The sequence below is a fragment of the Panthera onca genome, chromosome C2, assembly GCF_046562875.1.
Source record: "Panthera onca isolate mPanOnc1 chromosome C2, mPanOnc1 haplotype 2, whole genome shotgun sequence".
Lineage (NCBI taxonomy): Eukaryota > Metazoa > Chordata > Mammalia > Carnivora > Felidae > Panthera > Panthera onca.
In genome coordinates, this window is record NC_138347.1 from 108,904,591 (window position 1) to 109,048,769 (window position 144,179).

General features: G+C 38.8%; 2 protein-coding genes and 1 non-coding gene across 7 annotated transcripts in view; 1 reads left to right on the forward strand and 2 right to left on the reverse strand.

The window, feature by feature from the left end:
* Window positions 1-39,944: 39,944 nt before the first annotated feature.
* GMPS (guanosine monophosphate synthase) lies at window positions 39,945-118,258 on the reverse strand. Of its 3 annotated transcripts, none has more exons than XM_078432221.2 (16): window positions 118,190-118,258; window positions 93,232-93,413; window positions 89,619-89,733; window positions 82,546-82,643; window positions 78,597-78,700; window positions 73,033-73,226; window positions 72,631-72,796; window positions 65,241-65,392; window positions 64,592-64,765; window positions 62,201-62,306; window positions 59,943-60,058; window positions 57,672-57,797; window positions 47,019-47,134; window positions 42,458-42,588; window positions 41,349-41,521; window positions 39,945-40,067 (listed from the first exon to the last, which is right to left on the reverse strand). In XM_078432221.2, exons 1-16 carry the CDS (start codon window positions 118,232-118,234, stop codon window positions 39,966-39,968), a joined length of 2,100 nt encoding a protein of 699 aa, XP_078288347.1. In that variant the 5' UTR covers window positions 118,235-118,258; the 3' UTR covers window positions 39,945-39,965. The 3 variants fall into 3 exon arrangements, with proteins under 3 accessions (XP_078288347.1, XP_060495025.1, XP_060495026.1); XM_060639042.3 differs by lacking the exon at window positions 118,190-118,258 and adding an exon at window positions 116,651-117,086; XM_060639043.3 differs by lacking the exon at window positions 118,190-118,258 and adding an exon at window positions 116,465-116,598.
* Window positions 99,425-99,526, reverse strand: LOC132674847 (U6 spliceosomal RNA). Its single transcript, XR_009608629.1, has one exon. It is a non-coding gene; the product is annotated as a U6 spliceosomal RNA (small nuclear RNA).
* Window positions 118,259-137,153: 18,895 nt separating the features above from the next.
* The window catches only part of SLC33A1 (solute carrier family 33 member 1), a 27,880-nt gene continuing 20,854 nt past the window's right edge, over window positions 137,154-144,179 (forward strand). For 2 of the 3 annotated variants that reach the window (XM_078432222.2, XM_060639040.3), the window contains exon 1: window positions 137,162-138,568. In XM_078432222.2, coding sequence (XP_078288348.1) covers window positions 137,794-138,568 — 775 coding nt within the window. In that variant the 5' untranslated portion in view covers window positions 137,162-137,793. Of the gene's footprint in view, window positions 138,569-144,179 lie in introns of all 3 variants that reach the window. The other variant, XM_060639041.3, reaches the window with a different exon arrangement.

Sequence of the window (144,179 nt, forward strand, 5' to 3'; positions counted from 1 at the left end):
CCCTAATGGTGGAAGGACTACAGAAAAGAAAAATTTCATAACCAAAAGACAAGGACATGAAGAATTATTTCAAAGTATTCATTTCTTTACAACAGCAATGGTAAAGTATGAGGCTCTGTCTCCAGGATTTGGAGCCACAGCTATACTACTTACCAACTGCATGACCTTGGGCAAGTCATTTAACTATTTTATACTTCAGTTTTCTGATACATAAAAAATAGAGACAATACTAACCTTGTGATGAGGATCAAGAATGACTATGAAATAGCAGGTATAGCACTCAACATAGTCACTGACACACAATGAAGTACCTAGTTAACATTAGAAACTAAGTGTTTTCTTTGTCCCTTAACTACTAAAGTAGTCATTCACTCACCTTACTGAATTTCATACGCAGAAAAGGAACACTGAATGAAGGATATCCATTATTTTCTTTTCCTACAACGACAATAAAACTCTACCGTCAGTGTTTTAGATCTCCTCGCAGAGGGTCATTGCTGAGATGCCTGACTAACCGTGGATGGCAATGTTGCTTTGAGTAGAATTTATTAAGACCTCGGAAAATGTGTTCTGGATTTCAGAGTAAGGGCATAGTTCAAACCAACAAAAATCTTGACAAAAATCTTAGGTGAAAATGTAGGGTCTATCACACACATGCACATTAAAACCAGCCAGCAGATATATCTAGAAAGGGTACATGCACATTTCAAATGATCTATTTAATGCCATATGTTTTATTAGCATTGAAAACGTCTCTATACTATTTAGTAAGTGCTATCGTCAGTATACAGTTTTCCATGTACAATTATTAAGGAAGTATCAGGAAGGTCTGATTACTGTGGCTTTATTGCCCAAGTCACTTCTCAGTGGATGAGAAGCACTTTGAAACCTGGCCGAAACAATTTGTCTCATTGTACAAATGCATTTCAATGAAACAAGCTAATAAATTTACTTGGCTCACAGTCATGCACCCAATCAAAGTTGCTTGAATAGCAAAAGATTATCATACAACTGCCCTGAACCAAATGCAATTCTTTAGAAATCACCATGATGGAAATATTTGGGGCATAAAAGAAATTTTATTTAATTTATTGAGATACATATAATAACTCAAATCAGGCAATGATATTTCTTTGTTCATTGGTTCATTCGCTCAACTGTGGTTGAGAGAGATCTTCAAAATGAGCCAGATATGCAATTTCAATAACCCATACCAGAATGCACAATTTTTCCATTTTCCTCTTAGAACCTAGCAGTCTAAATAATAAATTAGTGTTTAATTTAACTAAATATCTTAATGATACTTCTTAGATGCCTGGGATATAGTTGTGTTATAAATCACACACACCCCAGACACTACCAGAATCTTATTTATAGCATTAATTTTCACCATCTATGAAGAAAGGGTTTGCAAAGCAAACCTCAGACTCGTCCCTCCGGAATTTAAACTATGTGCAGCTTGAACTAAGGAGACTTTATAGCATTTAGAACCAGAGGCAAGCTGTTCCCCTAGAGGATATCTGTCTTCAGAAGTAATCCACTTCTTTGGCTTAGCAGAGTCTACATTTAACAAAGTGTGAAGAGTATTCTAATAAACAAAAGTTTTCTCAAATTTTTCAGAAATGTGGTCTTTCAAGCAAAAGAGAGGACTTAGAAAAGACTTTACTGCCCCACCCTGAGAGGCAGTACCTCCTCCCTCTACCAGGACATGTGGATACTGTCCCTGGGAAGCAAACAGGGAAAGACTCTGACTGATGCCACCTCCAATATGTCCTTCTTACGCTAAGTTTCCAAAAGCAAATGGCTCTTGTCTACAGACTGCAAGTGAATTTTGTCAGGTAGAGGTGCAAATCGATGTCCTTCTCTCGCCAAGAAGCCAGTTTTACATTTATTAAGCAAATTCATTTCAGCATTCCTGGTTGTCTATATACATGCCTGCTCTTTGAATTCTCTTGAACTGGTTCCACATCTCACTGGTTCTACCTTAACTAGTGAATCAAGTAAAAACACTGCCATTCTTCATTTTACATTTGTATGAGAATCATGATTTTTAGCATTTTATTAAAATAATCCTTTAAGGGGCGCCTGGGTGGCTCTGTCGGTTAAGCGTCCGACTTCGGCTCAGATCATGATCTCACGGTCTGCGAGTTCGAGCCCCACGTCGGGCTCTGTGCTGACAGCTCAGAGCCTGGAGCCTGCTTCAGATTCTGTGTCTCCCTCTCTCTCTGCCCCTCCCCTATTCACGCTCTGTCTCTCTCTGTCTCAAAAATAAATAAACGTTAAAAAAAAATTTTTTTAATAAAAAAAAATAATAATAATAATCCCTTAAACAGATCCAAGACATCCACACCGTGCTCTTCCCAAAGGGAATTTCAAATTTCCCTTCCAAAAAAAAAGGAAATATTAATTCTAAAATTATACCTCAGAGAGCATCACCAGCGACAAATCACACATTCCACCATCACTGCCATTTTAACATTGTTTCATTTTTGTTTTTAACAACTTAATTAAAAAATAAATTAACCCATAAAATTTAAATAATATATAAGTGTATAGAGCAAAGTTTGATGACTTCGTCTGAAACCCTTACGGATCAGTTCCCAGAAGTAACCAGTGTTAATAGTTTACCTCTCCCGTTTTTATCTAGATAAAATAAAGTTTAAAATGAAGACTATGTATTTAGATGCAGACTATATAGAGAAGAATCATAGGAAGGTAATAGGGAGGAAGAAGGGATAATTTGGCCTTGGGGTTGGAGAGAAAATCTGGTCACTGCATTTAAAGTCAGGAAATAGGAATCCTGCCTGGCTTTTGTGGACTCTCACACGTACCCATGTACAGACCCGTGCCCGATGAGAAACTGCACTCTGTCTCTGGAAGTGCTTCAGGCCCACACCCTGTTCATTCACCCTCCCTGACAGACTCCGCTCCTTGGTGTCTATCAGGTGGTTCCCCCTTTTGTTTGTGAACTTTAATTCTTGTTCTTTATACAACCTCCAAAACCCAGTTAGGGACAGTCTGCCCTAGTGCTCAGCCCTGGCACGCCCTAGAATATGACTTCCTTCTTTGCCTTCTGGGAAAGGGGGTGAATAAATATACCCCAAACCAGGTGAGAAAACAGCTCTGCTGGCAGCTAGGCCGTGATGCTCCCAGTTGAATATAAGCCACACTCACAGAGTAGGAACAACGTCTAACCAAGGCTACTCCTTTACCATATTTGGAAGGGGACAAAGATAAGGCCACTCCTGAACCACAAAAATGATGAAATATCCCCCTCTTCTGTCTAACAGAGTGATTGCTGCTCCTCTGCTTTACCAAGAACACCCACCCCACTGCGGTTCTCCTGTGTGATCAATAAACATTGTTAAGGTACACAATCATAAAATTGTTCCTGCTTCCAGAAACATCCAATCCAGAATTGGCCTTCACTCTCTTCAACCCACCTTGAATCATCCAACACACACCCACAGCCTCTAAGAAGCTTCCCTCGGGGCACCTGGGTGGCTCAGTTGGTTAAGTGGCCAACTCTTAATTTTGGCTCAGGTCATCATCTCAAGGTTCATGAGTTCAACCCCCTCCTCGGGCTCTGTACTGACAGTGTGGAGCCTGCTTGGGATTCTCTCTCTCTCTGCCCTCCCCCCTCTTACTCTCAAAATAAATAAACTTAGAAAGAAAGAAAGAAAGAAAGAAAGAAAGAAAGAAAGAAAGAAAGAAAGAAAGAAAGAAAGTTAGTTAGCTCATTCCATTTAAGCTATCTTCTCAGAGGCACTTTCTCTGCTGATTGCACACAGGGGCTATGTCTCATCTCCCTAACTAGATTTTTAGTTCCTGAGGACTAGGACTGTGCTTTCTATCCATTGTACATTTCTCTTAGAATGCCATAGGAGAGGCTGGCATTTAATGAGCATCTCCTATGTGCTGAGCACAAACAGACCTCACTTAATTTGTTTCAGCAACTCCAATTATCAACTTTCATATAATTTTAAGTAAACTGAGCCCCAGAAATTGAGGACGCTTACCCAAGATCACAAGGGAAGTTAATGGAAAACAATGCTTCAGCTATTATGTGAATCTGGGGTCCACCTAGGCAGGTGATATTTACTAAAACCTAGCAGTGAAGCTTACGGCTGACTGAAAATTTAAGTCAGTGATAAGACACCCATATTTCTTCTTCCTATTTCCAAGAAGATCAACTCTCTACTAGTTTGAAAGGCACGCAGCAAATTGACAAGAGAATGGCAACTTGATTTCCAGCATTTATTTGCCTGACAGAACTATGATCAGATCAGTCCAATACCCACAGTACAAATCTCATCACCAGAGGAAGAGGACAATTAGCAATTACCTGGTTAGAGTTAGAGCCACGTACTGACACCTACGTTCAGAAAACACTCAGTGAATGAATGAATGAACGAATGAATGACTCAGAACTAAGGGAAAAAATCTTGCTATGTTAAACATTGTGAAGTCACTTCATTTACTCCTAAACTAGAAACATTAACACTAAGCATAAGATATTGAAAGGAGAGAGGCACAAGACATACTAATTCAACTGTTCACAAAAATCGCACCACCCTGTAAGTGTGGTGTCCCTGAGGCTGGGGAGGTGAGGCACGACATTTAAGCACATGCTGCTTTGCAGCCAAGTTGGAAAAGTTCAGCGATTGTTCTTGGACCCTGGGGTTCTAAGCCTGCAGTGTTTTACTACAATCTGGCTGAATTTCTCAGCTTTAAAACCCGAACTAGTAAAAAGTATTTGGAAATCCAAATGGTAAAGGAGAGTGAAAAAGCCAATAAATCCAGCCTGCCGGGAGGCTCTCTGCTGAGAAGACAGACAAGCCCTACCTCCCCATCCTGCATGTGTGTTCTCTCTAAATACCACAGTTGCTGCAAAACCTTAATATGGGAAAGGCCAGTAGGGGCTCCCCAGACTCTGTGAATGAAAGGTGACTCTTTAGAGACCCAGATTTGGGCTTATCATTAATGCAGCTCCTTGGAGGGTGATTCACACACCTTGCCAGATCTGCACAGAGAAGATTAATGTAAAAACAGGCAGAAAAAGAAGGAAGAGGGCAAAGGGGCCTTGTAAAATCCAAACAACATCTGCTACTTCAAACCCAGCAGCATTAAGGTAGTTTAACGTGCAGGAATTTTCCCTCTGGTTCCTATAAAGGTGCTGCTTGGGCAAAAGTGGTATAGGTCATCTGGCAGTTACGTGCCGGAGGACTTTACTGGGTGGAAATAAATGAACACACCGGGAAGACCACAGATGTATGCCTGGGTAACAGGAAAGAGCAGCAACAGCAGAGTTGCTACTGTTGCTACTGAGTCTACTGTGCATGGCCCCAGTAGAGTTTGGCCATGGAGCTGCTCAAGTCAGACAAAACCATGCAATTCAATCCATACCCGCAAGTTAAAAAAAAAAAAAAAAAAAAAAAAGATTAAGAGGTTATCTTAGAACAAAATTTAAAAAATGGAAAATTTTTCTTGACTTTTTTTACATCTTTAGGTTTACAGAACTGAATGGATCATATTCCTCAGTTCATAGTATGCTACCATTGGTGGCACCTGCAAAGCTATTCTATTCTATTTCAATTTGTCTTATTTTGATTCTCTTTATGTCCAATCCCAATCTCTCCCCAGGTATAGACACCCACTCTAGTATATTTAGAATCTGATATAGACACCCACTCTAGTATATTTAGAGTCTGATCTTTCACACCATCTTTCATATATATTCACTTACAAATATGTGTATCTGTATTGTGACATGTGAATCTTATTTACATCAAGCTTCTGCCAGCTGCATAGTCTTCCATTAAAATGCATTACCACATTCTACTTCTACATTTCCCTGAAGATGGACACCTATGTTATTTCCGACCTTCTGTCTGTTAGAACATGTAACATTGCCATGAACATTCTCATATGTCTTTCGGAGGTCTTTTTTTGTTTTTTATTTTTCCAAAACTCTATGCAAGTGATTCTCTGGATGTTGAAATTTCTCCAGGCAAGGAATTTCTAGGCGTAGTATATGTGTATTCTTAATTTCACCCCTACTGCCAAGACAGCTCACTGGAATAGCAGTTTATAGTTCCACCAGCAACATATGAGGAATCTCATGTCCCCCGATCTTTGGCCATTATTCGATGTTACATGACTTCATAATTTTTGCCAACTGGATTGTTGTGAGATGGAGTCATTTTATTATAAATGCATTTTTCTGGTTATATTCAGAAATTGAAGAAGAATCCTTAATTTTGATTAAAATAAAATTTTAATATATAGTGTTGACTATATGGACTCTTGTTTAAGAATCTATCCTCGGGGGGTGCCTGGGTGGCTCAGTCGGTTGAGCGTCTGACTTCGGCTCAAGTCATGATCTCACGGCTCGTGAGTTCAAGCCCCACGTCAGGCTCTGTGCTGACAGCTCGGAGCCTGGAGCCTGCTTCATATTCTGGGTCTCCCTCTCTCTCTCTCTCTGCCCTCTCCTGCTCATGCTTTCTCTCTCTGTCTCTCAAAAATAAATAAAATAAATATTAAAAAAAATAAAAAACAAAAAAAGAATCTATCCTCGGGGTGCCTGGGTGGCTCAGTCGTTTAAGCATCCAACTTCAGCTCAGGTGATGATCTCACAGTGCATGGGTGGAGCTCAGGTCATGATCTCACAGTGCATGGGTTCGAGCACTATGCCAGGCTCTGTACGGCCCAGAGCCTAGAGCCTGCTTTGGATTCTGTGTCTCCCTCTTTCTCTGCTCCTCCCCCACTCACACTCTGTCTCTGTCTCTGTCTCTGTCTCTCTCTCTCTCGCTCTCTCTCAAAAAATAAAAATTTTTTGAAAAAACAAAAAAGAATCTATCCTCAAACAGCATGACAGAGAGGGTGTCCTATATTTTCTTCCACAGACTTCAAAGTTTTATATTTCATATTAACGTGTTTAATCCACCCAGATTCCAAATAGAAAGCTGGAGATTCATGTTGCTTCCCAAGGGGGCAACAGCAATGCTGCAGCCAATTTTGCCAAACAGGGATGTTGGCAAAAGTTAACAAACCTTACTATTTTTCATGAGAAGCCAGAAACCTGGATTCTTTCAATGTGACATCTTTTTTTTTTTTTTTTTTTTTTTTTTTTTTAATTTTAGATGGGAGGCAGGGGCAGAGGGAGAGAGAGAATCTTAAGCAGGCTCTATGCTCAGCGTGGAGCCCAATTGAGGCTCGATCTCGTGACCATTAGATTATGACTGGAGCCAAAATCAAGAGTTGGACGCTTAACTGACTGAGCCACCCAGGCTCCCCAACATCTCCTGATATTTAAAACATTGTGTTGCCCAAACAAAAGGTATATATGGCCCAGATTTATCCTGCGAGCTGCCAGCTTATGGTCTTTGAATCACAAAGTATCTCTTTAATATTTTCACCTGACTTTTGAAGCTTTGTACTCTAGCTATTGCTAAAACAAGTACTTCCTGCATTTTTTTCTGCCCATTTATTAGTTTACCTATCCTTAACGTGTTCCTAATCCTGCCCATTTACTAATTTTATCCCCATCCCTGAACGGATGGAATAGCTGACCATCACTCCATCAGCATATTTCCTTATTATTACACAGATGTATCTTGGCAATGGGGTAGCCACATGCTTCTCAAGAACCAAAATCTGATGTGGCATAAAAGAGGAGTCATTTTTCTACCATCTGTCTCCCAATGCAGATTCCAGGAACAAGGTTTACACCAAGGACTTGCTGGAGAGCACTGTTTTGTAAGTACCTCAAATGCAAGTGCCTGTTTTCAGCCCCACCTGATGCCCAAGAGCGCCTCACAAAAGTATTTACCTGATGAATTCCTTTGTTCCCTCATCCTCTAGCAAAGGAATGTAAAAGAATTCAGCCTCAAAGTAAGCATGGAGGTGGCCAGTAACAACTGCCCAGTCCTGCAACATAGATAAGAGAATTCTACACAGGGGCACCTGGGTGGCTCAGTGGGTTAAGCATCCAGCTTCAGCTCAGGTCATGATCTCGTGGTGCATGAGTTCTAGCCCCGCGTCAGACTCTGTGCTGACAGTTCAGAGACAGGAGCCTGCTTCGGATTCAGTGTCTCCCTCTCTCTCTGCCCCTCTCCTGCTCATGCTCGCTCACTCTCTCTCAAAAAATAAACATTAAAAAAAATTTTTTTTCATGGAAATATACCCCCAAAACCAAGAGCACACTGTATACACCATATGTTAGCCAACAAGACAATAAATTATGTTTTAAAAAAATTTTTTAAAAAAGAGAGAATTCTACACCAACAATTCCCTTACTCCTGGGGCAAAGTTGGTAGAAGCTATATAGTAAATTGTATTAACATTCAAAACATCTATACCCCTCTCTGTAGAAAGGTTATACCTCCCATCACACTGATGTCATGCTTGGCCATGTGACTTATAGCACCCTTTCCTGGAACCCACCTTACTGAACACAAGAGCACCCAGATGAGTTTCTTTGAGCAAAGAAAGGTGAACAGAGGGGCTGTGTGGCTCTCTTGAGCAAAATCTTCTCTCTTCCTTTGACTGGCATGTCCCAGAGAGCACCCTCTCCTTCAAACTGCGTTGAAGAACATGGCATGGTGCAAAGGCTCAGCTGACCTTCAGTGGATTTGTAGCACGAGTGAAAATAGGCCTGTGTTGTCATAAGCCAATGAGATCCTGGGTATATTTGCTACCACAGCACAAGTTAGCCTAAGCTGACAGATAAAATTTACCACAATAAATTCAGGTTACTTGCATCTTGGACACTTTCCTTCCAAACTATTCATGGAGCGTTATGTTCTCTTGTGAATTCTCTTCGAAGTACTGGGTGATTTTATTTTGTTTTGTTTTGAAACGATCTGTTAATAAATACAATTACCGTCATGGCATCTGTCCCCTAACACCGAGTACTCTTTTCACCAGACTACTAAGCACACTGCTTACTTAATGTCCTTGAAAAGTGCTTTGAGAACTTAGGAGTGAGTTCAACTTAAAAGGTTTTTTTTTGTTTTTAATTTTAAGAGTTCTTTGATGTACCAACTTCCAGTTTCCAGTCTCATATGTAAGGTGCTTAGAAGTTGCCATTTTGTCCGAACCAGCAAGTAAAAAACTGGGCCAACAGAAAAAATCAACAACTCTTTTTAGGTATGTCAGAAAAGAGAGGTCACAGGGCAAACTGCTACCCTCAAAATTGTAGATAGGCAGATACAAGGAATCATAACTTACCAGAGCAGAAGCCTCCATGGAAACCAGTACAGGGGTAGAAAAACCTAAACTGTAACTGCTGAATTGTTGGGAGGCTCAGGGTGGACAAATATGAGAGTTAAAAATCCCAGGAAAGAGGGACATAGTTTTATGCTTCACCTCCTGGAGCTGAGCCTACTTCTCACAGTGAATATCAGAGAAAAAGCCCCTCAGGCTTCCAGCAGTGGGAGTAGAAAAGGAACCATTTTGAAATACACCAGAACATTCTTTCTTAACAAGACCTGCCCTCAAGAGAAACTATTTTATGAGGGCCTAACCTACTAGGGAAAGGGAAATAGCCAACCTTGGCCACGCTAGACATCCTGTCCCAGCTAAGCCAGCCATCCTGTCCCAGCAGTAGATCTGAAACTAAGAAGCACTTGAGACATTCACAGCCCAGGGCCAGAGACTCACTACACGTCCAATCACAGGACTGTAGGACACTTCCCTTACCCCCACACCTCAAATCTCCTCACCATCATATCACTAAAGGCTTATTTGTTGGCATTCCTTTCATTCAGTTCATCATGTCTGGCTTTCAACAAAATTACGAGGTATACCCAAAGGCAAACAACACAATTTGAAAACACAGACCGTCAGAACCAGACTCGGATATGGCAAGGATGTTCAAATTATCAGACCATGAATTTAAAACAAATGTGACTAATATGCTGAGGGCTCTAATGGAAAAAGTAGACAACATGCAAGAACAGATGGGTAAAGTAAGCACAGAGATGGAAATTCCAAAAAAAGAATCAAAAAGAAATGCTGAAGACCAAACATAGTAACAAAATGAAGAAGAAGTCTTTGATAGGCTTGTTAGTAGACCAGACACGCCTGAGGAAAAAACTGCTGAGCTTCAAGATATGGCAAGGGTTCTATTATTTAGGGCTTTAAATATAAAAATGTAAATTTTAAAAAACATAGAAACATTTCTATTTGGAATCTTTGAGTTTCAAAGCGTTAGCTTTAAAGGACAGCTTCCCTTTGGGCATCATTCAAAATGATGAGATGGAAGAATATGAAAAAAAAAAAATAACCAATTACAGCTGTGAACACTCCAACATCTTTACCTGCCAGAAGAGAGGTGAGGTTTCCCTTTGCTATTGGATTTGTCACCTTCTAGGGTAAAGTAGGGGAGCCAGCAGCCCAGTGAAAGTGAAGCAGTGAAACACCAGTAAAGTATCTTACAATACTATCCCCAACATTTATTTAGTCCTGAAGCTCTGAGGACAGCCCTGCCAATTAAAGAAGGTTGGGTTTCTCTTAGACAGTAGAGAAATTCAGGGCATACACAAGGGAAGTTCATGTAAATATCTAGAGGTTTCTTCTATTTTTATTTCTGAAAACTCTTCCTTACTTTCCATCTGGCTTCCTAGGGAGAAAGGAAATCCTATGTGCATCCAGTTGTTATAATAAGTATTTTAGCATTCCCTAGCTATTTTATCAGGATACCGGGTCATGTCCACATTTTGACGCGGCCATTTCTAAGGTATATAATGTTCTACATTTGTGCTGAAAGTGGACCAAGACTTTGGGATCACAGCCTATAATATCATTCAACAGTAAATAGCACCTGGTTATTTAAAAACTTGTAAGCAAATTTTTTCTAACTCTTAACTTAAAAGATCTTATCATCTGAATATTTCTAAAAAAGATTTGAGTTTGGGTAATACTGGCCCATTGGCTGCATCACCAAGCCATCTTCATAGTACCTAAGAATTATAGCTATGTGACCTATCAACACATAGATATTAGCAACACAGATATCTAACCAAGAATCAATAGCAAGAATTAGTAAAGAACTCCTACAAACCAATAAAAAAGGATGCAGCAAAAAAATGTGCAAAAGACATAAGCAGGCATTCAAGGAAGAGGAAGAATCGTGAATATAAATACAGAAAGATGTTCAATCTTCTCAAGAAAACAAAGTAAAATCACATCAAGACACCATTGTATACCCCCTGCTTTGACTGACAATAGCAAGTATTGAGAAGGAAGTAGAAAAATGGAAAATTCTATACCCCTATATGCATATGGGTAAATATACTACATATGCCCCTATACACTATGTGAAATTATAAATTGATACCAAAAACTATAGAAGGTAACTTGACATTATCTTGTAAAGGTAAACGTGTGTATCTTACAAACCAGCAATTACACCCCTTGGTATATATACCCAGAGAAATTCTTACACATGTGTACTAGGAGACTTGTACTTTTCATATAACTAGTGTTAATAATAGAAAAAACTAGAAACACCCAAAGAACCACTGACAAAAGAATGGATAAGTAAACTGTGTATTCATATAATAGTATACTATACAGCAATGAAAGTGAATTATGATTCAAGCAACACGGATGAATCTTAAACATAAAGTTGACTGAAAAAAGCATGTTTTAAAAGATAAATGTAGTACAAAAACAATATGTGATCTAGTGATACATATACAATAAAACTACTTTTTTAAAAAAGCAAGAGAGTAATAAATCTAAAATATAGGATAATGTCTCCCTCTGAAGGGAAAGGCAGAGGGCTAGAATAGAGGAGGTTAAATGGCATGTTAAAGCTCTAGCTCTCACACTAGCTTGTGGATTCATCAGTGTTCTTTTTATTATTATGCCTTACAACTTGCATCTATGTTGTACATGTTTGTATATAAATAAAATGTTAAATAGTTTTTTAAATACAATTTTAGACTATGAAACTGATTTCTGATTGGCAGTAGCCTTAAGTTCTAGAAGATCTGAATGAAGCATGGCAGCTCCTTAGTCTTTCATCATGTAAGACTCTCTAACAGTCTTAACATGTCCTGAGAGTCTTAACTCTTAAATGTCTTATACAAGAAATGCTATATACTACCTATAATCTAAATTTTGATTGCTGAGGCTAAGTTCTACTGCTAGAGCAAGAAGTTCTAATTTTTTTCTTTGAAAATTCTATTTCGATTAATCAGATTTTCATGGATACAGGGTGGCTTTTGTCAACATTTTCCCTTTTCTGTCTTCAGAGGATTTTGATGTCTACTTTATATAGCACTGTAGCCTATCACACGTGTGCTATTGGTTTGAGAATATATTGCTTGATTAGCAGCTCAGTCTGGTTTTTGCTTTTTCCACTAGAAGAACAGTTCTTAAAATATGGTTTAAATATTGCTGGGAGGACCAAGACCCTTTCAAGAATTTCATGAGGTTGAGGAGCCTGGGTGGCTCAGACGGTTAATCTTCCGACTTCGGCTCAGGTCATGATCTCACGGTTCATGGGTTCGAGCCCATGGTTTGTGGGTTCAAGCCCCGCACCTGGCTCTGTGCTGACAGCTCAGAGCCTGGAGCCTGCTTTGGATTCTCTCCCTCTCTGCCCCTCCCCGACTTGCATCCTCTCTCTCAAAAATAAACATTTAAAGAAATTAAAAAAAAAAAAAAGAATTTCATGAGGTCGAAACTAGTTTCATGGTAACATTAAAGCACTGTTGGCACTTTTTTGAAGTGTGTTAACATTTGCAGTGCTGATGCAAAAACCACGGTGAATAAAACTGTTGGGTCTTTAGCATGAATCAGGATAGCGGCACCAAACTACACTAGTAGTCATTGCATTCCTCACTAGCAGCAGGTGAAGGCTTGCAGGGAGGAACCAGTTCCAACTACAAATGTCCTCGGGGAAGGAGTTAGATACCATTACATTTTATAGTATCTCATTTCTTGAGTAATAGTCTCTTACCTATCCTTTGGCATAGAGGTCTTCTGTGTCATACCCAAGTTTGATAGTTGTCTCAAGGGAAATCACTTATGCACCAGTTTGATTTGCAAGGTGAACTGCTTTTCACATGGAATACCATTTTTTCTTTGAAAGAATAGCTGATAGATAAAATAGGTTTTTCTGATTTGGGATTGGTAGACATTTTCTCAAAAATGAACAGTGGGCCTGTCACTTCAAGACAAACAACTGGCAATATGTGTTGCTAATAATAAAATTCAAGTTTCAAAGATGAAATTTGGACTTTTGAAAACTTGTGATCACCACCATGAACTTGACAGTTTTTTAATCCCAAAGACTTTTCTGATGAGATCAGTGGTGACATTAACAAACGTGACTTTCTTTTATGATATAATGAAATATGCCACATTTGGAAGATCTACATAAGAACAATCCAATAGTTTCCAAATGACCCATGCAGGAGCTTATAAAATTATGCATGGAGAAAAGCTCAATTAAAATTGCAAAACAGATGAATTAACTGTTTAAACAGATTAGGAGAATTAATAATCTTGAGAATATTATCAAATTAACTCTTACCAAATCAGATTATTTTAATAACTTTAACAAAAAGTTATTTCTCCCTCTTAACTGCAAGAGAGAAAAACATTTGCTGCTTCTCTTTTTTTAAACTGGAAAAGTTATTTGGTTAACAATAAAGGCTATTTTTTTGTTTTCTGCTTTTTTAGGATCTTAGCACTTATAAACTAAAACAAGGCCTGTATAAAACTATAATGACAAAAAGCACATCAGTGGTTGCCTGGCCCTGGGGTTGGAGGATAGGGATCGATTGTGAAGGGTCAGGAGGAAACTTCTTAGATTAAGGATCTGTTCTGTATCTAGATTGTGCTGATGGTTACATGATTTCATAAAATTACTAAAATTCATCAAAATAATACCTTAAACAATAAGAGGGGGGAACCTGGCCTATAGATTTCAGTTTTACTGGCAGAAATGGAGAAAGTGATAAACAGATTTCACTTAATAAAAACGAAATGAGCAGCAGGGAGCATTTTTCTTTCCTGGGCCCAGTGGTCCATCCTGGAAGTACTATACACATAACGGCTACAAGTTCAGATGCTGGGGATGCAGTTCTAAGCCTGAAACCTGGCACTGCCATACACCATCTGTGTGACCTTGGGCAGGTCACTTATTCTTCCATCCAAGTACTAACCAGGCCCGACCCTGCTTAGCTTCCGAGATCAGACGAGATCGGGGGCGTTCAGGGTGGTATGGCCGTAGACTAGGTCACTTATTCTTAGCTTCACTTTCTTCATCTATGAAATGAGGATCAACATAGCACCTATCTCATTATTTTAAGAAGGTAACATGCATAATGTGCCCAGCCCATACGAATGCTCAATAACATTAGTAATTACTTTATTGAACCATTTAGACACCTGATTGCTTCACACATATTCCCTTAGATACCGTTTTGGGTTGAAATATGTCCCTCTCAAAAAGATGTTGAAGTCCTAACTCTCAGAATGTGACCTAATTTGGAAAAAGAGTCTTTACAGAGGTAATCAAGTTAATAGGATGTCATCCTAGAGGTAGGCATTATGACTGATATCTTTATAAAAAGGGTAAATTTAGACACAGATATGGACACAGACACAAGGAGAATGCCATGTGAACAGAAAGGCAGAGATCAGGATGATGTATCTACAAGTTAAGGAACACAAAGATGGCCAGCAAAACACCAGAAGCTGGGGGAGAGGCCTAGAACAGCTTCTTCCTCACAGCCTCAAAAGGAACCCACCCTGTGGACACCTTGATCTTAGACTTCGAGGCTCCATAACGGTGAGACCACAAATATCTCTCATTTAAGCCACTCAGTTTGTGGCACTTTGTTACAGGAGCCCTAACAAAGTAATGAAGATGCTAACTGTGTAAAGACCAACCTTCATTAACTCAGGTCACCAAATAACTGAAAGAAACTATACAACATGAACAAAAATGAGTCACTGCAAGCAAAGAAGGAACAAAAGGAGAGGCACAGAGAGGAGGAAGAGGAAAGGAAAGGGTAAGGGTAAAGAAAACAGAAACAATGATTGGGACTCCAAAGGTGAAAGAGAAATGCTGAGAAGAACGGTTTGCATTAACAAGAGGAAAAAGCACAGGGGCATCTGGCTGGCTCAGCAGTAGAGCTTCTGACTCTTGATATTGGGGTCCTGAGTTCAAGCCCCACACTGGGCATAGACCTCACTAAAAAACAAGCAAACAGGGACACCTGCGTGGCTCAGTCAGTTAAGCGTCCAACTTCAGCTCAGATCATGATCTCATGGTTTTTGAGTTGGAGCTCTGCGTCGGGCTCTGTGCTGACAACACAAAGCCTGCTTGGGATTCTCTTTCTCTCTCTCCCTCCCTCTAAACAAACAAACAAAAAATTTATTGAAAAAAAGTAGCAAACGAACAAAATTTTAAAAAGAGGAAAAAGCACAGAATCCTGCAAGCATGTCTCTCAACACTCAGAGGCCCATCCACCATTTATCACTACATAATAATTTCAAATCTGCACAACACATAGCCTGCATAATAATGACTGTCATCTAAAGATTTCTTATAAGAAATATTTCTTATTTATTTTTGCTTTAAATTGCCCAGCACCTTGAATTCAAAGTCGGTTGAGCATCTGACTTTGGCTCTGGTTCATCATCTCATGGTTTGTTAGTTTGAGTCCCACATCAGGCTCTCTGCTGTCAGTGTGGAGCCTGCTTTGGAACCTGTTGTCCCCCTCTCTGTGCCCCTCTCCCGGCTTGCATGCACAAACTCTCTCTCTCTCTCAAAAATAAATAAACATTTAAAAAATGAGTAGTCTGGGAGTGCCTGGGTGGCTCAGTCAGTTAAACATCCGACTTCGGCTCAGGTCATGATCTCGTGGTTCGTGGGTTTGACCCCCCCCATATCGGGCTCTGTGCTGACAGCTCAGAGCCTGCAGCCTGCTTCGGATTCTGTGTCTCCCTCTCTCTCTGCCCCTCCCCTGCTTGCACTCTGTCTCTCTCTCAAAAAATAACCATTAAAATTTTTTTTAATTAAAAAAATAAATAAGTATGTGGAGTGTGAGAAACTTAACAGAAGACCATGGAGGAAGGGAAGGGGAAAAATAGTTTCAAACACAGAGGGAGGCAAACCATAAGGGATTTGTAAATACAGAAAACAAACTGGGGGTTGATGGGGGTGAGGAGGGGAAAATGGGTCATGGGCATTGAGGAGGGCACTTGTTGGCATGAGCACTGAGTTACATGTAAGTGATGAATCATGGGAATCTACTCCTGAAGCCAAGAGCACACTGCATACACTGTATGTTAGCTAACTTGACAATAAATTATATTTTTAAAAAATGAGTAATTTGGGGCGCCTGGGTGGCTCAGTCGGTTAAGCATCCGACTTCGGCTCAGGTCATGATCTCATGGTCTGTGAGTTCGAGCCCCACGTCGGGCTCTGTGCTGACAGCTCAGAGCCTGGAGCCTGTTTCAGATTCTGTGTCTCCCTCTCTCTGACCCTCCCCCCGTTCATGCTCTGTCTCTCTCTGTCTCAAAAATAAATAAAACGTTAAAAAAATTTTTTTTAAAATGAGTAATTTGAGGGAACCAGAGTATCTACTTACATGATTTTCTTTAAAAATGTCCAGGGGAAAGGGTTTTTAAAGATAATCTGAGTTAATTCAACCACCAAATATTTAAATTCTGGTCAAGAACACAAAGAATAATCGAACCAGGACTCACGTATTAAATTCTTGACTTGTAGTACAGTGCTTTTTCCTATATATCATTCACTCCCTGTAACTTTATAACAAAAATAGTTTCACAATTAAGTAAGGCCAATCTGGATGCTGAGTTTGCCCTTCTAAACAGAGTGTAGACTCTTTCCTTTTACAAGAACAGCTAGTTCTAAGTATACCTTAGCCTGTGATATGGAAAGTAGGAAGCAAATGCTTGACAGATGTTTATACAGATGTCAGCAGCTATCTGTTCCTTTCTGTTGTAAGAACTCTGAAGGCCAAGTCCCTGTGTCTCAGGGTGCCAGTGCAATTATAGGGTGCACAGACCAGTGACAGGGCTCAAAAACGCCTGTGCCATGCACTGTCCTCAGGGTTGAGTAAAGAAGTAGGTCAAGGAGGAACCAGACGAAGAAATACACACACACACACACACACACACACACACACACACACCATATATATTTGTACAACACAATCACAAACCCACCTAACACACAATGCGGATCAGTTTCATATTCCCTTCCAGATTTGGTCTATAAGCACCCACATTTTTATCAAAGCATGATGATAGGGAAAATATAATTTTGAAATGTGCTGTTCTAATTTAATGCTAAATTTTGTAATTTTCCCAATTACAGAATTATATAGCATCATGAAGAACAGCTTTGAATAACAAAGGGTGTCCTTTCAAAGCATCCACTCACTTTGGGTGGCTATCAATGGGATTCCACACCTAGTGTGAAAAAACTGAGGCAGAAAGTAATAGGTCTACTGGGCTGGGCTAAGTAGGGCTGATTATTGGATGAATGATCTCCTCCACATTTCCACACCTCAGATATCACTGTAGATCCTAAGATTCCATAATTATTTCCTTGAGCTCTACCCTATGGACCCTGGAACACCTCAGTGGGAATCTAAGTGCTCCCTAGAGGCAAAGATAATCTGAGAATCTTTTCTTCTGTCTCAGAAAACAGCATACACACACACACACACACACACACACACACACACACACACACACAACTAAACACAAAAAAATAAAACAAAACAACAAAAACTTAAAGGGAAACCTAAAAGAGTATTTCTTAACAGCAACCAGGAAGAGACTGAATATACTCTCTAAAGGAGCTTGGACTAGGACCACTGGCAGGGAACTCATATAGGATCTGCCTCAGCCATGTGAAGGTCAAAATGAAATAGAGAACTGTGGGGTCTGCTGGACCCCAGTAGCCAGAGAAACATTGCTCCCTGGGAACAAAAGACAGGCCTGTGTTTTAGAAATAAACTTCTCAAGAGAAAGTCCTCCTAGAGGGGACTATGAGGTGTTTCGGAACTGATACCATGTCTCATAATCATCTTCCAGAACTGAGCTTGTTAAGGTCCTGTTAAATGTTTGCTGAATGAATGCAACTGACCCAGCTGGCTGAGGAAAGCACCACTAAGGGCAGGCCCCAAATTAGCTTCCCTGAAGAATGAGCTGCTGCTCTCCAGCACCACCTGTGGAAACCCTTGGGAACTGGGACAGAAAGCCCTTGGTCTCCTGCCTGGAAGCTCTGACAGGAAGTCTTGCAAACCCTGCCTGGAAGCTCTGGAAACCCCACCAGTCAGCTCTTAGACTCTGCTCAGAAGCCGGGAGGAACAGAGCAGGGGCTACTGCTGTAATTGGTAAGGAGCAGAGCAGTGGTCACTCGTGAGAGTCAGGTGAGGGGATATTTGACATTTTTGCACCATGTTCTTGTCTGTGCTCAGACATGATTACACAGTGGTCTTGTAATCATGACAGATTACTCACAGGAGGGTGAGTCCCATGCCCTGCTTTGGGACTGAAGCAGGGCATGACTTGATATCTCTGGTGAGGTGCCTAGTCATATTTCCCACTGGGAAAAGGTAGAGATTGATTTCTTTTTAACCAATAGATAATGGTAGGGAGGAGGTAGGCAGCATATCCAACTAAGAAGCTTTAAGGAGTTTGAACTGATAAAGGTGACTGGAACTAGATGTAGCATGGGGCCAACCCAGACCCACAGAGTACCAGGAAGACTGTTTTAGGGGAAAGGAGATTCATGGAAAGTATTAAATTAACTGTGACATATTCTAATATGTTTGGCTTCATATTCTGAATGTCTACATACTAGCCACTTTGGTTCTGGCTGTTGTGAAAGATATTTACGTTTGTTTGACATCTGAAATTTCTAGGTGCCTCTTCTCTATGGAGGAAAGAAAAATCCTAAGGGCTGAGCTGGGTCTTGAGACACAAAGGGACATTGCACAGGGAAAAGTTAAAGAATTTCTCTCTCCCTAGAAGGGAATGTATTGCCAGTCACAGGACAGAGCAAAGGGGATTGATGATCCAGAATCTTAGGGTATCTTTTTTTTTTATGTTTTATTTTAGAGTTCACATATCTTAAGGCAGAGCTTCTCAAGTGTCTGAGGCAGCTATATGGAATGGAAGGGCCATAGGATCATTGCAAATTCAGCCAAGTAGTCTGGGCTGAGAGGGAAGATGAAGTGTTGCTTTTTTATTTGCTCATGATAAAAACAAGGTAAAGGGGACAGGGGAGACACATGGCCATCAAAACCATAAGAAACAGTGAAAGCACGAAGCAGTCTAACTATTGGAAACATGGCCACTTCCTAGTCTAAAGCTGGGACCAGAACACGAGGAACTGGTCAGCTGAATTTGAGAATGGCACTTGTTTTACTCCAACAGGAGAGAGTCTATGGTGTCACTTCTAAAATCATGTAGACAAAGGAGGGACAGAGATGAGAATAGTAGAAAGCAATAAAATGAGATATGAGGGCACAAGGGAGAAGCTGCCAGTCATTGGAGATTTAACCAGGGTCCTAGTGTTACCCCTTACTGAGTATCACCTATGGGGCTACTGGGAGGATGTCCAGACATACGGAATCCACACTAAATCTGGGAACACTGGACTGACAAGTGTCAATAGTGGTGGGAGTAGAAGGACAGAAGCAGAGGTGTTAGGGAGTCTTCTCCAGAATGTAAAGAACTAACAATTAGGAAGGAACTGGGTCCCAAAGTGGCTTCTTTATTAGTGTGCTTGAATCCTGAAAGCCAGGTGAGGCCCACATTAGTGAGCATTGAACTCCAGAAAATGTTGGCTCCCCTGCTAATGATAACTACAGAAGTGAAGGAGAGACTACAGAGGGATAAAGAGTGAAACTGTGGTAGGACAAAGCACGTGTGACCAATCTTAGTTAACAGAGACAACCCTGGCAGTGTTCACACTAGGTCAGGAACTGGTGCTGGAAAACGTTAGCTCTTTTGTTGATGGTAATTAGTGCTTTACAGTCACCATATAGGAGCCTATAGTCAAACAGATAAAACTTAGCCAATTTTTTTATTCATAGAGACAATCCTGGTTTATCTACATTGAATGAGGAACAAGGTACTGGAAAATGTTGGTTCCTTTGTTGATGGTAATTAGTAGAGCTTCAGGGTGACTAATGAGATTGGAGTCAAATGGTAAGGCAAAACTTGGATGGCCAGTTATTCATAGGGACCAGCTAATCAGTGCCTGTGATTGGTGAGGCTCTGGGCCACTGAAAACGTTAGTTCCTTTGTTGACAGTAATTGGGAGGGCTTTAGGATGAATAAACAGGAGCCCAAGAGAAACTGGTTTAGAATAACACCTAGAAGGCTAAGTTGGAAACAGGACAAGATTGGGAAAGATCTACATACTAAAACTATTGACTGGGTCAATGGCCCTGCCCTGCAGGTGGTCAAATGAGAAGGATTCCCATGAGGTCTTATTCATTAAAAAAAAAAAAAAAAAAAAAAAAAAAAAAAAAAAATTTAAGACAATAGGGTGAGACAAACCAAAAGTCTGTCACACAAAAAAGAGGAAACTTCAAACAAATAGAGTTGAAGTTGACATTGAGAATAAAAAGAAATGTAGATACAGGGAAAGAGAAGGGGAAAATGCATACTAGAAGGAAGATCAATGGTACTGAAAATGAAATGAGAAAGGGCAAGGAGGCAAGAGAAAAGCAGTGTCACACATGGAGGAGAGGCAAAGAAATCAAATTTTTCTTTCCTTCTCTCTCTAGAGACAAAATAATAAGAAAACTCCACCTCTGCTCTTTAGGTCAATGCTTGGGAGAACAATACTTGGGAGATTGTAACAGTAAAGTGCTAGTCAAGTGGACTCAAGCTTTTAAGAGAAATTAAGGACTGACATAGAATGAGGACAGATTGTATATCCAAGAATTTGGCTACCAGGGATCCCATCCTGATGAAGATGGAAAAGTGAGCCTGCTGTGGAGAACAGCCAAGGTGAAAAGGATAGGTAGGTAGCTGTGAAAAGCCACTTCCCAGGGCCCAGAGGCTCTGAGGGGCCACAGACTCGCCCCCCCCCCGCCCCCCCCCCCCGCCTTCCGCCCCATCTCATATTCCAAGATCAATTTGCCAGTGGCTGCCATTCTTGGAGTAAAAAAGTTGGATGGCCCATGCTCAGACACGTCACCACCAACCTTCCATCATCACAGGAGCAACTGACTCACATCTTCCTGCATCTAGTGGCTTGACTACCTCTGGAAGATGCTGCCATCCAAATGCCTTTAGTCAAGGGGATCACTCAACACTGCAGGTGTGAGGGCAAAAAAAGGAGATTCTATATCTGTATTTGTGTTTGGAGTTTGGATTGGACCAACTAGAGTATCACCAAGCAAAGTAGATTAAGTAGATTGTGAAAAATTCATATTTTTAAGCATTACCAGCTAATGCATGGTTACTCTTCAACATATTGTTGAATAATGCTTTTCTTCCAAAGGATTTTGAGGTGGTTTGTTGTTGTTGGTACTACATTCCCATTTTCACTTAATAGGAAGGAAAGCTCCCCAAGAAAGAGAAATTTTAATGGGAACAAATGCAGCAACCCTGAGTATTAACATCACAATGGAGACTCTTCATAAGCTACTGGCTACTGGAGAAGTTTAGCCTATGTGCTCAGAAAGAATGGGAAAAGGATTTCAAGAGGAAGAAAACTTCTCTTCAGATATCTACAGTATTCTACCCACCTACACAAAAGGTAAAAATCATTGTATCCCTAATGTGGACTTAAATAATAATAATACAGAAATAGAAATAATACATTAATTTATTCTCTTTAAAGATTCTAGCATACAGAATACAGAGTAAATGTTGAAACCCCAATTTCCCCCCTCACTGACCTATCCCAAACGTAACTAATTTAGACAATTTACAGTTCTTTTTTATGAATTTACATAATTGTATTTTTTCAATATAAGCATCATTAAGCTATATGTTTTTCATATAAGCACATTGAACTTTTTATTCTTTTAACAGCTACATGAATACTAGATTATGCATGAATCCTATTTTGACATTTTCTGGATGGACAATGAGGTTTTTTTCCTATTGTATTATTAAGTACATTTCTACCAAGATAATCCTTATATAAGGATCTATGTGCCATGAATTATTACATAAACTGAAGTATAATTAAAGTCAACTTAGTTTTCCTTTATAAGAACTGTGAAATGTTCCAATAGAATTAAAACAAAAATAATTAAGACCAAAAAGCACAATTTTTATTAAATATATGTAATTTTAAAAATAAGTGTCATTTCTTTAGCATGCATAGGGGAAGGGAGAAACAGGGAAGAGTTGTGAGGGAGAAAGGAAGACACAGGTAAAATCTTTACTCTTTCTGAAGCTCAACGGGCAAGGTATTAATAACACACTTAACACATTTTCTAAAACAAAGTTTCTCTGCTTTTCAAAGTTCAAAGATATGGATAAATTTGCCAAGTTTAAGAATTCCTACGTAAAATATAAAAGAGAAAACTTTCCTCAGATCCTCTGTTTTCTTAGTTTTCAATGAAAAACAAAAACAAAAACAAAAAAACACCACTGTGGACCAAAGAAAATGGCTTTACAGATTTTAGGAACCAGAAGTTGAATTTCATAGAATAACACCGTTGTTCCACAAGCCCCTAAGTTCTAGAACATTTTTACAAAATACTTCGGAAAGTGTATTTTTGTCTGTATACATGGACCAGCTCATATTAAGCAAAGGTAGAGATCAGATGGGGGACAGTTTATCCTCTTCTCTGTTGCAGTTCTAGTCACCAAGCTTGGATTCTTTTAAGACTCTATTTATTGGGATATCTGGGGGGCTCAGTTGGTTAAGGGTCTGACTTCGGGTCATGTCATGACCTAATGGTTTGTGAGTTTGAGCCCCACGTTGAGCTCTGTAGCGATAGTGCAGAGCCTGCCTGGGATTCTCTCTCCCTCCCTCTCTGCCCCTCCCTCACTCTCTTAAAACAAATAAACTTAAAAAAAAAAAACTGTATTAAGAATGTGTAGTATCAAGTGATCAAGAAGTAACTGAAGATCTGACTTTAAAATTAGTCCGGAAAATAACTTGACACTAATCATCTTTCATTTCTCAGAGGCTGAAAGATCCAAAAACAGACAAGGTCACAGACAGGGCATGGTCTTTTAGTCTCCTCTTATGTATGTATTTATTTAACCAACTCATACAGAACTTTCTACAGTCCAGGCTCTAAGTTCTTTGCACTCTGCCTGTTCCTCATCTATAAACTAGGGGTAATAATAATAATACCTACTTCATGGAGTGGTCAGGAGGTTATATGAGGTTAAGTAACTTGTCTGAGGCCACGTATCTAACACCATGCTTCATCTCCTTTACAACTGGTTTAACATCTGCTTCCCTTCACTACTGGTTCATTCATTCTCCCCATTTACTGGAAAGAATGACAGAGGTAGGATTCATCTAAAAGATCTATTCAATACCTTTCACTCATCTGCAAGTTTTTTAGTACTTGTTTTTAATGGGTGCTCAGTTGAAAATTTACAATATAGGAAAACATTGTTAAATATTCATTTAAATCTTGGTTTAAAATCTCATCATATGCAGAGAAAGAGGATCTCTTTTGCATTGTTGGTGGCAATGAAAGAGTGCAGCCACTCTGGAAAACAGTATGGAGGTTCATCAAAATACTAAAAATAGAGCTACCCTACAACCCAGCAACTGCACTACTAGGCATTTATCCAAGGGATATAGGTGTGCTGTTTAAAAGGGACACATGCACCCCATGTTTATAGCAGCACTATCAACAATAGCCAAAGTATGTAAAGAGCCCAAATGTCCATCGATGGATGAATGGATAAAGAAGATGTGGTATATATACACAATGGAGTATTACTCGGCAATCAAAAAGAATGAAATCTTGCCATTTGCAACTACATGGATGGAACTGGAAGGTATTATGCTAAGTGAAATTAGTCAGTCAGAGAAAGACAAAAATCATATGCCTTCACTCATATGAGGACTTGAAGAGACAAAACAGATGAACCTAAGGGAAGGGAAAAAAAATAATATAAAAACAGGGAGGGGGACAAAATAGAAGAGACTCATAAATATGGAGAACAAACTGAGGGTTACTGGAAGGGCTGTGGGAGGGGGGATGGGCTAAATGGGTAAGGGGCAGTAAGGAATCTACTCCTGAAATCATTGTTGCACTATATGTCAACTAATTTGGATGTAAATTTTAAAAAATAAAAAATAAAAGTAAAAAAATAATAATAAATTAATAAAATCTCATAAATAGAAAATATAAATGAATAAACTAAAATTTTTTAATAGTTTTGAGAAATTATAAATCTTCTCCTTTTAACTATTACCTGACAACAAAATTTGATCTTTGGAGTAGAAAAGGAATTTGTTCAGGCTTCTGTTGATCTGGTTGAACGGTAAGCCAGTTTGTGCTTTTCTAAATAAACTTCCCTAGTCTGGGCAATTACTAACCACATGTTAATTAGTGATAGTGATCCAACATTAAAATGCAAGAAACAAAGTGACCAAAGACAAAAAACTGCATTCCCAAGTATGCCACTAGTATATGCCATTGGTATAAGCCTCCCATATTCATTCCTCTTTGTGTGCAACTTCCCGGAGACAGTGTTTTTACCTTCTATGAAATGGCCTGAGCAGCATCTCCCACGCGTGGGTGATTCAGGGCTCTCCCCTCTCTAATCCAGGCCCCCAGTTGTGTGGCTTCTAGCTGTGGATTTACATTTAAACAAGTTAATTAACATGGAGCTCATTTCACCTTATAGGATGCCCAGGTTCTGTAGTCATCCTTAGTTTCAAAGACCCAGTTCAACAAGGGCATCAGGCTAAACCACAGGCTGGAGGTTTCCGGTTAAGCAATTGCTTTTCTGTCATGTCCGTCCCCCACCCCACCCCACCACATGTTTTTCTTGGACTTTTAGAGAATTCTTATTCCCTTGCGAAGTATCAGAAAGTTTTGCTTCTATCATGACTTGTCCTTCCTCATATTTCCCTAGACTGTGAAAATCACTTTTAATCCATTAATCTCATTTAGAAGTCCTATTCCTGGTTTCTTTAGTTAATGGTTAAGCAAAATCATAGTCTAATTAAAGTACTATTAGGCCTTCCTCTAATAAGAGTATCTACTTTTCGGGAGAATTTTTTTCTTACACGCATGTAAGCATGTGTTAGCATGTGTTAAGTAGCATGGGGGGAATTTTGAAAATTCAAACAGGGGCGCCTGGGTGGCGCAGTCGGTTAAGCGTCCGACTTCAGCCAGGTCACGATCTCGCGGTCCGTGAGTTCGAGCCCCGCATCAGGCTCTGGGCTGATGGCTCGGAGCCTGGAGCCTGTTTCCGATTCTCTGTCTCCCTCTCCCTCTGCCCCTCCCCCGTTCATGCTCTGTCTCTCTCTGTCCCAAAAATAAATAAAAAACGTTGAAAAAAAAAAAAATTAAAAAAAAAAAAAAAAAAGAAAATTCAAACAAAAAGTAGGGAACCAAATCCCCTCTAATCTCACTATCCTGAGTTAACACACTAATAACATTTTAGTGAATATCCTTATACTTTTTCCACATGGATATTTTTTGAATAGTTCCTTTAGTAATGTTTTATATACAAAAGTATTTTTTTAATTTCTTGCTGCAATTTTATGTAACGTCAATTTTAGTATTCACATGGATATGCTTTAATTCATTTAACCAGTATGCTATTGTCCTCAGGTTACCAGTCCCTGAGGACTGGTACCTAGAAGAGAATGAACAACCAGAGACCCTGAGAACAGGAGCCACATGGTATGATGGGAGTCATCATCTGATGGGTAGGAAAAGACTGCGTTTGTGGTTAAATGTGGAGCAGTAATTATGTTAGAGGATTCTTTACCACTGTGTCCACTGACGGAACAAATGGTTCTATCCTACACAAAGAAACTATAATGTTTAAACATTAAACCTCTCTTGAGGGGTTTACCCATCTCTCAGTACATTTCTTTAAAAATGATCTTCAAAGTCACGTTCAGCATTAGACACAGAGACCAAAATTACAGAAACATGTATACATGTGGGCTAAGCTACACATACTTATTTCCTAGTTTTGTCCACTGAGAAAACCCAGAAACAGCGATACACACCCCAATAGCAACAAGCACACTCAGCACCCAGATCTTGGTTTCTAATACCATTCTCCAATAAAAGAAACCAGGCTCCTTGAAGAAATGGCTGATTCCAGGGCTGATTTTTGAGGGTGATGAAAATGTTCTAAAACAGACTGTGAAAATGACTGTACAACTTAGTGGATATAGTTAAAACCATTAAATTGTACACTTCACATGGTTGGATTTTATGATATGTGAATTCTATCACAATAAAGCCAGTATTTTTTAAAATGGAGGCATGTTCAACAAAATACCTGACCAGCATGCCTCAAAATCATCAAGGTAATCAAAAACAAAGTCTTACATACTGTCACACATAAGAGGCAGTGGAGGAAACATGAAACTAAATGTACAGTGGTATCTTGGATAGGATCTTAGAACAGAAAAAGGACATTAGGGACAAACCAGTGAAACATGAATAAAAAATGTTCATAGCAATATACCAATGTTTGTTCCTTAGTTGTGATAAATGCAGCACACAGTAATGCACTCAGGTTTGACTCCACAGTCTGGTGTTTTTAACCATTGAACACCCTGTCTCTCTTGCAGCCCTTACTTATGGGAGCTGAGCCTTGTTCCTGCCTGAGTGCTGCTTCAGTCTGGGACCACCTCCCATTCTGAGGTTGGGATTCCTAGACATGTGGGAACCTGAACCATGTTAGGTACACTCATCCAGGCCCTCACAGTGGAAGCTTATCTATCTCATCCAAGCCTACCACTGAGATCCCAGGAGACACCATGAAAAAAAGTTGCACAGGTTTAAAACAGAATTATCACTTTCTTCATAGCTCTATCTAGAGATTAAAATATAAAGCAGAATCAATATATCTGAGAACCATGTTAATGACTCTTCTGTTCAAGTCATGAGATGATTCACCATGGAGTGGGCATTCAAATGTTGAATAAATAATTAAATGAATTAGCTTTCAAAGGCATTAAATATCTTTTCTTCAAACATTTAAAAAGTTAAATTCTGCTTTCCCAAAGACCTCTGAAGACTGAAAAATCACCGTCTATAATCTGATACAAATTAGCTTGAAAGAGGAAAAGATCTTGCAGATGGTGGTTCTCTCTCTGCTAGAACTCTGGTCCTGCTTCCAAGAAGCATGGTGCATTTCTAGTTTCAAACTAAACTTGACAGGGATGCCCCAAACATTACTTTTGTGACCCAAGACATGGACAAGACTAATAGGAAGAGGCACTGGCTGTCAAGTGTGGAGGTTCAGGGGTTGAGGGGGGGGCGGGCATGGCCTCCCTGACCATTAGTATCTGCAGGGCTGAAAGGCAGCCTGTAGCTATAAAGAAACCCCCCAAATCGGAGTTCTCCACCTTTAACCAGGTATGCAAACTTCCCACTGTTGGAGCCTGAGTTGCACTTTGGGACTAAATACAACCGTTTTCCCAGATCTTTACCAATTCTCATCTTCTACAGACTGGAATGAACCACAGATAAGTCTCAAATAACCTTGAGGCCAACAGTATTTCCTCCCCCACTAAACGTCTTTATAGGCTCAAGTTATGAAGAAATAAAATTAGCTAGTTTGCGTTTCTATGCCTTTCCCTCTTCTTTCCTTCCCAATGACCAAGATGATAACAAGCAGTTCAGTAGCTATAAAGTTAGGTGGTAAGAAGACAGGAAGCAGAAAGCATAAATAATTGGGCTTGCATTAGCATGTATAGGTATCAATAAGCATTTTCAGCTTAAATTATAATTGTACCAAGTCATGCTACACAAGCTCCAACAGCCTGCACCCACCAATTTATATACCCTATTTTTATTCTTCCTAGAGACCAAAAAGCTCCAGAAGTGTAATAACTGATAATTGCTTACAACAAATTAAAACTGACTTCACATCATTTTTTCCCCTAGACATCTGGTTGCAAATGTATTTGAGACAGGATGACTTTTGGTGCTAAAGGATGAAAAGAGAAAGGAACCAATTAAAACAGGAACTCTTTTCCAAGCTGAATCAGAAACTTAGCTGGTAAGAGCTGTGCCTCAACTTGGGTGTTGGGGGCAGGGAGAGGGGAGATGGGATATTCTGGACATGATTAACTTTTACTGTGCAAAGAGGACCCTTAGTAAATCTTATTTCCTGAACTGTTAGAACAGAATGGATGGATTGTATTGGCCCATAATTTCATTGCCTAAACTGCAAAACTGAACAAAGATTTTTTTCCCCTTTGTTGTTCAAATTTTCAACACAGGTAGCATTTAACTTCAGTTGTAAATGGCATAGTCTGTGGACTCCTGCTCTCTGGTTCAGTTCTTTTGGCTCCTAATGCCAAGCTCCTATCCATCACATGAGTCATGAGTGTGACCTACCAGCCCAGTGCTCTGTACCCTTGGGCCACAAGAGACATTTGAGCCTCCCGGGGAGAACAGACTACTTCTGTCAAGCCTCTCCAGTGCAGAAAGGACCTAGGGATCAGATTGCAGACAATTCCTCAGTAACTCCCTGTCTGGAGAAGCACACCAGGCACCAACTCTGCAGATACTGTGTGAACCTGCCTGACCAGCTAGACAGTTGCAGCCCTAGGAGGACAGGACATAAGAGCAATAAAGCCACACACTACTCATACTTCCCAGAAAGCTGTTAAGAGCTACTCAGAACTGAGTCTGCCATCTCTTTCCCACCCTCCCTCCCCGACTGCTGCCCCAGTACAGTATCCCTGCTTTCTCTCCATCTACCTTCTCCTGGTTGCTCACAACTGCACCTTGCACAGGGCCAGCACAGCCTCTCAAAACCCAACTTTAATTTACCTTAAGTTCCCACATCCCTATGTAACTCGTTCTTTTAGAATCACCTAGCTTAACTTCCTGCGGCAGGAAATAATGATCAACTATCTAGGAGAAGCCCTCATGCCTGGCCATGGCTCAGGTCACTGGCCAGTCTTTGAACAGGCTGCCCAGCTCTGTTCCTGTCAGTTGTAGCTTGGAATGTTTAAGGTCACACGAGACAAAACCAGTCTACTGAAGCAGCGGAGGCTGTGGGCGTAATAGGCAATGTGTACATATGACCATTTGCTGGAAAACTGTTAGGTGTCAGCATTGCACCGGGTGCTACATTTCAAATACCTTATTTCGTCTTTACAACAATCCTAGTAGGTAGGTAATATTTTCATCTCATTACAAGTGAGGAAAAAGGTTCAGAAAGATTAAGTAAACTGCCCAAGATTATACAGCTGACCACAAATGCTGGAGAAACAGCCTCAAGAAATCTCCCTATCCCATGTTACTTCTCTGCTGCTGACCTGCTTGTCACGTACCAGCCGCCTTTGACCTGCTTTACCCAACCTTTTAAGTTTGGATGATGAGAGTCCGGTTTCTCTTTCAAGCACAGATAATGGTACTTTATGAAAACTAAGCCAAACAGCAAGCAATTAAAAACAAATATAAAGCATAGAACACAACCTTGACCAAGCATTTGCTGAGCACCTGTTGCAGGCCAAGCATCATTATGGGCGTTGATGGGACACAAAAATCAAGACCCATTCTCTCCCCTCACAAAGTTTACAACTGAGTATGGGGAATAAGCAAACAACTGCAAAGTGAACGGAATAAATGCCATAGAACAGATGTATACCATGTGTTACAGGAATGTAGAGGAGAGAGCTAATGCTCTGACTTAAACCAAGGAAGGCTTCTCAGAGGTGACTGGAGCTGGGCCCTAAAGCGGGAGCTAGTTTCATGTCATTTGGTGGTCACACCAGCCTGGGTAGAGCATGGCCTGGACCCCCACAGAGAAGAAAGATGCCTCAAGTGTGGGGAATGGCTAGAAAATAGTTTTAGAAGATAAATCTGGAAAAATAATTATGTGGTAGGTAAAGTGGCCAGGATGCTATTCTGTGGACAGAGGAGGTTATTGATGTGTTCTGGGCAAGTAAGGTGACCAGAAGGTTCTGAGTCCATCACCTGTGTTTTGAAATGGAGGTACTAGCTTGGAGAGGGAAGAAACAAGGGGTGGAGAATACGGCTGTCACTGCAAGAACATAGTTCAGAGACAACTGAGGGCCTGGACTGTGGTGGAAGCTGGGAATGGAAAGGAGCCGACTGAAGGGCCATCTGGGAAGGAGGAAGCAAACTGGATATAGGTGTGGAGGGCTGGCTATGGTGAAGAGCCAGAGGAATGGAGCATGACAGGACCTCCTCTGGGTCTGGAGACTTGTTCTCTGGAGTCCAGCTGGGGCTCCAGTGCTGGGCACAGAGCAGGTGCTCAGTGGTTACTGCCACGAATGAACTCAGGTCTGCTTGGAGGGTAAGAAGTGTCAAGTTACATACACCTTCTTCTTACTAAATAAAGCAAAATGTTTAGAGGAATTGTGATGATGGGTTAATAAATCTCTCCCTTCTATCATTGAACTACAAAATAAATGCAGCCCATGGCTGCCTCATGTTTGCCAGTCCACTCAGCAGCACCGATAAACCTTGGAAGATGAATCCCATTATTCTTTATTTTTGTTGGATAATGAACTAGTCTTCCCTGCTATAGCAAAAAGGTGAAAACACTGAAATCCTAAGACCCGTCTAACCTTCTTTTCTTCCAACTCTGCTTATATCTTCATCAAGAAGAGTACTTACAAGATGTCTAAACAAGAGATAAGAGGCTGGGGCGCCTGGGTGGCTCAGTCAGTTGAGCGACCGACTTCGGCTCAGGTCACGATCTCACGGTTTGTGAGTTTGAGCCCCGCATCCGGCTCTGTGCTGACAGCTCAGACCCTGGAGCCTGCTTCAGATTCTGTGTCTCCCTCCCTCTCTGCCCCCACCCCCCCCACCCCCACACTCTCTCTCTCCTTCAAAAATAAACATTAAAAAAAAATCTTTTTTTTAAAAGAAGAGATAAGGGGAGGACAGTTTCTGAAAGAAACCTCAATTGCCAGTTGGCCAGTCTAACCATAAGCACCATGGGAACTGCTAAGGCCACCTGACATCAGGACTACCACCCCACTTCTTTAATTCTGTGGTTTTCTGCTTGCCACACAGCCAGGCCCTTAACCACCCAATCTCACTTAATACAGAAGATCGAACAAATCCCTAATAATTGCATGCTATTCTCCAAGCACTCATATATTAATTTACAATTCTAACAATTTGCCAAAGAACCAGACTGTCTGCCGAAAGTTAAAACAGTAACTTTTAGAAGCAGAGCAACTGCACTTAGGGTTGTAACACAAAAAGCTGAAGCTACACATAGGTTAGAATATAAGTGGTTTCCTATTTGGTGGTTTCAAGTTATGTAGGCTAGGTCACCTGGTTGAGCTCAGTTTCTTCGCTTAGGTGTCTGATGCTTGGAATTCTACTATGAGACATGTATCCCTTTGAAGTATGCCTTGTCCTCTTGCAGGTCTTTCAAAAGCATTCCATTTTTACATTTTATGAACCAGGCTCTAGAAGTTCAAAGATGAGGAAATCACTGGTCCTATAAATCAAGAAGTTTATAGTCTGAAGAAGTGTTACTCGTAAAACAGATATAAATGAAATCAACAGTCATGGAATTCACCAGCAGTAGTGGGAGCTGAGGAGTGCTCCATTCTACAGACATGATGAACTAACAATTTTCATAGAGGAAACCCTCACAAATATTCAAAACTGACTGAATGTTTGCACCATGGGGCATGAGGACCCTGGGGCTGGCGCTCCAGGCCTCAAGAGCAGTAGGGGGCCAAGGTGAGAAGTGGAGCAGCAAGGGAGGTGAGGGACCCGTAGGGGATCAGCCTGCCAGCAGAAGGCAGTTAGGCCAGATTGGTGAGCAAGAGTGAGGCTGTGTATAGCCTCAAACATACAGCAGGTCACTTGAACCATACAAACAGCATGGGAAAAGCCTATGTGACTGACTGACTAGCTGACTACAGCTTATCAGAGACGTCACATACAGCAAAGGAAAAGGGCTGGTATGACTCTCAAAGGTAGCCGGGCCACCACAGACAGGAGCTTTTTGAGCACTCCTGGCTTATCCAGCACATACTCCTAACTGGACACAATTCCAGCCTTTGGTTGAATCACAGTCCTCCACAATTTCGCACCAACTCTCCAGTTTTACCTTCCCAAACCACCCAAGCTGGTCAAAGTTGATTCGCTTGGGGCTCCTCCTGGCCTCCACTCACCTGGAATATGTTCTACCTCTCTGGAGCCTATCACCAAGACTCCGCTCCAAACCAGGGGGTGACCTAAAGCACTTGAACATCACATGAGCTTGAGGTGTTTTCCCTCACCTCTCCACATTTTATGGAAAGTGCTGCCTGAATATTTAATTCTGCAATTACTCACATGCTGACTTATCACTTCCATTTTGTTCCAAACTTCTTCACCCAACTATGAGATTGAGAGGACAAATGTCTCATTATTGCATACACCACTAGAATCAGAACAGAAAGAAAACTACACGAAATTTGTGTAGTTTTCAAGTGCAAGATTGGAGGAGACAAGAGACAGTTCTGCTCCCTCTTAGTTAATATCAAGTGGCCTAAGTTTCATAAAGATGCATGCATACATAGCCCTTGCATAGTTGAAAACAGATGATCCCATCCCACCCCATCCTCAAAATCTGAGATCTGACATGGTATAATTTTATTTGAATTATCCCAGCTAAGTGAGCACAATGGGATTATTAATCCCGTATCTTTTGTTACATCTGCACTGCCATCTGTTTTAAATAACTGACTATGCTTATACCAGCATTTTACAGAGAAGGCATATTCTCATAATGTATTCACTTTTCCTACATTTTGTCACTTGATCAACCAGGTAATATTATTCCTACATCACATCCGAGTTAACCACTGCCCAGGAGATTGCTGCCTTGCCGAAGGCAGCACAGCTACATGGAGTCAGAAATACATCAAGTTAATTAGATTTCAGGCTGTTTTATAAGCAGAATTAGGAAGAAATATTTCTAAAATAGATTCCCAAAATAACACCTAGCAAATGAACTAGGAATCTTACTCTAGGTCATTAATATTCTAAGATTTCATGACAGATTCCTATTCCCAATTCTCAATGTTTTTCTACAATGGTTCCCTTCTGAGATCCAGAGAAGTCACACAAAGGTGAAACTGTATATAAGAGAGCTATGCTTTCAGTAAGCTTTAAATTCAATTTATTCCCAAACTGTGATGAATGTTAATTCCCTCTTTGTGTCTTGATGAACTCTAAAAACATTCAAGGGATGGCCATCACTGTGTATTTAACAAAAAGATTTTTTTTTAGTGTGTTATGTGACTGTTTCCCGTTGTTTTACAAAGAGAAATCAATATAGTATTTAATGTGTAGAAAGCATATTTGGCATGTGTAAACCCAGTAAATATTCACTTTTATACAGTATAGAGGGTGTATAGTCTACATCCTAAAAAGCACAGGGTAGTTTTAAGCGTCCGTAGTAACAACTGTAACTAACAAAGCAAAGCTCCCAAGTGAGAAGTACACATCCAACTTGGAACTAGGCAGACTCTATACATGTTTACTTTATGTAGCATGGTATACCTGTCTCTCCCCTAAGATGTGTTGAGATTTTTAAACATCTCTATCTTTGCAAAATATTCCAACTCTTAACATCAAAACCAAGAAAGACAACTCTTTCAATTATCAAGGATACCAGTATATTTTATATGTATCCTTTGATGTGCAGAAAGGAAAAAAAAATCAAAATACTCAGACACCACGGTTCTCAAACTATTCACAGGTACTCCAAGACACTGCAGCAAACTCAGATACACGCAAGGTGAACTACTAGCTTGTGGTAGGTCCATTTCAACACAGCAGCATGCTGCACTCCTTTCAATGTCTTATCTTTGCAAAGCTAAGTATTCAGTGGCTGCTGTGATAAAAAAGTACTGTGCAAAACTCAGCATGGACTAGAAAACGGAGATAGCAGTATTCATCTATACCAGAGTTTATCAAGTTGCACAGTCCCCAACAGAGCATACATTTAGTAATTAACTCCAGTTATTCAAAAATGAAATACATTGTTTCTTTCAATGGATGTGTAATATTTTTTCAAGTGGCTACTATGTTGTTAGGACAAATATTTTTCAAGTTGTTTCAACATTACTATCACTTAAAAAATGGAACTATTAGATACTTATTTTGGTCTAGGGTTGCTATTAAAAAATCACTAACGGAACTGTGAAAGGAAAGCCTGAAAACCCCTACTAAATTCACATCAGTTGCTTTAAGAACCTGACCAGGAAAAGAAAAAAAAAAAAAGTAAAAAAGATCTTCCAAAATGTTTCCTATTCAATGGCAAATTATTAAATTTCTCTTGAAGCAAAAATCTGAAAATAGGCTAGAATGGCAACATAAATACTGAAATATTCCAAGATACTGCATTTACTTAAAAATCTCTGGGAACTTTTATCAACTTTGGGGAAATTTCAACTATGTGCTCTATGGTTTATTCAATAATTAAGGAAAGGCACTATTTTAATTTTTGAATCACAGTAGTTAAGAGTATGTAGAGAGTGCTAGTTGCACTAGTTCACCTTTTGTAGGCTTGAAAATTTTTAAGGAGATTCCTGAACACAAAAGGGTCATGATATATATCATTCGTGGTGCTTTTTTTCCCCCAAAACAATAAGCACTATGAACAAGTCCAATTCATTACATCCTCACCACCCACACTGTAAGAGAAGTTGCTTTTGAAAAGAATCATAAGATGGAATTTTCTTGCACCTAGCTGAATATTTTTTGTCTGTTGAAACTTTTTAATTTTTTAAGTGATCTCTGCACCCAACATGGGTCTCAAACTCACAACCCTGAGAGATCAAAAGTCACACTCTCTACCCACTGAGCCCGCCAGGTGCCCCAGAAGCTTTTTCTTCTTAAGAACAGGTCAATCACACCACAGCAATGTAGCTACCTGAAAGTAATTACTTAATTCAGTTTCTGAACATGGTTATTTCCCTTAATCATATTAGTGACTTAATACATTTACTTTCATGGGTTTGATCAACGCTCACAGTTCTCAACAAATAGGATCCAACTTTTGTATCAAATTAATAAAGGTAATAGATGTTTGAAATAATTGAGGACAGAGTTGATCAAATATAAATAAGTATGCAAGAAGTCAAATAAGCGTGTGTGTGTGTGTGTGTGTGTGTGTGTGTGTGTAGGACTTTAATTTTCAAAACACATACACACACCTAACTATTCACTTAAAAAGCTATCTAATATTTTGTGTCTATCATGTCCACTGTTATACTCTGGGCAAAATCCTGACACCCTCCTATAGAGACAGATTCAATTTATTATCCAGAAACCCGACAGTATATGCAATTTCTTATTTCCCATACCCTGATAACGTCTGTCCTCTTTGTTCTTCCTTCACCTTCTCATAAACACTGATGTTTAACGACAAATTATCAAAGTCATCACTGCCTCCCTTATGAAGTGTATTGAAAACAAAAGGCATTAAAGTCATTTCATATTAATTTAGCAAAGCTATTTTATGCCAACATCACAACATACAAGGTATTTCAATATACCATGAACAATTCACAACTATACTACTTACTCCAATTAACAAAATACTTTTTTATAAAAAAATCTGTTCAAAAGGTTACATTCACTTCTTCGTTTAATACCATAAGGTTTTAACAATGCCACATTAGGTTCAAAGACAGAAAATTACTTACCTTAAATATTTGTATTCCCCAAAGGCAATACTCGACTTGGATTACTTAAGGTTCAGGCTTCCTGAACAACTTTGGAGCTACTGAACCTAGTATACCCAAGAAATAATGAAACTCTCCCCAAAGTCTCATAATTCTGCTAATCAAAGAGCCCTTAACAAGGTCAAAAGATGCCACGGGATCCACCAGTAAACAAAGACACTAATGGATACGTAACTTGAAATGGAGCTGTTCAAAAAGTCCTCCCTCAGGGAACTTAGGTTGCAGGCAGGTAATCTCCAGATCTCTAATGAATGATATCCAAATGACACAGCTCCAGAAGGATTTCAGTGGGTGCAATAATAACTCAGTCTGTTTCATGATCTAGCTGGAGTCAGATTCAGAGAGGTGGCTGTAACATAGGGGTGGATTGCTCCTCTTTGACAAAAACCAAAAGAAGTTGTCGAGAGCCGCTAGTTCTGAAGTAATTTAGCTATGAGATGTTCAACAAGACGTTATCTGTGGCCTTCTCTTAGCATTTCTCTTATAGATTTGACTACGATTTTAAGCCATAACTAGACAGACCAGGTATATCTTTCAGCAACAGTTTTTTCCAGCTGAGATTTAAAACTATCAATAATGGGGCCCTACCAAGATTCTATTTTAATTGATTTGATTGTGGGGTCTAGACATTATACAGATTTAATTCCTCAGGTTGAGACTTAATTCCTCTCCAGGGTTGAGAACCACAGACAAAGGGTCAGAGCTGGGTGGAATACCTGGGCCTCTTTAATATGGCATTTTGGTACTCTTTGCAGGATTCTAAATCTCTTCACTTGTCATTAAATGGTCAGGGAATAAAAAAGCCAAGGATGCCACCATTATTGCTGTTAGAACCCTACAGTGGTTAAAAAAAAAAAAAAGATACCCTGGTTCCCTATGTTACCTGCATGGCTAAACTACCACAGTGAGAACAAAGAGGGTGCTTTCTAAGGGTAGAGACATCCAGCTTATATTCAGTTCCCTATTACTTTCTGAATTGGGTCAATGACAGGAGTACCCATTAGCTGAGGTGTGTCCTTACCACATTCCAGTGAGAATTCAGGAAACAGTGGGAGAAAGGAGGAGGGTATGGAGTGGTGGAAAGGAATAAAATGGAATAAAAAAGAAACAGAGGTATAACACTGGGCATGACAGAAACTAACCATTCTATTATTGTAAATAAGGAGAGAATTTACACTTTGTAAATACATTTGTCCTTGATGGTCAACTATCCGCTGAGAACGTCCTGTTAAGCCTTGCCTTGAAGGGCCTTCGAACATAACCTCTTCAATACAGAGAAGACAAAGCCTGGATTCTAGCTCCAGCTCTGCCAACAATTTGCTGTATAGAACAGATAATGGGACACTTTTCATTAGTCTCGAAGCCAAAGCACATTCTTGGTCAACTGTTTCAAAAACACACAGTAAAGAGACTGCTATCAGGTACATATTAATGGGTAGTTTCCAAGTGTTGTGGTCACAACAGAAGATTAAGTGGTCCAATTTCACTGATCTATACTACAGCTACAAAAAACAAGGTAATTAATATTTGATTTCACAATGTATTGTGATGTTTACCTATGACTGGGGTAAGGTCACATCTGATATTAAAACAACTTAAAAGCCAGGCTGTTATTTCCTGTACGGCTGAGGAGTATAAATGGCACCATTAAGGTGAAACTGGGTACTTGAAAATTCTTTTGTGCCTGCCATTGTGGGGAATAAATGATGTTTCCACTGATCTGCCTACCTAGCCCTCATCAGTACAAATAAACAAAATAATTAAATAGGTATCCCAGGCACGTGGTAAGTGATGGGAATGCAGTCATAATCTACCAAGGATCATATTTAATTCTAAACTTCACTAGGTAACCATCACTAAGCTGAGCTTGTTTCCCTAAGGTAAAATGGACCATAAATCTTAACTTTTCCCAGCTGCTTGGATGACAGACTGTGAAGATACAGACTAATACTGTACAGCACAAAGCAAAAAGCACTTTGCAAAGGAAAAGAGGATACAAAAAAACATCAGGGAAGATCTCTCAATTCCAGAAAAAAAAATTTTTTTTTTTTTTACTTTATGATGTCAGGATATGTTTTGGAGAGACCATTTTTTCCAGTATTAAGAATTATAAAAAGGGTTTCGCAGACAGTATCAGGAAAACATTAAGTTAAAAAGTTTTAACAATTGCTTTTAACATCAAAATCTCTCAGAGCTTTGAATATAATGTATACCATGACTTTCCAAGACAGGACAAGTGAACAGCACTTTCCCAATTTATATGACCACCTAACCCTTTTGACAAGGTTCATCTTGGTGGAGCAGTGTTCCACAGAAGATACATTAAAAAGAAAACACTTATTATATATTCTTCCTAGTTTCCTATTTGCTTGAATACAAAACTGTAAGACACTTCTGCTACAAGAGGAATTTTTTCACACAATGTAAATATTTGTAAGCCTTTTAGAGGTTGTCTATTCCAGTTCTAAGATAACATGAGTCCAAATCTGTTAAGGCCAGATCACTTACATTTCCTCTTTCCAAAAGGCAGTATGAATACCTCATCTTCAGGACAGAAAATAAACCCTTCAAGTTCTGTAGAAGTCAAATACCCCTTTGCTTTGGGGACGGGTCTCTGTTACAATAGACAGAAGTTCTTCCCTTGCAGGTCTGGCAATACAGTTTTCTTGTCCTCTGGACCAGCCAGAATAAAAAGTAGACTTCTACATCGCATAATTTTACGATTTACCTAACACTGAATCCCAAAGAAAATTTTGTACCTGATTGATACAAAGGATCTTGAAGAGGCAGCAACCTGAAATGGGTTTAGTATGCCAACAGAAACTAATCTAGTACATGTCAGTTAACCTCAATTAAAAACAAAACAAACAGAACAAAAACTCACTAATGTTCTTAAATAGTAAGATCAGCTAAAATATGGAGAAATGGTTGTAGAATTTAAGTCTAGTACTATTTTTATACTGCATACATGGATGTTATAAAGGATCTGGTAGAAACCAGTGGCAATGGCAATGAGTCCTACACAAGTTCTTGAATCTTTTCTTATGAATGATAGAAAGATTATAAGGTTTGGCAATATCTTGCATGGACCAAGAACTGGTCACAAGTCTTCTGAGCAGTGGGTAATAATAAATCCACCTACAGATTACATCTAAGAGTTCTTTTTACACTCTTTACTAGATGATATAAACTGTGGGCATGCGTGATGGGCATGCGTGATGAGCATGTCAGCTCAGAGCTGGCCCTCTGACCAAATGAGATTAAAATGCTCAGACTTTATTGATGCTACACCAGAGATAGCCTCTTGTGGGAAAAAGAACAGAAACTTCCTCAGCAAGGCTATGGGAGCTGGCAACACTGGGGTGGCGGCGGGGGAGGGGCGGTGATAAAGCTCCTTACTAATGAACAGGTTGACGGTGAACACCAAGGCATCTATGTGGAACAGGATTTGAAAACATTTTAAATTGAGGCCATTCATAGCTTCCTTCTCCCATGGCCTCCCATGACTGTGATATGGCAGCTTACATTTGATAGCCCCAGTTTCTGCAAAAGTGACTGAAACAACCCACCTACACCTTTATCTGATTATGTTCATCCCTTATCCCCACCTCTGGAGGAGTAAGGTTACTTACAGGAAAATTCAGATTCTCTGGAAGATATACATACTAAGTCACACTGGTAAATAATGGGTGTTTTCTAACAGCTCTTAGAAACTGGAAAGGGGACAGAGGCCCATTACTAATCCCAAACTCAGCCACCTTCATACATCTTCATTGACAGAGACATTAATAGCAACAGTGAGTTTATACATAAAGAACAAGTGAGGCAAAGGCAAAAGCAGTGTCAATCTGTCTGAGTGTAGGCAATGGTGCTTTGATTATACCCGTACAAACTCTTCAGTCCCTTTTAGTTATCCCCAACTCAGCTCTTAAGCCGTAGATTTTTGCTGTAGAGAACTCAGATGTGATGCAGCCGCTCCAGTAACTCTTTTCACAGTACCGCATGTCAATACTGGGAATGGTTTCTAATCAATTTAAACTGAACACAATACTTTAATAGAACAAGAAGTTTATTACTCCCACTCGGTAGTTCCTGGGGGCTTTGATGTTAAGTCATACATAATTCGAGAAATACCAGGAATCTTCTTAATCTCAGTGACCATCTTTAACACCACCTGTTATAAAACAAAGATCATAAATAGAAGAACCAGGATCCAGTGCATGTCCAACAGACTTAGTAGGCTTGCATTTACAATTAAAATGTGATCTATCTGTATTATTGTCTTTCACGTGTATGGCATGGTCTCTGATTAGTGTTATGAGGTGAACCTAATTTCCCTCTATAGACTGAAGTGACTTAACTCAGTACTACTCAAAGTGCAGTCTGCAGTTGCCAGTCTGCAAGTTATGTTTGTTGCTTGTGCATAACAAGTGTTTAGAAACACTGATAGCAATGTGACATCCAAGCACGTGATTTTATATGTTAAAGCCAATGTGTCACAAATTCTGTGTGGCTGAAACATACAACTCGGAGGCCAGCAAGGTGGCAGATAATGCACTGTAACAATAACCACTACCAAGTGTACATGAGGAGGAGGAGGCCTGGTCACTTGAAAGAACAGATTTGAGCCTAAGGGAAAACAGCCACACTCCCCAGCCTAGCTATCCAGCTATAACCAGAGCCTTGCATTAGAGTATGGGAGCTGCGGGCCACCTAATAAAGTTTCACTTTGGTTTTCATTTGCTATTATGCAAATAGCTGCTTTGGAATACTCCAGTGGAGAGAGAGATAACAAGAGAGGAAGATGGTGATCAAAAACAGTAAGTAGAGCATTAAGCAATTCATGGGTGTCTAGCCATCATTGCATCAAATCTCATCCTTATTTCTAATAAACTCTTCTTCGCTCCCAGGGCTTTCACCCTTTCTTAGAAAACAATATTTAAAAATATTACTGGCAATGGGGCACCTGGGTGGCTCAGTCGGTTAAGCGTCCGACTTCGGCTCAGGTCATGATCTCACGGTCCGTGAGTTCGAGCCCCGCGTCAGGCTCTGTGCTGACAGCTCAGAGCCTGGAGCCCATTTCAGATTCTGTGTCTCCCTCTCTCTCTGCCCCTCCCCTGTTCATACTCTGTCTCTCTCTGTCTCAAAAATAAATAAACGTTAAAAAAAAAAATTTTAAAAAATATATTATTGGCAAGATTAGACAGAATTACAGATTAGAGGTGGATACTCTCCATATAGTAATCAGACATCTGGAGGGTATAATAAATTTAAGGTCTTTTCTACTACGGTACATTAAATTATTACGTGGAGATTGAAAAAAAAAAAAAAGCCCATCTTATAAACAGAAAACCAACCCGAGAAATACGAATTTTATCATAGCCTATTCCATTCACCAAATTACAAAATATAAGAGATATTAAAAACGTGTATGAGAAAAAAATATATAAATTACCTCTACAGGGATTTCATTGCCAGGCGTTGCAGGTATACCAGTCATAAAATCACTAGTAATAAAGGTTCGAATAACCACAGATCTCTGACATGAAGGCTGCTTCTGAAGCGGGTCTCGATCAAAATGTAATGGTGTCAAAATCACTGGCATCTGGCTAATCTTCCCAGCATACCCTAGAGAAAGGAAGTTAACATGCAGAACCAATCACGTACCATGGAAAAAGCCCTCTAACCTAGTTCCATTAAATCTTCCCAGACAATATCTAAAATCACATACATAAGCATAACAGTTAAGACTGTCATCATGCAGCATTGTTTTCAACATCGTTGTAAGTAAACTCAATCACAAATACAAACAATAGAATTTGATGACTGTATTAATGTTACAGTGATATGATTTTATTCTTGTTACCCAAGGTAGTTATAGTCTATTCTGCAAACAGTGAATTAGTAAACAGTAAACCACTGTCCCTAGAGGAAAAACAGAGTTAGGTTCCTGTAAGCCTCTGGTCACAACATTTTCATCAACCAATCAATACATAACCTGGTTTTACATGTGTTTCTGTTTAAAGACACCTCATTTAATATTTATTCTGGATTCATTAACACTGAACTCATAGCCAACAGCACTGTAATTCATACATGAACAAAGCTTATCTAACCCACGTATTTTCTCCATAAGGCACATGACAGCCATTCTGTGCTTAGAAACCCAGACAGCACCTCAGCACTATGCTTGGGGGGCATTTCAAATAGTAAAAGCAGAAACAAACAGCACAGAAATGCAAAACATATGGTACCAAGTAGACTACAAAAAGGACACTTGTTTACAGTAATAGAGTGAAACAAAAAAATCACCTTATATAACCTAAACTGGGAACATGGGAGTCAGGCAACTCAAATTTTTTGCCCCTATGGACATGTCCACAAATGACCATAAAGGTGAATAATTTTGTATAGCAGGCAATATCACAGAACAATCCACAGGAATGAATAATAAAAATAAAAGCATCTAGAAATTCAAACTTGCATCCTCCTACTAGAAACTGTAATGCCACACTTCCAAATTCTAGTTACAGCATGTAGTGACAAACAAAATGAGCAACTTACCAGACTCCCTGAGAATGTTATGTGCCTCAAAGTCAGCTTGGCGTAAAGTACTGAGCACCCCTGTTGTCAAGAAAGTGGGAGTAACATCTGTAGGAGGTTCTTTAACTGGTGGGCCAAATATATAGACAACTCTAGAAGGGAAGCAAAAATTATAGAGAAATTACATTTTAGTAGAAGCAAGGCAAATAGAGTATCATTCTTTCCCTTTATCCTGAGGCCCCTCTCCTACTTCCAATCACCACATGGGTAGGACAGGATGTAAGATTATAGAAGGGTCTATGTTCCATGTACCTTCCTGCAAGTGTATTCTTTGGAATAATAGTATCTCAGAATGTACAAATATATATGGAATTACCACGATTCCCTTTTCATATAATGTACTGGATAGATGGGTATCCCCCAAACTTCATGTCCACCTGGAATCTGTAAGTGAAAATAGGGTCCCTGAAGAAGTAATCAAGTTAAGGGAAGGTTGTAAGGACCAGAGTAGACATTAATCTATGAAGGTGTCCTTCTGAGAAGATGGAAATTTGCAAACAGACACACATAGAAAAAAGAGGGCCATGTGAAAATGGCAACAAAGATTGGAGTTATACTGCACAAGCCAAGGACTGCCAGTAAATACCAGAAACTAAGAAGAGGCAAGGAAGGATCCTCTCCCAGAGCCTTATGTCATAGGGACCATAGCCCTGCTAACCCCCTGACTTCAGACTTCCAGCCTCTAGAACTGTGAAAGAACAAACGTCTAAGTCTCTGAGTGTGTGATAATTTGTTATAGTACCCCTAAGAAATCAATCCACAGAAGTCTGGGGAAACACTGAATTGAACAAATAAATAGGTTGCTTTATGACAAAACTTAAGAAACTGTACTATGCTAATATGCACTAGAAACCTCCAAGGTAAGTTTGGGAAATGCACTACAGGCTTATCTGACTACTCAATTTTGTTTTCACTTTGGGAAACATTGATCCCAAAGAAAGATCCTCATTTCCCCATTATAAAAGGTATGACCTGGGAATGCAAGCTGGTGCAGCCACTCTGGAAAATAGTATGGAGGTTCACCAAAAAACTAAAAATACAACTACCCTACGACCCAGCAATTACACTACTAGGCATTTATCCAAGGGATACAGGTGTGCTGTTTCGAAGGGACACATGCACCCCCATGTTTATAGCAGCACTATCAACAATAGCCAAAGTATGGAAAGAGCCCAAATGTCCCTCGATGGATGATCAGATAAAGAAGATGTGGTATATATACACAATGGAGTACTACTTGGCAATCAGAAAGAATGAAATCTTGCCATTGGCAACTACATGGATGGAACTGGAGGGTATTCTGCTAAGTGAAATCAGAGAAAGACAAAAATCTTATGACTTCACTCATATGAGGACTTGAAGAGACAAAACAGATGAACCTAAGGGAAGGGAAACAAAAATAATATAAAAACAGGAAGGGGGACAAAACATAAGAGGCTCTTAAATATGGAGAACAGGGTTACTGGAGGAGGTGTGGAAGGGGTGATGGGCTAAATGGGTAAGGGGCATTAAGGAATCTACTCCTGAAATCATTGTTGCACTATACGCTAATTTGGGTGTAAATTTACAAAATAAAATAAAAATTTTAAAAAAAAAAGTGTGACCAAAATAGAATCTGGCATCCTACTATTCCCTGCCAAAGGAATAAATCACTACTTCTTTAAGTATATGTTTAAAAGAAAGATATACACTTCCTATCTTAATAACGGTGTTAATAAAAGTAACTTATAATAAAGGAACAAGGCTTGAGGAAATTAGGATCAGGTAAGTACAACAACTTGAGGAGTCTTACCACTGGTTGGGAGGATCTGTTCCACAACCTTCACCCAGGAAACAAGGGGCAGTCAGGACGCGGGTATGAACATATCCTAGCTCTCCCCACTCTTGACTCCAGCCAGCACACAACTGTCCCTCTTCTCTAGCCCTATCTATCTTTACCAAAGACAATAAATATCTCTTGGCAACTTCCATGATAAAGTTTAATGAATTTTTTTTTCTTAGTAAGTACTTGGAATAAAAACACATAGAAGAAAACTGCATCACATCAAAACTGCCACTACCACCAACTAATTGACTGCCTCCTCCTAAACCTATGAGAGCAAGCAGGTTTTTGTCCCATGCATAAAAAGCTACACTTTGACTCAGCAATACAGTCCCTAGAGTTCATAAATGATCCCCTGAGGAAAAAGCAACTAGGAAAAAGAATGCCATGAACTTGCTCTGTCTTATTTTTTACAAACAAGAGTGTTCACAGAATGTACAGGAATAGGTAGTCTTTTACACCGTACAGAACAGTGAAACTGGAGCAGTCCCTCCCTATACAAAGATTCCATAATGTGAATTAGGAAAATATTTGGCAAAAATGGAAAAAAAAAAAAGTCTTTAATTATTTAAATTCCAATTCCCAAAAAGGACCCTGGCAAAGAAATCTAAAATTCACCAAGACTCTTTTAAGGGTTTGTGATTCATGTTTTAAAAGCTATTTTTTGGGGCACCTGGGTGAGCTCAATCAGTTAAGCGTCCGACTCTTGATTTCAGCTCAGGTCACGATCTCACGGTTCCCGAGTTCGAGGCCGGCATCGGGCTCTGTGCTGACAGTGCAGAGCCTCCTTGGGAGTCTCTCTCTCCTTCTGTCTCTTCCCCTACCCTCACCTCTCTCTCTCAAAATAAACTTTAAAAGTTAATAAAATAAGATCTATTGTTTGTTGTTTGTTAGACTTTACTTTTTGGGCAGTAGGGGAAATGTTTGGGAAAGGAGGGAGGAACACATGAGGGAAGAAGAAGACAGGCAGAGAAACCAGCATACAAAAGGCCAGAGATAAAGTTTAAAAAGGGTGAGTGTCCTTTAGCAAAAGAAAAACTGAGCAAGAGCTCAAACTGTAAGAATGCTGTGAAATGAAAACCAAAAACAGTTGAGTCAAATTCAGGGAAAAGGAATTTTCTATATGACCTAAAAAGTTTATTTAGGCATTACGTATTCTCTAGAAGATGGATTATGAACCATTATTGTAACCAAGATAATTATCTCCATTCAAAATAAGCAATTACAAATTTACTGTTATTTATTAGTACTTCTTTTCAGTGTCATAAAGGTGCTTTCTGTATTTGCAGGCCTTAGATTCATCACGATAGTAAGCCTTTTTAGTAAAACACTGGCTTCCCTGCAACTCCCTGTCTGAGAGCACAACCCAGCAGGCAGTTCTAGAACTATACACATCCTGCAGGGTGGACACCAATGGGTAGGTTCTTAATTACTGCAGCAACCTTGAGTAAACTGAAACCTCAAGAATTTTTTTTGGAAGGGATTATGCTGAGTGAAGTAAGTCAGAGAAGGACAGATATCATAGGTTTTCACTCATGTGGATCTTGAGAAACTTAACAGAAGACCATGGGGGAAGAGAAGGGGGAAAAAAATAGTTACAGAGAGGGAGGGAGGCAAACCATAAGAAACTCTTAAATACAGAGAACAAACTGAGGGTAGATGGGGGGTGGGGGAGAGAGAAAAAGGATGATGGGCACTGAGGAGGGTACTGGTTGGGATGAGCACTGGATATTGTATATATAAGCCAATTTGACAATGAAGTATATTAAAAAAAATATTTTTGGTTGTGAATTGCTTCATACTCATGCAGAAAACAAAAAAGTACCCAATGGTGAAACTGGAACATCTAATTAGCAATCTGGTACTAAACAAGTGATACTTCTTGAACTATAGATGGGACAATGCAATTGAGTATTACAAACAGATTATAAATCAGCTGTTGATACTCCCAACATAAGAAGTTAATGTGCAAATGAAAGGAAAACTAGACCTGAAAAAACCAAAATCAACATAAATTCTGCATGTATTTTAATGATATCTGGCATATGCCCATTTCTTCCCTTTGATTTCCCTTGGGATTGTTATTAAATTAACAAAGTCTCTATTGAAAATTCTATAACCTGTATGTATTCCTTCTAGTAGAAGAAACCCTGGGAGAAATCCTGGAAGAAAACATATTATCATAAACCAAGAACTAATAAGATGATAATATGAAAGATACGCTTTCTTTTCAAGTTTATTTATTTTGAGAGAGAGCATTGAGCGCAAGTGGGGGGAGGGGGAGGGCAGAGAGAGAGAGAGAGAGAGAGAGAATCCCAAACAAGCTCCACACTGTCAGCACAGAGCCCGGTGCAGGCCTCAAACTCATGAACCATGAGCTCATGACCTGAACTGAAATCAAGAATCAGACAATCGACTGAGCCACCCAGGTGCCCCTGGAACACAGGTTTTAAAAGTGCCTTTAATATTTTATACTAAATAAAAAATCCTTCCTAGTCTTCCTTTAAACAACAATAAAAAGCTTTTTAATAAGCCAGTGACTACACTGTGATGAAGGAAGAAAACACAAGCTATTATTAAGTATCTGTTCAATTGTTATCTATGTATACGTTGAGTCTTTTGGTCTCTCAACAGTGAGAAGATCTTAAAAAAAACACATCTTCCCATTTCACCTCACCCCCTGTCCCCTGCAGAACATACCTGTTAATGTTGTGACACATGCGAGGTATAAGTCTAGCCAGGAAAATAAGAGATTCCCAGTCAGGCTCATCTTTACTGGAGATTCCACACACGTAACTGTAGGAACGACAGTCACCCTGAAAATAAAAATACAATCAATAATTTTTAATGGTTTTATAGAAATCAAAACACAGATTGGAAAATATTTCATTCATGATTAACACCATCAACAATCATTTTCTTTTTTTTTAAACAAAAACATGCTTGAATAAATGCATATTTAAGTATTTCTCTAATGATATAAATAAATCCTAAATTAAAATCCCATATTAAATTCTACCTAAATGAGCTCAGACATAAAGAAAGTATCTTGGTAATTTTAGGGGCGCCTGGATGGCTCAGTCAGTTGAGCGTCTTAGGGTCAGGTCATGAACTCAAAGCTCGTGAGTTCGAGCCCCATGTCGGGCTCTGTGATGACAGCTCAGAGCCTGGAGACTGCTTTGGATTCTGTGTCTCCCTCTCTCTCTCTCTCTCTCTCTGCTCCTCCCCCACTCATTCTCAGTCTCGCTCTCTCTCTCTCTAAAATAAACATTAAAAAAATTTTTTTTTAAAAAGAAAAGAAAGTATCTTGGTAATTTTAAAAATTCATTCAATGCATGGGAGCCTGGGTGGCTCAGTTGGTTGAGCATCTGACTCTTGATTTTGGCTCAGGTCACGATCTCAAGGTTCATGAGATAGGGTCCCATACCCTACTTCAGATTCTCTGTCCCTCTCTGCCCTGGCCTGCTTGCGCCCTCTCTCTCTCAAAATAAATATTTAAAAAAATAATTATTCAACACATGCCAGAAGCTCATTGGGATTTCATTCAAAATATCTGCCAAACTGTATATAGCCGGCATACTTAATTTGGCAGACAGGATCTACCAATGTTTTACCTCAACATAACAAAGGCCACATATGAAAAACCCACAGCTAACATCATCCTCAATGGTGAAAAACTAACAGCTTTTCCTATAAGAGCGGGAATAAGACACATATGTCCACTCTCGCCACTTTCATTCAACATAGTACTAGAAGTCCTAGCCATACCAATCAGAGAAGGGGAAAAAAAAAAAGTTATCAATATTGGTAAAGAAGTTAAGCTGTCACTTAGCTGACGACATGATGCCATACATAGAAAATCCTAAGGACTCCATCAAAAAACTACTAAAAGTAATAAATGAATTCAGTAAAGTTGCAGGATACAAAATTAATGCCCAGAAATCAGTAGCATTTCTATACACCATACATAAAGAGAAATTAAGAAAATAATACCACTTACAACTACACTAAAGAGAATTAAATTCCTAGGGATAAAGTTAAAGAGGTGAAAGACCTAGATCTGAAAAATATGAAATACTGATGAAAGAAACTGAAGATGACACAAACAGAAAGACAGGATTCCATACTCATGGACTATTATTAGAATGTCTCTACTACACAGAACAATCTACACATTCAATGTAATTCTTATCAAAGTACCAACAGCATTTTTCACATAACTAGAACAAGTAATACTAGAATTTGTAAAAACCACAAAAGACCCTGGGTAACTAAAACAATCTTGAGAAAGAAGAACAAGGTCTTACAATTCCAGACTGGAAGATATACTATAAAGCTACAGTAATCAAAACAGTATGATACTGGCACAAAAACAGACACATAGATCAGAGGAAAAGAATAGAGAGGCCAGAAATAAACCCACATTTATATGATGAATTACTCTATGACAAAGGAGGTAAGAAGGAAAAGACAGTCTTTTCAATAAATGGCACCAGGAAAACTGGACATCTACATGTAAAAGAATAAAACTGAACCACTAACACCATGTGCAAAAATGAATTCAAAAAGGATTAAAGACCTAAATGTGAGACCTGAAAACCCCAGAAGAAAACACAGGCAGTAAAATCACTGGTATTGGCCAGAGCAACATTTTTCTAGATATATCCCCTCAGGCAAGGAAAACAAAAAGCAAAAATAAACTACTGGGACTACACTGAAATAAAAAGCTTTTGCAAATGAAGGAATCTGACAAACACAAAAGGCAACCCAGTGAATGGAAGAAAATATCTGAAAAATGATACATCCAATAAGGAGTGAACATCTAAAATATGTAAAGAACTCCTACAACTCAAAACTAAAAACACCAAACAATACAATTAAAAAATGGGCAGAGGACCTCAACAGGTATTTTTTCAAATACCTACAGATGGCAATAGACACATGAAAAGATGCATCACTAACCAGGAGGGAAATGCACATCAAAAGCACAGTAAGATATCCCCTTATACCTGTCAGAATGGCTAGTATCAAAAAGAGTTAAGTGTTGGCAAAGATGTGGAGAAAAAGGAACCCTCATTGCACTGTTGGTGGGAATGTAAATTGATAGTTATTGTGGAAAACAGATCCTCAAAAAATTAAAAATACAAATGCCATATGATGCAATAATTCTACTAATGGGTATTTACCCAACAAAAATACAAACATCAATTTGAAAAAATACACACCTCTATGTTTACTGCAGCATTATTTACAATAAACAATGAAAAACCTTAAATGTCCATCAATAGACAAATGGATAAGGAAAATGTGGTGTCTACACATACGTGAATACACACACACACACACACACACAGAATATTACGCAGCCATAAAAAAAGTGAAACTTTGCCATTTGCAAAACATGGATAGACCTAGAAGATATTTGAGGGGGTGGGAGAGGAGAACAGACCTAGAGGTTATGATGCTAATTCAGTCTGACTGAGAAAGACAAATACTGTATGATTTCCCTCCTATGTGGAATCTGAAAACCAAAGAGACGGCAGAATCAGACCCATGAATACAGGAACAAACTGATGATTGCCAGAGGGAAGGGTAGTGGGAGGATGGGCAAAATGGGTGAAGGGGGAGTGAGACACAAGATTCCCAGTTAGAAAATGAGCAAGTAACAAGAATAAAAGGCCCAACATAGGGAATATAGTCAATGACATTATAATAGGGATATATGGTGACTTGTGGTGAGCATTAGCATAGCATATGGAGAAGTTGAATCACTGTGCTGTACACCTGAAAATAACGTAACAGTGTGTGTAAACTATATTAAAAAAAAACTATGAAAAAATCTGCCCGTTTATTAGGTGGATAAAGCATTTCTAAGTCAGATAAAATAATTTCTTAAACATTTATCAATTTCTTCAAAAATGAACTAAGAAAATCAATTTAAAAATAATGAATAAAACAGGGGCGCCTGGGTGGCTCAGTCAGTTGAGTGTCCCACTTCAGCTCGGGTCATGATCTTGTGGCTCGAGAGTTTGACCCTCACGTCAGGCTCTGTGCTAACAGCTCGGAGCCTGGAGCCTGCTTCAGATTCTGTGTCTCCCTCTCTCTCTGCCTCTAACCAACTTGCATTGTCTCTGTCTCTCTCAAAAATAAATAAACATTAAAAAAAAATTTTTTTAATAATTAAAAAATAATGAATAAAACATAATATTGATTCCCTTTTCCTTTGTCCTTTTTAATGCAAGTGATTTGCTTTTTATTTAAAATATTTTTTTAATTTTTATTTTAGAGAGAGGGAGAGAGCAAGCATGTGCGCAGGAGCAGGGGAGAAGAGTAGAGGGGGTTGTGGGGGAAGAGGGAGGAGGGGGAGAGAGAAAGAATCTTAAGCAGGTTCCACACTCCACAGAGCCCAATGCAGGGCTCAATCTTACGACTCTGGGATCATGACACGAGCCAAAATCAAGAGTTGGACACTCAACTAACTGACTGAGCCACTCGGTTGAGCATCTGACTCTTGGTTTGAGCTCAGATAATGATCTCACGGTTCATGGGTTTGAGCCCCACATCAGGCTCCATGTTGTCAGTGCAGAGGAGCCTGCTTGGGATTCTCTCTCTTCCTCTGCCCCTCCCCTACTCGCTTGTTCACACTCTCTTTCTCTTTCAAAATAAATAAACTTAAAAAAAATTTTTTTTTTTTAAATTAAGGGGTGCCTGGCTGGCTCAGTCAGAAGAGTGTGCAACTTTTGATCTCAGAGTTGTGAGTCTGAGCCCCATGTTGGGTGTAGATATTACTAAAAAAAATAAATAAATAAACAAAAACTTAAAAAATTTTAAACTAAAATAAACAATTTAAAAAGATTCATTAGCTAACTACCTACTAGCCAGTATACTGAGATATGAGAATTGACTACATGAACGCTAATTTGATAGTATCTACCAAAGTTCAAAATGTACATGCTCTTTAATACAAGACATGATATTATAGAAGCACAAATAACTGCTTAAAAATTATGATTAATATTTGGTGAAATACCTATAGTAATGAAAAAGTGAAACAGTTTAAATGTCCACTGGTAAGGGAATGATTAAATTATGGTATGACCATACATGGAATACAAGGTAACAGTTAAGAATAATAATCTACTTGGGGCACCTGGATGGCTCAGTCAGTTGAGTGTCCAACTTTGGCTCAGGTCATGATCTCACAGTTCATGAGTTTGAGCCCCACATTGGACTCTCTACTGTCAGTGCAGAGACCGCTTTGGATCCTCTGTCCCCCCCAGCCCCCTCTCTGCACCTTCCCTGCTCCCACTCTCTCAAAAATAAACATTTCTAAAATTTTTAGAAAAAATAATAATCTACTTGTAATGGCATGTAATAAGAAGCCCATGATGTCAAGTTAAAGGGAGAAAGGTGACAAACAATGTGCACCTATAATTCCCTTTTACTTTCTTTTTAAAGTAAAAGTAAAAGGGGAACTCTCTGAGGGGAGAAAAGATGAAAATATATATATATAAATAAATAAATACCAAAAGCAACAAAAGATTAGAAAGGAGGCACCACCACCAGAAACTCGAACTCTACAAGCATCATAATGGCAATAAATTCATATCTTTCAGTACTCACTCTAAATGTCAATGGACTCAATGCTCCAATCAAAAGACATAGGGTAACAGAATGGATAAGAAAACAAGACCCATCTATATGCTGTTTACAAGAGACCCACTTTACACCTAAAGACACCTACAGATTGAAAACAAGGGGATGGAGAACCATCTATCATGCTAATGGTCAACAAAAGAAAGCCGGAGTAGCCATACTTATATCAGACAATCTAGACTTGAAAATAAAGACTGTATCAAGAGATGCAGAAGGGCATTATATCATAATCAAGGGGTCTATCCACCAAGAAGACCTAACAACTGTAAACACTAATGCACCAAATGTGGGACACCCAAATGTACAAATCAATTAATCACAAACATAAAGAAACTCATCAATAGTAATACCATAATACTGGGAGACTTCAACACCCCACTCACAGCAATGGACAGAACATCTAATCAAAAAAATCAACAAGGAAACAATGGCTTTGAATGACACACTGGACCAGATGGACTTAACAGATCTATTCAGAACATTTCATCCTAAAGCAGCAGAATATACATTCTTCTCCAGTGCATGTGGAACATTCTCCAGAATAGACCATATACTGAGACACAAGTCAGCGCTAAGTAAGTACAAAAAGATCAGGATCATACCGTGCATATTTTCAGACCACAATGCTATGAAACTCGAAATCAACCACAAGAAAAAATTTGGAAAGGTAACAAATACTTGGAGACTGAAGAAAATCCTACTATAGAATGAATGGGCTAACCAAGCAGTTAAAGAAGAAATTAAAAAGTAAATGGAAGTCAATGAAAATGATAGCACCACAACCCAAAACCTCTGGGATGCAGCAAAGGCTTCCTAAAGAAGGAAGAAAGATCTCAAATACACAACCTAACCTGATGCCTTAAGGAGCTGGAAAAAGAACAGCAAATAAAACCTCAAACCAGAAGAAGACAGGAAATAATAAAGATTAGAGCAGACATTAATGCTATCGAAACCAAAAAAACAGAACAGATCAATAAAACCAGAAGCTGGTTCTCTGAAAGAATTAACAAAATTGATAAACAACTAGTCAGTTTGATCAAGAAGAAAAAGGAAAGGACCCAAATAAGTAAAATCAAGAATGAAAGAGGAGAGATCACAACCAACACAACAGAAATAAAAATAATAAAAGAATATTAGGAGCAATTATATGCCAATAAAATGGGCAATCTGGAAGAAATGGACAAATTCTTAGAAACATATACACTATCAAAACTGAAGCAGGAAGAAATAGAATATTTGAACAGACCCATAACCGTAAGGAAATCGAATTAGTAAAAAAAAATCTGCCAAAAAACAAGAGACCAGGGCCTGATGGCTTTCCAGGGGAATTCTACCCAACATTTAAGGAAGAGTTAACACCTACTCTCTTGAAGCTGTTCCAAAAATAGAAATGGAAGGAAAACTTCCAAACTCTTTCTATGAAGCCAGCATTACCCTGATTCCAAAACCAGACAGAGACCCCACTAAAAAGGAGAATGAAAGACCAATTTCCCTGATGAACATGGATGCAAAAATCCTCAACAAGGTATTAGCCAACTGGATCCAACAATACACTAAAAAACTTATTCACCACGACCGAGTGGGATTTATACCTGGGAAGCAGGGCTGGTTCAATATACACAAAACAATTAACGTGATTCATCACATCACTAAAAGAAAGGACAAGAACCATATGATCCTCTCAATAGATACAGAGAAAGCATTTGACAAAATACAGCATCCTTTCTTGATAAAAACCCTCAAGAAAGTAGGGCTAGAAGGAGCATACCTTGAGATCATAAAAGCCATATACGAGCAACCCAACACTAATATCATCCTCAATGGGGAAAAACTGAGAGCTTTCCCCCTAAGGTCAGGAACAAGACAGGGATGTCCACTCTCGCCACTGTTATTCAACATAGGATTGGAAGTCTTAGCCTCTGCAACCAGACAACACGAAGAAATAAAAGCCATCCAGATTGGCCAGGAGGAGGTCAAACTTTCACTCTTCACAGATGACATGACGCTCTATATGGAAAACCTGAAAGATGCCACCAAAAAACTGCTAGAACTGATTCATGAATTCAGCAAAGTTGCAGGATACAAAATCAACACACAGAAATCGGCTGCATTCCTATACACCAACAATGAAGCGACAGAAAGAGAAATCATGGAATCTATCCCATTTACAATTGCACCAAAAACTATAAAATACCTAAGGATAAATCTAACCAAAGAGGTAAAAAATCTATACACTGAAAACTACAGAAAGCTTATGAAAGAAATTGAAGAAGACACAAAGAAATGGAAAAAGATTCCATGCTCCTGGATAGGAAGACAAATATTGTTAAAATGTCGATACTACCCAAAGCAATCTACATATTCAATGCAATTCCTATCAAAGTAACACCAGCATTCTTCACAGAGCTAGAACAAATAATCCTGAAATTTGTATGGAACCAGAAAAGACCCCGAATAGCCAAAGCAATCTTGAAAAAGAAAGCCAAAGCAATCTTGAAAAAGAAAACCAAAGCAGGAGGCATCACAATCCCAGACTTCAAGCTATACTACAAAGCTGTAATCATCAAGACAGTATGGTACTGGCACAAGAACAGACACTCAGATCAATGGAACAGAATAGAGAACCCAGAAATAGACCCACAAACGTATGGGCAACTAATCTTTGACAAAGCAGGAAAGAATATCCAATGGAATAAAGACAGTCTCTTCAGCAAGTGGTGCTGGGAAAACTGGACAGCGACATGCAGAAGAATGAACCTGGACCACTTTCTTACACCAGACACAAAGAGAAACTCAAAATGGATGAAAGACCTCAATGTAAGACAGGAAGCCATCAAAATCCTCAAGGAGAAAGCAGGCAAAAGCCTCTTTGTCTTGCCCACAGCAATTTCTTACTCAACACGTCTCCGGAGGCAAGGGAAACAAAAGCAAAAATGAACTACTGAGACCTCATCAAAATAAAAAGCTTCTGCACAGCGAAGGAAACAATCAGAAAAACTAAAAGGCAACCAACCGACAGAATGGGAGAAGATATTTGCAAACGACATATCAGATAAAGGGTTAGTATCCGAAATCTACAAAGAACTTATCAAACTCAACACTCAAAAAAACAATCCAGTGAAGAAATGGGCGAAAGACATGAATAGACACTTCTCCAAAGAAGACATCCAGATAGCCAACCGACACATGAAAAAACGCTCAATATCACGTATCATCAGGAAAATACAAATCAAAACCACAATGAGATACCACCTTACACCTGTCAGAATGGCTGAAATTGACAACTCAGGAAACAACAGATATTGGTGAGGTTGCAGAGAAAGGGGAACACTTTTGCACTGCTGGTGGGAATGCAAGCTGGTGCAGCCACTCTGGAAAACAGTATGGAAGTTTCTCAAAAACCTAAAAATAGAACTATCCTACGACCCAGCAATTGCACTACTAGGTATTTATCCAGGGGATACAGGTGTGCTGTTTCAAAGGAACACATGCACCCCCATGTTTATAGCAGCACTATGAACAACAGCCAAAGTATGGAAAGAGCCCAAATGTCCCTCGATGGATGAATGGAAAAAGAAGATGTGGTATATATATACACAATGGAGTGTTACTTGGCAATCAAAAAGAATGAAATCTTGCCATTTGCAACTACGTGGATGGAACTGGAGTAATTTATGCTAAGTGAAGTTAGAGAAAGACAAAAATCATATGACTTCACTCATATGAGAACTGTTAAGAGACAAAACAGATGAACATAAGGGAAGGGAAACAAAAATAATATAAAAACAGGGAGGGGGACAAAACAAAAGAGACTCATAAATATGGAGAACAAACTGAGGGTTGCTGGAGGGGTTGTGGGAGGGGGGATGGGCTAAATGGGTAAGGGGCACTAAGGAATCTACTCCTGAAATCACTGCTTCACTATATACTAATTTGGGTGTAAATTTTAAAAAATAAAAAATAAATACAAATAATAAAAATAAATGTCAGCCATTCTGACAGGTGTAAGGTGGTATCTCATTGTGGTTTTGATTTGTATTTATTTTTTTTTTATAATTTAAAAGTTGTTAAATTATAAAAAATAAATACATACATACATAAATACATAAATAAATGTTTCTGTAAGGATGCATACAGGGAGATGCAACTAGAGAACAGGAGGAGGGAAAATTACTAATGTACTGCATTTTGACCTTTTTTGTTTTTTTACAAGTATGGTTCATTTTGGTATTTAGAAAATAAACTTCATTGCTGTACTAACCATGAATTATGATTTTTATCTAGTTTTCCAAGGGTCTCACCTTCAAAAGCATAAAAGACTAAAATAAAGATATCAAACAACAAAAGAAACCTTTATTTTGATGGAAAAAGTAGGGGAACTGGAATAAGCTTCATTTTTAAAAAAGAACTCATCTGGGGCCCCTGGGTGGCTCAGTCGGTTAAGCAGCCGACTTCAGCTCAGGTCATGATCTCGCGGTCCGTGAGTTCGAGCCCCGCGTCAGGCTCTGTGCTGACAGCTCAGAGCCTGGAGCCTGTTTCAGATTCTGTGTCTCCCTCTCTCTGACCCTCCCCTGGTCATGCTCTGTCTCTCCCTGTCTCAAAAAATAAATAAAACGTTAAAAAAAAAAAAAAAAGAATTCACCCAACAAATTGCCTCAAACATCTATTCATCTAACATTATCTATAATACCTATCTAAAAACAGGAGTAGGGAACTAATTCAATTCACCTTCCTGCCTAGCAGGAGTTAGTATACAGAGATGAAAATTCTCTGTAAGAGATCTACTTGGACTGGAAAAACTTTTACAAATCAAATAACTTGTCTGTTTTTCTGGTTTTTTTTAATAGTAGGGCAATAGCTGCCTGAATTATCAAAACAAATTTCAAAATGAATCTGTAGGGGCACCTGGTTAAAACACGTCCGACTTCAGCTCAGATCACGATCTCGCGGTTTGTGAATTCAGGACCTACATCGGGCTCTGTGCTGACAGCTGACAGCTGGCCTAAGTCAGGCTCTGTGCCAACAGTGTGGATGGAGACTGCTTGGAATTCTTGCTCTCTCCCTCTCTCTCTGCCTCTCCCCTGGCTTGCTCGCTCTCACATACATACATACATACATACATACATACATACATCATTAAAAAAAAGTGAAAACTATATTATCCTTCTACGCTTTTACAATTAGAAAGACAGAACAATAAATATAAAAACGTTAGCTGTACATGATCAAAGCTAAGAGAGAACGTGTTGAAGAGGTGGAGAGCATTCGTTTAAGGAATACACAAGCTGAGAGCAAGACCTAAATAGTGTAAATGCTCATCTGGGAGCCTTCTTGCACTTAAAGACTTCTAAAGCCAAAGTACATTTCCACACCAAGAGGCATACAAGACGACATGACTTCCTGTTACCTGCCCTTCAAGGCAGAAGCAAGTAAGCCAACTCTATAGCAAATCACTGTTTGAATTTTAACTTTTGGTTAGAGATGGCAGATGTTCCAAAATGCAAAATCTCAGCCTTAATTTTTAGTTCCTATAACCTCATTTACTCTACATTTTATAAAATATCACCTTTTTACATTTCTAAATCTGATATATATACTTTCGTATTTCATTTTCCTAAGTCATTCCTATTTCAGTATTAATGGAAAGAACAAACTGCAGAAAGTTCTGTCACAGATCAGTGAATCCACACAACTCACCTGCACACCTACAGTTTTAATTGGCAGCAGGAAGGCATTCAATGAATGCAAACTTGTAATTTGCATCAGCTTCTCCTGATCCTCTTCTGATGTACAAGCTTTGACTCTTTGTAACAGTGTATGTGGCTGAGAAAACCAAACAGATATTTCTTAAGGTTTCAAGAAATGAGGTATTCTTTTGGTATCTATTACTCTCTTATGTATCTACACTTACTGGTTTACAGCAATAGATCCTATTTGATATTTCTCTTTGACTTGTGTGCTACGTGGTATATCAGAATTTCACTCCTAAGGGCCAGGGCTGTAAAATCTTAAGCATCAGGGTAAGAAATACAGCTTATATATTTTGAGGATTTAATCTTCATCATCAGCGAGGGCCACACCTCATGTGACTCAAACCTTTTCCTTATATTAAAACTCTTTACCATAGTTACTTTTGTCTAAAATTAATGTATCTCCACCCACTTCCTTTTTTTGGTGTATTTGCCTGGTATATATGCTCCTTCACTTTTTTACTTTCACTCCTTCTATCTCTAAGTAAACAGACTATAATTAGATTTTACTTCTCAATCTAGTTTGACAATCTATATCATAACTAGAGATATTAGTCCTTTTAATTAATTGTGGGTTAAAAACATGGTTGGATTTCATTCTACCATTTTATTTAGCAGTTTCTTTTTGTCCCAGTTTCTGGGTTTCTTTCTCCTTTCTTACATTTTTCTAAACTTTCTCCCACCTCATTTAATCCCTTCTACTGGTCTTTTTTTTCCCCCCCTTCTACTGGTTTTGAAGTTAACTCCCATATTTTTATTCTTTTAGCAGTTCCCCTTAAGTGTTAGCATGGATACTTAACAGAAGAGAATCAATCTCTCTGTCCTCCTAGCAAACAATACAAGCATCTTTGAATGCTTTAATTCCAATCCCTGTGGCTTAAATGCTATTTTACATGTATACTGTTATAATGTTTTTAAACAAATAACAAAAATCAGAGATCATTTTTATTATACAGCCCGTGTTTATTTCAGGTTGAGCAGCACTGCCTTTAGTTCCTTAAGTAACGATTGTTAATAGTAAATTCTGTTTATCTAAAAATGTCTTTATTTTGCCCTAGTTCTTACAAGACAGCTCATCTGTTCACTATTCACAATTATTCTCTCTTGGCACTTTGAAATCTTCTTGCTGTTACCATTACTTTCAGTGTAAGTCTTTCCTTTGAAGGGCAATCAATCTTTTCTCTGCAGCTGCTTTGTCTTTGGCAGACTGCTATTTTGCTAGATATGCCTACTTGGTATCAATTTTTCTTCCCATTATTCTAATTGAGATGTGTTACGTTTCCTGAATCTGAGGCATGGTGTCTTCCACCAGTGTGGAAGAATTCTAATACTTTTGTCTATTATCTCCTCTTGGACATATGTTAAAGTTGACCTTCTCATTCTATTTTAACCTCTTCTATCCATATTTTCTCTTTGATACTCTAATTTCTGGACAATCTCTTAGCATCTACCTTGGAGTTCATTACTTCTTTCTTTAGCTGTTTTTAGTTTGAGTTGTTTTCATTCCTAGAACTTACTTTTTTTCAAAGCTGCCCAGTCATTTATCATATACCTTATTATTCTTTGCTTCTTTTAATTCTACATATTTTACACTATCTACGAACACCAGTATCTGAATAGGGTTTGAGAGTCTTGTTCTGACAGTTTTTTCCACTAGCTCTCATTCATGCTGCCTCACTTCTATACATATTTTGCAATTTTTAAAATTTTAAGTTCATATATATTGGAACTCTATATGCAGAAATCTTTTAAGGGCTGGTTGAAGACACTGCAAAGAGAATTTACACTGCTAAGCCTGACACCTGGATGCATGAGCAATCAAGCTTCACTTTAAACTGAAATTCTTGGCCTGCAGTTTTTCAGACCACACAGATTATGAATTCAGGCATCGAATCTACAGAAGGACTGGGAGACTCATCTTCACTTTCGAGTTAAAACGTTTTTCCTTATTTTCTTATACTAAATATAGAATATTTTTAAACACCCTTTCATATCTAGCATTTTTAAGGATTCAAGCTATCTAATCTGTTGTATGGCTGAAAAGTCTGCATTTGAAAGTCTCTAGAGAGTATTTTCTTTAGAGTCACTTAACATGTTAAATTACTCTGAATTTCCAAAAAATGAAACTACTACTGCAAGAATCCATCCAATTCCTTATACTGATTAGCTGTGTCTACTTAAAACACCTACAATATATAAACTCAGTGCAAATTATTACCTTCTTAACACTTGCAGAAAAATCAGCTACTATTTTCAAAATATTGTTGGTTTCAGGAAAGTCCTTACAAATATAAGGTTCTTCAGCACATATTACTCTGATTGCCAAGCCAGGACCTAAAGAGAATAGTAACAATGGTATTTAATATAAATTTTACATTTATATTAAAATGTAATACAAAAGTATCAGTTTCTAATATAAAAATCCTTCCAAAAATTAAAATCCATTGACCATTGTTTCCAACTTTACTGAATTATAATGGACATAACTACAGTAAGTTTTTTGAAGTGTTTAATTTCAAATGTGACTATTAATTTCCCATCCAACTCATCATTTTTTAGAACGCTTTAGTTCTCTTTACATCTCCTTTACATCAAGGATTTTTATCTATTTTTGATAGTCCATGTATTGCCACAGTATTCTCCACTGAAAATTTTTTAAATCACAATATATGTGCCAATCTTTTTTAAACTTATTAAAAGAATTTTTAAACATACAAAAGTAAAGAGTACCGTATAATGAACCACCTTATTATTCACCACCCAGATTCAACTACTAATCTAATTTTAGGAAGAAGAGTATGCTGTTTAAAAAAAAAAAAAGTACAACAGACTGTTTAACTCCAAAAATGTGAACTGGCATTTCTCTTTCATCAAATACTTAAAAAGGATAAAAACATAAGGTATGCATAGATCTAAGAAAAATGGATTCTGCTTCTATATTGTAAGAACAGAAAAGGCATCCCTTGAGATGCCTGATTATAGACAAAACCTTAGCCATGTTCCATTAATTCCTGTTTCATTCTTCATCTGTAGAATCAACAGCTTATTTAAGGTAAGTAGTATGCCTAATTTTTTTTTAAAGCAGCACAATATTTTCTACTAAAGAAATCTAACATAATAAAAAAAATCCAATATATAAAATAGATTTTTAAAAGTCAAGTGAATCGATACGGTGTCTGGGTGGCTCAGTTAGTTAAGCACCCAACTCTTCATCTCAGTTCATGATCTCACAGTTCATGGGTTCAAATTCCGCATCAGGCTCTGTGCTATCAGCAAGGAGCCTGTTTGGGATTCTCTCTCTCCCTCTCTTTCTGCCACTTGCTTGTGTGTTTTCAAAAATAAATAAAATAAACTTAAATTTAAAAAAGTCAAGTGAATCTAATGCAATGATGCCCAAGGACACAGGACCACTTGGCCTCCATTACATTCATACACAATCCTTTGCCAACACACAGGTTAGGAATTAAACATCCTGAATTCCTAGATTTGAAGTTTATAGACACAAACAACACTAATTACCGAATGAGTTATAACTCTGTAACATTGTTTATGGAACCAATATGGTATTTAAGAGTACAAACTGTGAGGTGAAGCCATCGGGGCTAGAATCCCAGCTCCATACCTAATCTGTGTTAACTTTTGGCAAATTGGGCTCTGCCCCTAAAATTTCCTCATCTATAAAAGAGAATAATGGTAGTTTCTATTGTGAGGATCAAATGAGACAGTTTGTGTAAATTATTTAGCAGAATGCCTGGCACATACTAGTATTTCAGAAATGTTAACCTTTACTGTGTTTTTTTAATTTAATTAGGCCATTCTTGAAAATCATCACCTACTAACTATTACAAAGAGCCAGAAACTGAGGTACAAGACTTACCCAAGCTCAAGAACTTATAACAAAAACAGTTTAAGACTCTCAGTCCTAAATTTAAACCAATACCACCTCTAATTAGTTATTTTTCTATATGACAGCAGCACATGATTAAACAAAGTACTTTTTTTTTTGTTGTTCACGAATTAGTTACATACAGCACTATGCAAAGAAGTAATTCATCCATTCAGACAATTTAACCATAGGATTTAGGATTTCAGAGAACCACATTTTAACCTGGTCTTCCATGGGATACATCATGGTATAGCAGAAATAACATATAAATCCCAGCTCTTGTGTGGCAATGTTATTAAAATATCTCTATGCCTTGTTTTTCTCATCTGATGGCAACATCATAGGCCAGACTCACTGGGCTGGTGTAATATATACACAAATACAATGGAAAATGATTATGTAAGAAAATGAAGTATATATAATAGATACTAAGAAGAATTTTATTCCCTACCCACCCTTTCCTTTCTCTAAAGTTACATATTCCGTGAGATAAAAAATTATTTCAAAATCGTCTGAATTGATTTTTCTTCAACATGAAGGTATAACGGCAAATCGAGCAATTCTTTTTTTTTTTTTTTTTTTTTCCTTACCTGGAAATGGATGCCTGGAAACTAACTCTTCTGGAAGTCCAAGTTCTCTGCCTAAAATTCTTACTTCATCTTTATGAAAATCTTTCAGAGGTTCTATTACTTTTCCCTACAGAGGCAGAAAGCCAATTAATACAAATTAGTAACAAAATGACATGGAAAATAAAGAGTGACAAATTACTGGCCTCTCCTATTGTCTTTTACCTTAGATTAAAATACCATTCTTTAAAATTTCGTATTTTAAAGTATATCTCCTCCCATATGTTTATAAGAAATTAGGCAAATATTTTACTGACCCTCATATTTCTCTTTGAAACACATTTCAAACATAAACCTTTCAAATATAAATAAATCAGAGCAGTCCTAACCACCATCTCTGATCTAGTTCTCATTAGAACACAAGACAATTAGAAAATACCATACTAGGGGCTTCTGGGTGGCTCAGTCGGTTAAGCATCCAACTTCGGCTCAGGTCATGATCCCATAGTTTTTGAGTTCGAGCCCCGCATCAGGCGCTGTGCTGACAGCTCAGGGCCTGGGGCCTGCTTCAGATTCTGTGTCTCCCTCTCTTTCTGCCCCTCCCCTGCTCACGCTCTGTCTCTCTCTCAAAAATAAACAAACATTAAAAAAAAAAAAAAAAAAATGGGCGCCTGGGTGGCTCAGTTGGTTAGGCATCCGACTTCAGCTCAGGTCATGATCTCACGGTTTGTGAGATCAAACCCCACATCAAGCTCTGTGCTACTGACAGCCTGGAGCCTGCTTCAGATTCTGTGTCTCCCTCTCTCTCTCTGCCTCTCCCCTGCTCACACTCTGTCTTTATCTTTCAAGAATAAATAAACATTAAAAAAAACAATTTTAATTAAAAACAAAAATACCATACTAGTGTTTCAAAATTAAAGCTCTCCAAATGATACTATCAAGTGAAAAGACAACCTAATCATACTTGATAAAGGATCTATAATTAGAATACATAAAGAACACTTACAATTCAATAATAAAAAGACAAACCAATTAAAAATGTGCAAAAGATCTGGGAGCACCTGTTAAGCATCTGACTCTTGATTTAAGCTCAGGTCATGATCTCACGGTTTGTGAGACGGAGCCCTACTTGGGATTTTCTCTCTGCCCCTCCCTTACTCACGTTCGTGTGTGCACTCTCTTTCTCTCTGTCTCAAAAATAAATAAACTTTTGGGGCGGCTGTGTGACTCAATTAGTTAAACATCCAACTCTTAATTTCAGCTCAGGTCATGATCTCACAGTTCATAAGTCAAGCACCACACTGGGCTCTGTGCTGTCAGCTTGGGATTCTCTCTCTGCCCCTTCCCTGGTCACTCTCTCTCAAAACGAATAAATAAATTTTAAAAAGTTTTAAAAATAAAAATAAATCAATAAACTTTTTTATAAATGTGCAGAAGATCTGGATATTTCTCCTAAGAAGATACACAAATGGCTAATAAGCATGTAAAAGCATGATCAACATCATTAGTTATTAAGGAAATGCAAGTCAAAATCACAGATACCACTTCACATCCACTAAGATGCAAAAAGACAGATAATAGCCATCCTAATGAGTGTGAATTACCAAAAAAAAAAAAAAAAAAAAAGGGGGGGGGGGGGGAGTAACAATTGTTGGTAAAGTGTGGACAAACAGCAACACTTGTGCATTGCTGGTGGACTAGAATATGGTTTAATTGCCATGGAAATATTAAGAAGTTCCTTTTAAAAATTAAAAAAAGAACTATAATGGGACACCTAGCTGGCTCACTTAGTAGAGCATGCAACTCGATCTTAGGGTTAGAAGTTTAAGCCCCGTGTTGGCATGGAGATTACTTAAAAATAACACCTTTAAAAAAAATAGAGCTACCATGATCCAGCCTTTCTTGTATACAGCCAAAAATACTGACAGCAGGGTCCCCAAGAGATATTTGCCAATTCATGTTCATAACAACACAATTCACAATAGGCAAAAGTGGAAGCAACCCAAATGTCCACTGACAGATAAATGAACAAAATGTGTACACATACAAAAAAATATTATTTAGCCTTAAAAAGGAAGGCAATCCTGTCACATGCCACAATATGGATGAACCCTGAGGACCTAAGCTAAATGAAATAAGCCAGTCACAAAGACAAATACTATATGATTTCACTTATATGGAGTATCTAAAGTAGTAGAATGGTGATTACCAGGTGTTGGGAAGAAGAAAAGGAGGGTAGCTGTTGTTCAGTGGGTATATAAAGTTTCAGTTTTACAAGATGAAAACGTTATGGAGCTCTGTCTCATAACAATGCAAATATACTTAACATTACTGAACTGTACAATTAAAAATGATTCAGGGAGGGATGAGCGAGAGGGAGAAAGGCTTTATGTTAAAGTTCTCACAAGCTTTTACCTCTTCTCTCAACTTTCTGATAAGCTCTGTGTCATTGTGATGGGTTTTGATGAGTTCAGCTTTGCCACTTGCAACAAGGGAAGCACTTTCAATTAAATCAGGCCGTAAAGTACCTTGGGCGAGGAAAACCTCCTCTGGTTTCAGGTTCATTTCTCCAATCACTTCATTGGCAATCTATAACCAAGAGGAGTAAAACGGCCTTTTAGGAGACAAATCTTTTAAAAAGATAGCAGTCTTTTTTATACTGTCAGCAAAATTTCTCAGTCCTTTTACAATCCTGACCAAGAGATAAAATCTGCACCAACTCCCAGAAGTAAATTAAGAACATATGCTTTAGAGATTCAAAAAGGTATGCAAACATTCAAAGCCTGAAAAGTAGCCATTGAAATATCCAAAGAACTGAAGTCTAACATCAATTGAAAATACCTATTCTTAAATAGTTAAAACAATAGACTGGCAACATAAGTAAACATGGTTTTTAAAACATAAAATAGTTTCTACCCATCAGTATAATAGCAACATACACTAAAATTCTTAACCAAAAAAAGAATTAAAATTAGGTAGTAAACTTGGTTATTTGATATAACAAGGAAACAAACAGTAAAATTCACATCAAAAATAGCATACAATGTGGATATCAAAAAGGTACCTTAACAAAAGTATCTCCAATAATTTTTCTTTTCTCTTCAGGACTTGTAGTCATATTTAACGTTTTGCTAATTCTTTTTCGTGGAGTTCTATCTTCATCTGATATTGGTAGAGTTGTTGTTCCATTGTAGAAGGAATGAGCAGCATTTATCACTGAAGGAGAGGGAGAAGCACATTTTAAAATAGAACATTTTTAAAAACCATAAATAACAGGTCAAACCACGGAAAGAAAACCTAGGTGGATCTTTTGATCACCACTTACCTTGCCTACATATTACAGAACTACCAACAAACCACGATTAACAGTGTCCAGACATAGGCACTCATTATATTTTGTTCTTTTGAGAATCCTGTGGCATTTAATAATCCAAGGTCATGACATTATAAATTATGGTGGCTGCTTTCTCTGTATTCAATGCCCCACCAGAGCAATAAGGAAAAGCTAAAGGAAGAAGCATAGCCCCAAGGGAATTGAAAGCAGTGGTTCATATAGAAGGGTCAAAGTCCTCAGAATTGCACACTGAATTAACTAGTCTCTTGAAAAATTGATGTTTATCAACATATATGTAGCAATCTCTGGCTGCCCTTTTATTTTTATTTTTTAATTAATTTTTTTTTTAACGTTTATTTATTTTTGAGACAGAGAGAGACAGAGCATGAACAGGGGAGGGGCAGAGAGAGAGGGAGACACAGAATCTGAAACAGGCTCCAGGCTCTGAGCTGTCAGCACAGAGCCCGATGCGGGGCTCGAACTCACGGACCGTGAGATCATGACCTGAGCCGAAGTCGGACACTTAACCAACCAAGCCACCCAGGCGCCCCTGTCCTTTTATTTTTAAAGAGCAAGATACTTAAAAATTGACTAAGATCTCTACTTGGTAGAAAGGCTGAACAACTGGTGAGTTTCACCGAAATACAGCTGGTCATTTCACTGGGATACAGCCCTGAATTTGTAGCTCTTTCTCTTAAACTGGTCAATTACCCCAGAATAGACACCCTAAATCTCCTGCCTATCAGCGCTCTGATAATGGAACACAGAAAGTGGCAAGGAGAGGGAGTAGCCATTCAGTACACAGATTTTTGCTTAATCTTACTGTTTCTACTGTAGAATCTTATTTCTACCCTCAACTATGCCTGGTATTGATATGCCCAAATCCAGAGTGTCTTTTATTTAGCCTCTGTCGAAAGTAAATCCAGTCTTATGATGTGGAGGGATAGAAGAAGTTTATTCCTGCGTTAAGGAAAAGGATCTCCTTCTCAGGTATTCAACCAATCGGTTTTAGGATCACCCAAAGAACCACACCACACTGGGAAGTCAACCCTGAGCCTCCCCACAAGTCTCAACTTTGTTACCTTCCTCCCCTTAACACCCCTCCCACCAAAGTTTGAGAGTCCTCCATTCTACTATATCAGTTACCAGGGACAGATGCAAGTTTTTGTGAGGATAAAACTTTTACAACTTGGAGGCTCCCTTCAAGAAAAAGAATGAGGAGCACCTGGGTGGCTCAGTCGGTTCAATGTAGGACTTCAGCTCAGGTCATGATCTCACAGTTCATGGGTTCGAGCCCCGCTTCAGAGTCTGTGCTGACAGCTCAGAGCCTGCTTCAGATTCTGTGTCTCCCTCTCTGTCTGCCCCTCCCCAGCTTATGCTCTATCTCTCTCTCAAAAACAAGTAAATGTTAAAAAAAAAATTTTTTTTTAAAGAAAAAGAATGAATAACCACAAGGTTTTTGTTTTTTTTTTTAAATCACAAGTTAATATTAGGATGGTTAACACAAACTACACACAGAAATGATTACAAATCACATATATGCCACTAAACCCAAACTAAATGTGTCCCCAACTCAACTTTTTCTTAGCCTAATCCCAAAATGCCTGAAGTCACTTCAACACCACGAAACAAAGCTCAAGTTATGGTGGAAAAACAAAATGAATTAACTACAATTTATTACAATATCTTACTTGTATCTTTCACAACAATGTAGAAATACGTAAAGACACTCCTAGGATCCATTCCAGGATTTTGGAAAAAGCTTGGCTAGTGAGGCATCCTGGTCAAGGGCCATTAGCTTATCAGAGAAAATCCACATTATCCATCTGCTTTCCACTTTCCAACATTTTGTTACACCATTAGACTGCTATCACCTCCCCTATTCCTATGTCCTGTGGCATTATATTTGTTTTATGCCTGTAATGTTATTTTAGTGAAGCTTCAAAAGAGAAAGAAATAGACTCGTCTTCACTTCGTGTTTAACGACAAGTCTTCATTTTACAGTCAACCTTCTGGCATCAATTCCAACTAATTCAATAATATGCATCGTTTGTATCATTAAAGTATGGACTTGATTTCAATGTAACTACTGATTACACCCTGTTTTTAAAAAGTATTAAAGATATGGGCGCCTGGGTGGCTCAGCTGTTAAGCCTCTGACTTCAGCTCAGGTCATGATCTCACAGTTCATGGATTTGAGCCCCACACTGGGCTCTGTGCTGACAGCGTGGAGCCTGGGGCCTGCTTCAGGCCCTCTCCCTCTCTCTGTCCTTCTTCTGCTCATGTTCACTCACTCTCTCTTGAAAATAATCATTAAAAACAAAAAAAAGTATTAAAGATAGCTACAAACATAAATGCAGTTAAAACCTAAGAAGTTTAGGGGTGTCTGGTGGCTCAGTTAAGCATCTGACTTCGGTTCAGGTCATGATCTCATGGTTCATGAGTTCCAACCCCGTGTCGGGCTCTGTGCTGACAGCTCTGTGCTTTGGCTCTCCCTCTTCTCACCTCAAGCCCGCTCATGCTTTGTCTCTCTCTCTCAAAAATAAATAAACATTAAAAAAAAAAAACTGAAAATTTACTAGTGGACTTAAAAAAAAGTGACCAGGTTCCTCAAAAAGTTAAAAATAGAACTACCCAAAGACCCAGCAACTGCACTACTAGGTATTTATCCAAGGGATATAGGCGTGCTGTTTTGAAGGGGCACGTGCACCCCAATGTTTATAGCAGCGATATTGACAACAGCCAAAGTATGGAAAGAGCCCAAATGTCCATCGACAGAAGAATGGATAAAGAAGATGTGGTATATATAGATATACAATGGAGTATTACTCAGCAATGAAATCTTGCCATTTGCAACAATGTGGATGGAACTAGAGGGTATTATGCTAAGCGAAGTAAGTCAGAGAAAGACAAATATCATATGACTTCACCCATATGTGGAATTTAAGATACATAACAGATGAACATAAGGGAAGGGAAGCAAAAAGAATATAAGAACAGGGAGGGGGACAAAACATAAGAGATTCTTAAATACAGAGAACTGAGGGTTACTGGAGGGATAATGGGTGGGAGATGGGCTAAATGGGTAAGGGTCATTAAGAAGGACACTTGTGGGATGAGCAATGGGTGTTACAAATAGGGAATGAATCACTGGAATCTACTCCTGAAATCATTATTGTACTATATGCTAACTAACTTGGATATAAAATTAAAAAATTAAAAAAATTAAATTAAAAAAAGTGACTATTAACAAATTAGGCACAGGAATTAACATATCTCACCATAATAAAGGCCACATACAACAAGCCCACAGTTATATCATACTAGACGGTGTAAAGTTAAGCTTTCCCTCTAAGACCAGAAACAAGACAAGGGTGCCCACCCTTATCAATCCTATTCAACATAAGTACTACAAGTTCTAGCTAGAAAAATCAGGCAAGAAAAAGAAATAAAAGATATCAGAATTGGAAAGGAAAAAAAATCAAACTGTCTGGATTTACAGGTAACATGACTTTATATTGAGAAAACCCTAAAGACTGAACCAAAAAACTTAGATCTGATCAATGAATTCAGTAAAGTTGCAAGATACAGAACATACAAAAATCAGTAGTGTCTCTATATGTTAACAACAAATTTTCTTTCTTTCTTTTTTTTTTTTTTTGTTTTTTTTAATGTTTATTTATTTTTGAGTCAGAGAGAGACAGAGCATGAATGGGGGAGGGCCAGAGAGAGGGAGACACAGAATCCAAAACAGGCTCCAGGCTCTGAGCTGTCAGCACAGAGCCCGATACGGGGCTCGAACTCACAGACCACGAGATCATGACCTGAGCCGAAGTCGGCCGCTTAACTGACTGAGCCACCCAGGCACCCCAACAACAAATTTTCAAAAAAAAAAAAAAAATAGAGAAATCAATCCCATTTACAACAGTATCAAAAACAGTAATACTTAGAAATAAATTTAACTAAGAAGGTGAAAGATCTCTACTATGAAAACTACAAGATGTTGATTTAAGAAATCAAAGAAGACACAAATTAATGAATAAATTAATGAATAAATGGATTAGAAAAATACTGTTAAAATGTCAATACTACCAACAGCCATCTACAGATTTAATGCAACCCCTACCAAGAACCTAACGGGTTTTTTTAAACAGAAGTAGAAAAAACACTCCTAAAATATGTGTTAACTACAAAAGACCCCAAATAGCTAAAGAAATCCTGAGAAAGAAGAACAAAGCAGAAGTATCATACTTCCTGACTTCTAGCTATCCTATAAAACTATATTCATCCAAACAGTATGGTATCAGCATAAAAACAGACAAAAAAAAAACAGAATCAAGAGCCCAGAAATAAACCCAAGCATACACAATCAACTAATATTTGATAAGAGAGCCAGGAATACTCAATAAAGAAAAGACAGTCTGTTCAATAAATGGTGATGGAATATATAAATGTAAAAGAATGAAACTGGACCCCTGCCTTTTACTACTCAGAAAAGTTAACTCAACATAGATTAAAAACCTAAATATATAAGACCTGAAACCATGAAAGAAAACACAGAAATAAAGTTCTTTGACACGGGTCTTGGTAATAAATTTTTGCACAGGACCCTTAAAGCACAAGAACAGATCAAAAATGAACCAGTGGGACTATATCCAACTGAAGAACTTCTGCACAACAAAAGAAACCCATCAATAAAGTAAAAAGACAACCCACAGGGGTGTCTGGGAAGGCTCAGTCAGTTAAACTTCTGACTCGATTTCAGCTAAGGTCATGATCTCAGTCTTGAAATGGAGCCCCGCAGCTTGTCTCCATGCTGAGCAGATTCTCTGCTGCTTGGGATTCCCTCTCTCCCCCTCTCTCTCTCTCTCTGCTCCCCCTCCTCCCACTCACTCTCTCTCTCTCTCAAAATAAACAAACATTAAAAAAAAAAAGAAGGCAACCTACAGAATGAGAAAAAATGTTTGCAAACCATGTATCTGATAAGGGGGGTTAATATCCAAAATATGTAAAGAACTTCTACAACTCAATAGCAAAAACACAAATAACCCAATGAAAAAACAGACAGAGGATCTGAATAGATATTTCTCCAAAGAAGATATACAAAAGGTCAACAGGTACCCAGAAAGAAGCTCAATATCACTAGCTATTAGATAAATGCTAATTAGAACTACAATGAGGTATTACCTCATTCCTGTCAGAATGGCCATTATCAAAAAGACGAGATTAACAAATGCGAGGATGTGGAGAAAAGGGATCCTTGTGCAATGCTGTTAGGATTGTAAATTGGTACAGTCACTATAGAAGGGAGTTTGGAGGGGGGTGTCTAGGTGGCTCAGTCAGTTGAGCATCAGACTTCAGTTCAGGTAATGATCTCACAGCTCATGAGTTCAAGCCCCACGTCAGGATCTGTGCTGACAGCTCAGAGCCTGGAGCCTGCTTCAGATTCTGTGTCTCTCTCTCACTCTCTCTGCCCCTAACCCACTCACATTCTGTCTCAGTCTCTCTCAAAAATAAACAAACATTAAAAAAAAAAATTTAAAGAAAAGAGTTTGGAGGATCCTCGAAAAATTAAAAATAAAACTACCATGCGATCCAGCAATTCTAATTCTGGGATATATCCAAAGGAAATGAAAGCACTCAAAAAGATATCTGCATTCCCATGTTCATAGCAGCGTAACTTCCAATAGCTAAGATATGGAGACAACCTAAGTAAGCGTCCATCAATGGGTAAATAAAGATGTGGTACATATATACAATGGAAAATTATTCATCCATTAAAAAAACAAGAAAATCCTACCCATTTGTGATAGCATGCATGGACCTTATGTGTATTAAGAGAAATAAGTCACACAGAGAAAGACAAATACTGTATGATCTCACTTATATGTTGACTCCAAAAAAACCAAACTCATAGAAAAAGAGATCAGACTTACTATCAGCGGTGGAAGGTGGGAAGAAGGGGAATTGGGAAGAAGGTTAGGTTAAAAGATACAAACTTCCAATTATAAGATGAGTAAGCACTAAGGGTATATTGTACATGACAATTATAGCTAATACTGCTGAATAATAAACAGAAAAGTTAAGAGTAAATCCTAAGGGTTCATGTCATAAAAATTTTTTTCCTTTTTAATTTTACTGTCCCTATATGAGAAGATGGATGTAAACTGGAACTACTGTGATAATCCTTTCAAAATACATATAAAATCGAATCATCATGCTATTGTCTTAAACTTACACACTGATGTGTTATCAATGATTTCTCAAAAAAACTAGGAGAAAAGATGACCATACGGGTGGCTGGGTGGCTCAGTCGGTTGAGCGACCGACTTCGGCTCAGGTCATGATCTCACGGTTTGTGAGTTCGAGCCCTGCGTTGGGCTCTGTGCTGACAGCTCAGAGCCTGGAGCCTGCTTTGGATTCTGTGTCTCCCCCCGCCCCGTCTCTGCCCCTCCCCCACTCATGCTCTGTCTCAGAAATAAACATTAAAAAAAAAAAAAAAAAAAAAAAAGATGACCATAGACTCTTCACTCCTCTGTATAAGCCTTTCAGTCTGTAAAATAATCTGTACATCCATACTTGTAGGAAAACTTGGAAATTCTCATCCATAAATAATATTACAGATGGGAAAAGATAACCCAAAAAGAGAAATGAACAGAAGAGAACAAAATGGTAGCAGAAATTTTAGTTATCTGTATATAACATTAGGAATAATCAACAGTTTTAAAATTTATACTGGGACACCTCTTGAACTGGATACTCACAAATTTTTTTTAAGGTTTTATTTCTGAGAGATAGAAACAAGCATGAGTAAGAGAGGGGCAGAAAGAGGGAGACACAGAACCAGAAGCAGGCTCCGAGCTATCAGCACAGAGCCTGACGCAAGGTTAGAACCCACGAACCGCAAGATCATGACCTGAGCCGAAGTCAGATGCTTAACTAACTGAGCCACCCAGGCGCCCCTTGAACCAGACACTTATAATGTAAAAAACATAACTATAAGCTTATTGAGAAACCTGTACTTGGTTAAGGCAATGAGCTCATTCAAACCATAAGGCTAGATTTGATTTGTTAAATAAATCCTCATATATATATTAACTCTTCTAGGGTTCATCAATACCTTTGACCTGAATTCCAAGCTTTTTGAGGGCCTCTTCTACAGACTGGCTTTCTCGTTTTCTCATAAAGCCATTATCAATGTGCACGGCAATGACTTGATCTTGGTTCAAAGCACGATTCAGCAAAGCTGTACAAACTGTTGAGTCAACTCCACCACTGAGTAAAACCTAAAAGGTGAAATTAAAAGAAAAATCAAATTGAGTAAACAAACAAAACTATCAGCTTTTAAAACGCTGCTTTTAGCACAAGTATGTATGGTAATTGGAAAAGCACTCTGAACCAGTACAACTCACAAAGCATCCCATCACCCAGTCAACATTTAAGGGCTATGGTTGATGAAGCCAGTTTTGAGTTCTAACATTACTGAAATAAATTTGTAGACTTCCAGATGTAAATTCCTTACCAAAACTTTTGATGTGCCTACTCTCTCTTTGATCTCTCGAATGCACTCAAGTTCTCTGTTCTGCACAGTGAAGGTCCCACTGCACCCAGCTATATCATAGAGGAAATTCTTCAGTATTACTTTCCCATTTTCTGTAAGGCCAACTTCAGGGTGGAACTGTGCTCCGTATAATTTTTTAGATTCATTTGCTATACCTTTATAGAGAAAATAATCACAAATTAAAATTTTTTTCATGTTGAAGACTCAACTAAGTACCCATAGTAATTCCTCACAATTTCTTCCTCTATAAATGTGAAAACTGATATAAATCAGTGCATTTTTAGCTACAGGAAAAAAAAGACAACACATAAAACAAAAACTACATTGCCACAATTTTTCTTCAAAGGTTTTTATGTATGACAGTGAAATAAGTCCTACAGAGATTATTTCACAGTACTTTCAACTTCTCCACCCAGATTACTTTGTCTACATAATACAATGATAACTCAATTTTTTAAAATCTTTTAATGTTTATTTTTGAGAGAGAGAAAGAGAGACAGAGCATGAGTGGGAGAGGGGCAGAGAGAGACAGAATCTGAAGCAGGCTCCAGGCTCTGAGCTGTTAGCACAGAGCCCAATGCAGGGCTCGAACTCGTGAACTGTGAGATCATGACGTGAGCCGAAGTCAGACGCTTAACAAACTGAGCCACCCAGGCACCCCAATGATAACTCAATTTTGGCTCTCGGTCCCACGTAGCTTTCATATGCAATGTGCAGCTACCAACTTTACGTATTAGGCCTGTCAGAATATTCTAAGTACTCCTTTCTTAGATACTATTAACTGCAGATATAACTTCATGGACTTGGCTAATGTGTTTCTGAAATTACTGATTACCTATTAAGCAACAGGTGTTAGGCTAAATGTTTTACATGTGCATGCATTACCCCTGTTTATGGCTCTGAGATATCAAGAAATGTACAGCTACGTAAGTAGTTAAATCAGGTCTAGCAGGCTCCCAAACTCATACTCATTCTACTATACCAACGAACTTCACATTTTCTTTACTTGGGTTCTATTCTAGGACACCATTCTCTCTTGGTTCATTGCTGATTTCACTGTTCCTTCTTAATCTTTGTTGGTTCCTCCTCATCTTATCCATCTCTACAAATGAAAGTTGCCCAGTACTGAGCACTTAAATCTCTTCTCTATACATGGAGTGATCTATCACTCTCACGGCTCTAAATTCTACCCGTATGATGGTATACTCCCAAATTTATGCCTCAAGCCCAATTTTCTACTGTACAGTCTAGACCTACATATACCAATGTCTACTCATACCTTTATTTCTATGATTAATAAGGCATCTTGAATTTAATACACAAATCCACATGACTGCATTCTGACCCATCAGGTAAACAAAAACTTCACCTTTCTGGATACTCAGGTCATAAAACTTGGGAGTTAAAGCCCAATTATACCCTTTTTTCCCCACTCCACATGTAATCCAACAGCAATTCCTTTGTCTCTCCTTTCAAAACCTATCAGAACCCAGTCTTACTTCCAGTATCCAGTCCAGCATGTAAGAACCTGAAGGACACTGCTCTGTCCTAACAATAAGCAGAAAGTTAACCACTGCCCTTGAAAAGACTGCAGATGAACACAGAGAATCATAACTTACCATAGCAGAAACCCATGAGTGCAAACATCCACAGGAACCACTGCTGAGGTAGGGAAACTTAAACTATAATCAGTGAATTGCTAGAGATTCAGTGTGAAAATCTGAGAGATAAAAATTCCAAGAGTACCCACTCATCACGGGCCCTGACACTTTTGTGAATCTTACCTCCAGGAGATTGACTAAGCTCTCAAAGTAAATGTCAGGGAGAGGGAAAAAGAAACCATTTTAAAATATACCAGGACATTCTGTTCTTCCTAACTAGGTCTATCTACTCTCAGGAGAAACTATTTAATCCACTTAAAGAGTTAGCTTTCTATCAGAGACCACTGACCTGCTAGAAGGGAAATCTCCAAATCCAGCCCACTCTAGTCATCACATTCCATCTAACAGTGAGAAAAAACTGAGTACTTGTGAAGTCAACAGCCCAGGGACCCAGGCTTACTAAAAAACTGAGAGCTAGCTACTCTTCCTATCCCCACACCTTACCATCACATACTAAAAGCCTATTTACAACAATTCCTTTTAACTAGTACATCATGCATGACAACCAAAACAAACAAAAAATTACAAGGCACCCTAAAGGCAAAGAACACAGTTCAAAGAGATACCATAAGCATCAGAACCAGATACCCAGACTAAGATATCGCAGGGATGTTGGAATGATCAGATCAGGCTTTAAAACAATTAGGATTGGGACGCCTGGGTAGCTCAGTCAGTTAAGTGTCTGACTTCGGCTCAGGTTAAGAACTCATGGTTTGTGAGTTCTAGCCCAACATCGGGCTCTGTCTCCCTCTCTCTGCTCCTCCCTCCATCACTCTTTCTCTCAAAAATAAATAAACATTTTTAAAAAAACTGTGATTAAGCAGCTAAGACTAATGGATAAAGCAGACAGCATGCAAAAACAAATGGGTAATGTAAGCAAAGGGATGGAAAGTCTAAGAAGGGATCAAAAAGAAAGCTAGGATCAAAAGCACTGTTAACAAAAATGAAGAATGCCTTTGATGGGTTTATTAGTTGACTGGACAGAGCTGAGGAAAGAAGCTCTCAGCTACAGGATATCTCAATAGAAATAACCAAAACTGAACAACAATGAGAAAAAACACTGAAAAAAACAGAATGAAAATAAAAGGCATGCAGGTTGAGAAAGAAGAAATAAAACTGTCTTTGTTCACAGATGACATGATCACCTATACAGAAAATCCTAAAAAATCCACAGAAAAACACTAGGAAGTAATAAGCGATCATAGCAGGGTTGCAGGATCTAAGGTTGATACACAAAAGTTCACTGCCTTCCTACACATCAACAATGAACAAGTGGAACTTGAAACTGAAAACACAATTAGCACCCAAATAAATGAAATACTTTGGTATAAATCTAACAAAGTACGTACAAGATCTATGCGAGAAACCAGTAACTGTTGACCACTTGTACCTCTCCCACACTGTACCTTACACTCCCCTCTCCTAATTGCTACAATAGACTAAGTGATCTCCCTACTCCTACATTTGACCCATTCCTCTTTGCTCTTCATTGTAGCCAAGGTAAGCCTAAAATTAGATTCAGTTTCTCCTTTGTTCAAAACTCTACCTCGCTATGAGTAAAGCCAAAAAGTTCATAGTGGTCTCAAGGGGTCTGTGTTCTGGTCCCCCAAACACCTCCCTCATCTCACCTCTACCACTCTCCCCCAGGCTTCTTCTGCTCCAACCACATACTCTCCTTGCTGTTCCTCAAACACGGTCCCATCCCAGGAGCTTTGTACTACTATCTCCTCTTCCCCCAACTATCTAGAAGGATCACACTTCCTTCATGCCCAGTATCATTTTATAGGAATACCCTCCCTGAATATCCTGTAGAAAACAGTAACAACCCTAATCACACATATTCTGCAACACTCCTCTCTTCCCTGTATTTTTTCAATGCACTTACACACCGTCTGACACTTGACATATTCTGTATTTGTGTATTGTCTGTCCCATCCCTCCTCCCAACTAGAATGTTAAACAGAGACTTTTGTCCAGTTTGTTCATTACTCTATCCTTGGCACCTAGAACCGTGACTGGCACAAAGTAGGTATACAAGTATTTGTTGAATGAAAAAAAATACATAAGCCATCTAACACTGTTGATCTTTTATATTAAATAAAAACATTTCAAGACAAAAACCATTATCAATCATTTCTATGTTAATGTACTAGTCTAATTAACTAATTGCAGGCAGAATACTCAATTCAGTTTATCCATGACAAATCTTTTTTTCAACTTATTGTTTAAGCGTGGCATTTCAAACAATAACTTTATTGATAAACCCATTTTCTACTGACTTCTAGGATTGATAATTATTTACGTAACAACTAACCAAGTAAGCATGTCAAAAATCACAAACTGCCAGAAAATCAATTCCTCTTCCTCAGAAAAGTCAAGAATAAAAATGGGTTTAAAGCACAGATTGGTAAAATTTCTACAAAGGGCTAAAGAGTAAAAATTTTAGGCCCTTAGGGACACATGCATACATGGGACACAATCCCTGCCTTTTATTATAACTCTTTAATAACAATAAACATCATTTTTAGGTCCTGAACATACAGAAACAGACTATAGAACACAGTTTACCAATCCTGGCTCAGAGAAATGTCCTGAGTGCTTAGTCTGATGTTTTGCAAATGTCCATGTACACCTAAGGAAGGCATTTAAAAACCCAATTATGAATAAGGCACAACAGAAAAACAGACCATTCTCCAATTTTTCCTGAGCTCTAAAAGCAGTATCTTGCATCTGGAGAACTTTTATTAGAATGAACATTTTTTATTAACACCAAAAAACAAATAATCCAGTGAAGAAATGGGCAAAAGACAGGAATAGACACTTCTCCAAAGAAGACATCCAGAAGGCTACCCGACACATGAAAAAATGCTCAACATCTCATCATCAGGGAAATACAAATCAAAACCACAATGAGATACCACCTCACACTGGTTAGAATGGCTAACATTAACAACTCAGGCAACAACAGATGTTGGTAAGGATGCGGAGAGAGAAGATCTCTTGCGCTGCTGGTGGGAACGCAAACTGGTGTAGCCACTCTGGAAAAGAGCATGGAGGTTCCTCAAAAAATTAAAAATAGAACTACCCTATGACCCAGCAATTGCACTACTAGGTATTTATCCAAGGGATACAGGTGTGCTGTTTCAAAGGGGCACATGCACCCCACTGTTTATAGCAGCACTATCAACAATAGCCAAAGTACAGAAAGAGTCCAAATGTTCATCAACAGATGAATGGATAAAGAAGATGTAGTATACACACACACACAACAGAGTATTACACGGCAATCAAAAAAATGAAATCTTGCCATTTGCAACTACATGGATGGAACTGGAGGGTATTATGTTAAGCGAAATTAGAGAAAGACAAATATCACATGACTTCACTCATATGAGGAATTTAAGATACTAAACAGATGAACATAAGGGAAGGAAAGCAAAAATAATATAAAAACAGGGAGGGGGACAAAACAGAAGAGACTCTTAAATATAGAGAACAGAGGGTTACTGGAAGGGTTGTGGGAGGGGAGATGGGCTAAATGGGTAAGCGGCATTAAGGAATCTACTCCTGAAATCATTGTTGCACTATATGCTAACTTGGATGTAAACAATAAGTAAATTCTATAAATTAATTAATTTTAAAAAATGAATTAACGAACATTTTTTTTAAGTATTTCAGAGCAAACCAGTAAGTAACTTTAAATAATCTAATATTGAATTCCCTTCATAAATTAATGGTCAATTTTATGACATGTACAATAACTCTTAAAAAAATCTTTTTGAGTACCTCATACAGAAACATATTTTTAGACTTTTCAGATAAGGTTTTTTGAAATGAGATCTGCAAAGGTTTAAAAATTTTCACCTGCCACAATGTTCCCAGAACGTGCCACAACCTTGAATCCATCAGCTACTTTGTCTACACTATCTCCGTGGGTAAGCAAAACAATTTCTTCCTTCTGAAGGCCCCTAAACATACAAAAAATAAAACACAACATACAAATATCTTAGAGACATGATCAATGAGACCTTATGCTTTATTTTCCAGCTTTATTGAAATGTAATTGACATATAACATTGTGTAAGTTAAAGATAATACAACCTGATGATCTGATATACACGTATTATGAAATAATTACCACAATAAGGTTAGTTAACACATATCATTTAGCATAGGTACCATTTTTTTCATCTATTTAAGATCTACTCTCTTAGCAACTTTCAAGTATACAATACTGTGTTAACTGTAGTCATCATCCCTGAACATTAGATCCCGAGAACTTACTCATCTTATCACTAAAGTTTGTTTTTTCCCTTTAGAAATACTAGCTCACCGTACATGTAAATCAAAAAATTTAGAAACATCTAACAGTGCAACTCTGCTGGAATTTAAATTTATTCTATGCATCATTTAAAAAAAAAAAAAAGTCAATGAGAGCATTAAATACCAAAAAAGGCAATCTGTTGTGGCGTCTGGGTGGTTCAGTGGGTTAAGTGTCTTACTTCAGCTCAGGTCATGATCTCATGGTTCATGGGTTCGAGCCCCGCATCCAGCTCTGTGCTGACAGCTCAGAGCCTGGAACTTGCTTCGGATTCTGCATCTCCCTCTCTCTCTGCCCCTCACTTGCTTGTTTTCTATCTCTCAAAAAAATAAACGTAAAAAAAGTCAATCTGTAAAATTTAAAAACTGAAAAAATAAAGTTGGTGGTATAACCACACACATAAAAAATAATTTCAAGAAGCTACAAAATACTAATTTCAAAATTTTACCTATTAGGAACTATCTTAAGAACAAAAGGCATTTCAGAGAACTAAATATTCAGTAGTTTTCTATCAAAAAGTGATAGTACTAATACTGGTAATGTTATTTTGCAGCTAGAGAGTATAAATACATCCATATCACAGGGTAAAATAAATATTAAATAATTAATATAATAATTAGGAATTCAGATTTTTAGCCTCACAGTAAGCAGATGCAAAATCAAAGGAATTAGATAAAAACCCTATAAACATTCATTTTAATTGGAAATAAGAATGTACACTGATTTTGTTTTTTCTAAAAGAATACATTTTGACTAACTTTGTTCACTGAAAAGGCCTAGAAACAAAGACAACCCGGTAGCAATGTGTATCTCTACTTCTCACGCCAAACAAAGGCATGGATTAAAGAAATTGTCAGTAACATTTATCAAATGCAACGCATGGACTTTCTCTGACCCTGATTCAGACAAATCAACTATAAAAAGACATTTTTTATATTATGAGAAAATCTGGAAGAGGTCTGAATATTAAGAAGTTAAAAAAAATTAATTAAAAATAAAGCAAGAAGATAAAAGTATATTAAAGCCAAAACGATGTTTTGGGTTTACTAACTGCTGTCACCATTGTTGTTTAGGATTAATGAAGGGGAGTCCCAGAATTGTAGAATTAGAAGACAGAAAAACTTTAAATTTTAACCAGATCTTTAGATTTAAAAAAACCTCTTGCAGTATCATATACCACCATGACTCCTAAAATGGTTCTCAAGACTAGTCACTTGGGATACAGATGAATGTAAACAACCTCTCCATTATGAAATGGATAAGCACTGGATTTCAAATGTATTTTGGTAATGAATAGCTTAAGTTCATAAAATTATTTTGAGCCATTTGGCTGTTTTGAAAAATGATAATCTTTGAACAGATACACTTATTTTTGCTCTTCCTCAAAATTAAAGAGGAGATAGCCACAGCCTGTTTTGTGTATCAACTGGGGTTATGTCTCTATTTCAGATAAAAATAAGTTGGATTTTAAAATTTCTGATCTGTCCAATTTGGAGAAAACTATTCATTAAGAATTAATTTAGGCACAAGTCAATGGAGCCTTTAAGAACCTTACACACAGTATGATCAAAAAGAATGAAATCCTGCCATTTGCAACAACATGGATGGAACTAGAGTGTATTATGCTAAGTGAAATAAGTCAGAGAAAAATAAATATTGTATGATTTCACTCATATGTGGAATTTAAGAAACAAAACATGACCATAGGGGAAGAGAAGTAAAAATAAAACAAGATAAAAACAGAGAGGGAGGCAAACCCAAGAGACTCTTAAATACAGAGAACAAATTGAGGGTCACCGGAGGGGAGGTGAGTAGTAGGGTGGGCTAAATGGATGATGGGAAGTAAGGAGGGTACTTGTGACAAGCAATGGGTATTATACGTAAGTGATGAATCACTGGGTTCTATTCCTGAAACCATTACTACACTAAATGTTAACTAATTCAAATTCAAAAAAAAAAAAAAAGAACCTTATAACAAACCCGTAACTAAAAATAATTAGCAGTTAAAAGAAATGATAACAAGGGGAACATAAGTGGCTCAGTTGATTGAGCAACTGACTTCAGCTCAGGTCATATCTCATGGCTCCTGAGTTTGAGTTTGAGTTTGAGTTTGAGCCTGGAGCCTGCTTTGGATTCTAAGTCTCCCTCTCTCTCTGACCCTCCCCTACTCATGCTCTGACTCTCAAAAATAAATTAAAAAAAAAAAAAAAAAAAAAGTAACCACATCATGAATAGACTTGTCTAATCACTATATTGTACCTTGAAACTAATGTGACATCGTGTCAACTATACTTAAATTATAAATAAACAGACTTCTTGGATTCACCAAAAAAAAAAGAAAAACAGGTTAACTCTGTATCAATCGTTATCAGCCTGCACTTTACAGATTTACTGCAGTAAGGGGGAAATGTAGTTTTAAAGTAAAAAGGAAATTTAAGGGGCGCCTGACTAGCTCAGTCAGTAGAGCATGTAACTCTTGATCTGAGAGTTAAGTTTGAGCTTCATGTCCAGTGTACAGATTACTTATAATATTAAAAAAAAAAAAAAAAAGGAAAAGAAAAAGAAATAAAAATGAAACTTAAGTCAAAATGAATTAAGTGAGGGGGGCCCTTGGCTGGCTCAGTCTTTGGAGCATGCAATTCTTGATTTTGGGGTCATGAGTTTGAAGCCCACATTGGGTGTAGAGATTACTTAAAAAAAAAAAAAAAAAAAAACAAGAAAGTAAGTAACACTATTAATAGTCCACCAAAATGAGCTTTACCCAAAACACAGAAAAACCCAAAAAAGGAAAGTTTATGGTTCTTTAGAAAACTGAATGAAAACCGCATTTTTTTTTTAAGTCAAGCAGAAGATAAATGATTCTAGGAAGCTATGAATAGCTCATTCACCTATCTTCAAATAGATTAGAGCTATAGCACCTTATCTATTATCACCTAGCAACAAAATCAATTAATACATTCACTATATTAAAAGATAGTACACTAGGTACAGTTACGCTCAACACAGAGAAAGTGAGGAGGGAAACATAACACGTATTTAGCAATGAGTCCAACAATTTGGCTGTTTGCTAAGTACCCAGCAAAAAACATGAAGGAAGAGATATACAAACACACGTGGCAGATGCAAGATAGTTTAAAACATTATCGATTTGCCACACCTGGCACACGAATGTTTAAAATCGTACCCCAAAGAGTAAAAAAGAAAAGCCATAAATGTTAGCATCCCAGTCCACAACTCCAAACAGGAATCCAAGACTGCACAAGTGTTTTTAAATTAGGTCATAAGGGCTTTCACTATTCCTAATCAGCCTCCCCACCACCCTCTGCCATCCTGACACTCAAATGGAAAACAAATATGACAATTACTCCGATGGCCACTAGGATGGCCTTAATTTCATTATTACAGATTCTCTAATTTTGAAGAGTAACAATCCCAACTTTAAATCAGGTACTCTACTAACCATTCTTATTCATCTAAAAATATCTATAATACCTGAACAATGAGCATGTGTTGTCCACACTAATACTGAAGACTCCATCTTCTCTAACACTTTTTTTGTGCACAGTACCTCCAAATACCTTATTCATCATCTGTTCAAAAAAAGAATAAATTGACATTAATGTAAGTCAAAAGAAAATTACCCATTTTATTATGCTAATTTAGTAATTTATATTTCTTATTTTCAGAATATCTGCTATGTTTGTGCCCCAAAAATCAAAGACTTAGATAAATATAGATAACTTGGTATTATCATATAAAATTGCACAGTTATTAAGAAGAATAGTTATAAAACAAAACTAGATTAGATATCTGACCTGAGGTTAATTTCTATTAAATACTGGCAGATTTTCCATTTAGTGTACTTTAATTCATCTGTTAAAATGGAGGTTTAATACTTACATCTGAGTTTAATTTAAAAGCATTTTAAAAGGTACTCTGAGCTTAGAAAAAGAGCAGATGATAGAAGAGCTGTGGTATTAAAACTAGACAGGTATAAATTTCTCCAAGCGATTTAATCTTTGGCCCCAAAGGAACAGTCTGAAAGCCTGCAGAAGGCTATGGTGTGGACACAGCGTAAGCAAGAATATCTGGTCTTTCAATTACATACATTTGTACAAATCCCATACACCTACAGACTCTTATTTCAAACAGTCTCTTCATTCTGCCCCTCCTTGTGTCAATCAATCTTCTAATTTATCATTCACATTTGCCCAACTCCTCCCCAACACCAAAAAAAAATACACAAAAGATTTTTACAATCATTATTTCTGATTGAGGTAACCACTACAACTCATCTGGGTTTGTCTGTTCCACAACAGGTGTCATAAGATACCTGCCATACCCATGCAGGTTACAGGTTGACCCAGCTCCCAACAAAAAAGCAGGCAGAGGGCTAAATAAATGTCCATTCTTACAATGCACAGTGGAATATTCCTCAAAATCATCAGCAAATGCTGCCCTCTACATTCTCCTCTGAAGACATTCAAAATAAAACTTCCTGCAATAAAGGTTTGGGTTAAGCCCAAAAGAGAGAAAAAAACAAAACAAAACTTGTTAACCCATTTAGCCCAAATTTCCCTAACTAAAAACCCAGGTATTAAACACTTTCTGCAGTACATTAACTACCACACAGTTTAGGAAACATTGCTACAGTCTAACCAGTCTATATTCTAGAGATCTACCAATGTCAGCTACTAAAATATAAATATGATTGTGTTAGTCCATGATTAATTTCTTCAATGGCTCTCTACCATCTACAGCAGGGTTGGTAAACTTTTCCTGTTAAGAGTAGGTATTTTGGTCTTTGCAGGCCCTACTGCCTCTGAAGCAACCATGCAATTCTTGCCATAGCATGAAAGCTACAGACAAGTATTGTCCACAGACAACACTTAAAGAAATGGATAGGGCTATGTTCCAATAAAACCTTATTTATGGACACTGAAATTTGAATTTCACTTAATTTTCACATCACAAAATGTAATTCTCTAAAAAAATTTTTATTTCAGGACACCTGGGTGGCTGAGTCGGTTAAGCATCCAACTCTTAGTTTTGGCTCAGGTCATGACCTCACAGTTCATGAGATACAGCTGCAAGTAGGGCTCTGTGCTGACAGTATGGAGACTGCTTGGGATTCTCTCTCCCACTCTCTCTCTGTCCCTCACACCCAAAATAAATAAACATTAAAACACACACACACACACACAGTTTAAAAAAATTTATTCCAAGTATTTGAAACCATAAAAACTGGGGCACCAGGGTGGCTCAGTTGACTGAGCAACCAACTCTTGATTTCAGCTCAGGTCATGATCCCAGGGTCATGAGATCGGCCCCGGGGTTGGGGCTCTGTGCTGAGCATGGAGCCTGCTTAAGGCTCTCTTTCTCTCATTCTGCCCCTCTCTCTGGCTCGTGCTAAAATAAACACATAAATAAAAGTAAAAAATAAATAAAAACACAGAAACTATTCTTAGCTTGCAGGTCATACAAAAAGAGGCAATGGGCCAGATGTGGAGGCAGGCCACAGTTTGCTGACCCTCTGTCTATAGGATAAAGTCCAAGTCGCTTATATTACACAAAAAGCTTTCATTACATGCCCCCTGTCTAGTATCACCTCTCTTCCCCACCCCCACTTCTCTACTCCAGCCAAACAAGTGTAACTGCCAAAACAATGAGACCATGTGCTCTCCCCCATGTCTTCAGATTTCTTCACAGTCCCAGAGGCCTACCAAAGCATGTGGCCCAAAGCAGTCATTAAAATTTGCTGAATGAAAAATGCTGTCTTTCATATACTCAGTGAACCTTGTGCACCTCTACCTCCTTTAATTTGCCGTTCTTAATTAAAAGACAGCTGAATGATCAAGAAAACTAAAGCTGTTCAAACTCAACACAAATTAAAAGTTCACAAAATCTAAATTAAATGCTTTTACAAAGCCAAAGGCTTGCCCTAAAATTTGAAGTTATCTTACCTGTTGAGAAAGCTTTCATGTTTGTTTGGTTTTTTTCTTGGGGGGGGGGGGGTGCCCTTCCTGACTACACTACTTAAGGTTAAAATGCAAAGAGCTGACAATCAGTTAAGCTTGTGTTTGTGAGAAGGGGGGATAACTTTACCTATAATAAAACAATTTGTTTTCTTGTTAAATTTTTGTTTTAGTATTCTGACTTAAGGAAATGGTTTTCAGTATGGATTCCTCATAACCCCACTGTCATAAATGCCTCAAAAGAAACTCATGCAGTACTCCAGATCTACTGCCCCAATCAGATCAGCTCTTATCTTGCCAGTTTTACAAGGGTTAGGTTTGGGAGAGAGAAAGGGAAGGATACACCCTTTTAATAGAAGTAATTTGACAAAACCTCATGGAGTGTGTAAAGAAACCAAACACTTGTAATAAAGATGTTTCTCAGGATGCAAAAAAAAAAAAAAAAAAAAAAAAGGAAAGAAAGAAAGAGAAAGAAAAAAAGGATAAAAACAGAAACCAAGTGAAATTACAACAGTGAAGAGGCAAGTCACAATCTAGAAGGTATCTGCTATATGTATTTGGCTAATGTTTAGTATCCATCATATACAAACACAGTAAAATAAGACACTGTAATAGAAAAATGGGCAAAAATCATTAACATGCTTCTATACTAAAGCAGACACTACTGGCAAATAAACATACAAATCTTACAATAATAAGGAAAATGAACATTAAGACTACAATGTGATCCCATTTAATGCCTCTTCAGATTGGCAAATAAAACAAGAAATCTGACAATGTTAAGGCTTGGCAGGAATATAGAGCACAAGGAATTTTCACATACTGCTGCAGGAATGTAAATTGGAGGGAAATATTACTAGTAAAGCTGAGATTCAGCATTTAAGTTCATGGCTGCCCTAGAGAAAAGTTAGAGTATGCAGAACGCCAAAAGACAAGTACAAAAATATTCATGGCAGTATTGTCTGTAATAGCAAAAAATTGGAAAAAGACCAGCAATACCAATAGTGAAATGTATAATTAATCTGTGCTATTCAAACAAAAAATTCAGTAGTGAACATGAGTCACTTACAATTAAATGTATTAACATGCAGAATTTCATTTATATAAAGATCAATGGGCAACCTAAATAACATTATTTAAGGATATAAGCTTATGTCTAAAGCTGTAAGGAAAAGAAAGAATGAATAATAAAATTCAGGAAAAGTGCTGCCTCTCGTAGGAAAAAAACATGAATGGAGAAAAGTATAAAGAGTTTCAAAAGTTGTACTAATATTCTATTTCTTATGCTGAGTGGAGAGTAATAGAAATAAGTGGAGCAACGAGCAGGACTAACTTTTTTCTTCTAAAGCAAAGAATTACCAGAAAGCAATTAGAAAGTCTCTACAAGAGAGTCTCAAGAATGGGAAAAGATGGTACATAAAATAGTGAAATTACTAAAATTTCAGAATGCTGTTGGGGGCAAAAGTACATCCCAGAGTGAGACCTTTGGTGCTAAACTTACCCAACTAATAGCCATTAAGAAATATCAGTCAGTCCTTTACAGACAGCTTATTAGCTAGATGTGCCATCTATACCAGTATTTTATGGAAAGACGATTTTTGTCTAAAGACCAAGATCAGCCTATTCCACTGTCCTACTATGTAAGTTCAGAGGACATAAAGGCAGATTGTTGTACACATTTAACCTGAGCAGGCCTGGCTCTGGCTACAATAAAGATCCTTAATGAATAACAGAAAAACTAGGCCTCACAGTTATATGAGGGACTGGCATAAGGGAGAAACAGTCACTAGCACTTAAATTCAGGCAACATTTTCCACATGTATTTCACTGTAAGTGGGTCCTGAAAAAAGGTATCTATGAGAGTCTTCCTTACAGAATGTTATAATACCTCTCAATATACTAAAAAACACTTAAGTTGTGCTGTATGATTAATACTGACTACTCTGGCATGGAAAATCAATGATGTAAATACATTACATCCTACAGTGAAGATATATTTAAAAAAAAGAGTCATACAAATATCAACTAAATCAAGATGCAGGCTCTTCTAAGAAAATGGATTTATTAGAATATTACATAAGAAAATCTAAAAATAAGTTATTAACCAAGTGAAATTCATAATCACCACTTGACATTTCAGAGAATATTAACGGGAAAAAGAGCCTTTTACTAGAAAATGTTTGTTGCATAGAGAAGAAAATATCTATTATAGCCTTTGGACTCCGTATGTCACATATTTGTAGTGATCAGTATTTCCTCTAAATCAAAGTGGAAAACTGTAACAACAATTAGCAAGAAATGAAATCTGGTAAAGCTGTTTAACAGACCGATGATTCCTAATATTCTGCTCTTGTATCAAGCATAGACATAATGAAACATTCACATTTTTTAATAATTTATTTTTTAATTTATATCCAAGTTAGAATATATTCACACTGATTTATATTTTTTTATTTTGTGAACATTGATTTATATTTTTTTTTTACTTTGCCGAATACTCCAGAGATAGCTAAAAGAGAATATACTGGTCTGCTCACTTTCTACCTTTTAAACAGCCTCCTTCTGTACAATATTCATATTAAAGCATAAAGGTTTCAATCAGATTGTTTAAAAAAAAAAAAATGACTCCCTGTTTTGCCCACTTACTAAAATTTCAAATTATCTTCAATCCAAAAACTTAAAACAACTCGGTCACTGGGAGAAAGAACACATTGTCTTAATTATTAAGCTACGCATACAAGTAATCAAAAATTAATAGGCAGTTCTCAATAATCAATTAGGGAGAAACAGAGTATCATGGGGAAGTAAAAAGCAGTATCTGAATTAACACCAATTCCGTTTGGTTAATCAATGGATTAACTCTCACAATTAGATTAATTCCACTTGTATTCCGACCCTGTCCTCCCTTCCGCTTAAGGTGGGCAAAAGGAAAGAGATGAAGACAATTCACAAGCAAGTGAATCTAGTCATCATATTTATTTGGCTATTCTTATCATAGCAGAGAATTCTGAGTTTAACACAAAAGTATCTTGTTTCTCACACTAGAAAAGTCAAAATACTGTAACATATCAATTAATAATTATTACTCAGGGAATATTTTCCCAGCTAACTCAATTTTCAGATGACATGGTTAAGTAAGACACACTTTAGAAAATCATGTTGCTTACAACCACTAGGGATAACTTTAAAAAAAAATTTTTTTTTGACATTTATTTATTTTTGAGAGAGCACAAGCAGGGGAGGGGCAGAGAGAGAGGGAGACACAGAATCCGAAGCAAGCTCCAGGCTCCGAGCTGTCAGCACAGAGCCTGATGTGGAGCTCGAACTCACAAACCATGATATCATGACCTGAGCCGAAGTTGGACACAACCGACTGAGCCACCCAGGTGCCCCAGGATAACTTTTCTTAATTTATTTCTATTCCCACCTCGTCAGTAAATAGACCGTATTAAACAAATTATTCTTTGCTAAGTGAGATTTTAGCAGGTTCTGGTTCATTATCTTCCCATCATCTTAGTCAGTAATCACATTCTACTAGTCTAATAAACCTATACTACCTAAAAATAAAGTAACCAAAGAAGTACCAAAGCAGCCAAAATAGATTTCTAAACACCTAATTCATAAAAGAATAGCTTATGTCTAGACCTCAGTCCCTATTTATTCTTGTTTTTGATACAATTCCAAGGTGTATATTAATAACACAGTGGAGACACTTGGCAGACACCATCTTAACAAAATAATCAAAATTAACATTGTCTGTCATGGTACACACAGATATCGATCGGGTGCCTCCTAGTTAGATACTCTGAGAAGAGCACAGCATCACTTCTATGGTACTCCTGCCAAAGAAAATAAATAAGTAATAACCTAAATCTAACAATGCAGAAACAGCAAATAAACCAAAATTGAAGCATCATCTACAAAGAACTGGAATATCCTTTTTTTTTTTTTTTTTTAATCTGTCAAGGTCACGAAAGAGAAGGAAAAGACTGAGGAATGGTTCCAAAGTAAAGGTGTCTGATAATAAGAAACATGACAACTAAATATATATGGTCCTGGTTTGGATCCAGGACTTATAAGGGACATTAATGAGACAAACAGTGCAATGTAAATTCACTCTGTGGATTAGATGCACAAGTGAATCAATGTTAACTTACGGATTTTATTATTTGTACTGTGGTTACACAGAAGAGAGCCCTAGCCCTTAGAAAATACAACAAGTAACAAGACATCATGTGTGCAAGTTACTCTCAAAGGTTAAAAGTGTCACTAGTAAGGAAATTGAGTAAAAATACATAGAAGTTCTGTGTGCTATTTCTGTAACACATAAATCTGAATGTCTAAGTTTATTTTTTTAATGGATAGTGTTATGTTATATGCAGTAATATAGCTGTTTTTTTCTGAAAAGAGATTTCCACTCAGGTCAATTCTGCCATGCTATTGTAGCAATTTGTAAACCCTCGTAATATGCACAAATTAGCTCATACAACTAAATATCCTACATACTCTAAAGACAGAAAATACTAATACAGTAAGAGTCACAAACAGGATAAAATTAAGTCAATTCTTAAGGCAAATTCACCAATGTACCTGCATGCCATAGCAAATTCCAAGAACAGGCTTGCCAATCGTGAATATTGCTGGATCAAACCAGGGAGCATCTTCTGCATACACAGAATTAGGGCCTCCAGAGATGATAATAGCACTGTAGATTTAAGGAAGAGAGTCAGTGAAGAATCTCTGACAGCTGATTTTTTTTCTTTTCCTCTTTTTTTTTTTTTTTTTTGAGAGAGAGAGAGAGAGAGAGAGAGAGGGAGAAAGTGTATGAGCGGACAAGAGAGGCAGAGGGAGAAAGAGAATCTCAAGCAGGCTCCACGCTCAGTGCAGAGCCTGATGACAGGCTCGATCCCACAACCCTGGGATCATGACCGGAGCCAAATTCAGACGCTCAACCAACTGAGCCACCCAGGCGCCCCCTGTTGTACAAAGTCTGTATTTTCTCTCGTTTGAAGCACTGAGGGAGACTCAATACAGATTCAGGGATTATATTATGTTTTCAGTATATTATAGCAAATCCAGCCTCCTACACAGCTTAATCATTTTTACTCTATTGCAATGTGTTAAAATCTATCATTTCAACATTCACTTGTTAATAAGTACAAACTTCAAATACATAAATACTAATATTTGTATCTGTGAAAATTTAGCATGAATTTGTTTTGTCTTCTTCATTCATGAAGGAACTAAATGAAAATGCTAAAGGGAAAAATTGAAAATACAGATCTTCTGGGACCCAAGGAGTAAAGCACATCACAGAAAGACCCTAGATGACTCAAAGCAAGATACATCAAAGGATGACAGAATATGAATAATAACCTATGTTGGCTGAAAACCTGTCCAACATTCCCAACAGTTTTACCTAAGACCCAAGAAAAGGAACTAACATATGACTTTTGCCCACATGGCATTCTCTCAGGTCAATATGATAACTTCACTATATTACAATTTACAGAGCATTCTATAGGTTAACTTGGGAGTCGAACTGTTATTATGAAAAAGGCTGCAAACTGAGGCCTATGCTTCTCACCTGGCCACTGACAGATCCAATTTGGCCTTCAGAATTCACTCCAAAAATTTAGAACATTTTAATATTGAAAATTTTACATAAAAATCTGTATTTCTGGGTTTTCTTTAGGAAGGGGGGGGGGGAATCTGGCAGCACCTGACCTTCACTCTCACATGGCTACAAATAAGCAGAATCAGAGAGAGACCTGCACCTCCAGTAAAGATTTAATTGTATAAGAAGTTGCTAAAGGAGCACTTGGGTGACTCGGTCGGTTAAGCATCCGTCTTTGGCTAAGGTCATGAACTCCTGGTTTGGTCTGACTTCAGTTTTGTCATGAACTCACAGAGCCCTGCACTGGGCTCTATGCTGACAGCTCAGAGCCTGGAGTCTGCTTCAGATTCTGTGTCTCCCTTGTTCTCTGCCCCTCCCTACTTGTATTCTATCTCTCTCTCTCTCTCTCTCAAAACTAAGCATTAAAAAAAAATTTTTTTAATGCATAAGCTAGAATTCTATAAAATATACTTAGTAATCAAGACCTCTAAAACTGCAATATGTTATACTTAGTTTTATAAAACATAACCACCATGGGACTGCCCAGCATCCTTCAATAATCTGCTAAACAACTCAGGACTGTAAGATTTTTTTTTTTTTTTAATTTTAATTTTTTTTCACGTTTATTTATTTTTGAGAGAAAGCGAGACAGTGTGTTAGTGGGGGAGGGGCAGAGAGACAGGGAGACACAGGATCCCAATCAGGCTCCAGGCTCTGAGCTGTCAGCACAGAGCCCAGCACAGGGCTCAAACTCATGAGCCAAAGTTGGCCACTTAACTGACGGAGCCACCCAGGTGCCCCAGGACTGTAAGATTCTTAATACTATTAAAAAGAAAAGGTAATGGACTTAGTCAAGGATGAAACTCAAGGAGTACTTAAGCCAATTATGAAAATTCTTATCTCAGTAACTCTCAAGAAGAGCTAATCACTCATTCTGAGTCTTCTATTTCTACTCTGCAATTATTTTGAAACTAACTTGCAATTACAAAACCCAATAAGCCATAAGGCATTCCAGATACCAATTTTATGTAACAAGCAGGTCAAACTTCCGAAAACAAGGTTAAGAGGTCTTTCCTGTCATAATACTAATATTTTACGAAAAGGGTGATCAAATAGATCTCTCAGCAGAAAGGATTATAGTAATCAAAGCCACAGTGCTAGAGTTCCTATACTCCTATACAGAAAGAACCTCTAGACACAAGCAAGACCTAGGAATTGTTTATGATGGTGGGGAGAGGGCAGGAAAAACAGTTAGCATTCTAGTGCCAAGTATTTGGCTACCCTATTCTTAAATATTCAGCCTAGGTTAGTTTGCTGGAGAGTGTTTCTTTGTTTGGGTGAGGGGAATGAAGGAGCTTAGATATGACAGAAGGAATTCAGAATTCTCGCACCATTTTTTGATTCCCTAAAACTGGTTCTCACTGGCAAACAGAGACAACTGCATTAGATAAACTCAAGGGTCTCTTCTTACTCTAAAAATTCTACAGTTTAAAAGACAAAACTGTTTTTAACTGTATTCTAAGACTAGTACAGAGTTAAATTTAAACCTGTCTTTTCTGATGTCCAATCCACTCTATTTCAGAAACAAGACTCACAGGATAAACACATCTATGAAGTCTTTAAAAGTTAAACATTTCTCTAATGGAAAAAAAATTCTGTTTTTAAGAAAAATTAAACATCTTGTATTTGGAGGAAACATAGCATTAATGTTTAAGAGCCTATTAAGGTTACAAATGGCAGCTGCTTGCTTCTGGCAACACTCTTAGTAAGGAAAAAACATTAATTACATGAGAAAAGGCATCACATTAACCAGAAATTGTTAAAGGAAGAGACTACATAGAAGTTGGCTGTCATTTTGACTAGTTCTGAGCATGTAAGCTGTTGAATTAGACCTTATATTAGACTTGAGAAATCTTCATATTTTAGAAACTTAGTCTCTTGGGATAGGAAGCAAAAGAGACTCACTGGACACAGAATTCTTCTCATTTAGGTATTCTAGCCACTGTATACATTCCTTTGATCAAATGCTCTGGGATGAATGAAAGAATGACCATATTAGCCAAATTCAAGTATGACCCCAAAATCCTATAAAATATAAAATATTCAAATGAAAGGTTCTTGTAACGGTGCAGTTAAAATTAAGTCGATCTTTTTAATTGAAAAACAAACAAACAAAAAAAACCAAATTGGGATGTCTAGGTGGCTTAGTCGGTAAAGCATCCAACTTTGTATCAGGTCATGATCTCATGGTGTGTGAGTCTGAGCCCCTTATCAGGCTCTCTGCTGTCAACACACAGCCAGCTTCAGATCCTCTGTCCCCTTCTGTCTGTCCCTCCCCTACCTATGCACTGTCTCTCTCTCTCTCTCAAAAATAAACATTAAAAATAAGTAAAAATAAAATAAACTACGAATATGGTTTTTCAAAAAATAAAATTTCCTTTTTTTTAAATCAGAACCATGGAAAATTTCTTGTAAAACCACTGCATGTCTTATAGTCATTTAAAAAATTCACTGTCCAAGCAAATTTATAAAAATCTCCTACAATCTAAGCTCAATCTCCTTAGAAAACATAAGTGAAAAGTCTACCGGAATCCTTGCTCTTTTATAGCAAATGCTGGTGTTTCCAAGGGGAAGATTTCCGACTGCACGAACAGTTCTCGTACTCTTCGGTCTATGACTTTCCCATACTGGGCACCAGCATCCAGAATGACAACAGCTCCTTCATAGTGGTGGCAGCCATCCTTAAGGTCTCCTCCAGCATTCTCCAGCTGCAAATATTAAGACAAATGTCTGCTTAATTATGAAAAGTAGAGCTATTTTAAAAAATAGTGGTCACTATCAGCTCCAAAAACACACAGAAACAAAAAACTTAGGACTCTGAGTTGCCAATTCAAAGCACTTCTTTCAAAGGGAAGATTTTTCAGGTCGCCTGAGTGGCTCAGTCGGTTAAATGTCCAACTTTGGCTCAGGTCATCTCACGGTTCTTGAGTTCAATCAAGCTCCACACTGGGCTCTGCACTGACAGCTCAGAGCCTGGAGCCTGCTTCAGATTCTGTCTCCTGCACTTTTGCCTCTCCCCCGCGCTCACACACACACACACACACACACTCTTTCTCTCTCTCATATAACATTAAAAAAATTTTAAATGGAAGATCTTTATACATATCCATACATGGGCATACATAAACACTTTAATAAAAGCTACCATTTATTGACTACCTGATACAATCACTTTATGCATAAAAGTATTAAGTGTATTATCTAATAGGGTGGGCCTACAACAGTTGTGCCAAAATACAGTCCAGGTTTATGCCTATTACACTGGCATTATTATTAAGAATTCCCCCTTTGAATCTCAAAAGCATCCTAGCTTGAACAATAAATAATTATATGGTCATCCTATCTAACAGTCACAGCATTCCTATGAAGGATTTTCTGATGAGGAACTCAAAGTTTGCAACCAGAGTTCGGCATGCTCAAACTCACTTCATCAGAGTATTTTTGTATTACCCGAGGAAATGCTATATATGTGCATCTAACCCTTAACATTAAAATTTTTTTTTAATTTTTTAATCTTACGTCAAGTATATGTTGATAACGCTTTTCTTGAAAGCAATTTGGCAAAATGTAAAATTTTTAACTATATATGCTGAAATAGTTACCAGGAACTGGCTTCAAATAACGCAGGAGTAGGTGGGTATGGATGAAACAAGACTGCCTATGCACTGAAATCACTGAAGTTAAGATAAGTACACAGTGTTCATTTTAGTCTATTCTCTATTCTGTTTTTGTATATTAACATAAGAAAAAACTTTAAAAAGTGTTTGTACTCTGGAAACCCACTTGTAGGAAGCATATATAATCCCATTTTAAAATATTTTACCATGTAAAAGAATGTATGTGCATGTATGAAAAAGGACATATGGACATAATATAGACAGATTTATACAAAAAGTATTAACAGAGGTTGTATCTGAGTAATGAGCTACAGGTGATTTAAAATTTTTCTTTCCTGTGGTGCCTGGGTGGCTGAGTCGGTTAAGGGTCCAACTTCTGATTTCAACTCAGCTCATGATCTCATGGTTCATGAGATCGAGCCCCACAACACACCCTGCTCAAAGTGCAGAGCCTGCTTGGGGTTCTCTCTCTCTTCCTCTCTCTCTGCCCCTCCCTTGCATGCTCTCTTAAAAATAAACTTTAAAAATAATAAAATTTGTCTTTCCTTGTAACTCTTCAGTACGTTTTAAAGGTTTATAATAAACATTTCTGAGTTTTTCCCCCTCCAGTTGTAAAATGTGCACATAAGAAAGCAAAAGCCAGTCCTTCAGACACTTCTGTAATCCCTTCCATCCCTCTTCCCTCTCCATTTATGTGAAAAAATAAATGCACACCTCACAACTTCACAAACACTTCTGTGGCAGTAATGAAAAAAGCAACAATCGCAGCCATCTACAAAGGATTTGCGAGAAGGACCAAACCACAGGCCAGAAAGGATTATTCAGATCAAAACAATGAATATTTTAATCATACGAATACTGAACAATGTAGAAAAATCAGATCACAGAAAGAAGAAGTTTATAGAATATACTAGAGTGAAAGAAATGCTAAAACTTTTTCCTTTTAGATCTTTGCCCTTAAGACTATACACACAGAGGTGCATACACACTACTCTTTAAGGCATTTGTCTTAATGGGGCGCCTGGGTGGCTCAGTCAGTTGAGCGCTGGACTTCAGCTCAGGTCATGATCTCACCGTTTGTGGGTTCAAGCCCCAAACGGGCTGACTGCGTCAGCTCAGAGCCGGCTGCAGGTCCTGTGAGTCTGCCTCTCTCTGCCCCTCCCCACTCATGCTTGCACACGCTCACGCTCTCTTTCCCTCTCTCTCTCTCTTCTCCCTCTCTCAAATATAAACAAACATGTAAAAAAAATTTTTTTAATTATTTGTCTAAAATTCCTTAGTCTCAATTGGGGCGCCTGGGTGGTTCAGTTGGCTCAGCATCCAACTTCGGCTGAGGTCATGATCTCACAGTTTGTGAGTTTGAGCCCCGCAGTGGAACACATGCTGTCAGCACAGAGTCCACTTCAGATCCTCTCTCCCCCTCTCTACCTAATTTTGTCAAGAATAGAAAGTGTTAAAAAAAAAAAAAAAAAAAGAATAGAAAGTGTTTTTGAATGACCGCTTGGTTATTGTGTAAATTTCTCAGATTTCAGTCCCTTTATCATGGTCATAATTTTTTACCAAATCCAAGTACTAACCTGTTTTTTTACACTGCAGGCAGAGTTCTCGCTTTGCATGATTCTGACACGCACAAATTTCAGTCACCACTGTTTGTATCAAAGTTCAGTTAACTAACACCAGTCTGAGCCACAACATGGCTCAAATTTCAGTTACCATATATTAACTGTAATTACACAAAGTACAAACTTCGTTACCAGCTCTTCAATCCACAAATTTTCACATAAATAACAAACATTATGACGAGTGACTGATAACATCCTTTCTTTCAAAGTTTATTGGCAACTGGTCACTGCAAAACAAAAAAGCTAGAGTACAGCTGTGTTACCTCCTTGTTGCCCAGTGATAAATCCACGTAACATTTTACTCCTATGGAAAATCCAAAGAGGGGACTGACCAATAAAGATGAAAGTGCAGCAGGGGCACCTGGGTGGCCCAGTCAGGTAAGCGTCCGATTTTTGGTTTCAGCTCAGATCATGACCTCACAGTTCATGGGTTCAAGCCCTGCATCAGGCTCCACGCTGGCAGTGCAGAGCCTGCTTGGATTCTCTCTTTCTTCTCTCCTTCTCTCTCTGCCCTTCCTCCCCCCTCAAAATAAATAAATAAATGTTTACAAAAAAAAAAAAAAAAAAAAAAGAAAGAAAGTGCAGCAAAGAAATGAAAAGTGACACTAGAAGTGAAATATGAATCCAGTGTAAATGAAGCTGTGGAAGAAATTGCTGGCCATGACGCTGTTGACACTGCTGTGGTTTGTGTGCCTCTTGGCTAGATGTGCAGCCAGAAGAACTTGGTGAAGGTAAACTTACCACCATCAATGAGGAAAGTGACTATGTTGAAAAGGATGACAATGTACCAGAGAAAGCGACCCAAGGAAAATACTTCACATTAAAGAAACTCTTGGAGATACTTCATGACATTTCAAAGTGTAAAGGATAAAATGTCAAAAGCCATCAAGGCACAGAAAAGATGCAAAAAGAAGCAATATTTAAACTACTCTTAATCAGTATTTTACAAAGAAAACATAAGTCTCACTGTGTCTAATGCTTTAAGTTATTTTAAAGGGCAGTTTCAGTATTTTATTTCTCTATACTTCTATAATTAACGTAAAATTAATGTTTTGACAAAAGATTTTAAAGGTCATAAAACCACTGTAATCTTCCCATTGATTAAAATTGCTTTGCATGATTTCAGTTTGCACAATCATTTTTATGGTCGTTTTACTATTATACAGTGAGGACTATCTGTACTTCTTTAAATCAACTAATTTAAAAGAAAAATGTACACTGTTTCCTCATCAACTTTTGAAAATGTTTAATCACACGACATCAGAGGTCATTGGAGGAAATATTGAATCCATGCCTCATTTCTACCTCGGCTATCAACGTGCCTATATCCAGCACAAATCTTCAACAACTCAGGGAAAAGCAAAAAGATCACCAGTAATGAAAGCAAAAGTTCCTTTCCCTCAAAACCTTGACTCTATTTACTGTTACTTCACACAGAGTTGTAAAGTTTGATAATTAAACTTCCAAACTTAACAGATTAGAAAAAGGACCCTAATGAGAAAAGTTGTCACATCAATAGTAGAGACAAATGAAATTCAACACTACACAACAGAGAACTTTATTATACCTATTTGTAAAATCTATTAAGTAAATACAAAAGCCTGAAAGGTTAACACCCCTCTCAACTCACCTGATGTCTATCATTTTATCTTATCATGATGACATTTTTTAAAACATCAATAATACTAAGGGAAAAAACAAATCATATCAGTGCCCTAATTTAACAATAAGACAAAAGAATCTAGAGATTCTCATAAGGTAGAGATGGTATCATTTTTGTATCTTCCTGAATTCCCACGTATCACTGAACAACTAGATAGCAAAACGAAACAGTAAATGACAAGATATTCTCCCAAGAATCCCAAAATACAAGCTTGTGGGAACAAACTACAATAGTCATAAACTCTGGTGTTAAACATTTATGTGGGAAACAACCTAGCTTCAGTGAAGAACTTGAGAATAGGACAATTCCAAAAACAATCAACAGATACTAGTTAGAAAGCACAGGCCAATTCAAGAACAGCAGCTGCACTGGGAGGTGTGAGAACTCCATCCAATAGTGCATGGGTAGTAGGAGACCCAAGGTAAGGCTTAAACGGGTGGAAGGAATTTAATATCCATGAACCTTATAAACTAATGGGCCAGGGCTCCCTTGTAGGACAAGGCTCACAAATGAGGAGCAACTGCTGGGAGCAGAATCAAAATTAAGCAGGACGAGGACGAGGACGAGGACGAGGACGAGGACAAGGACAAGGACAAGGACAAGGACGGAAAACAGAAGGGCCAAACTACGGGGGGGGGGGGGGGGGGGGGAGCGGGCGGGGAGGATCAGAGCAAGGAATCCTGAGAAAACAATCTGCCATAATTTTAACAGAAGAAAGAGCCCTATAAAGTTACGAAAGTTTTTTTTTTTATTTTTTTTTTTTAACGTTTATTTATTTTTGAGACAGACAGAGCATGAACGGGGGAGGGGCAGAGAGAGAGGAAGACACAGAATCGGAAGCAGGCTCCAGGCTCTGAGCCATCAGCCCAGAGCCCGACGCGGGGCTCCAACTCACGGACCGTGAGATCGTGACCTGAGCTGAAGTCGGACGCTTAACCGACTGAGCCACTCAGGCGCCCCTAAAGTTACGAAAGTTTTATGAACCAAGATTCCATCTAAAAACTCAGGAAAATTAAATTCATATAAAAGAGAAACAGAAATTACACAAGTCAAATCCCATACAAAATTACTAAAAGTAAAAAAGAGAGTAAGGAATAAAACAACATCCCTACAAGAGCAAGCTGAAAAGAGAAACAGATCAAAACTGGAAAGTACCATTTTAATTTTTAAAAAATGTTTGTTAACTTTTGAGAGAGAGAGAAAGAAAGAAGAGAGTGGGGGAGGGGCAGAAAGAGAGAGACAGACAGACAGATGATCTGAGGCGGGCTCCGCCCTGACAGGAGAAAGGCCGATGCCGGGCTTGAACTCACAAACCATGAGATCATGACCTGAGCCAAAGTTGGAAGCTTAACTGACTGAGTTACCCAGGCACCCCTAAATGAACTAAAAAATATTAAGAAAAGTATACAAGGCATAAAAGAACATGACCCAAAATTAGACTTTGAAACCAGAATGACCAATCTCAACACATACTTTTTTTATTTCAATTCCAGTTAACATACCATGTAACATTCGCTTCAGGTGTACAATATAGTGATTCAACACTTCCATACAATACACAGTGCTTATTATCATAAGTGCACTCCTTAATCCCTATCACCTATTTCACCCATCCCCCCACCTACCTCCCCGCTGGTAACCATCTGTTTGTTCTCTGTAGTTAAGAGTCTGTCTCTCGATTTGCCTCTCTTTTTTTTCCTCTTTGGTCGTTTTATTCCTTAAATTCCATATATGAGTGAAAACATACGGTATTTGTCTTTCCTGATTATTTTGGTTAGCATAATACTCTCTAGCTCCGTCCACATCATTGCAAGTGGAAAAATATGGAACACCTCATATATTTTTATGTCATCCTTGCACAGGAGCCATGCTAATCTGCTCTGTACCAACACATATGCTTAACAAAATTATAGGACTTTAAAGAAAAAAAACTTTCAATATTTTGAATAAAAAAGCACATGATTTATAATTCATCCAACTATACATTTGTTGTGTGTAGTTTTCTGTGCCCATGTTTTATTTTACAATAAAAAGATTTTTTTTAATAAAAGGGAACTAGCATTTACTTCACACCTAGTATTTCATGTGCTTTACGTTTTCTTATTCATAATGGTATGTGTTTCTAATTTACAGATGGAAGAATGAGACTCAGATACTATGTCACTTGCGTAGGGAAACAATGGCAAAAGCAGGATGTAAATGTAGGCCTTTTCAAACCCCAAAACAATCAGCACTACAGAAGCAAAGTGGGTAAATATGCATTGTATTTGGGGTGCCTGGGTGGCTCAGTCGGTTAAGCTTCCGACTTGGGCTTAGGTCATGATCTCGCAGTCTGTGAGTTTGAGCCCCATGTCGGGCTCTGTGCTGACAGCTCGGAGCCTGGAGCCTGTTTCAGATTCTGTGTCTCCCTCTCTCTCTGTCTCAAAAATAAACAAACATTAAAAGAAAAAAAAAATTTTTAAATATGCATCATATTTTTGGAAGAATACCTTCATTTTATTTTTTAATATTTTGGTACTTAAAGGAAGTAAGTTTATTACTTTAGAAAGATTGCTTTCATGAATGAAATAATGTTCCACTGGTATCTGAGAAAAGTAGTATTACACCACATAAATGATTTTGGAAACCGGATTTCATCAGTACTTAACTTATTCAGGTAGTTGTCCTTCAAAAAAGACATTTTAGGGGGCACCTGGGTGGCTCAGTCAGTTAAGCATCCAACCTCAGCTGAGGTCATGACCTCACAGTTCTTGAGTTTGAGCCCACATTGGGCTCTATGCTGACAGCTTGGAGCCTGGAGTCTGTTTCTGATTATCTCTCTCTCTCTCTCTCTCTCTCTCTCTCTCTCTCTCTCTGACCCTCCCTGACTCGGGCATGCACTCTCACTCTCTCTCTCAAAAAAAAAAAAAAAGAAAAAGAAAAAGAAAAGACATTTTAGGAGCCTTCAGTTGCCAAAATAAAAGTTTTAGGGTTAAAGATATTTTGAACAACCCCCCCGCCCGACCACACACACATTTTAGTTATCTGGGATATTCAACTACCCAGAATAATCCTTTCATTACCAAAAGGCTACTGGAAGTTTGAGCATATTTACTTTTTTAATCTCACTACACCTATACTCTGGAGAAAGTGTACATCTTCATAAAATTATCCAACACCTTAGGTACTTTAGAAATGTCAACAGGGGCACTTGGGTGGCTCAGTCAGTTAAGTGTCCGACTTCGGCTCAGGTCATGATCTCACGGTTTGTTTGTGAGTTTGAGCCCCACGTCGGGCTCTGTGCTGACAGCTCAGAGCCTGGAGCCTGCTTCGGATTCTGTGTCTCCTTCTCTCTCTGCCCCTCCCCCACTTGTGCTCTGTCTCTATCAAAAATAAATAAATGTAAAAAAAAAAAATTTTTTTTTAAAGAAACGTCAACAGAATTAACTGAAGGTTTTTCATAAGAAACCATCACCTCACATACAACACTGAATAAAGTCTGATCCTACAACTAAAGGGTTAAATCAGAGACCCTCTATCTCTTGACCTTATCATATGCTTGTTCAACCCTTCCCCCCCCCCACCCCCCCCATCCCCCCCACCCCCGCCGAAAAACTTTAAACCTACAGAAAGGATGAAAATATGGCACAAGGGCGCCTGGCCAGCTCAGTCAAAGGAGCATGCAACTCTTGATCTTGGGGTCATGAGTTCAAGCCCCATACTGGGAGTAAGATAAACTTAAGAAAAAAACAAACAAACCAAAACTATGGCACAGTGAAACAGCACTCTCCACCTAAATTCAACAATTAGTAACATTTGCCACATTTGCATTATTCCTATCTATATATACTTCTTTCCCTGAACTACTAGAAAACAATTATAGACATTTTTCTCCCCAAAAAAACTTTTCAGAATGTACTTCCTACAAACAGGGACATTCTCCTAACTACAATATATTATCACACCCAAGAAATTTAACACTGATAGTATCTACACACAAATTTCCCCAAATGTCACCAAATAATGTCCTGTATGGCTTTTTTTTTTTTTAATTCCAGAACCCCATCTAAAGCCACACACTTTGAACTCACATTGTCATGTCACTGTCTCCTTTAATCTAGATTTATTCATCTTTTTATGATCTTTTATGACAGTGACATTTTTTAAAAGTTCAGACCAGCTTTTTGCAGAACAGGCCTCAAGCAGGATCTACTTGTTGCCTTATGATTAGATTCCAGATAAACATTTTTCTGGCAACAGTCTTACACTGGTGATGTAATCATGCCTCTTCTTGACAGAACACGGTGGCAAGTGTCATGTCATTTTGTTTCATTACTGGTGACATTGACTTTGATCAGGTGGTTAACAAGCCTGTGTGCTTAAAACGAAAAAAGCTGTGATTTAAGTCCTCCTCCCCCTGCTTAATATCCTATAGTGACTTTCCCTTAGAATAAAGTTCAATTAAGTCCAAAATACCTTCTAAGCCCTACAAGGAAGGCCATGACCTACTCTTTAAGCCTAAACTGCTGTTTAAACTCTCTATGGTCCCACAGAGTGCTTGCTATACCATGTCTTCTCTGGCCGAAAAATCCCAACATGGATAAATCAATCTCAGACATGCCAAATGAAAGAAGCCAGACAGCTCAGAAATCACACAATATCTTAAGTTTTACATTAGCTCAATGACACAGCTGTCACTGCCATGGTCATAGCTATGTACAACTTGACATAAAATCCCTTAAGGGAAAGAGATTCCCTGGAGTCTCTTAGAAAATTTCCTTCAGAGCAGAAAGATGCCCCAAGGATTCAGCAAAAGAAATACAGCTGAGCTTGGCTGAAATTCATCTAGGATAGACATTCTGGAGCTTTATGTAATTCACCAAGTACATCATTTTTCTATGTTTTCTACAAACACTTGAGTAAGACCCCTGGAAAGTGCAGTGGCTTATTACTCCTCGTAGTATCTTTGGACAAGCTCAACCCCTTAATATTTCAGTCAGCAAAACATTTAAAGACCATCTGAAGAAGGCCTGAGTCCTGGTCATTACCTGAAAAACTTCCATTGACATCTTCTGGTAAGATCAAGAAAGTACTAGCATTAAAACTTGCAGAATGAGTTGTCAATGGCCTTGAAAAAAATCCCAGAAGTAACTGAGCACTCTCAAGAAATGGTGAATTATCAAAATTCTTGATGTCATGGAAGATGTGTGGAAAAACAATTCCTGGACAACTCAAGTCAAAAAGTAATTTCTTAGAAGAGTCAGACTGAACACGAAGAAAGTTCAGCAATACTAAAAGTAATTTATTTCAGGGGCGCCTGGGTGGCTCAGTCGGTTGAGCGTCCGACTTCAGCTCGGGTCACGGTCTCGCAGTCTGTGAGTTCGAGCCCCGCGTCGGGCTCTGGGCTGATGGCTCAGAGCCTGGAGCCTGTTTCAGATTCTGTGTCTCCCTCTCTCTCTGCCCCTCCCCTGTTCATGCTCTGTCTCTCTCTGTCCCAAAAATAAATAAACGTTAAAAAAAAAAAAAATTTTTTTTTTAAATAAATAAAAGTAATTTATTTCATATACATGTATTTTTATCTGTGTGTAAGTGCTATTATGATTCTCAAAAAAGCCTCTCTAAATAAATCTCTAATGACATATATAAAAAGTTCTAGGTGCCATTACTGAATACAATGATAGTTATGCAGTTCATTTTAAGTAACAAATGTATAAAATGCCCTCAGGAAATGGCTTTACACCTGAGAAAAATCTACAAGTCCTGAGACATCCCAATACAATAATAGACAATACTGCATATACATTTAGTTGTACATGCAATGCTTACCAATCTTCAATTGCTTCATGTTGCTTAAGTTATGATTACTGACTTTGTTCTATTTATCTTAGAATTTCACATGTGTAGGCATTAAACATTGTGAACAAAAATTATGATCACTCAGTTCACTGAAGTTCATTTTTCTCTATCTCCTTTAATCTATGTAACCTATAAGCTTCTATTGGAATTCCCTCAAATTACTACGTTTTTTAAGTTTTCAGTGTTCAACAGGTCTGGAAAATACAAGGCCCTAGTGACATAAACTTTTTGTGTTAGCATTTTACTGCTCTTAGTTTGCTAATGATTTCATACATTGAGAAAATTCTTTTCCCTAATGAAATTTCAAGCACTTACTAGGTATATTCATCACTCCTACTTTATTTCTACATGTTAGATAGGACCAAGCCACCACCATCTCCATATTTTCATTTTTTTCTCCTTTACTGAATCAATTTGTACTTCTGACCCGAACTTCATCTTCTTTTGAATAACCAACTATGTCTCTGGATCCTTCAAAATCATTGCAAATCCTCTTCTAACCTGTATTTATGGTGTCAACAACTCCTTTCAAGTTCAAGGGCACGACTGCTAAACATAATGAACACAGTCTGAATGAACGACCTAAAATCAATGAATTAAAAAATAAAAAGCAGGTTAGCTTGGACTCTAATACTACTTCCAGCATCCACTTAAACACTATCAGACTCCCATATATAAACCTTAACCACAGGAGTGGTTGAGGAAGTTCATCTTCTCAGATGAGCTAAATACAGATCTAATGGATTTAATTTATACATATAAACACTGAGTAAGAAAATAAAACCACAAGTCTGTATGCTCTGTCTCATCTAACTTGCAGGGAAATAAAAATTTAGTCCAACATTATAATTTCTAATACCAGTGTTTAAACTCTGAAATTATTAATTTTTTTCCTCTTGGATTTCAATTATCCTAAAAGAGGTCTTTTCAGAAACCTATGGCAAGGTTACCTGATGGATAAACTATACTTACATAACCAGTTCTAAATTAAATAAAACTTGCACTGTTGGTGAAAATCAGAGTGTATTATTATTTACCTCATGATTTTTAAATCCTTTAAAGTTTTATTACAGTTTTTCCATTCAGTGGTGAACATTAACCAAGAAACAAACAAGGTTATCTCTAGGTAAATCTAAGCCACTGTGAATCAGCTCAAATCAACCTCATTCTAAAAGTTAGCAGTGTATACACATACACAGATAACATTCAGTAACAACTGTTCTCATACTATTAAAATATTGAAAGGAAAAGTTCTGAACTGTGTTTATCTCTGCTCACCCTCCTCATACATTGTTTTCTTTATATTATCCCTTAGTTTTCTCTACTGATTCTGCATTCTTATTGTGACTCAGATCAATTATTCTAACAAAAAGTACCTCTTTTGAAAGTGATTTCAGGTGTGAGCATATGTGGACCTACTCACATAAACAAGTACCAACTTGCTTGAACAAGCATCCAACTTTGGCCTAGGTCATGATCTCGCCGTTCTGGGTTCTGTGAGGATAGCTCAGGGCCTGGGGCCTGCTTCAAATTCTGTGTCTCACTTGCTCTCTGCCCCTCCCCCACTCATACTCTCTCAAAAATAAACATAAAAAAATAAGAAATAATACAGATTTATCCCCAAACTTCACTGCCTCTTTTATGATGACCTTAGGATAACACTTTTTATTTACAGATGAAAGATAATCAAAAACCTATCTCTTCATACTGAGTTCATGAAGAGATTCAATTTTGTCTCCCACGTAATTATTACTCCTAAAATACCTTTGAGAATTTTAGCTTAGGGAGGCGCCTGGATGGCTCAATCAATTAAGTGTCTGACTTTGTTTGGCTCAGGTCATGATCTCCTGGTTCGTTAGTTCAAGCCCAGTGTCGGGTTCTGTGCTGACAGCTCTAAGCCTGGAGTCTGCTTCAGGTTCTGTGTCTCCCTCTCTCTCTCTGTCCCTCCCCTACTCATGCTCTGTCACTCTCTTGCTCTCAAAAATAAATAAACATTTTTTTAAAAAAAAGAATTTTAGCTTAGAAAGAATCAATACACTTTTTAAGAAAAAAAATGCGAAGTTTGAGGAGATGTCACAATTTCACAGGTGTTTAGCACATGGTCCATTTTTCAAGATGCTTCTACTCTACTTCATAAACACAATCTTCCTTCTATATGTAGCCCTTTCTACTCCAATATGTGCCTGAACTACACTTTATTGCAAATAATAAAACTTGAAAAAACTATTAATAAATTTGGTCAAAGTAATGGGAAGGAATCAAGCATGCATTCTGCTTTTCCAGTAGGAACTCTACCAAGTAACCATATAGTTCATGAGAGATAGATCTTTATAGCAGAATTAGAGTATCACCATTTTGCAATCCTAAAGGATCTAAGCTATTGTGGTTCACAAAAGGACCAGTTCTGATCTGAAATTGTGACCAAAGGTACGTTAACGAAAGGTACGTAAGTTCTACATAAACATTCATATACTTTTATAACAAGTTGAGAAAATAATTTTATTTCTGTTGAGTCTACAATAAAAACTGGGGGTCTTTATGTATTATGTCTTAGGTTTTTAAATTTCATTTGTCTATAAATTTATTGCATTAGCATCAGTGGGCTGAAAATTTTAAAACTGGTTCTTTACAGCAGATCTATGACAAGCACTAAACTAGGCATTGATTATTAAAATCATTAGGTGAAAGATTCATGAGAAACTTGATAATAAATGGTTATGTTGGCAATACCTGAATCAACTGATCAATCTTAACATACAAAATAGAGAATATGTATGTAAGTCTGTGAGGCACTAAGTAAATATATATGAAGAAAGATTGACCATGTGCTTGTAACCGTTTAGCTAGGTAGGGACTTTATACACTCTGCTCTACATATGCATGCTTTTAACATTCTATACGTAATCGACTGTATAATTGGCCCTAATTCTTCACTATTCCCCACATCCATGCCGTTTCTCATGTGACCTTGCAGTTCATTCTGTTTTAGGTGGAATATGTTTCTTCACTTTTGACATCAGGCTCAGCCATGAGACTAGTTTTGGGTTATGTAATGAGAGCAGAAGTGAGAGTGCCATGCCATAAGACATCTTGGCTTAGGCGGAAGGATGAAAGTAGTAGAGCTCAGCAGTGCTGAGCTGACCATAAACTTGTCAGCAATAAATCAGTATGACACATCCTTCTGAAAATGTTTACTGCCACCTAAAGTGAAATTTCACAAAAAACTAACACCAAAGCATCCATGGCAGGTTCTCAATCAAAAAACCATGATCCTGCTTTCCCTGGAAATACATTTAAAAATACGTAAGAACACAGGGCAGAAGTATACAACATGGCTATAATCATGCTTAGGTCTCTATGACCCTGTCTTTAAGATACAGATTACACTGAAGGTGACTGGGTGGCTCAGTCGATTAAGCATCTGAATCTTCGGTTCAGCTCAGGCCATGATCTCACAGCTTCGTGGGTTTGAGCCCTGCATCGGGCTCTGCACTGGCAGCAGGGAAACTTCTGGGTATGGTTTCTCTCTGCCCGTCTCCTCCACTTGCACTGTTTCTCAAAATAAATAAACTTAAAAAAAAAATACACATTATATAGATTCTCTAGCTTTGTAAATTTAAAACATAAATGCATACTTAAATTTTTTTAAGGGGGTAACTAATGAAGGAAAGACATTAGGGAAGAGGAACTACTTAGAGGCACTATTAATTAACCTCTGGAGAGCTAGCCCTGGTGAATCCAAGATTTGCCATACAAGGATAATATGCCTCACAGACAAAATGATAGAAATTTTCTTATCAAAAATCTGAAAATAGTTTTTATATGCAAATACTGCATCAATTCCAAAGGTTGCATTTAAAAAGAAGAGGAGCACCTCAGTGGCTCTGTCGACTAAGCATTGGATTCTTGGTTTTGGCTCATGTTATGATCTCACAGTTCCTGGGTTCGAGCCCTGTGTAGGGCTCTGCACTGTCAGCATGGGCTGGCTTGGGATTCTCTCTCCCCCACGCTCTCTCTCTCTGTCCCTCCCCGACTCGTGCTATCTCTGCCTCTGTCAAAATAACTAAATAAACTTTAAATAAATAAATAATAACAAAAATAAAAACCCAGCCTTATTAAATCAAGTGCTTCCAATTCTATTTTCATCAGCTTTATTGTCAATTTATTTTTGAATTTAAAATTCAGATTGTTATTATCAAATAAAGTGATTCATTTCTACTGGTACAGGTTTATAAAGCCAATCCAAAAGTAGCCTCTTTGCCCACAAACCACATACTATTTCCATTAAAATACAGCCGAACAAGGTACTTTTGAAAATACTCTTAAGGATAAAATATTATGATGTAATTTTCTAAAGTTTGTTTTACTATACCAAGGTTTATCTCTTCCAGGTATCAAGTAATTTATTATTATAACCTAAATATTTTAAACTGTACAAAATAGAAAATACCAATACCTATTAGGGGCTCTCCTCTGACCCAAGAATTCCACTCCTAAATATTTATCCAAGAGTAATGAACATCTATGTCCACAAAAACTGGAAACAGAACACATGGCCATCAACATGTGAATGGATAAACAAATTCTGGTATATCCACACAGTGGAATACTAGGCAACAATAAAAATGAACAAACTACTGACACAATAACATGGATAAATCTCAAAAACATTATGAAAGAAGCCACAATCACTGTATGATTCCATTTATATATAGTTCAAAAGCAAACAAAACTAATGTCTGGTTATAAAAATGGGAACAGTGGTTGCTGCTAGAGGAGTGGAGGGATTAAGTGTCAAAGGGGCACACAGGAACTTGGAAATGATAGAAATGTTTTAGATCTTGATTGGAGAAGTGGTTACATGGGTGTGTTTGTGTGTGTGTATGTATACGTGTGTGTGTGTGTCAAAATTCAAATTGTACACTGAAAACCTGGGTGGCTCAGTCAGTTAAGCAAGCGCCCAACTCTTGATTTCGGCTCAGGTCTCACGTTTGGGGAGTCTGAGCCCCAAGCTGGGCTACGTGCTGACAGTACAGAGCCTGCTTGGGATTGTCATTCTTCCTCTCTCTCTGCCCCACTCCTGCTTGTGCTCGCTCTCTCTCCAAATAAATTTTAAAAAATTCAAATTATACACTTAAAGATCTGTGTATTTCAACTATGCACATTTTGCCTCAATAAAAACAAGCCAAACAAAATACCTATTAGTGACCTTTTCAAACCATTTGTCTCCACAAACTGAAAAACAATGCTACAATAAGCAACTATTTACCTTCAGCCTTCAGCGGGAGTGGGGGGGGGGGGGGGGACCCAGATGGTCAAGCTCTGCCATGGTGTCAAAAACAAGGCCAACATTCAGTCAAACCTAAGAATCACTCCATTACAAAACCAAAAATCTATCAGGTTAAATCCATTAAGTGGATTAAGCATCCAATTAACCATCCATTAAAAATGTACACTTTTATTCCTAATTCCCTTTAATTACTTTTTAAAAAGTTACCTGCTCAGTCTAATGCTGTAAATCTGGTACCTTATTTCACTCAGTCAGATGTTGGAGTTGGCAGGAACAGATTTCACAGTTCATGACGATAATGCAATAATACGAAAATGTTCCACCAAATTATAACTTAGAGTCTCACAACAAAACGGATCAAAGACCTAAATGTAAAAGCTAAAGCTACAAAGGCTTTAGAAGAAAACATAGGCAATTACACAAGACTTAAGATCATTAGGAAATGCTTCTTATGAGGCGAACTATAAAACAAACTCTTGACTATAGAGAACAAACTGAGGGTTGCTGGAGGCGAGGTGGGTAGGGCGATGGGCATTAAGAAGGGCATTTGTTGTGATGAGCATTGGGTGCTATATTTAAGTGACCAATTACTAAATTCTATTCCCCAAACTAGTAATACACCATATGTTAACTAATGAATTTAAATAAAAACTTGAAGGGAAAAAAAAAAAAAAGGAAATGTTCCTTAGGTGAGATACCAAAAGCTAAAGTGACAAAAGGAAATAAATAAGTTGAACTTCATCAAAATTATAAGCTTTTATGTATCAGAGGACACCATTAAAAAAGTAAAAATCCAGAGGATGGCAGAAAATATCTGCAAAGCATATTTCTGATAAGAGACTTGTCACTAGAATAAAGAGCTCCTACAACTCAACAAAAAGACAAGTAACCTACTTTCAAAAACAGGCAAATGATCTGAACAGACATTTCTCCAAAGAAAATATACAAATGGACAATAAGCACATGAAAAGATGTTCAACATCATCAGTCATTAGGGAAATGCAAATCAAAATCATAATGAAATACCACTTCACACCCACTATGATGGCTATAATCCAAAAGACAAGTGTTGGCAAAAATGTGGGGAAATTAGAACCTCATGCACTACTGACAGAAAATAGAAAATACTGCAGCCACTTTGGAAAAGTCTGACAGTTCACCAAAAGGTTAGACACAGAATTACTATATGACCCAGCAATTCCACCCCAGTACACATCCAAAAGAAATGAAAACTTATGTCTACACAAACACTTGTACAGGAATATTCATAGAACCATTATGTATAATATCAAGAGTGTCCATCAACTGATGAATGTGTAAAAGGTGGTATATCCATACAATGGAACATTATTTGGTAACAAAAAAGAATAAGGTACTTAACACATGCTATAAGACAGATGAACTCTGAAGGCATTACACTAAAAGAAACCAGTCACAAAAGACTCCATATTTTAAGATTCTAGTCATATATAATGTTCAGAAAGGCAAATCTTATAGAGACAAAAAAGATTAGTAGCTGTCTAGCATTGGGAGAAAAAGGCAGATGGCCAGAGGGCTGATTGCTAAAAGCTACAGGATATCTTTTGGGGGTGATGAGAATGTTCCAAAATTGACTGTGGTGATGACGGTCATACAAATCTGTGAATATACTAAAAACCACTGAATTGTGCCCTTTATATTGGCACAATTTTATGGTATATGAATTATATCTCAATAAAACTGTTTTAATAAAAGTGAAGAGTAGAATCTAGGTGTATGCCTAAATGGTGACTAAAATTTCTTCTAACTTGTTAGCTTGAAAATTTTTCATAAAATGTTAAAGGAAAAAAAAAATGTTAAAGGAGGAAGGGGCACCTGGGTGGCTCAGTCGGTTAACCATCGAACTTTGGCTCAGGTCATGATCTCACAGTTTGTGAGTTCAAGCCCTGCATCCGGCTCTGTGCTAACACCTCAGAGCCTGGAGCCTGCTTCAGATTCTGTGTCTCCCTCTCTCTCTGCTCCTCCCCTGCTCATGCTCTCTCAAAAAAAATAAACATTAAAAAAATTTTGTTTTAAGTTAAAGAAGGAAAAATCACAGCACAAAAAGTTTCACTATTACCAATAAACACACCAAAACAATGATTTATCTGTATTTTTATATTCATCTAAATTTTCCCAAATTAATTTGGGATTCTTCATCCAAAATGTGTCCAAAGCAGCATTTTAGAATTCTGGAGTCTTAAATTTATATTCATAATGAGACTCAGAGGAGAAGAATTACTAAGACTAGTTCTCCAAATTATAGACAAGGTGAGGGTGTCTTAAATTTACATAGATCTCTGTAAGTTTTAAGAGAGAAAAAGGATTCTATTCTCCTGGTGACAAACAGGAATAACAGAATTTTGCAAGTCCAGGCAGCTTTAAAAGTTTGGGAAACATCTGTTATGGTAGATTAGAGCAGATTATTTTACCTTTTGGTCAGTTTCAACACTGTTGGTTCTCATCTTTTAGAAAACAAGCAATTTGACACTCAATTTTTAAGAATTTTCATAACTCAGAATTTTATTAACTCAAAAATAACTACTCTGATATATATATTAGGATTAAAGTTTAGCCAAATTTTAAATACCTGTCACTGTGAAATCAAGATCCAGACTCAGGACAATATGTGCTCTATAACTGAAGTGACCATATGGCAGTTTGCCCAGAACGATCCTAATTTACACCTGTTATTCCAACACCCCACCCAGCTTAACATATTCTTCAGTTTTACACATTTGCTTATGAATAGCTGCATTTAAGTAACATCAGATGGGTTTATTATACTTTCACTTTATATTTCCACCTTCTGACATGGTTTTGTCTAGTTCTGCATAGAGTGCAGGTGCAATATACAGTTCTCACTTCTAACTTCAGGTTCAATCTGATAACCCATTTTTTTATCCATTTCTGATAAAATGAAGTACACTTGGACCCTCGGCAACTAGGGATAGCTAACTCTATCCAGTCTTGAGTGCTCAGTTGTGCCACACAGCCACTGCTCAGCTTGCAAGATGCTCCAAACCTGTAGGCCACCATCCACTAGGTCAATGGGAAATGTGAATAAGGTGTGTGTAAAGTATATGCAAAAAAGAGATGTCGTGTGTTTCTGCACATAATGTTCAGACAGTAATCTGAGCATTCTTGCTACAGGAGTTTTGCCATTAATTTACTATATTGCATGAATCCAAACTTTTTGTTTGGTAATATTTCATTTTACAGCAATTACAAATTTATTTTCAGCAACTTCTTTTATGTTCTTTTATGTCCTTATACGCCCCAGTTTAGACAAAGAGAATATATGGTCACACTATTATAACCAAACATCTTACTTCCTATCACATTATAAAGGCCTATATCAGGGAATGTACAGACATAACTATATAACCATGTCCTTAATCCTCAAACCATGAACCTGAAGCCATGGCAAGAGCCCACCAATAAGAACACCAACTAATAGGGGCGCCTGGGTGGCTCAGTCAGTTGAGGGTCTGGCTTGGACTTGGGTCATGATCTCACGGTTCAGGAGTTCAAGCCCCATGTCAGACTCTGCGCTGATAGCACAGAGCCTGGAACCGGCTTCGAGTTCTGTGTCTCCCTCTCTCTCTCTCTGCCCCCCCCCCCCCCCCCCCCCCCCGCTGAGGCTCTGTCTCTTTCTCTCTCAAAAATGAGTAAACATTTAAAAAAATTTAAAAAAGAAGAAAACCCACTATCACATTATTACTATAGTAAAGCTATTTTTTTTGAACCACTGTGATTCTTTTTTAATTTTTTTTTCTTAACGTTTACTTATTTTTGAGACAGAGAGAGACAGAGCATGAACAGGGGAGGGGCAGAGAGAGAGGGAGACACAGAATCTGAAACAGGCTCCAGGCTCTGAGCTGTCAGCACAGAGCCTGACGCGGGGCTCAAACTCACGGACCGCGAGATCATGACCTGAGCTAAAGTCGGACGCTTAACCAACCAAGCCACCCAGGCGCCCCTGAACCACTGTGATTCTTAAGCAAATACAGAAATGTCTCTATTCTACAAAATGCATGAAAAAAATAGCATTCTATTCTACACAACCCAGAATTATGTATGCTATACAAATACTCAAATTCTATGAGACTACTTTTCCATTGATTCACAAAGTGCTTCAGAATTGTTTTATCCCTGAGGACTTCATTCATCTTGAGCATCTAACAGAGTTTAGGTTAGAAGGAAACATGAAGACAATTTAAGCATCATAACAGAGATACATTTTATTGTTCTGTATAGCAAATAATTATTCTTTATTTCAAACAGCATCCTTTGGAATATAATTCATTAAATAGCCTTTTAAAAAGTATCAAATACATTTGAACGAGTATAAGACAAGTCTACATCTTTAAAAAATTCTTAAAAGACAATCATCTACCTTAAGTAACAAATTGGCCTCGCTAAAGACAAGGCTATCTGAGGTTCCTGGAGGAATTTCAAAACCTTCCCAGTCTCAAAACCTTCCGTGTCTAACAACAGGAAATAATAAAAACTATTCCTTTTGTAACAGCTCTTACATTCTAGATGAGCATCTTCACAAATATTTTAAAATCTGAGGCAAAAAAAATCATCTTTGACCTTTCAAAAAAATATATACTATAAAGGATTATCATAAAAGGACAGTTGTCAATGCGTCCCAGGTAAAAAATCTCATCATCTTTCAACTCAATTCAAAAACTTAAATTTAGAAATGCCAAATTTAAAAGTTTAACATTAGGGGCGCCTGGGTAGCTCAGTCGGTTACGCGGCCGACTTCAGCTCAGGTCATGATCTCACGGTTCGTGAGTTCGAGCCCCGCGTCGGGCTCTGTGCTGACAGCTCAGAACCTGGAGCTGCTTTGATTCTGTGTCTCCTTCTCTCTCTGCCCCTCTGCCTCTGGAGCTCTGTCTCTCTCTCACAAAAATAAATAAACATTAAAAAAATTTTTTTTTAAATAAAAAAAAAGTTTAACATTAGATGTCATTAAAGATTCTGTATCACATGCAATCAACTTTAAAAACACATTAATTCAAGTATGATTACCCTAGTCAACATTTGAGGAAAGGTGATGGAGCAGGTCCCACCTCTACTGGAACCAAGAGTCTGAGGCTTAGATAAGGCAAAAAAAAAAAAAAAAAAAATAGGGAAACCTGACACGGAGTCCAAAGAACAATATTCTGATAATCCTGCCTCAGTAAAACAGAAAATAGTTACTATGTCTCATACTTGACCTATATACAATTCATATACAACATCAAGTAGCTGTAAAAAGTTTTTAAAGACATTATTAAATATGATCTTAACTTCTTAATTAAATAACATTATGTCAACTCCTTAACCAAGAAAACAATAACCTCTGCTTTAGGTGGTTAACCATTCAGCCCAAATGCTTTTACAGATTTTAGGTCTCTCCCTGATTTCTATCACGTAAAAATGTCATTTTAGAATATCCTGATATAGGGGCGCCTATAGCTGGCTCAGTCAGTAGAGCTTGCAACTCTTGATCTCCAGGTTTTTCTCAGGGTTTTGAGCTCCACAGTGAGTGTAGAGATAAGAAAGAAAGAAAGAAAGAAAGAAAGAAAGAAAGAAAGAGAGAGAGAGAGAGAGAAAGAGAGAAAGAAAATCCTGATACAAATTGAAATGTGCCAGGATAGAAATTGAAATCACCTTTTTAATTTATGAACCAGGATTCACATACAATTGTCAGAAACAATCTATGCGCAAAGTAAGCTTGCGGCCAAAGCTTGAGGGCAGTACTTGTATTTCACTCCAGAGAAGAGTAATTCAGGAGTAAACTATAGAAAAGAGATACCTACTCAGATTTCCAGGCAGACCTCTTAGAAATATCTCATTTCACCTACTTTACTTCTACATCTGTTTACTTGTCAATACGATGTCAATGACATATCATAGTTTAATTGTAGGGGTTTTTTTCTCCTTACTCGTACGTGGAATAATAATATATTTAATGAAGTATATTATTTCCCTGATGGCTCCTCCTGAAAATGCTTCCAATCCGGTTCACATCTATTAGTCCAAAATAAAAATACACATGCTTGAGTATGCTGTAAAACATAAAGGACCTTGAAATTTAAAAAAAAATCAGCAGTTCACTTGAAGCTCAAATACATCAAATTGATCAAGACTCTTTAAAATGCAAGTTAAACCAAAGTGTCAACTAGAAAAAAAGTTTATGTTCCATACTCCTGAGACAAATAAATTGGAAACTGAATCTTTAACTTCCTGCTGCCAGTTAATTTCTGAAAATACTCTTATACCACTACATATTTTTCAAAGTCTGTAAATTAGGTTTCAGTTCTGTTGGTACAGTCATTTCTTCTATGAGCACAAAGCTAAGTTATAAGTCTCAAAAGAGAGAAGAAAAATGCTTTGCAAATGTACAGAGTGTAAAGAGCTGTACAATGAGGTTTACATTCGCTTCTGAGGTCTGAAACTACTTCAGGGTCTTCATTTACCTTCATAATCCTGAGACAAGAGCTTCACCGAGTCTAAGCATCAGTTTCCTCGGTTTAAAAGCGCATATCGCTACCTTACTATCTCTTCTCATTTGCTCAACAATTAGTTTTTGAATGTTTACGAGGAACTAAGCAATCATTAGCAAAAATGGACCTACTAGCAAGTGACACTTAGGCAGCACCTTGGAAACAGAATACCATGAGTAAGGCACTACTATCTGACTTAGAACACCAATTCCCACCTGACTTTGAAAATCCCACACACCCGAATAAAATTTAAAGTAATTTCTCAAAGCGAGGCTCTAAACAGCATACAGGAGGTACATCTTGCTCAAGTTAATCCCAATTCAAAACTGCAGTTTCCCGCTGACAAAAACGACTTTGTAAGGGTCTGAAAGAACGCCAAGCAACGAAAATTTTAACACAGAAGTGAAAGCAAAGGTGCTCAATTTCAGAAGCGAGACGGACGAAGAGGTCTAAAGAAAAAAGTGAGCTGGAGGTGACGAGAAGCGCAGCGGCGGCCCAAACGTGCTCTCCCCACACCGAGTTAGCAACTTTTCCAGCACGCCGGGATTCCCCACTTCCCCAGCCCTCGGCGGTGGCGGCCGCGGCTCGCGTCCCGGAGAGGGATCCGCACCGCGGGGAGGGGGATCCACCGCCAACAAACGAGTAAAAGCAGCCAGCGACTGGGGGCGGGGTTAGACCCACGCTCCTGCCCTCGGAGAATGGGGGGGGGGGGGGGGGAGGGCAGCGGAGTGAGGGGCCATGGGCCCTGACCAGGGACTGACCTGGGGACCAGGACCGGAGAAGGGGACAAGCGAGGGGAGCCGCAGTCACGCGGCCTCGCCGCCGCGGACCCCAAGGCCGGCGTTAGGGTGCGGGGAGGGCCCCACCGAAGGCAGGCGGGAAATGGGGTGGCGGGAAGACGGGAGGCCGGCACGGCTCGAAAGCCGCACGCGAGGCCCCGACCCTGCCCTGCCTTCGGCGGGTCCCCGGAGGTCCACAAAAGGCCCCCAGCCTCTCGAAGGGACGAGGGTGAGGGCTGAGGAAGCAAACACGCACAACCCGCTGGCCTCCCTACCTCCACCCTCCGGCCGCGCTCCCCGGGCTCCGAGCCCCACAGCGGCGCGGGGGAGGCGGGGGCCAGCGGCGCGGCCGCGGGGAGCTGACGCCCTCCCCGACGCCCGAAGACCGGCGGCCGCAGGAACCCCGACACGCAGACAAAATCAACAAAGCACCTGCCGCTCCCGAGGAGAAAACATGCCACAGGCCCCGACCAAGGACTCTCCGACGCGCAGCTGCCCGGGCCGCAGGGCTGCGCTGACGGGCTGGGGGGAGGGGGGGTCGAGCGGTGGTTCCCCGGCCCCGGAGCCTCGCCTGCGCCCGGAAGCGGTGAGGCAGGGACCCCCACGCGAAAGACTGACCTTGGAGTCTCCGTTGCACAGAGCCATCGGGGCTGGGGCCGCGGCAGCGGTGGCCACACTATGAGACGGGGCGGTAGAGGGCTGGCGGGGTCGACGCCGCGGGCCGGGGCTTGAGAAGGAGGCCTGGTCTAGAAGCCGGCGGGCGCCGAGAGGAGCTGGCCGACTGCGAGGCGCCGAATCGAGCAGCAGCCGCGGAACGCGGGCCCCAGCGCCGCGGGAGAGGAGACCAGCAGCGCGCACGCTGCCCCCGCCTCCTGCTTCCGCCCCGGCCGGCCACTGGGAGGAGCCAGAGCCCGTTTGGCTAGGCAGCCAAACCGCGGACACCCCGCAGCTGCAGCCACGGCCAAACAAGCCCGCCTCGGAAGGAGGGGCCTTCGGGGCCCGGCCCCGCCCCCAGGCCCGTTCGCGCCGCCGAGGCCCGCCCCCGGGAAAAGAAAACCGCCGCTTCTCCGGCCTGCCCGCCCGAGGGAAGAAGTGCCCGCGGCGTCTGGCCCCGCCTCCGCCGCCAAAGTCCGCCCCATTTAGGAACCTGCCCCGCCTCCGCCTCCCCTGGCCTGCCCTTGGGAGGAGGAGCCCGCAGCTAACAGCCCGGCTCCGCCCTTCCCGCCCCCGCACCGGGCAACGGGCCGCGGGAGGAGGGGCCCTTGGCGGGCGGCCCCACCTTCGCCCCCAAGGCCCACCTCCGAGAAAACCCTAAGCCTCGGAGAGCTTGTTGTAGGCCTGCCTGCCGGCATCCTTTAACCACTGTGAGAGGCTGGGGGCGCGGACTAAGAAGCCTCCCGAGGGCTGGGTCCCTGGGGGAGCTCTTAGCCGTTTTCGCGGCCGCATCTCAAGTTGAGGGACGTTGAAGAGGCCAAGGCTACTATGAAGAGTTTTGTGGTAACATCTCCAGAGACATCAAAGCGAGACTTGCTCACATAGGGTCCCAAAAGTTCTACAACGGGTGCAGATTTTCAAAAGGAAGAGGTTTGGGAGCGGCAATCCGGTGGGATGGTGGGCCAGGGAACTGGCCGCGAAGTTCTGTTTGCACAGCCTCCAATGTTTTTATTTATTCTGGGGAGGGGGCTACAGTCCTTCCAGCTACTCCTTAGCACCCATCAAGATGAGTTGTTTAAATTTGGTCACCTGGGAGCCTAAATCGGGGTTGGAGAATAAGTAACACTTGGAACAGCTTCCAGATTAACAAAGCCTTCTAACAAATATTCAATTATTACAATACAGCCATTTGCTGAGCTCATGCTATGTGTCAGGCTCTAGTCCAGGTGTCAAGGAGCCTGAATAAGACAACCCGGATTTACGAAACCTCCATTTTATTCTAACCAATTCCGCGAAAGTACTGAGGTCGGGTTTATGTTCTTATACACTTTTTACTAATAAAAAAAAAAAAATGAGGCTCGGTGAGATAATGTTCGTCTCTGCCTCTCATTATAGGAGGTAAGGGGTACCTGATCTGGGAAAGGATAGACGGTTTATTAGTTTCAGGAACAAAAGGCCCCAAATCTTATCAGGCCTTGGAGTCAACGAAAGTATTTCACTTACCCTTTTTTGAGTTGAAAAATGGATACTTGAACTTTCTAAAGCCATGGATACTGGGCTGTCTTGGTAGGTCTGTATGAACCTACGGTGTAGTAAGAGGACGGTGTAGTAACCAATAGGAAAGACTCAGTTGCATCAATATTGACCCAGAATGGAATGGAATGTAATATGATGTGCCAGTATTAAGGATTGGCTAACGCCCATCTATACTAGATAATGCCTATTTTCAATATGTTCTGATGGTCACCTGTGTTTATGGCTAAGCATATCAGCATGTACCACAATCCTTAAATCTTAAGGTCCTCTGCAACTTTTGACTTGACCCCTCCCTTTTTCTTGAAACTGGATTTCTCTTATAGACACACCATTAGAGGTGTCTTTTCACCTGTAAAATTGTTCTTGGTCACTTTTTTTTTTTTTTTAAGGATAGCTCATGCTCTTTTGGTCACCTTTTCCTGCCCCTCTTCCTATATCTTCCTACAGGAGAAGGCTTCAGTGTTGCTTTTCTTCAATATTTCCATTCCTAACCCTCTTCTCATCTTAACTTTTCACCTTGTTTCTCTGGGGTTTTTAAAAATATAAATTCGTTTTAAAATATCTTTTAATAGGCCCTATAACAGCTCTCTCTTCCGAGCTCCAGATCCATATTACCCTGTAAATCCCTAGTTAGATGTTCAATGGCATTTTGGGCCCCAAAATCAACAATTCCAAAACGAAACTTCCCAAATGTCTGTGCCCAATCTCACTGGAACTATGATATTAGAGGGAAAACATTCAGCCTTTCAACCATAAGTTGTAGGTTTTTCATAGATAGCCTTCACCAAGTTGAGGAGGTTCCCCTCTGTTCCTGTTTTGCTGAGAGTTTTGATCAGGAATGGATGTTGTCAAATGCTTTTTCTGTGTCTGTTGAGATTATTGTACGCCTTTTTTTTCAGTTTATGTGGTAAATTACATGGATGAGCTGATTTGTAAATGTCAAACCAGCCCTATATTCTTGGGACAAGTTTGAAGGAATCATGATATATTTTCCTTTTTATGTATTGGATTTGTTAAATCTTGATTTCAAATTTTTGTATCTATTTTAAAGAAGAATATTAGCTTGTAGCTTTCTTTTAATGTCTTTGGATTTGGTATCAGGGTAATGCTGGCCTCAGAGAATAAGGTTGAAAGTTTGTGTAGAATTTTATTTATTTTTTAATTTTTTTTTTAGCATTCATTTTTGAGAGACAGAGAGAAATGGAGTGTGAGTGGGGAAGGGGCAGAGAGAGAGGGAGACACAGAATCTGAAGCAGGCTCCAGGCTCTGAGCTGTCAGCACAGAGCCCAACACAGGGCTTGAACTCAGATCATGACCTCAGCTGAAGTCAGACTCTTAACCCACTGAGCCACCCAGGCACCCCGAGTTTATTTGTTTATTTTGAGAGAGACAGAGACAATGCAAGCAGGGAATGGCAGAGAGAATCCCAAGCAGCATCCACACTGTCAGTGTGAAACCAGATGCTATTTGAATCCTGAACCATGAGATCATGACCTGAGCTGAAACCAAGAGTTAGACACTTAACCGACTGAGCCACGCAGGCACTCCCTGAAATTTTACATAGAATTATTATTTCTAAAAGAGTTGGTGTGGAATTCATTTTATTTCTTTCTTACATGTTTGGTAGAATTCACCAATAAGGCCATCTGAGCCTGAAGTTTTCTTGGTAGTAAGGTTTTTAACTACCAAGTAAAATTTTAAAAAGACATAGGGCTGTTCAGGTTATTTTTTCTTGATTGGTCTTTGGCATTTTGTGTTTTTCAAGGAATTTGTCAGTTTTGTCTAAGTTGTCAAATTCATAGGCAAAGTGTTATTTGCAATATTCTCTTATTATCCTTTTAATATCTAGACTCTGTAGTGATGTCAAATTTCTCATTCCTGATACTGGTAATTTTGTTTTCTGCTTTTCCTCAGTCTGGTTAGATAGCAGTTTACCAATTTTATTAATCCTCTCGAAGAACAGCTCTTAGGTTTATTGTCTTTCTGCTTTCTATTTCATTGATTTCCACTTTAATCTTTATTATTTCCTTTCTTCTTCTTACTTTGTGTTTAGTTTGCTCTTTTCCTATTTTACTAAGTTGGAATCTGAGATCATCAATTTGAGATCTTTCCTTTTTCTTTCTTTTTTCTTCTAACTTTCTAATATATTTAGCTCTATGTCTCTCCCGAAGAACTGCTCTACTGATATCCCACAAAATCTTATATATGATATTTTAATTTTCATTTGGTTCTAAATAGTGTCTAATTTCTCTTTTGATTTCTTCTTTGACCCATGGCTTATCTAAAAGCCTGTTATTCCATTTCCAAACATTAGAGGATTTTTCAGAGATCTGTTATTGGTTTCTAAGTTAATTCCATTGTGGTCAGAGAATATATTTTGTAATATATTTTGTATGATTTGAATCCTTTTAAATTTATTGAGGTTTGTTTTATGGCTTAGAATATAGTCTATCTTGGTGAATGTTCTCTGTGTACTTGAAAAGAATGTGTATTCTGCTGTTGTCATGTAGAGTGTCCTATAAATGGCAAATAGGTCAAGCTGTTTGATAGTCTTGCTCAAGACTATCAAATTATTTTTTTAAGTTTATTTATTTATTTTTAGATAGAGAGCACAAGCAGGGAAGGGGCAGAGAGAGAGGAGAGAGAGAATACCAAACAGGCTCCAGACTGTCAGCGTAGAGCCCAATGCGGGGCTTAAATTCACGAACTGCAAGATTATGACCTGAGCTGAAACCAAGTGTCATACACTTCACTGACTGAGCCACCCAGGCGCACCAAGACTATTATCTTCTTGGTTTTCTATTTGTTCTATCAGTTATTGAGAGAGGAGTTCTAAAATCTCCAATTATACTTGTGATTTTTATCAACTTCTTATAGTTGCATCAGTTTTTGCTTCATGTATTTTGAAACTCTGTTGTTAGGGTCATAAATGTTTAAATTGTTATTGACCACTTTATCATTATGAAATAACGTTCTTTATCCCTGGTAATATTCTTTACTCTGACATTTACTTGTTCCAATATTAAAATAGCATGCCTGGGGTGCCTGGCTGGCTCAGTCAGAATGAGACTCTTGATCTCAGGGTTGTGAGTTCAAGCCCCATATTGGGCCTAGAGCTTACCTAAAAAACAAATTTAAAAAAAAATACAATTAAACAGCATGCCTGCTTTCTTGACTCATTGTTGACATGGTATCTTTTGCAACTCTTTAACCTGTTTTTGTATTTATGTTTAAAGTGTTTCTTATGGGCAGCAAATAATTGGGTCTGACTTTTATTGTCTGATCTGCTCATTTCTTTTCTTTAGAGTATTTAGATCATTCACACTTTACATGATTATTAATTAATACAGTTATATCTATAATTTAGAGATTATCAAGGCAGTAGCTGGGGAAACTGAAGGCTCATCTCTTTTGTTTCTTGTCTCTCACGGGTCACTGTCCTTTGATGCTTGATATCCAGTATTTTGAAACCATTGCTTCATATATTTTGTCTGAATTGTTGTTGTTGTTGCTGTTGTTGTTCCAGCTGGAGAGTAAATCCAGTTCCTGTTCCTCTATCTTTGCTGGAAGGGAAGTCTGAAAACCTCTTTTAATGAGTAATTGAAGCATTGAAGCATCTGAAACCTACAAGACCTTCACCTGTCTCATACATAATTTTGTCCAGCTGGGGGGTGGGGGGGAGGGTGGGGGGGGTGGGTGGACAACTTAGGCAACATAAACGAGTGATCCTAATACTTACAAATGTAATTTTGTGGTTTCTGGAGCCATTTTTTTAGCTAATAACATTTGATAAAATCCACAGATAGAAATTTTACATGACTTTTCAGATTTGGCAAGTATCGTATCATAAAATACTTATTTCAGGTACAATCCAAGGTCATTTCATCTTTCAAAATGTAAGATATTTTAAACCTCCCATTAAAAAAAATTAACTTTTAGGGGCACATGCGTGGCTCAGTCAGTTGAGAGTCTGACTTCAGTTCAGGTCATGATCTCATAGTTTGTGAGTTTGAGCCACGCATGGGGCTCACGGCTGTCAGCCTGCTCCACATTCTCTATCCCCCTCTCTCTCTGCCCCTCCTCTGCTCACATGCACACTCTTTCTCAAAAATAAATATTTAATAAATAAATAAAAATTAAATGATTAACTTTTAAACTAATGAAAAATATTAGATGCCAACTTAAAATGTGGAAGGAAGTACATTGTTTTTCAAAATCCTTTTAGGGTGGAATGTGAGGGTTTTTTTTTATTGAAGACAACTATTCTAAAATGATTTTTTACTTTAATTTGTTTTAATTTTTTAAAATTTTGAGATAGAGTGAGAGAAGGGGAGGGGCAGAGAGAGAGAAAGAGAATCACAAGCAGGCTCCACACCATCATTGCAGAGCCCGATGTGGGGCTCAAACTCACAAATCATGAGATCACGACCTCAGCCAAAATCAAGAGTTAGACATTCAACGGACTGAGCCACTCAGATGCTCCAACTGTTCTAAAGTGATTTTTAATCATATATCCCTTGCTCAGAATCTTCTTAATAGTTCACCATTGCTCTCAGGATAAACTTAAAACTTCTAACATTATTTTGTCCTTGGAGACTTGGCTAGCCCCTGTTTACTGTATCCTGCTCTCTTACCAATGCCACCTCACTCTACTCTAGCCATATTAAACTGCTTTAGTTCCTTAAACAAGACATGTTCTCTCTTGACTCAGGCCTTTTGCGCATAAATATCTTCTGTCTAGAATATTTCTGTTCCCCTCCCAAAACTATGAAGGCTTGGGTTAGATGTCTTCCTTTTTTGTGCTCTCATATCCCTTTCATTAGTACTCACCACCCTCTACTGTATTTACTTGTCTCTGTGCACAGAAAAAACCTGGAAGCAGTATCCACCAGTAGCAACAAGCAAATCTAGCCACTGGATAGCGGTTTCTAAATACTATTCTCCCACAAGAACCAGGTCTTCTTGGAGAAAAGGTTAATTTAGGATCAAAGCAGGGACAGGATGACCAGGAACATCTTTTTTGTGTCAGGAAGTGAGGAAGTGTTCAGAGAATAATGGGGACATGTCAGTTTGGGGGAAGTCAGTTTGAAAGGACTTTTGCTAGCCAAATCTGAGACAATGTATCAAAATAGTGACAGTAGGGGCGCCTGGGTGTCTCAGTCGGTTAAGCGTCCGACTTCAGCTCAGGTCACAATCTCACGGTCCGTGAGTTCGAGCCCCGCATCGGGCTCTGGGCTGATGGCTCAGAGCCTGGAGCCTGCTTCCGATTCTGTGTCTCCCCTCTCTCTGCCCCTCCCCCGTTCATGCTCTGTCTCTCTCTGTCTCAAAAATAAATAAACGTTAAAACAAAAATTTAAAAAAAAAATAGTGACAGTAAACAAATTATACCCATTGATTAAATTATGAGCCCATCAGTCTCTGATGATATAAATAAACGAATGATTAAATAGAAAACCTTGTAATAAATAGAATGTCAACTAATAAAACTCAAAAGAATAATTGAATTATAAAGTTATTTTGCAACCCTCATAGAAATAATAAATTCAGTCAAGAAACATCAGTGGATGGTAAAACTTATGGATGAAAGATGGGTCACAAACAGGTTTTATTTACATTGTCTCAAAGTAGATCTCTACAAAATAATAATTATACAGGAAAAAAGAGTAACTTTATTATGGAGAAAACTGAAGGCACATCCTTTCTCAAGTGATCAAAGTTAACATCAATGGTAGTGGAACAAATGGACATCATAACCCAACTGTTAGTAAACATCAGGCAAACCCAAATATAGGTACATTCCACAAAATAATGGGTCTACAAGTGTTCCAGTTATCTAATGGCTTGCAACAAACACCCGAAAACCTGGTGGTTTAAAACAACACTACTTTGCTACAATTTGAACAAGGTTCAGCAGGGACAACTCTTCTCCATCCTAAGGTATCAGCTGATACAGCCCAGAGCCTGGCTCCACTAGGCCTTAGCTAGTGTGGCTCAAAGGCTGGGAGCTAGAATCACATGAAGACTTTTGCACACTCACATCTATGACACCTGATCTCGAAGATTCAAACAGCTGAGGGCTGGAATGGCTGCAGCCCATCTGAAATCTCTACCTCTCTATGGTCTCTTCATCACCACAGCCTCAGAGTAACTGGATTTCCTATACATGACCTCAGGACTTCCCAGGGAATGTGTGTATGTGTCTGTGTGTGAAAGAGAGCCAAATAGAAGGTTATATGGCTTTTTCTACCCCAGCCTCATAAGTGACACAGGTCTACTTCTATTCATGGACTGAGGCACAGAGTTTGTCTGGATTAAGAGACAGAGCTCTAGAAGAACATGGGGAACTGGAAATGTGGGGCAATGCTGGGAAAAAATACAGTTAGCCCAATAATCTTAGAACATGAAGGTCAAGGGAGGGCTGAAGAACTGTTCTAGATTGGAGAAGAGAGCTGAGTAAATACATGCTCCTGGATTGAGTCCTCTTGCTATAAAGGATATAATGGGATAATTGGCAAAACTTGAATGCCCTCTGTAAGGGAAGGGCAAATGGGAGCTCTTTGTACTGTTATTGCAACTTTGCTATAAGTTTGAGAATACTGTAAAATTTTAAAAGATAATATACACTATAAAAGCTCCTTAAAAAAAAATCTTGCAGTTAATCCTTTCTTGAAGGAATGACTATATAATAAAAATAACCACCCATGTATGATACATTCATATGTTTAAATATCATTAAAGCAGACCATTGGATATTATTATCATAATTATATTTTTATTGATTATCCCTGCTGTGCCCTCTGTCCCACTGTGCTCTTAGATTTTAGTCTCCTTCTCTTGCAGCTAAACTGACATCCTGCTGGGAGGAACTGATTCAGCCAAATCCTGTCCCGTCTCCACAGCTAGGAGATAGAGGGGTACAACTTCTATAAGTAAAATCATACAGTATTTGTCTTTTTATGACTGGCTTATTTCACTTACCATAATGTCCTCAAGTTTTATCCATATTGTAACATGGGACAGGATTTCCTTCCTTTTTAAGGCCAAATAATATTCTATTGTGTGTATGTATATACCACATTTTATATATCCATTCATCTGCCAGTGGACATTGGGTGGCTTCTACCTGTTGGCTGTTGTGAATAATATTGCTATTGGAGCATTTGTGTATTAAAAACAAAAAATAGGGGTGTCCGGGTGGCTCAGTCGGTTAAGCATCCAACTTCGACTCAGGTCATGATCCCACAGCCTGTGGGTTCGAGCCCTGCTTTGGGCTCTATGCCGACCGCTCAGACCCTGGAGCCTGCTTCGGACTCTGTGTCTCCCTCACTCTCTGCCCCTGCCCCACTTGTGCTCCGTCTCTCTCTGTCTCTTTCTCTCTCTCTCAGAAGTAAATAAATAATAAAAAAATTAAATATATATACATAAGAATGAAAGAAGTAACCATAAAATAGCTTGCAGTGAGGATGAAGAAAATGAAGTCCTCCAGGTTTTGAAAGGCAGTATGCTATGTTTTTATGCAAGTAATGCTAACACTTTCCATGGAATTTTTACCTTAAGACTTGATAAGCTGTTTTCCTATATTAAAACCACTTATCTTGGGGCACCTGGTTGCTCAGTTGGTTAAGCATCTGACTTCGGCTCAGGTCATGATCTTGCAGTCCGTGAGTTCGAGCCCCGCGTCGGGCTCTGTGCTGACAGCTCGGAGCCTGGAGCCTGTTTCAGATTCTGTGTCTCCCTCTCTCTCTGCCCCTTCCCAGCTCTCTCTCTTTCTCTCTCAAAAATAAATAAGCATTAAAAATTTTTTTTAAAAATCACTTATCTTCACATAATGTGCACGAATTTAGTATTCTGGCAATAGGCATCATAATACTTATACAAATACAGGGCGTTCTACTTGTAACCAATAATTTGATGATTTTTTAAATTTTTTTAATGTTTATTTTTAAGAAAGAGAGAGACAGAGTGCAAGTGCGGAAGGGGCAGAGAGGGAGACACACAGTCTGAAGCAGATTCCAGGTTCTGAGCTGTTAGCACAGAGCCCGACTTGGGGCTCGAACCCACAAACCATGAGATCATGACCTGAGCCCAAATAGGAAGCTCAGCTGACTGAGCCACCCAGGCGCCCCAATAGTTTGATGTTTTTATGTTTTTATTTCAACATCTTCCTAGTAATCAGCTCTTCATTCAGAGCCTCGGTTCAACCAAGATGCCACAAATCTGAGCTGAGTAGAAGAAAGCAGCATGACCCAACTTTACTTTGGGCCTGTTACAAGAATAGATACTTTTCCTGAAAAGAGAAACTTGACAAAGTTTGCCTTTCCATACCTACTTCTATTTTATCTAAGATGTCTTTCCCTATTGGTTGTGTGGCCCAACGTAAAATTCCACTAGTTGAAAAAGTAGGTAAGCAGTTAATTAGCATTTCAAAAGACTATAAAAAAATGCGAAGGTGTATCTTAAAGACTCCCAAGGGAATTTCAGGGTGGGACAAACATGGTTACCCAACATAGTACTCATGAATGTCCTTCTTTTCTCCACTTCCCAACCTCCCCCTCACACATTTTTACCTCTTTCTCCAGCTTTCTCCACCTCTTAGCCACTTAAAATCAGCTTAACTTACATAGAATTAAATAATTTATATGAAAGCACTTTAAAATGATAAAAGACGATACAAACTATTAGTTACTTTCAGAATATAGTTCCATGACTAGCACATTGTGAGTACCCAAAACAGTAAAACCTTGGATTGCGAGTAACTTGCTCTGGAAGTATGCTGCAAGGCAAGCAAACATTTCTTGTAAATTAAAAAAATTTATTCATTTATTCACTTTTGACAGAGAGGGCATGGGGAGGGACAGAGAGAGAAAGAGAGAATCCCAAGCAGCCTCCTCGCTGACAGCAGAGAGTCCCATGCGGGGCTCAAACTCACAAACCCTGAGATCGTGACCTGAGCCAAAGTCAGCCGCTTAATGGACTGAACCCCAAGATGCCCCCATTTCTAATAAATTTTAACTTGATAAAGGAACGGTGTCTTGTAATACAAGTAGTATGTGATACTGAACATCACATGATCACAACTGAGCCAATGGTTCTTGAAATCTGCTTTTATATACAAGTGCTCCGAATTACAAGCATGTTTCCAGAATGAATTATGCTCCCAAACCAACATGTTTACTGTATATGATTGTGGAATCATTTACGAAAGCATTATGTACTCTGTCATTTTAAAAATCATGTACATTAAAATATGGCAAGATATGGGGAAATTTTTATAGCAAAATAACAGGCATAGTAATCTCTAAAACATTATTGAAATTAAGACAAACATCAAGACCCCAATCACGAAAGGGGGAGATCAATTTTAAAAATTAGTCACTACAAATAGTTAATAAACATAATATGCTACTTAAAATATTTTGGTATCATTTTCCCAGTCTTCTGAAAATCCCATAAAATAACACAAGAAAAAAATTTAGAAGTAAAACATGGCAATATTGGAAAACCAGGTAGGATGTCATAAGCAGGAAAAAAAATTGCTGATTGGAGTGCAAAATGGCACAACCACTTTAGAAAACATACTGGTAGTTTCCTATAAAGTTAAATATACACATATTATACAACTCAGCAATCCTATTCTCGGTAATTGCCCAAGAGAAATGAAAACTTATGTTTACACAAAAACCTGTGCACAGTGTTTATAGTGACTTTATTCATAATTGCCCAAAGTGGAAATAGTCCAAATGTCCCTGAACTGGTGAATGGATAATAAACACATGCTGTCATATCCATACAGTGAAATACTACTCAGCTAAAACAAAAAAAGGGGGTGAGGAGAGGGGAGAACTGTCAATACAGGTGACAACATAGATGAATGTGTTTTGCTAACTTGAAGAGGCCAGACTCAAAAGGCTACATATTGAATGATTCCATTTATATGACATTTTAGAAAAGCAAAACTATAGTGAGAGAAAACAGATCAGTGGGGGCTGAGGGATGGGTGGAGAGATTTCCCTCAAAAGAGCACAAAGGACTTTTTGGACTGGTGAAACTATTCCATATTTTGATTGTGGCGGTGGTTATATAACTATTTGTCAAAATAGTTTATATTTATCAAAACTTACAGAACTGTAAAGTAAAATTTTACCGTATATAAATTAGACCATGGTAAACCCGATTCTACCTTCCCTCCCCACCTCCCTGCAAAACAAACAAACAAACAAACAAAACCAAAAAAAAAAAAAAACCCAAGCAATGAAAAAATTCTGAGGGATGTATAGAAGACATAATTCAGATGGCAGTGAGCTGGGAAACAAGTCAAGAGATCTGCAACCACACATAAGTATGGGAAGGAACCACTAGATGGTGGTGTTCATTTTTCTATCAGAGCCCAGGAGAGACTTGAAGCTCGAAGATCACAGGCCTGTCATTGGAGCCCTTGTTTGGAAAATTTCCTGTAATCCATAGCTATAATTCCTTGTGTCTGGCCTTGACTTGCATTGGTTTCTGTGTGTTTGCTAAGCCATTTCTCCGAGCCTTCCACTGATTCCTGGGGGCCATCGATATCTTTCCATTAAAACTCTCTCTCTGCTTTTGTTTTTGTTTTTTGAAACAAACTGAAGAGCACAACGAATAACAGCTGTTAACCAATGCATTTTTTGCCTGTTTTTCTTCATTACAGAGAATTTTGAATATGTACAGAATAAATAGAACGGTAAAATGATCCCCCAATAAACCCATCAGCTTTAAGAGTCATCTTAAAGGGTAAAGAGTCATCTTAAAGAGTCAGCTTTAAGAGTAATCTGCTGCTCTTAATTCATCAAATTTCCAACCATCCCAATCCCCGTGCAAATAATTTTCTACAATCATTTTTAATGAGATAAAATTTACATATTTTAAAATAGACTTATTTTTAAAAAATGTTTAATGTTTATTTTTGAGAGAGAGAGTGTGTGTGTGTGTGTGTGAGCCAGGGGAGGGGCAGAAAGAGGGAGACACGGAATCTGAAGCAGGTTCCAGGCTCTGAGCTGTCAGCAGAGAGCCTGACATGGGGCTTGAACTCACAAACTGGGAGATCATGACCTGAGTGGAAGTTGGACGCTTAACTGACTGAGCCACCCAGGCACCCCCAAAATAGACTTACTTTTAAAAGCAGTTTTAGGTTCGTTGCAAAATTAAGGAGAAAGTACAGAGATTTCCCGTATACACCTGTCCCCACTCATGCATAGCCTCCACACTCCTCCCCCACCCCATTAACAACATCCCCCACCAAACTGGTTCATTTGTTATAACTGATGAACCTGCATTGAATTTCATTTTCACCCTGCCGAGGTCCAGCCCCAGCAGGTCCAGGGGTTCCCGAAGGAAGAACAGCGTCGGTGAAAAAAAAAAAATGGACACAGACAACAGCAGTGTGTTAGACTGGCCGCTTTATTGTAGCAAGCGTGGCATTATATTTGTTAGCAAATTCCTTGTAGTGTGCAGTTATCTATGTTTCTTGGCATTACCTAATTCTAAAAATGTTCCTTTGTGTAGTCACCCATTAGGGAACAACATAGTTATTTTCTTGTAACATTCCCTCCTACCCTTTCAAGGTCATCTAGCTCTCAACACCTCAAGTGGAATGTCTTACAAGGACATGACTTCTAAATTGTTCCTTTGTGCCATTTGCGGTATGAGGGACAAAAGTATTCGCTTTGGTCTGGGGTGCCAGGAGGGAGCCAAGAGGGCACTGGGAACCCACGCCTTATGTGCTCCCAGAGAGACAATGTATACCTAGGAACTAATGAACCATTCTGTACCTTAACCCACCAGGTCCAGTTATCATCTGGAATGCCTCCTGGGGGCCAAGTGGGCCTAGGGGTTGGAGTAACTTGTATCCATAGATACATTCTTTTGTTGCCGGAGTGGGGGTTTTGAATCCATTGTCCCCCTTCCTTGGCTGGGAAATATATGGGGCTATCCTTCCTTTAGGTAGAGGAGTCTATAGGGGGTGGCAAGGGCTGGATGTAGGGCCATAATTTCCCTGTGGAATCTTATTTCTTTCCCCAGTGGTTCTTTTCCCAGGGGGCCCGTCGTGGGCAATCCCCCAACCAACAAATCCCCAGGTACTTTCATTGGTAGGGGGGCTGCCCAGACCAACGCTAAGGCCAAATTACATAAAAGCAGGAGTACAAGAAACTTCACTGTTGAGCCGCCCTGCAGTCCCCATCCGTCCACCGCCCGGGCCCTGCCATCAGGCTGGTTGGATAGCTCGGCTTCCAGCATCACCCAAAGTTCATAGTTTACATCAGGGCTGACTCTTGGGGTGTACTTCCATGGGTGTGGACAAATATTTACTTTATGTAACCACCATTATAGTATACAGAGCAGCTTCACTCCCCTAAAGATCCTCTATGTTCTACAACCTATTCATCCCTTCCTTACCTTAAGCCCTGCCAAAGTGCACAAATTTTAACTGTACACTTCCAATTTTTCTTTGAAGGACTTGGTTTAGAAATTCCCAATAGCATAGAGCAAAAAGAAAAAAAAAATTTTTGAGAGAAAACTTAAGAGGTAAATCCAGTCAACAAATGAAAAGTTTACTAGGATTTTCAGGAATTAATAAAGAGGAAAAAAAGAATGGAAAAACTGAACATATTTTGAAAGACAATTTCCCTTAATTCAAGAAAGATTTGGAACTTTATTCAAAGGCCTAAAAAGTATTTATTAAGATTAATAGGGGCGCCTGGGTGGCTCAGTCGGTTAAGCGTCCGACTTCAGCTCAGGTCACGATCTCGAGGTCCGCGAGTTCGAGCCCCGCGTCGGGCTCTGGGCTGATGGCTCAGAGCCTGGAGCCTGCTTCCGATTCTGTGTCTCCCTCTGTCTCTGCCCCTCCCCCGTTCACACTCTGTCTCTCTCTGTCTCAAAAATAAATAAACGTTAAAAAAAATAAAAAATAAAAAAAATTAAAAAAAAAGATTAATAGAAAAACATACATGCACATACCTTCATACATCATGGTGAAAATTCTGAACTCTAAGAAAAAGGAAATTCCACAAACTTCCAAATGGAAAAATAGGATACCACGGTAGGGAAAAATAGGAATACATAGGCAGAGAGGGAAAAGATTAGGACCTGATGTCCCTGTGTGGGAAAAACACATATTTTGGCACAATGCTGCAAGTGTCTGACCACAGCAAACCCCCTCGGGCTTAAGGTTCCTCTTAAGCAAGTAACATACACCATCTACTCCCCCTCAGGTTTCCCTCAGGAATTTGACAACAGACCTAAGTATGGCCATAGACCACCCCTCATACAAAGGAAACGAGCCACTCGGGAATGGACAAACCAGCGCCTAAAGTTGTCCAGCCAATGAGGGAGGACCTCAGAAGGAACAAAGGGGAAGGGAAGAGGGGGGACGACCAGAACCTTATAAAACAAGGACCCTTATCTATTGTCGGTCGGCATTCACTTTCCAGTGTCCCCTCTCTGTAAAGAGAGCTTTCCTACTATTCTTTCAAATCTTCTACTCTAATAAACTTTTGCCTACTATTCATTTTGTGTCCACCTCTTCATTCTTCCAAGTGGCAAGTCAATGAATCCTGGGTCCTGAGGTAAAAAATCTTGCAACAATACCAGAAAAGGAACAAAAACTGTGTTGATATTAACTAACAATAAAATAATATGAAAACATTTTTTGATGTAATTTATACCTTATTTTTGAGAGATTCAGCCTCAGACCACAGAAAAAATAAATGAAATTTTTAAAAATGTATACATATATAATAAATGTGAACGTATGCTTTTATCATTAAAAAAATACAAATTAAAATAACACCACATTTTTGTACCTGTCATATTGGTGAAGGCTGAAAATTTGATATATAAAGGGTTAATGAGGGAGTGCCTGGGTGGCTCAATCAATTAAGTCTCTGACTCTTGGTTTCAGCTCAGGTCAGGATCTCACAGTTAGTCAGTTCGAGCCCCAGCATTGGGCTCTGCACTGAAAGCATGGAGCCTGCTTGGCATTTCTTTCTCCCTTTCTCTTTGCCCTCCCAGCTTGCTCTCTCTCTCTCTCAAAAAATAAATAAACATTAAAAAATTTAATTAATAAAGGATTAATGAGGATAAGCAGATGGAACTAACCAAAGTTAAACAGTGTAAACTGGCAAAAAATTTTTGTAGGACTATTGACAATATTATCACATTTAATTTTTTAATTTTTTTTAATGTTTATTTTTGAGAGAGAGAGAGTGCAAGCAGGGGAGGGGCAGAGAGTGAGGGAGACACAGAATTTGAAGGAGGCTCCAGGCTCTGAGCTGTCAGCACAGAGCTTCACCTGGGGTTTGAACTCAAAAACTGTGAGATCATGACCTGAGCCAAAGTCAGATGCTTAACTGACTGAACCACCCAGGTGCTCCTTTATCACATTTTAAAAATACATTTTCACCCAGAAATTTTACTTCTAAAATATATACATATATGTGTATATATTATTATCGTACTGTGTGTAAATGCTATATGTTAGATATATTATTATATTATACATATATATAAATAATTTGGAAGGGGATAGTGAAAACAAATCATCAAACTAGAAAGAATCTAAATAGACAGTATCATCAATTTGAGACTGGCTGGAAATTGTAACAAATCTATACAGTGGACTCTGATAGGACTAGAATGAACCCTGTGTTCACTCTCTGGTCATTCAAGCATGTGCAGTGGAGAAGGGCAAAGTCGGGAGTGGAGCAGTTGAAAGCAAGAAGGGACCGTGGCTACCATCAGGAGGTTTGTGTTGGGCAGTTTCACCAGCTTTACCAGAACACCCTGATGAGGGTAGACCAGGAAAAAGAATGACATTACCAGAAGTGAGTGAGCACTGAGCAATGAGTATGCAAAAAGAATAGCTATGCATCACAGTACAGGCTAAAGTTCCCATGCAGTATCAGTCTTGTTTTCATAGTGAGAGCTGGTCCACATTTGCTGAGGTACACTGAGACCCTGGTGGGGAAACATGTCCAGGTTTGCGGAAGAGTGTCTCAGCCTGGCCCACAAGACTACCACAAGGTCTTCTGAGAAAGAAATAGCGATTTGGGCATGGCTTAGCAGTAAAGACTTGTCTCTGCTCCACTGGCATCAGCAAGCATAGCTTAACTTGGGGCTGGAGGATTCACTTCCTAGATAAGTCACACACATGGCAACCAAGTTGGTGCTGCTGACTGGGAGTTCAGCCAGCAACTGAGAGCCATGGGCTTTAGGTCCTGTCCAGATAGTTCTTCCCTTAATGCATGGTACTCAGTTCCAGAAGAGAGTGTCTCAAGAGACAGGAAGTGGGAATTGCCAGATTCTTAAGACCTGGACCTGGAAATTAGTCCAGCATCACCTCAGCTGTATGCTATTGGTCAGAGAGCCTAGATCCCAGGGAAAGGACACAGACTCCACCTCTCAAAGGGAGAAACGAGGGCGCCTGGGTGGCTCAGTCAGTTGCGCACCTAACTTAGGCCCAGGTCATGATCTCATGGCTTATGAGTTTGAGCCCTACACTAGGCTTTGCACTGATAGCGTGGAGCCTGCTTTGATTCTATGTCTCCCTCTCTCTGCCACTTCCCTGCTCACACTCTCTCTCAAAAATAAATAAACATTAAAAAAAATTTTTTTTTAATTTTTTAACATTTATTTATTATTAAGAGACAGAGCGTGAATAGGGGAGGGTCAGAGAGAGAGGGACACACAGAATCTGAAGCAGGCTCCAGGCTCTGAGCTGTTAGCACAGAGCCTGACACGGGGCTTGAACTCACAAACTGTGAGATCATGACCTGAGCCGAAGTCAGACGCTTAACCGACTGAGCCACCCAGGTGCCCCACATTAAAAAAATTTTTTAGGAGCGCCTGGGTGGCTCAGTCGGTTAAGCGGCCGACTTCAGCTCAGGTCACGATCTCACGGTCTGTGAGTCCATGAGTTCGAGCCCCGCGTCGGACTCTGGGCTGATGGCTCAGAGCCTGGAGCCTGCTTCGAATTCTGTGTCTCCCTCTCTCTCTGCCCCTCCCCCGTTCGTGCTCTGTCTCTCTCTGTCTCAAAAATAAATAAACGTTAAAAAAAAAAAATTAAAAAAAAATTTTTTTTTAAAGAGAGAAATGATAAAGACTTTGGAAGCTATGTTTTAAAACTGCCACATTATGGGATGCCTGGGTGGCTCAGACAGTTAAGCATCCAACTTTGGCTCAGGTCATGATCTTACCGTTCATGAGTTCGAGCCCCACATCAGGCTCTGTGCTGACAGCTCCAGAGCCTGCTTCGGATTCTGTGTCTCCCTCTCTCTCTGTCCTGCTCTTGCTCTGTCGCTCTCTCAAAAATAAACAAGCATTAAAATAAAATAAATTTTTAAAATAAAACTGCCACATCAGGTTAAAGGAAATCAGTTTGTTATTTATGGATCCTCTAAAAAGCCTTGAGGGTTTAAATGCAGAGAACGTATTACGTATGACCACCTGACTTACTATGTGTAATATCTGGCATCACATTACATTGTCTCTTATACCTTAGTTAAGCCAAGATCAGACCATATTCCAAATCAGAATTTCCTGACCCATACCTTACCTCAACCTGTTTTTGGTTAAAACTCAGCTCCTATAGAAGAGCACTTGACTGAAAAGGATTTGGTCTCTTTTTGATGCGGTATTATCAACTGAATGTCAGCTTTGGATAGCCATATGGTAACATTTAAAGCTCTGGCATGGGGGAGGGGGGTGCCTGGGTAGCTTAGTCGGTTAAGCGGCCGACTTTGGCTCAGGTCGTGATCTCACAGTCTGTGAGTTCGAGCCCTGCATCAGGCTCTGTGCTAACAGCTCAGAGCCTGGAGCCTGTTTCAGATTCTGTGTCTCCCTCTCTCTGACCCTCCCCCGTTCATGCCCTGTCTCTGTCTCAAAAATAAATAAATGTTAAAAAAAATAAAAAATAAAGCTCTGGCATGCGGCACCTAGCTGGCTCAGTCAGTAGAGCATGAGACTCTTGATTACAGGGTCTTGAGTTCAAGCCCCATGTCAGATGTGAAGTTTACTTAAAAACAAACAAGAAAACATCCAGGGCATCTAGGTGGCTCAGTCTGCTGAGCCTCACACTCTTGATTTTGGCTCGGGTCATGATCACCAGGGTCATGGGATTAAGCCCCAAGCTGGGCTCCGCATTGAGTGTGGAACCTAGGATTCTCTCTCTCTCTCACCCTCTGCCCCACTCTAAAAAAAAAAAAAAAAAAAGAAAAAGAAAAAGAAAGAAAAGAAAAAAAGTCTTTAAAAATAAATAAAAATGGAATAGAATTTAATTATGACTACCCTGAGATCCTAGGGTAAAGAATACAGAAGAAGCTGTTTTTCAATATTTAAGTGGATGGAGACAGTATGAATAATTTCTAACATGAGTCTTGAACTAGAAATAACTTCTATTTACATATCTTAGTATTAAACTTCCTAATACATTAATCCATCATCCAAGTTATGTGCCATGCATATGTACTTAAAAAAAATATTTCAGCAAGTTCCTTGACCTTTGAAGAATGTAAGTTCATAAACTATTCCTTAAAGAGTTGTAAAAAATTTCTTGAAACATTGCATGAAATTAGTTTTCAGAAATGTAGTATTTGTATAGTTTGGTTTCCTGTCTAAACAGGCTACATTTAACAAATGTGTAACTTTTTGTGTTAAAATTTTAATGTCAGTCTTCAGGAAACCAACCTTTTTCTTAATAATTTTGAGATAGAGGGGTGCCTGGGTGGCTCAGTCGGTTAAGCCTGCAACGCCTGGTTTCAGCTAACGTCCTGTTCTCAGGGTGCGTGAGAATTCAGGCGCTGCATGGGACTCTGCGCTGACAGTGCAAGCCTGCCTGGGATTCTCTCTCCCTCTCTCTCAAAATAAATAAACAACAAAAAAAAATTAATCTTGAGATGGAGAAGCTATTGCAACATTTAACTATATTTGGGAGAGGTCGGGAATAACATGTTTTATCTTTTAAATGGTTTGAGGTTAGGTACTTTTTTTTTTTTAACGTTTATTTATTTTTGAGACAGAGAGAGACAGAGCATGAACGGGGGAGGGTCAGAGAGAGGGAGACACAGAATCTGAAACAGGCTCCAGGCTCTGAGCTGTCAGACAGAGCCCGAGGCCGGGCTCGAACTCACGGACCGCGAAATCATGACCTGAGCTGAAGTCAGCAGCTCAACCGACTGAGCCACCCAGGCGCCCCTGGTACGTTTTTTTTAAGTACAGGTTATTTTTGTTTTTAGTATTAGTTGCCCAATAGACAACAATATGTACCATAAGTAAATATTTTATGTAAAATTTTATAGGCATTTTCAATGCGTTACAAATAATGCTACTGGTTCCCTAAGGTTATTTTCCCTTATCATTTCAATAATGCATACATATTGAGTTAACATGAAACAAAATTTTAATATTTGGCTCTTATAAGACCTTTTAGGTCGCTCAAAATTAAGGAAGATGTTATGGAATCTTATAATTCCAACCTGCCCAATGTAACGAATTAATTATTCGGCCCCCGTTCCACTACATTTCTTCCACTGCACTGAAAGAAACGCAGTACAGAGAAACCTAGCACCTCTGAGCAGTTTCATTCATTCCATAAATATGCAGGCACGCACTTCTCCATTAGCCAGGCCTTTTATTACCCTTTTTGGGGCACCCTTGCCTGCTGATAAAGACATTCGTAAACTTCAGCCGTTCTCCACCCGTTTCTGTCTAGCCCACAAAAGCAAGGACCCCACACAATTACGGGCCCAAAGCTTGGGCATTGCCTTTCCCCACCTAATCACAAGCCCCAGCGCAACCGCGGCAACTTCAGAGGCAGCCTGCGCAGGCCTGGCTCAACCAGCCCTCACTCACGTGGCCGCGCGGGCCCAATGACCGAGGCCCACGCTTTCCAGACGGCCGCATGCGCTCACAGAAGCAGAGCGCGCGCTGCGCCCCGCCCAGGCCTCAAAGTGCTCCAGCGTTAATCCTCCCATGAGGTCCCGATCGCCTGAGTTTCGGGTTCCTACCAACGGTTGTTTCCGAACTCGGTCTCGGGAGCATGCCCTGATCGGCTTGCTCTGGAGGCGGGGACAGGACTCATTTGAGCCTAGGACCACTTCCTGAGGCTCAACGCAGGAAGTTACCTGATCTCGCTGGAGTCCTGTAGAGAAAGTGCTGTCAGCTGCAGTGGTGGCGGCGAGAACTGGAGGTGGGTCGGGAGACTGGCCGTTCGGTCTCGCTGAAGCTAAGGGCCCGTTTCCATCGTGGCACCACGGCCCTCTCCTCCAGCCTCGAGCCCGGCGCGGATGCCCGGGGGACTCCTTCAGGCACCTTGACGCCGTTGCGAGGGCCACCTACCTGGGCATCGCCTGGGTCTCCAGCCAGGGGACTGGCTCCTGGGTCCAGTACTCGGGGCCACTGTAAGAAGTGCCCTTATCGCCCCTCGCTCTGTCCTCCTCCCTGAACCATCGAGGCCCTGGTCCAGAGCGACAGCCTTGGACCCGGGGCTAGGAGGATCCAAGACGCTCAGTCCCGGCACCCCACAGACGGGGCTCTGCATCGTCTCTGATATGTCACCCACCATCTCCCACAAGGACAACAGTCGGCAACGACGCCCAGGGACTTTCAACCACTCTCTGGATATGAAGAGCGGTCCTCTGCCGCCAGGCGGCTGGGAGGACAGCCATCCGGAATTGGTGGGTGGGGAAGGGGACAAAGAAGCTCTTTTGCGGGATACCGACACTGGTGACTTCTCAAAACCCCCACGGAGCTGCCGGGCGGAATTAAGCAGCATTTTGCTGTTGCTTTTTCTTTACGTGCTTCAGGGCATTCCACTGGGCCTGGCAGGAAGCATCCCACTCATTTTGCAGAGCAAAAATGTTAGCTATACAGATCAAGCTTTCTTCAGTTTCGTCTTTTGGCCCTTCAGTCTCAAATTGCTCTGGGCCCCATTGGTTGATGCAGTTTACTTTAGGAACTTTGGTCGTCGCAAATCTTGGCTTGTCCCTACACAGTATATACTGGGACTGTTCATGATATATTTGTCCACTCAGGTGGACCATTTGCTCGGGAACACTGATGGCAGAACCCCCGATGTGATTGCTCTCACTGTGACATTCTTTTTGTTTGAATTCCTGGCCGCCACTCAGGACATCGCTGTGGATGGTTGGGCGTTAACTATGTTATCCCGGGAAAACGTGGGTTATGCTTCCACTTGCAATTCAGTGGGCCAGACAGCGGGCTACTTTTTGGGCAATGTTTTGTTTTTGGCCCTTGAGTCTGCCGACTTTTGTAACAAATATTTGCGCTTTCAGCCTCAACCCAGGGGAATCGTTACTCTTTCAGGTAGTGTATTTAAAACTATTACGCGGTGAGGATTATTTTACGTTTATGAATCCTTTTGACAGAGGGTGTGACGTTGGAGGGAATCTCATAATTTAATTTACTGGAGATGCTTTGGGGGGAGATTACCCGAGGTTAAGTTTTCTACTAAAATGAGCTTGAGCCAGAATGACTACATCGGAGCAGTCATAATTGATGAATACTGGGCAATGAGCAGGGAGAGGTAGCTCATCCAATAACATTGTTGTGTAATGGCAAACAAAACTCTCAAGTCTAGGGAGCTGCTGACACTTGACTAACACACAGATGCACTTTTTTTTTAAAGTTTGGCTAGCGTGAAGGCATGAATCCAGCCTGATTCCTGTGGTTCACATTTCCCTTTTCTCTTTTGTTGGATTGAGATTTCTAGTTCCTTGCTTTCTGGTTCATTTCTGCCTCTACTCTTATACCAAGAGCCCTCTTCTAGCCTTCTGGTGAATAGAATAGGGTTAATTTATTCATCATTAATGAGTTGGCTGAGTGACAGAGTTCTGAGGGCCTCCTGTGAATTAAGCAGAGTCCAACCCACAGAGATGGGAGAAGTGAACATTTAAGGGGAGCTCAGGGTTGCCAGCCACTAACTGCTTGTGAGAGTCAGGATTCAAACTGCAGCTTAACAGTTGACCCTGTTGAATTATAAGCTTCCATGAGGTGGATAAATGGAATTCTGGAATGCACAACACCAGGTGTGGAGACTGGGTTTGGGAGATGAGAGAAAAGTTGTGACCTAATTAGTAAGATTTTTTTTTGAATTGCTAATAAGAGTTTGAAGTTTATTCAGTAAGCAATTTTGTGTAAGTTCTACAAAATTTCCCCATTTCTTCACGAGTAAAATACATGTCCCTGGAAAGTTTTCTTTTCTTTTCTTTTTCTTTCCTTTTCTTTTCTTTTCTTTTCTTTTTCCTTCTCTTTTCCTTTCTTTTCTCTTTCATTTTTTTTTTTTTAAAGCTGTCCTAACAATTAGGAAACAGAAGTAAAATTATCAATAGTAGGAATAACCAATATCAGGAATATGGTATTACCAGAATTCCTCATTCTGGTAATGATGACGGATTTCAGAGATTCTCTTGAGATTTAAGCAGTTAAACTTTCTCTCATCTTCCCAGTACTAACTTAGGGATTCCTAACAGTGGAAATGTCAGGGTTAGTTGTGTGGTGAGGGAAGTGTAAGGGTTGTGTAATAAATTTAGGGAGTGTGGAGGATGGAGGGATTCACAACTGCACTACTCATCTCTTGAAATCTTACACACTCCCTCTGTACCCATAGGCCCTATAAAGGACCCCCTTTTCTTTTTTTTTTTTTAACATGTATTTATTTATTTATTTAGACAGAGTGTGAGCCAGGGGAGGGGCAGAGAGAGGGAGACTTAGAATCTGAAGCAGGTTCCAGGCTCTGAGCTGTCAGCACAGAGCCTGATGTGGGGCTTGAAGTCACAAACTTTGAGATCATGACCTGAGCTGAAGCTGGACACCTAACAGACTGAGCCAACCAGGTGCCCCAGGGACCCCCTTTCTACCTCCTCAATTTGTGAGTGAGCTACTACTACTGATGAAATGATCATTATACTTTTTCTTAGTTGGTTTGAGGCCAAAAATGGTTGAGAGATATTGCTTTGAGCTTAAACAGATTTGTCTCCAAGCATTCTGGAGTCCCGCTTCTGCTCTCTGGATAATTCTCTGCCTAGAAATACTTTATGAGTCCATTGTATTAGCACCTTACTGCTTTTTGTGCATCATTTCATTTGGTACTGGGTCTGTTCATGTCACCAGGAAGGACTAATGAAATGATGTGTTACTTAACATGGAAAAGCCTCAGAAGAGAAATCAAGATTTTACAGGCTGTGGAAAATAAATTACTAACTAGGCAAATTAGTGCTTTTAAGAGTGGTTGATAAAACATCATTCCAGGAATGCCATTATGCATTCAGGAGCCATGTTAATTTTATCTTTTCTTGGCCACAACTCTTCCCCAATGGGAAGATCAGAATTGTGCTGCCATTGGATTTTTTATTTACACTGATTTGTTATTTTGAATAGCGGTTTGTTCTGTGGAATTTGAACTTTGATATCCAGGAAATTGTAAAAATAGCTTACTTTTTTTTTTTTAATTTTTTTTTAACGTTTATTTATTTTTGAGACAGAGAGAGACAGAGCATGAATGGGGGAGGGTCAGAGAGAGAGGGAGACACAGAATCCGAAACAGGCTCCAGGCTCCAAGCGGTCAGCACAGAGCCCGACGCGGGGCTCGAGCTCACGGACCTCGAGATCATGACCTGAGCCGAAGTCAGACGCTTAACCAACTGAGCCACCCAGGCGCCCTGCTTACTTTTTAATTTAACGTTTTCTGTCTGTAGTAGACGACTGTGTTTAGCTCAAACACTTAAGAGTTAAGGTGTTAAGAGTTAAGAGTTGAAGAGTTTTCATTCACTTTTTTATTATTGTACATATCATATTTATAGTTTTGATCATTCTGGAATGTAGTAGCAGTATAACTAAAAAAAATGTGGGTTTTTTTTTTTGGAATTTTAAGAGCATAGAAAGAATCCTGAAGGAAATAAAATTGCTTAGTTATTAAAAGAAGAGCCAAACACTGAGGCAGATGTTTAGAAAAATCAGATAATTACAAGGAGGCATAATTATTTTTTAGAATTTTAAAATATATTCTCTGATTAAGACTTTGTTTTAAGTTACAGATAAATAGAAATGGAATATATTGAGAAAATCCAGTTTTTGCCATTTAGAAAGCAGCAATCTAAATAATAAATTTAGAACATGAAGGATAAGATGAGAATGGAATCCTTTGGAAACAAAGACTTGATTATGCAGAAGTTGGCTTTTTGGCCCCTTCAGGGATCCAAGGCAGTCCTGAACTCAGAAGTGAGCTTTTACTGTCCTGCCCTGTTTGGTTTTCAGGGATTTTGGGGATCCAAAAGAGACATCGTTTTAAGTTAGAACAGATGATGAAAGTAACCCAGAAAAACACGGGGATTGGAACATAGTTTTATGACTTGAAAAGATTGTATATTTCAATTTCTTCTCTTTCTTTCTTTTTTTTTTTTTGTAATTTAGATTCTGATTTGTATTTGTGGAAACTGATATTTTTAATTGAGGTAAAATTGTTATATAGTAATATTAGTTTCAGGTGTACAGCATAATTCAATTTTTGTATGTACTACACAATGTTCACAGTAAATCTAGTTACCATCTCAATTCATTCCTATAGATAAAGAAACTAGGTCAAGCGCCTAGTTGGAGGTAGAGATACAGGATTCCCCCCACTATCTGAACATAGAACATTCTTAGGAAACTTGAAAGCCAAATTGTGTAAAGCAGAGGATCCACACTTTCTTTTACAAAAGACTTAACTAGTGTCTTTCTTATAGTTGTTAGGAAACTAGGAAGACAGCTCAGGAAAAACCTTAAAACCTAAATACAATTTGTGCTGATTGGGCTTTTCTACTAGAGAAAAGTAGCACTCTGACTGCTGATGTCTGAAAACATCAGCCCAATCAGCCCTCTTCTGGAACGTCTGATGGTCTAGAAATGACAGATTAAAATTTTTTTGTTTTTTTAAGTAACGTGTAGCATTTATTCACTGAGTGCCTATTTGGTGCTAGCGATATGATAGGTGTTAAAATTTGATGAATAAGACCTGGAAATTCTCTGCTCCCAGGGAATTTGTAATGGGAATTTACAAACCAAAATGATGGACAGTGGAAGTGAATCAAGTCAGTTGGTACAGGCTGTACGGTTTGGAGGGGAGAGTGGTAACCTGAAAAACTCATGCCCATGTAAAGATGCAAGTTTCAATTTCAATAAACTCTTGTCTTGTGGCAATAGGATCCTACAATTGCTGGATCTTATCTGCGTTCAGAGAAACTAGAAATCCCTTTTTTATTTTGTCATTTAAAAAATGATTAATTAGATTCATATGAATTCTGTCTTTAGGCCAGATCCAATCTGTGAACTGGTAGTTGCAACCCATTCCTCTAGAAGCAGTGGTAACAACAATGAATAGAAGTGATTGGGATAGGGAGCAAGGTATTTGAGTTTGGGCAGGAAGTAGATTAGTCTGATACTGGAGAAGAGAGCTAAACATATTTAGAGCTTATGGATTGGTTTGTCTATAGGTAGGTATGCGCAGAGGAGTCAATCAGAAAAAAAAAAAGATGTTTTGGAAAAAATGATGCTGAAAGAAAACTAATCAAACTGGCAATGAATATAGTTAAAACAGTATTTGTAAGATACTCCTTTGAACTAGAAGTGAGCAGGACCAATTAATTCTTACTTAGTGACAAATTTCTTTGCTTTCTGAAACAGAACTCATTAATATATTTTATGTGACTAGAAATGCTATTTAGAAGTGGACAGGACCAACTGACCCATTTCTAGATAGACCAGTTATTTTTAAATAGGCTGTAGTACATTCTTTAGCATATATATCTAGACTTAAAATATTTTCCTGCATTTTCAAAAGATAAAACTGTGGAGGTGGAGAACAGATAGGCAGTTGCTAGGGATGGTGGGTGAGGAAAAGGTGACTATAAGTGAGTGACAGCATGAGGGAGTTTTGGGGAGTGATAGAAATGTTCCATATCTTGATTATGGTGGCAGTGATTTAAAGTTTATAGAACTGTACACCAAAAAATTTTAGGTTTACTGTATAATCATTTAAAAAGTAATATTTATGGGCACCTGGGTGGCTCAGTCCGTTAAGGCATCGGACTTCGGCTCAGGTCACAGATCTCATGGTTCGTGAGTTTTAAGTCCCACATTGGGCTCTGTGCAGATAGCTCAGGGCCTGGAGCCTGCTTCAGATTCTGTGTGTCCCTATCTCTCTGCCCTTCCCTGCTCGCACTCTGTCTCTCTCTTTTCAAAAATAAATAAGCATTAAAAAATTAAAAAGTAGTATTTATAAAAAGTAAAAAAAAAATAAAATAAAATCCTTGAGATTAGTCCCTTTTTGCCTTGAATGGAACACGTCCATAAATCTGGTGGATCGTACATCTCCATACACACAAATTGAGCAGATTTGAACTTATTTTCAAATGTTACGATGCTAGTAATAAAGTGACATAAGTGGAGGAACACTGGAGATAGTAGATTCAGGAGGGATTAGATATTAAAAACTGGAGCCCACACCCCAGAAAGGTCTTACGAGCCTTTTTTCTTTTTAAAACAAGGCAAAGCTGTGCTTTTTTTGTTCAGTAAAGAATTCTGGGATTGATTTTGTATGGAAAAGTCAATTTACAAAATACACTCTAAACCAAAAAAATATTTGATTTTATTTGGCATATATTTTACTCTGAATTTCACTTCTGATTTTATTAAAATTTATGTAGAGACCAACTGAATTAGTCTTTACTATAAATTCATTAATGAAAGAATCATAGAACCTGACTAATTACCAGCAGTTTCCTACCTTCATTTAGTGTTCCTGAAAAGTATAATTTGAGAAAGCAAAAGAGACTTACCTTATAAAAGATGTTCTTTTCCTAGAAAATGAAAAATATATATATATAAAGCCCCCTATTTCACCTGGTTTTTTGTTTGTTTGTTTTTTAAAGACACAATC

Excerpts from the sequence above, each read along its gene's own strand:
- GMPS (XM_078432221.2), bottom strand. The coding sequence starts at position 118,234 with ATGGCTTTAGAAAGTTCAAGTATCCATTTTTCAACTCAAAAAAGG. Across the intron at positions 82,644-89,618 it reads GAATTTGCTATGGCATGCAG|ATGATGAATAAGGTATTTGG; the intron begins GTACATTGGTGA and ends TTTTTTGAACAG. Across the intron at positions 41,522-42,457 it reads TAACATTCTCAGGGAGTCTG|GGTATGCTGGGAAGATTAGC; the intron begins GTAAGTTGCTCA and ends TCCTTTCTCTAG.